Source organism: Solea senegalensis, linkage group LG7 (assembly GCF_019176455.1).
Source record: "Solea senegalensis isolate Sse05_10M linkage group LG7, IFAPA_SoseM_1, whole genome shotgun sequence".
Taxonomy (NCBI): Eukaryota; Metazoa; Chordata; class Actinopteri; order Pleuronectiformes; family Soleidae; genus Solea; species Solea senegalensis.
In genome coordinates, this window is record NC_058027.1 from 18,325,584 (window position 1) to 18,447,308 (window position 121,725).

The window sequence follows — 121,725 nt, forward strand, 5'->3', positions numbered from 1 at the left end:
AAAAGAAAAGTAAAAGAAACCACAAGTTAGTGAGCTGCTGCAGAATTTAAAACAGAGCAGATCTGAAATCCTCTCAAAACAAGATAGTTCTGCCATTGCTGCACCAGACACCATCAAGCAGTGTGTCACACAGTGACTGAGTGGATTATGCTTCACAGAAGCTAATTAGCTCCTGCACAGAGCTAGAAACCAGAACCACATCAAAACCAGGCACTTATTCCACATGGATCTCAACTGCTGCTGCTGCTGCTGCTCTGAAAACTGAAGCCTTAAGGTTGTTACATCAGTCAGTTAACAGCTAAATGATGCAACAACATGTCTGATTGTGATGACACTCAACGTGGGTCAGTCAGTCAGTCATCATCTAACCGCTTCATCCTCCACCAGAGGGTCGCGGGGGGTGCTGTGCCAATCTCAGCTACATCGGGCGATAGGCGGGGTACACCCTGGACAGTTCGCCAGTCCATCGCAGGGCCACACACAACTAGAGACACACAACCATTCACTCTCACACTCACTCCTATGGTCAATTTAGAGTGTCCAATTTACCTAATCCCCACATTGCATGTTTTTGGACTGTGGGAGGAAGCCGGAGAACCCGGAGAGAACCCACGCACACACGGGGAGAACATGCAAACTCCATGCAGAAAGGCCCTTGTTCCAACCGGGGCTCGAACCCGGGTCTTCTCGCTGCAAGGCGAGAGTGCTAACCACTACCACTCAACGTGGGTGTCAAATAAAATCGAACCTGCTCATGTCAAATATTTAACGTCCGTCTCACTGTCAGCTGTCACTGTTGTTTGGGTTCCAGGAGGTTATTAAGTGTTAAATGCATGATTTCTGCCAAACACAACAAAACAAAAACAAAATGTGTGGGGTTCACTGCTGGACACGCAGGGAACAGCAGTGAGTGGTCTTCATACGTTAATGATAAACACAGACAACAAAAACAAAAGACGACACACTGACTAACTAGTAATAGCGAATAAGAGAGGATGGTGTCATTAAAATGCAACCAAAGAGAAATGTTGTTGTTTATTTAATACTCCTACTGTATTTTATTGAGTTCAATGCTAACATTAACATACTAACATTTGCCACAAAGCAAAACTTGTGTCGTGTCGTGTACATATATGTGGATATAATGTTTATGCAATTATTTCTCTGATCCATTATTACACTGTTCCAAGCCGTTTTTAATTCTAACCAGTTTTAGGTCATGCAGAGTGAACCAGTTCAGCTGCTGCTGACTCTTCATTCCTCCCATGGTTCCCTCCTGCTCGCTGCTGCTGCCGCTGCTTCCGATGACAACGACAGTGATGAATGGCTGTGCTACTAACTCCTGCTACAGTCTCAGCCTCGCTCGCTCACGCGCTCTGTTTTATCGGTAAACTGGCAATGCCGTCTCTTACTTTAACGTGCATTATGTATAGTCCTTCATTACTGTTATTGTATGTGGCAGAGCGCCTGGTACCAAACACAAAACCTCATCAAATTCCATAACCGTGTTACATTTCAAAGCCGAGAGCAGCTCTGATATTAATTAAATGATCCAGATGTTTTTATATTATCTCTTGGCTTGTACGTTGGGTGATCTCCAGTTCAAATGGCGAGACCAGCTGAGAAAATCTCAGACGGGAAAGAGATGAGGGAGAAAAAAAATCCCCTTTCCTGAAAAGCCCCCAGCAAAGTCTAATGCAGGAACATTTTTCTTTTATGTGTAATTGCTCAGTTCAGACCCATTTATTGCAATCTGCAGTTTCCATGGTTTATATTTTTAATCAAACTATACCCACGTGAAGAGTAATAATGTTGAAAAAAAGAGAGATCAGAGTCTTTTCTCTCTTGATTAAATGGTAATGCCGCTGGATTACAGTGCATGGGAACTACAGCAGGATCAGCATCATCAACTGGAAAATGACATCACTCTACAACATGTTTGAAAGAATAGATCTCCAGCTTCCGCCCAAGAGGAGAGCGACAGCTTGCTGTTGACCTTCACTTCACTTCACTTCACTCCATTCCAGTCCTCCACATCGCACAGGAAGAGCTTAACCCTTGTGCTGTGCTGCCCTCTGCTGCTAAAAGCCATCACTACAAATTCCAGACTGAACACAGTTGTACAGCCTCCACGAAAGGTGTGAGGCCAACATTTAAAAAGCATTGAGAGAAAAAAAAAAAAAGACTTAGATGTGTAAATATGAAGCAAAACAACAAAACCCTCTCCTGGTGTGTTTTGGGAATAAAAAAAAAAAGAGAGGGGGGTCCTACCGTACACTTTCCTGCCACACACAAAGAGGTGTCATTCAGTCCACATGGCGTCCCATCAATCACTCTGTCCGACTGCCGCACGTAGAACCTGAACCCGATGGCCCTACAGTTGAGTTCACAGTGTTGATCCACAGGAACTGAAAGGAGATTCATGAGATGGTTCAGTGTATTCACTGATGCTGAGCTAAAACAAGGAGGGACAACAAAATTGCATACGCACGATAAAGATGAATCATCTCAGTTTCGTTTTCATACACACGTCTCAGTAGGGCACCTTCTCATATACATGTGTATATATATATATATATATATATATATATGTTTTATGAGTAAAAGATCTGAAAAAATTTAATAAATAATATCTAATCTGTAATAGAATGTGAATCCAACATAATTGTTTTAAGTTTACTGTTCATTTGACCAAGTGGAAAAAATGGGTGAAACAGCCCTTTAAATTGTAAACCACAGAGGAAGCACACACCTTTAAATGGTTAAATGTTGTAAATTACTGTGGTACTAATGCAATTAGTATGCAGGTCTGCTTGAGTCTCACCCTCAGGCTGTATTCTGTCTGATTCAAACTCAATTTTAGTCCAAAAAGTTAACATTTAATCTGACCTGATTAAAGGTCCACAAGTTTAAGGGAAACCTTAATATAATCTCATTACTGCCATAGCTTTAAAGGTTGGATGAAATCAGCAGTAAGATTTATCTAACATTACACTGAAACCAGCTCCGTGATTTTACAGTCAAACACAGTGGAAGTCCTGGCTGTTCTCTGCATTCTGTTCAGGTGCTTAATCAATCAGATTCGCCCGTGAGTTTGAAAGGTTCGATATATCTTAGAGGGACACACAAGAGCACGTTTAAACACTGTTCAAGATGGGGTGTCAAATGATCCGAAAGGATACCTGCGGTTACTTCATCCCTCCATCTGCGTTAGCCGTCGGCCAGTGCTGCAGCGCAAAGACAGGAGCTCACAACACACATCTGTTTGACAGGATATTCATTTGGAGGCTTTTATTTCCATTACTTTCCTCCGAGAAATGACATTTCAGGAAGTGTTTTGACGGTTGCCGGGATACGTCGAGTGAGCGAGATCAGAGTTTGCATGAATAAACATTTATCTGTGAGGACGCAGACAGATGACATAATGCAGGCCGTTACAATATAACACACCTCAAATCATTCATGTCAATGTCAGGGAGCTGAGAATAGCCTTAGCTGTGACACTATGGACAGTACTTTTTCGGCTGAATCCGTGTTCAGTAAATTCTTATTTATGATACTTAATTACACACAAATGTATAGTTTCTTATGTGTAGAATGCACGATACCTGGCTGTGAAGCCATCAAAGTATTAGGTTAGTTCATTCTCAGAACCTATATTTCTTTTTACTGGCGACGTTCATAGGGTAACGTAGCCTCTCTGACCATGGGTTTGGCCACAGCACTGCTTTTTTAGGTAGATAATAATTATCAGTGAAATGAGCACCACATATTCTGAGCGTCTTATCTTACTCAGCTTGGTATAAATATTTGAACCAACAGCAACAAGCCGGAGCTTTCTTGTTGCTGCAGCCACAAAAATCACTCACTCTCTCTCTCTCTTTCTAAAAGAGCTAAAACTGCGCGGCTTGTGACTTGACAGCGGTTTTATTGTTCTAGCGTGTTAACATAACATATGAATGCATGCTTGGGGTTTAAAACCTGTTAGTTCTGTGACCCCAGCTCTCGCTCCGGGACCGGGTGAATGATTTAACCACGTTGCATCCACTCTACTCCTGGTGTCTGTGTCATGCAACTTAATGTTCAAAAATCTGAACTATCCCTTTAAAAGTACATTTTTTGGACTGTTTTCAGAACTGTATTTTGACCGGTTTTTTTTTCTTGTTGTCATTTCTTTTTATATTAAAGCTTGCATTAGCTCCTTTTTCTTAGTCAGACAAAAATCGTGTTTAGTGCAAATGATCAGATTTCTCATGTTTAACTACGATAAATATTACCTGCTAATAAGCACATGGTCATACGACACTGTTATCCATGTCATTGCATGACTTTATTTTTATGTTTCAATGTCGCTGTACATATATATGTATATTAGGGCCACACGTTTTCTCCGGGTTCTCCCGAACATGTAGATTTGGGGATTAGGTAAATTGGACACACCATGAGTGTGAGAGTGAATGGTGGCCCTGTGATGGACAGGCGACCCTTTCACCCTATGTCAGTTGGGACTGGCCCCCCTGCAACGCTCATTTAGAAAATGAACAGATGGATATATACAGTACACAAATGAACCTACCTTCATTGAAAGGCTCCCACTTGTACATTCTGCCCATGAAAGGTCGGCTATTGTGAGAGAAGCACTGAGCAGCCCTGAAGTGTCTGCTGGATGAAGGACAGGCCTGTGGATGGAGCACGCACACACACACACACACACACACACACACATTCACACAGTCACATGACTGCTGATCGCACTTCCAACAGAAGCAGGTGTTGATGCACAAGCTTGCTCACACCTGCATTATTGCTGAGCTATGTATTCAAGGTACAGTGTGTCAAATTAAAGTTGCAGCTGAATGTCCCTCACCTCACCCTTCCATCCCATACGTGATGAAGAACTTAAAGGAACTTTGCAATTAAGAAAAAGCATTTATAAATTGACAGCCCCCCCATGTTAAAATGTGTCCAATACAATATGAAATCCTACTTTATTATTCACATTTGATGTATTTTAAGGTCAATTTTATCAGTGTAACTGACCCAAACGGTCTGGCAAGCTCCGGTCTAAGTGATGAATGTGATTGTGATCACGTTAAATTCATAAATGTACCTCTGGCCAAGACGTTGATGACGATAATAAAGTCTTACGTACGTTACTGTTGCAGATGCTGTAGTGAGAATGTTCGCCTGTACAGAAGGAAGTAGGTAAGGGGTTATATGGTCTCTGATGATGATGATGATGATGATGATGCTGCTGGGACCCAGAGGTCTGTCTGCCCGAGTGCAGCTCCTGCTCCTCAGTCTGCTTGGCTGAACCAGGCTGGTAGAGGGGGGCCCAGACCTGGTTATTTGTGGATTGCTGTGCCCTGGGACGCATGTAGGGTATGCTGTTGCGATGGAGGTGGTTTGCGGGGTCCAGGTTGTTTGACCTCTGGCCAGCATGACCTCTAGCAGTGGGGTGGTTTGCAGCAGCAGCAGCAGCAGCAGCAGAGCGTCTCTGTCTCTGTCGGCCTGTGTCCGTCTGCAGCGGAGCAACATAAGGTGCTCTCCCGTAGCCGTACCTCCCCGGGGTGATATGACTGAATCTCCTGAAGACAGAAGAGGAGGAGAATCAGTGACAGCACAGATCGACCGACATCAACACATGTCCCTACGTACTTCAACAACAACAACAAAAAAAATTGGATCAATTTCTTCTTTGTTTAGGGACATTTCAGTTAAACATCCTCTTTGCCTGAGAAAACTTCCAAGAAGCTTGAACCAAACTAAGACTTTTGAGAAGCGCAGGGACCCTGGTAGCAGAAATCAGGGAGCTTTTGTCTTTATTTGGCTCCTAGGTTCAATCTCAAACAACCCCCGTTACTCAGCTGTCAGTGCTATTTGTTTAAAGGCGAGCACAACAGGAGGAAGGTCAGAAAGTTTCAAAGCACAAGCTGAGCCTTTGACTCTCGCAATAAAAGACTGAAGGCCAGTGAGACGGGCCACAGTGACAAAGAGTCACTTTTAAATCAGACTGCTCAGCATGCAGCACAGGCCATTTAAGGACTTGCAGATCCAGACAGAGTGCTGCAGTACTGGAAAACACTAAATATTCTTCAATTAGCATCGCGACAGTACAATTAATGACTTCTTTCTCAGTATTTACACTTGACTTTATTTTTTGTGTGTGTTTAATGTCGCTTTGAGGTTAAAGAATGAGACATGTAATGATAATTATCGCCACAGAGGAGGTCATGGTTTTTGGTTTCCGAAGGAAGCGTATAATGATGATGTTTTCTGAGGATACACTTCATGGCCCCAGAAAGAAAGAGAGGGTAAACTATTGATTCTGTAGGAAATGGAGCTGGCATGGTGGAGGTTTGCTCTCCCTGAGTGCTTTCTCTGGTTACAAATGAGTTTATATTTGATTGCAGGTCATTTGTAGGAAGGTTCAGACAATCAGCTGCCACACCATCTTTGGCCAGGATCAAGCTAAATGTTTTTAAATCCAAGATGATGAACATTTTGGAGTAGTCATACGTCGTTGCTGTGACCTGGCCATGTGTTCACTGTAATGTCATGAACGTAATCATGGTTTTATTAACAAAGCTCTCAGTTGGTAGTAAGAGAATGAGAGTGGCATCAGAGCCACGGGTCTCTTCTTTTTCTTCACCATGGTTAGATCATCGTGGAATATAAGATGGCTGTAGTCAAACTGGGCAAAAAAATGACAGCCTTGCAAAGTGTGAGTGTAACTGAACGAAAAACCATCGCCATGAGTGATACCTTCGTCCGCCTGGTCGCGGCTCTCTCCTCGGCTCACCGCGACGGCTGCTGCTGTTGGAAGGTCTGCCCGTGTTGTGGTGCTGAGACACTGATGGCTTCATGGCTGAGATGACAAGACCCGGGTGCTGGGGATGACCTCCATGACTTCTTGAGGGATACTGGGATGGAGAGTAAACAGGCAGACACGGCCTGCTCTGCTCTTGTACGCCGCCTCCACAGGTGCGGGAGCAGGTTGACCATGAACCCCAGGTGCCCCAGGAGCCATGCACTTCTCCATGCTCAGCTCTGACCTCCTGTTGGGGCTCTGGCCTCTGATGAACCTGTATGATGACAAAAATAACTGCACTAAAAATGGGATATAAAATGAATCATAACTTTGACGCATAAGAGAAAAACGCATTTTTTAAAGCCTGAACAGGATGTCCATGCAAGGAGGTGTGTATTATTCCCACAGCAATTTACCATGTGTGCTTGGTAAATGCTTCTAACTTCCATAAACTTTAATTCAATTTTGTGTAGTGTTTGTTATTGGCTAAATGGCTATATTTTGTCGGGTAAAAAAAAAGAAAATTGGCCAAAGCAAATCAGCATCATGTGTCGGCTACACTGATTTCTAAAGATCAGCATCAGCAATAGGCTGACATTAGAATCACACATGCAAAGAAACAGGATTGCGCCACAAGACTTGGACTTGGATTGATGAAAAAGTTCCTGTTGAGAAGAACTGAATCTGCTAGAAGATACTGGCCCTGTGTAAAAGCTCAAGTCAGTGACCTCATCTGATTAACATGTCTATAATGCTCCTCTGCTTCCTACCAATGTTCATGAAAAAGACTCTCTGTTCATGGCGCTAAAGCCCTGATTTGGATATTAGTGTCCTATCCCCCATTGGCTACCTGCATTTTAACTGTTGACTCTATCCCTCTGTGCAGCTCTGTCAGGGATGTATTAGCAGTGATCACTGCACTCTCTGTTTGAGGAACCTGCCAACAGGAGTCCAGTGCCAAGCCGGCTTTGTCCATGGAGCTGTGTGGAAATCCTGCTCTTTAAGGAGCACTTTGTCTCCATTCAAAGAAACCTCTCTGGGCAAACACATGGCCGTAGTAAAAGTTCAGCTGTCTTTGACTTTTAGCAGATGGAAAGGGAATACAGAAGCAGTAGGGAGACTTGGCAGGAAGCTCTTTCCCTGTCAATCAGCCTGCGAAGCTATTCGAGGGACTTCAGACCTCCCTCCACCTCCTCTGCCCCGCTGCAGCCTTTGAAACTCAACGCCACTGTCGTGTCTCGGGTCAGCCACAGGTCACACAGCTGCATTCCCGATGGAGACACACGGAGCTGACTCAAACCAAACCACCGACACCCGTGTGGTTCCTGTGGCTCCGGAGGACAAGAGCGTGTCTGCTGATATTAGCCCTCACTGTCAGTTCAACAGAACATTTCACTGTCTGTCATTGCAGTGTCACAGCTTTGCACCCGGGTCAGGTGATATTCACACTAACGCCAGAAGTTGGTGTAACGTTGCACTAGTGAAGCGAGACAGGTTGGAGAATGACTGGAAACACAAACAAATTAAAATACACACTTGCTTGACAGAGCCCGTTTTCAGATAAAGTTTGCAGCAGCAATAAATAACGTGTGTAAAAGTGGAAAAGAAAATGAAAAACATTCTGTTTAAACACTCTTTTTGTGCCACACAACTTCTACTCACCTTCCTGTGATCGGCTGTGTGTTGGCAGTCCAGAGAGTCTGACCAAAGAAATAGCAGCAGCACACAAACTCTGCGGGCAAATAAGACGTTTTACTAAAACAGCGTTTTTGTTTCCTGTGCAGTGTTTGAACAAACATGGTGCAGTATGTATCATCAGAGAATGAGACAGTCACACAGCACTACCTGAGAATGCAGACGCGGGCTCCGTGCATGGCTCCTGGAGACTTAAGGATGGACACTTGACTGTAAAGACATACGTTTACACGTTAACCTGAGTGTTCCTGGCACTTTCAGCACAAATGCTGCCTTTTGAGGCCACGGTTTCGATCTCTGTGTCTGTGTCAGATCACTGTAGGCTCTGCTCAGCAGTTGAGTCTCTCTGTCAACAATAAAAATCACATTACTTGTGCCTACATGATTAAGACTGACAGACTCTCTCCACACACACACTGACTCAGTTTGTCTTCTGCCCACTTGACCATGTCAGTTGACCTCGTCACCTCAGGCTCCTAATGAGACCCCCCTGATGAAAGACTGTCTGCCCCTGTAACAGCAGGTCTGAGACCCAGTTAGGAAAGTGCTTTGACCCCCTAACCCCCAGACCATGTCTTGTCAAAATGACTGTCACTGAGGCAGACAGTGCTGCAGACTTTCTAGTGCTTGAACCAGGAGAGAAAACAATACTCACAGTAAAATGTTGTAGTAGCGTGACAATCCTTGACTTCATGTTTTTATTTCAGCGACGACATCGACCGATAACAGTCCAAACGCATACGTACCTGCCTGGTGAACGTGTGCGCCGCCTCACTGTCCCTTCTGACCCGTGCGTCCTACGCAGATCCACTACTTCCACGCCCAGGTATCCACATGGTGCAAAGGGGAATCCGAGTGGAAATGCAGCAGGGTTTCCCTCCACACACTCGCCGCTGAGCCATGTGAGGCAGGAAATCCCGATCGGCGATCAGAGTTTGAGACTTAACTCCAAGAGCAGGAGAAAGTCCGGGGGCTGATCATCACCGAGACTCCAGCGAATCTGCTTTGACGCACGAACACACAGCACAACCTCCCTCTGCTGCGCCCCCTGCCGCGCGCGCACGTGCGTGTGTGTGTGTGTGTGTGTGTACTCGCGTATTTTGTTACCTCTTGGGCACCTTTACTGTAGTCCTCATGGAGGCCAAGACTTGGTACACCTTTTCTGTAGTCCTCATGGAGACCAAGACTTGGTCCAAATGAGGCAGCACCTTATTTCTGAGGAATTGGTTAAGTTTAAGGCTAAGATTTGAACTGTGGTTAGGTTAAGATTAAGGGTAAGGCATTAACACTTCGACGAGGCTGTTTAAATGTATGGAATCCAATGCAGTTTACTAAAGAATAGCTGCACAAACCTGTGTGTGTGTGTGTGTGTGCGCGTGCACACACACTTGTTTCTGTTCTAAACACTGACCTTGTCAGGAGCAGTAGTCCTCATAGGGACCAAAACCTGGTCCTCATGAGGCTGACTCTAATTTCTGACGCTCATGTCAAGGTCAGGATTAAGATGTCAACTGCGGTTAGGTTAAGGTAAGGGTTAAGCCTTAACGGGTTATGGTTAAGGTTAGGTAAACATCAAATTGGAAACCAGGTGAACTCCATTCCCTGCATTATTTAGGAGACAGTATAAGTAGAATAAATCTATTGTGCTGTAAATTCACTCATCCCTTTTCTACAATCACAGCGTGGAGAACAGTGAAAGGCTGTGCAAACAAAATGAATCGACACAAAGCAATGTGGGTTATTTTTAATCAAAACTAGCTATAGCTTTTTCATGGCAAACATTTTTACCGTTCAGTTACGTGTCAAAGTGTAGAAAGCAAAGCAAAATCAACAGAAGACCATCATTTAGACCTTCAACTAATCAAGTACCCTTGAGCAAGGAGTTGATCGCCAGTGGACAGAACCGTGTGTGTGTGTGTGTACACATGTGTGTTACTCCTCCAGATCAGTGCTGTGTTCTGCCTGATTAAACAAAGGCCTCAGACATTGTTCGTGGGCTGGTCTGAGTGAAGGGAGCAGGAACAGGTGGTAAAGAACAGGTCCAGCCTTCAGGGACATTCCAGTCCAAGTTCACAACACTCAGAGGATCCTTCATTAGGTTCTGGACCTTTCATACACACCGCCTCAGCCTCATGTTAGACCAGCGGCACTGAAGTGTGATAATGCTGTCCTTCAAAACGCCTGAAAAAAGAACCAGAGCATGAAGAATATAAGATGTTATAGATGTGGACTCATGCTGGAGGAACAAGAGGCCCGGGTTTGTTGCCTGGTTTCCAGGGAGAGACAAAACAGTCACACAAACCCTGTAAATAATCTGAGTTATTACAGAATCTTTTAATTCCACTTATATGACATACAATCAGCTGTAAAGAAAGAGGAATCCTTGTCCTTTGTTTGTACCCTTCTTTTGACGTCAGACAGGAGCCACTTTCCCCCTCCAGCTGCATGTTAGGTGACCTTTCCTCACTCACAATCCCCAAACCTTCACCTTAACAGCATTAAAAAAAACATCATTTTACCTAAGTGTAAAGACAAGAACAAAGGTATCTTTCACACTTAGTGTTATTACAGAATCTTTTAATTCTGAGTACAATACAGAAAATCAGTGGAAAACAAAGGAAAGTCCTTGTCTTTGTGCCCTTCTTTTTTTTTTTTTTTTACAGCAGGCAGGAGAAAGTGAGTGGTCTATGCATGATAATAGATTTAAGACAGAAAGAAATTAATTCTATAGTCTCGAGAAAAGAGACACCAGTCATATTTTTAGTTGATGAAGGTGATGGTGAAGAGGGGCCATTCAGAAAGACTTTAAAGTGCAGACGACGCTCTGTAAGGACCACAACTCACAGTGAGTCCTTTTTAACTTTCAAGTATGTTACAGACCAGACTGTGTTTTCAGTGAAAACCTACATTCAAATCAGGACAACTTCTCTAGACACATTTAAAACACTTATCATCCAAAGATGGAAGATTTTAACAATCGATAAAGTCACTAAGTGATGACGTGTTACATTGGTGGCGTGTTAGTCTGAGCGTGGGTGGTCCTCGGTAGAACTACGTCCACGTGTTTTGGTCCTCATCACTTGGTCTCAGAGAACTTTGCAAGGCTGGCTTGGCAAAAGGCTGCTCGATCCCTCATCTCCAACACACAGTCTCTCACCATCTCCGCAAACATGGAGGGCCAGAGCTTGTGAAGAGCCTCGCCCTTGAGATTTGTGTCTGACGCCCGTTGAACCAACTCTTGGAGGAACTGCTCCACCATGGCGGCACGTTCTGACGACTCCACTGTGTTTTCCTGTGAGGAAAAGAAAAGAATCCCTTGTGATTAGAGCAGTGATAGGAAAAACCATAGAATAAACTCACAAAAATATCTTCAAACAGTATGGATACAGATCATTTCATCGGATTTGACGTAGTGGGAAATTTGTCAAATATGCACTCATTGCACGTACTTTGAATGTAGCCATCGCAGGGAATTAAATGTGGTAAAAATAAACTTTTTTACATTTGTCATTTATGCACATGTGCACAAAAGTCTCTTGGAAAACACACAGCCTCCAAATGTTTGTACATCAGAGAGAAGTTGGTACAGAGGTTGGAAAAACTGCGACTACTTTAGTGATTAAGGCTGCTAATATCTTTCCATCTGAAAAAAGTAGCAAAAATGCTACGGTTGTTTTTTTTTTGTTCAGTAAATTTAAAACTCTCAGATGCCACGTTGGCAATTACGCCAAAATCTCTTGATGTTCGTCAAGAGCTTTGACTAAATCTCTTGACTTAGGTTCAAATCTCTTGGGACTAAGTGTAAGAGGGAGTGTGGGTAATATCAGTTCTTCTCAGTGGTTTCAGAAGATCCCAGAAATCACTCTCTGATTGTTATGTGGCGGCTTGCATGTTACGCATTAGCTGCATCTTCTGAAAATATTCAGTGTCTGGTTTCCATTTGTGAGCAAACATCTAGTGACAGCATTGGAATCTTGCTTTTCAGTAAACTCACTGGCTTGATGAGAAATCTGTCACTTCATTTTTACAGAGAATAAAGTCGTTTTTGTGTCTTTGATCGGTCCAAACGATGCCAGTAACAAGTCTTTGCTCAATAGGTAAAGTTGTACTGAAAGTGAAATCATACATTTACAGTGCACACTACAAATAAAAACATGTACACCTGTGTAAAATTCATGTAATCAATCAGCCAAACATGCTGCATCAGGTCCGTATTTACACCTTCGAGCAGCTCTCTCTTTCTAATCAGAATAGTGCAAAGAATGAAATAACATTCCACTGTTTTGCAGATGGAAAAAAACCTTGTTGATTTGCAAGATCAAAGGAAAGAGCTGATATAAAGGCTCCAGTTAAGTCTCCATCTTCAACTGTGCTGAGCCGAAAAGCATCAGCAGATGGTCTACAGCAGCAGAAGACCACATTCCTGTCAGCCAAGAACAGCTCCACAAAACTGAACAGTTGAAAACTGGCACACTGTAGCCTGGTCTGATGAGTCTGGATTTCAGCAGATGGCGTCATTAGAATTTTTGGCATGTGTCATGAGTCCAAGAGTGATGGTCTATTGTTCTGGAACATGTTCATCCCATCCAATGGCTACGTCCAGCATGATAATGCTCCATGTCACAAGTAAAAGTTGCCTGTGACTAGTCTCATGTTGGTGTCAGTAAGTTCAGTCAAGTGCAGTGAACTTCAGTGAGTCTCTCCAGTCACCAAATGTGAATCCAGTGGAGGATTTGTGATGAGGAAGAAAAGGAGACTGCACAATGCAACCTAGTCCCATTGACATGAAGCAGAAGCTCCAAAGAACACTTTCCAACATATTATTGAATGGCTACATTAAGGCAAACAGAGGTCTTACCTGGTGATAGCACAAGTATATGTGACGTAGACGAGTCCTGTTAAAGCCAAGCACCACTGGTGTTTTGTGTGTTATGTACTGCCAAATATTAAAGACCGAGTCCAGAATCTCTTCTGAAGCTGAATGAGTCCAAAACAGAGATTGATGTAATAACTCCCTAGGCCCCAGTGCTAGCTGAGTTGACAATCTTTCCTCTGGTCTGTCATCCAACAACATCCTCAGCAGATCTTCAAAAAGGTCGATCCATGCTTTTATTTCATCCTGACTTGATGACTGCAACACATTTTGTCACGGAATCATCAGACGTAACTGAACTCATAGACTGAAGCTTATGCAGCCAGGCTTCTCACATACATATGAGGAAAGAACCACATCAGATAAACCCTTTCTTCCCCTCACTGGTTAACCTATGAGTTAAGAGAGAGTAGAAATATTTTACTGCTTGGTTTTTAAAGGGTTAGGGTTACTAGTACTGATGGTTCCAAACAGGACCAGGCCTTTGTTGTTTGATGCCCTCAGCCCAGAAATCTCATCGCTTTTTAAAACTCACTTTTATTGCATGGGCTTTCTAATTCTTTTATTTAGTTTTATTGTGTATTGCTAAGAATAGCACAGTCTTAAGTGTTGTGTTGCCACAGTCCCTTATGGCCAGTGGATAAAGGACGACTGACCTCAGGACTCTCTGCACTGCAGTCCCTGCTGGGGTAGTTGAACAGTGCTCTGCTCAGACCTTCTCCCAGGAGCTTCCCATTGTCACGCAGCTCCTCCGGACTCAGTCCTGGCCGCCGGCCTCGCCCCTCCAACAGGAACTGCAACTGACGCTTCCTTCGAGAAGAAGAGCAGCCAGACACAAGAGTGAGTCACAGACACACAGTGGGGCAGCAAAATGAGTAACAGCAACATAATAAAGGTGTGTGCTTGTGTCAATCCACACTCTCCACATAACACAATGAAAATGTGTTTGCCGTGTTCTCTGACGGACACCGAAACTCATGTGGCAACAGTGACCAAACTGCATGAATGAATAAAATATTAATCATTTTTGTATTTGAATCCATTTCAATGCGAGTACTTTAATTGCATTCTTGTCACTCAGCAGCAGGATGTGTGCACTTATAAACGCAGGAGAGGACTTAAGTGATGTAAACTACATCTGTCAGTGTGAAATCTTTTGTGATACAATATTGCACCAACATGTTCCACAGGCCACTGCCAGGATGCTGAGGAGGCTGCAGGCAAACAACATTCCATATAGGATAAGTCTGTGTGTACTTGTATTTGTGGAGCTCATAACACTGACCTTGTCAGGACCAGCAGTCCTTCATAGAGACCAAAACCTGGTCCTAATGAGGCAGAATTTCATTTCTGAGTAACTGTTTAAGATCTGTATTGTGGTTAGGTTAAGGTTAGGCTTTAAGTGGTTATGACAAGGTTAGAGGGAACCTACAAATCTTGGTTAGGTTAGGGTAAGGTATCCAATCCACCTTGATATGTAAAGCACTTTAAAACAACAGTGAACCAAAGAGCTGAACTAGACGACTAAAATGAATCAAAAGACATAAAAAAGTGGGAAAAAAACACAATAAACACAAGCCGTTTTAACTATTAATATTTAATAGGTACTAACTATTAATGGTAAAGTTTAGGGTCATGGCTTTGGTTGGGCTGTCCACATGAATGAAAGCCAGAATAGCTGTGCAATGTGTGTGTGTGTGTGCGTTAATAAAAAAAAATATACATATATATATATATATATATATGTATTTTTAAAAGAAGAGACAAAAAACTTAATAGCAATTCTATTAAATACAGTACATGCCCTTTATATACTATATACTGTATGTCTAAAAATATAAATGTATTATTTTTATTATCATGTAATAATTCCAAAACAAATGGCTAAAGTTTCCACATTTCCATAAGCGAACTGTTAATACACTGCAACATCCAAAGGGGATCAGTGGTAATAAATCCTCAAATCCTGGGATTGTTGGGGCGTTCCACTACACACTGACGTTTCCATACAGTGAAATGAAAGTGTGCAAATTAACTGAGACCATAAAACACACGACACAGAACAGATAAAAGAGTCCACAGCAAGAAGGTTTGAAGAAACAAGATGTAAAAAAAACAAAAACTAACAGGATAGTGTAACAAATAAACTGACCTTCAGGGTCGTCAGTCTGCGTGCACATAACTCTGATTCCAACGCTAATAATGACATTTATCTTTGGCCTGTTAATCAGAGCGAGATGCAGCCATGAGCCCGTTTTGTCTTTCAGAAAAATCATAAATCACAAATCTCATCTCTAGACTCGGAGTCTATAGTGATTTTCAGCAGCAAGCGATGACAGTGTTCCATCAACTTTGTTTATGTTCCACGAAATTTCATGCACTTTCCCCCACACGACTGAGATCCACACGTACACCTGCACATTATTGTCATCGTGTCAGTCACAAGTAAAAAAAACATTATGAGACCTGCACCTGATACAGCTCACTCAACCTCAACTGGAGTGGTGAAAAAAAAGTCAAATCACAGTTTTGCCTTTTCATCTTTGCCCGACAAATGTTTTTTGTGCGTGACAAGCTCAGCGGTTTGTTTTTTTTCATTGACCGACAGTGACAGAACTCAAAAGCTTTTTGGCTGAGGCGAGAGAGGAATGTTTGGAAGGAAGTGCCAAATACCCACCCTTACCCTGAGACACATAGTGCTGTTCTCCTGGCTCCTTGATGCCAGGCTCCGTCTCACTATCTCGCATATACACACACACACACACACAAACGAATACACTATGCACAGGCATGCACACGCATGAACCGTAGCATATACACACAGGCAAGCTGCAGCTCACACCTAAGCAGATTTAAGAATCCCTGCGTTCTTGACATATTTAAAGCAAATGCACATTATCCAGGACACAGCGCACGCACACACACCAGCTGATTAATTATGAGGTTATGATTCAGTGTCTCACCTGGACTCCTCCAGCAGCAGCAGGAGTCGGCAGCGAGGAGTTTCAGTAGCTGCGATGTGACCCAGTGTTCCAAACATGCGCTCGGCAGCGATCACATCATTCATTGTCACCTGGTTGGACACATGAACCTCAGTGAGTAGGTTCCTAATTTAAGGCTTTTAACAGTGAGAAGAGTCTTTGACATCTTAATAAAATACAACCCAATAAAATACGCAATTTACTTTTTGATTAGATTGGACGTTTAATTAGAGGGCGATTCAGCAAACTAGATCTATATAATTATATAATGTACGTCCTTATTTTTGGAGAGACCTGTTTGTTTTTCACAGTAGATCGATATTATATTTATGCACTCTGAAACACAACTCACAATTGCTATTAAGTGTTTTTTCCTGTCAGACTGACACATTATAATTAAGAGTCAAATTTGTTATTGTTTCTTACAACAGCCATATAAAAAGGACATGTAAAGCATGACCTGGTCTCACCTCCTGGCCATTAATCCTCTGCAGGTTGAAGTGATGGAGGCGGTAGATGACGAAGGAGCGCCACAGAGTCAGACTGACCACTGGGTTTCCCTCCGGGTCAATAGTCAGCTGATCCAGACGCCTCACCTGTGCCAGAGCCGCCAGCTGCGGCAGCCGGCTGATGTTGGTTTCCAGGAAGATCAGGTGCTGAAAAGACAAGTAACCGGTCATTTGCTTTGGATAAAGAAATCACCTTATGCTACACATTTATTCTCTCACAAACACAAAAGGAGATTCATTATTTATTAAATTGCCTCACACACATACATACATCCTGACCAGTAAAACGTTTACTGTACAAAACTGAACACATTAGCCTCTAATTTCTTTTTTTTCTCTCTGCAGAAGTAACAAGAAAAATACGTCTTTCCTGATTAGATCTGCCTCCATAATGGCATGTCATGCCCAGGAGCAACGACACCTGTGGAGTGGAGTGAGGTAGAAGCTCGTAAAATACTGAACAGTATCAGATTTTGTAATCTATACTCTGCAAAACTGTTGCATTTGAGCAGGAGGTTCTAAACCAAGACCCTATGCACACCAGATACTGTTAACACCAGCGTCGGAATTTCGGAAAGTCAAATTTTTCACCTGCAACTGGTGACCATCTAACCAATCAGAATGTGTATTGTATTTACAAACAAACGTGACAACCTTAAGTCTGTCCTGAACAGGCAAAGTTTACCTTTAATTGTCTGTTGAGGTCAGATGATGTTAGGTTAGCTTGGGGACAATGTCAGCTGAGTTAATATGGTGCTCTGGGTCTACAAAATCTATTGCTTAATAATAAACAATGGGTCATTAAATCAAGGTATAATTTGAGTATTTTTGCCGTGAGAGGGCAGGATGAGTGTGCCGCCTCCAACATCATTATTCTCTGTGTAATGAGGTAGCACTTTGGTGTTAATGATGGTGAAAAATGGACTTTTAACAGCCCAAATACAATCATCTCAGCTTTCCCTGTAAAAGGCCTCTGTGGCAAAAAGCGCATTAAGCATGGCTCAATTGTTAAACTAACTGATATTATACTGAATGCGTTTTAAAAAAGAATTCCCCTCTTGATTGAAAAGCAGCAGAAGGACACCTTTCTTCACCTTTTCACACCAACACTCCAGGTAGCTGAAGCTTTAGTGTAAGTTCAGTCAGGAAGACGATTCTTTCGCATGATGCTTCCCTCAAATTTTCTTTCACATTATCATCTCCTCTCATGCATGCACGCTGTCATGCTGTCATCAACAGTTCATGACCTTAGTTCTCTCACTTCTCTCACTCATGCACACCCTCTGCCCCCTTCAATCACCACCATATCTTGACAGTCTCATCTGATCCTTCATCCTTCATCAGCCTCACAACCACCAGCAGCGTCTGGGCGTCTGGGGTTTTTCTAGTCTCTGTTCAGACGTAGACAGATATCGCCCCCTTGTGTCCAAGAGCCAAAAAAAACCTTCTAAACCTTCAATAATGTATTTGGTTCAATCAGAACATGATTTTCTTCCGTGTGTAATAAATTCATTTTCATTCACTTTTGTTCTTGTAGAGTCAACATCATCAGGACAATGCCCTCACCGACAGATTGGGGAACTTGACCCTTATTCGCGGCAGTGTCGGTACAATGGCGTCAAAGTTGATGTAGCGGAAGGCTATGACAGTGACAGCGCCAGCAGTCTGAACTCCCCAACCTCTCTCCAGAGCCTCCAGGGCTCCGAGTCCAAATAAACGCAGCGTGTCTCCATCCAGCTCTGCCAGGTGACTGTCAGACAGGGACAAGCTCTGAACACTGCTGCTCCCTGCGTCCACAAGCCTGTGAAACACAAAGACAGACACATACACAAACAGTTATGAGGTGTGTCAGGTTGGGTCAGCACAGCGCTTGATTGGATGGGAATCAATGTCTTGATGACCACTCTAAGCTGCTTTACACCACAGTTTTGCCATTCACCCATTCACTCACACATTCCTATGGTGCATCCATATGTAGCGCATTTTTCTACCACACATCTTTCATACCCATTCCCACGCTGCCGACACAGCCGTCAGGAGCAACTTGGGGTCTCGCCCAAGGACATACTAGCATGTAGACTAGCGGAGCCGGTAATCAAACCCACAACCTTCCAGTTGAAAGATGACTCACTCTACCACTGAGCAACCGTCGCCTAGTACTCCCTTGAGTAGAAGATGAGTCATCGTCATCATACATAAAGATGTGGAAGCTACTAGTGCTCGCAGAGCCATGTCACGGGGTGTTTAAAAAAGAATATATTTGATCCAAAGGTGTTTTGGTCATATTTGTCTGGCGTCAAGAAGAAAAGAGAAAAGAAAAAACTAAATAACTACAGTGGTCTTTGTAGTATTTGTGCTGTTTAACAGCACGGAAGTGTCATTCCATGCTGAGCGAGGCGCAAGAGTTGGTAAACAAGGCGATTCTCAGCGAGATATAATCTCCCCGGTCAAGCCCCCTGTACTTAGTCTACTGTGTCTGCTGACACTTGGGAGACTGTTCAGCATGGCAGAGCATCAGATGACTACTGGCAACACACTTCTCGACACTGATCACTTTGGGTTCAGGCTGCCAACCAGCTAATCACCCCTATTTATATTCACACCCATGCAGTCTCGCTGCAACAGAAAGCCACAGTGATTAGAAGGCTAATCCTTTGATTGCAGAACTCCAATCCAAGATTCTTGTTGGGAACAACTTTTATCCAGTACGTGTAGAGTGGCAGAGTCAGAAAGTGAAAAACAAGTATACGCAGAATGCACCGTACATACGATACCATACAACATCATTATCACTTTTCACTCATATTCAGTTTGCAGTTCATAGGACGCTCTGTTACAAAATAAAACACAAAACAAATGTTTTACATGTTAGACATAAAGTACACGCACACACACACACACACACACAAACAAGAGTCAGGACAGACATACCGTGCATAATAATGGTCTGTAGGCTTGATGTTATATAACAGGTCACTGATTCTGGTTCAGCAGCAGGATAGATTGGTGGCTGAATGAATTTTTCAGTGTATTGTGTTTAAATATGTGGATTCTGAATCTGTCTGAGGGGAGAAGTTGGTATGCACTGTTAGATAAAAAGAGCTGGGACGTAACCGGTGCTTCTTTCAAAATGCCACCTTTGTTGCAGGAGCAGTGAGACTCATTCTCGGGTGCACAGAGTAAAGAATGTGCCACAGGAATTCCACTAACATAATTAACTAACCATGGTCACAGTCATTATTACTGTAGCTCAAATTATTACACAACAGAAACATTCATGCATGTAGGTACGATGAGAAGACACTGAGAAAATAAAGACGAGTATAAGGGAACAGTATATGTATAAGAAAAAGGAAAGAGCAAACTTTCTCTACTTGGAAGTAAAGTGTCAGTCTTAAAAATGAAACACATGAAAGACTGATATATGATTAAGCTGAAATCATAATCCAATATTCCACCAGTGACCTTCATGAACCTCAGATTCTCAGTGGGTGACAAACTCGCCTCCAGTCACATAAAGTTATTCATTCTTGTGTTTAAGGCAAGTGGCTGGTCAGGAGCCACAGGAGACGACAAGAAAGTGCAGGCCTGTGTGTGTGTGTGTGTGTGTGTGTGTGTGTGTGTGTGTGTGTGTGTGTGTGCATGTGCGCGCATGTGTGTGCATGCGAGAGCTGGAGTAGGTGAAAGTCAGTGTCTTCTCTGCACTCGTGTGTCTAACCTTCGGGGAAACAACAGCTCAACAATCCAAGCCACAAATTACACTTGTCAGTAGACACAACAACAAGAATTATCATGAATTATAGCCTGAATCTCTGTAAATGAACAGGCAACTGACAGAATGTTACACTTAGTCAATGATAATCATATCCAGACGTATTGTCCAAACATGTTTCCTAAGATGATGCACCATGTATTAATGTATTATTCAAATGTAAACGTCTGGACACAGCAGACTGTCTGGGATCTCGTGGATCAATAAAAATCCCCTCAACCTATGGTCAACCTCTGAAATATGAACAATCCCTAAAGTAAATATTAGACTATGACGAACAATGAGTCTGTCAAACTGTACACAGGTCTCTTTGAATAACACACTAGTACAGTTATTTACATCTAAAACTGACGCAAGCGCTGAAAGATATCACTCAATGTTCAGTCAACAGCTGCAGTCACTACAGTAGATGTAATTAAATGAATGGTACATAACAATGGTAGAGCCAGCCTATGCACCCTTTAACTTTGTTTTTGAGCGTGTGTTTTGGCCTGCAGCACTTCAAAACCTGGATTGCCAGAAGAGTTAGTCAAACAAAGCAAGCTGCAGCAATGGGTTGGAAACTTTACCGTACCGTCGGGGTCTTGCCAACCATCTCAAACACATCTCAACAAGAGAAGCAAAATGAATGTCTGTGTTGGGGATTTGTAAAAAAAAAACAAAAAAAAAAAACGCTGAAAGCAGAGAGTAATTAGAAGTGAATGTGAATATTTGATGTACAGGATATAACGTTTTTTAGAGGCTGTTATTACCACCTTGTTGCTTATCCTTTTTTTCTTTTTTAATCTTGTGATAATTCTCTGCTGCTGCTCGGAGCAGACACACTTTTATTTTCAATCTCCATCTGTTGCTGCATTTTTATGTTTATAAAAAGAAAATTGTACGTATGTATACTCACCTTTTTTGTTTCGGGACCAAAAAACTTCCTACTCATTTAACATATAGCCGCTTTAAACGTGCAATCAAATGGAAAACTGCATTGCCTAAGAAAGGTTCATACTTTAAGTATTAAATTTAACCTGGTAGTTAAGAACGTTAAGTCCTTTTTGAAGCACACATGGACAAAAACATGGTCGGTCCTCCCCTGCCAGACACCGAGCGGCAATTAAAGCGTCAGCATACGTCATGCCTCTGAGGTGAAGGATTGCCAAGGCAGTAAATCAGAAAGTGTGAGGATCGGTGGAGAAGATAGAGAGGAACACAAAGAGAAGTCACACGAAGAATGGGAGTGACTCCTGTTCACCTGGAAGTGTGCCATCAACACACTCTGCACTGTGTCACATATTGCTGCCCCCTTAATCACGTGGCCTTCAATCGCCTTCAGACATGTACCCGGTAACAAATGTTAAGTGAAGACAGGGACCCGGCAGGGCAGAGAGAGAGAGAGAGAGAGAGAGCAAGGAATCTGTCACAATTACATGGATCCTGCTGTGGCCGTTTGGTGTCAGAATCTAAGGCCATTTCACTTAATCCTGCAGCGGTTTTTAAAAGGATATCTGTCATCTCTCGACAATTTATTCCCCTAAAAGACAGGGCTGGTAGAATACACATGTCTCTAATTGCCCAAATATTGTGTGACGGGAGATGTGTATGAAATATTACTCTGTGAGCATTCCATATTTGACTTGGAAAGCAAAAAAATAAATAAAAATGGTGCAGTGCAGATGTTGATCTACAACAGTAGAAGTAGTAATCTATTGCATCACTTTCATCAATGTAGAGTTAAACTTCTCTTTGAGATCATGATCGTTAGGGGCACGACAGATGTTCTAGACTGGAGCAACGTCTACGACGTGTTCCCTCTTCCACCACAACCTGTTCTGTCCCTGTCAGCTCTGCAACGTGAAATAATAGTCCTTGACACGACCCCCACTTTGCATCCCAGACGTCCCCCCGTCATCAGACCAGTTTCTCCATGCGCTCACATTAGACTCAGCACAGATGGTTGATTTAGAGCAATGTCAACATCAATTCAGACAGCTGCACCTTTTCCCCCGCATTTTCAAAGAGCTAAGTAACGGCCAAGACCCGACACTTGCAGAGTAAATAAAGGGAATATTGAGAATATTTTATATATGGGTTTGATACACCAGCTGCTGCTGCTGCTGCTGCTACATATGGGCTCATCCCTCTGTAGCTCAAAACAGTGTGTAGGCCACTCATGACAAATAAAAAGAAAATGGTAACGCAGCTACTAGAAACACTGAAAGACAAGAAAATAAGAAACATGATACTTCTCTCTCTAATATGAAAAACACATTTTTTTCTACCCTAGGCAGGAGGTTGTCATTTATTTCATTACTAAACAATTACATATCCATTCATTACAACACAAGAATTGTTGTTGTTTTTGTTCTTGGTGTTTTCGTGCAGTTGGCAGCTGTAATTTTGAATTACGGCCGCCTTATGGATTTAATCATCCATTACTTCATCGGTACTTTACAGTGACGTGAATGGGTTCTTTGTGAATGCCTAGTCTTGACTTGTGTATGTATCAAGTCCACCTAGAGTGAATGAGTGAGTAAATCAGCATGCAAGTGTTTTAATTGAACCAGCAGAAGTGTCTGAGAGGTGGCGTAACACGTTCAGGACGCGTGAAAATGAGTCTCCCAACATTTGAATTGTATAAACTAGTGCAGCACGCAATCAATATTTGAATGTTTCAACGTTTGAAGCCTGTCAAGAAATTTGGCAAACAGGCGTTCCTTGCATTTATAGATAGATGAGACACAGAACCTCTGTCAAACAGCCAAGAATTACACTTGTCACAGATGACGAGCTCAGAAAGAATGAAGTCTGAAAAAATGTTAACTGTCAGAGAAACTGATTAATCGAGGCGAATAAGATTGAGAAAGGAATCCGCTCGCTACAGAAACAGTCAGCTGACTAATGGTCTAATGGCTTCCACCTGAACACAGAACATTTAATAAGTAAAAAAAATCTTTTTAAACAATCTATTGTTATTCATTTATTTAATTATTTGTTATTGTTATTTATTTCTTTATTTTACTTCCCATCTCACCCCGAAGGTCAGCACAGCAGCTGGGCTGTTTATGGAATGAAAATAGTCAACAACACTTAAAGGACACTGGTAAACATAGCAACAGTCAGCGTGGGCCTCTGTTCTACACATGTGAAAATGAGAAGCTCTAATCGAACGACCAGATATGGATGACTTTTGCCAAGATGAAGGAGAGACTACAGAAGGCAGTTCAACTGAACTCAATGCTTTGTTAAGAACAGAGGCAGTGTCGATGACAGAATCCTAGCACTGTCCATTTCTGCATAATTTAGCATTATAGGTGATGAGCAGTCAGAACAACTCAGCGACATTCTCCAATAACAAACAAACAAAACTTCATTCTACTGAAAAAAAAACATACACACAGACACACACAAACTTTCTGTCTTACTTGGGATCTCGTGGACTGTTTGGACGGCTGTTGATGCGGAGTCTGGTCTCCGTTCCTCCTGATGGTCGCTCTGGTCCTGAGCCTGGACTCACCCGTCTGTTAGAACGACATAAACCAAACATAAACAAAAACACACACACAAACTACCGATTTTTAGAATCAGAATCCCATTGCTATTGTACAAATAATAATCAGTGCCCCCTGACCAAGGCAACATTCAAGAGGAGTTTTAGCAGCTCATCTGTGGTTTCTATCTGTCTTTCAGCACTTCTCATGTAAGACATGTCAGATATCACCTGTCCCTGGTCAGTAGCCTGACGTGCAATGTCAGGGGTGTTGCCGAACTCACTGAAAGCCCGGATTTGTGCCGTAATAAAATATTTAAACTCACTATTCCACAGCAAGTGAGAACGGAACCTCCATAACGCAGATGGGATTGTATGACGAGGGAAACCAAAGGTCAGCTGACGCAGGCGTGTGGTCAGAAATAGTAATCAGGTGATAGTCACATGCATTCACACAGGGTAAGTTATTATTATCAACTCAGAAGAAATAGAGTCGTGGAAATGTGTGGTGTACGTGTGAAAACAAAATGAGAAACCTCGACCATGGGGAGTTTCAAAATCTCAAGGGATCAGAGATTCCTAATTGCGTGGGGCATTTTGCTGCCACATGGTGGTTATTCGCATTTGGAAGACTGGCAAAGAGCCTCGCAAAAAAAACAAAAACTGGACATCATCCCAGGTGGGTGCACAGTCTAAAACAACTTTCTGTAACATCCCCAAAACTATAACAAAACAGCCATACCATTTGTTAGTTCAAACAGGATCCTTTTATGAATGACGACAGCCGCATCGCTCTCGTTCTGCCAGAACCTTTTGAGTGAAAAAAGTGTCTTTTTTTGCAGCTCAATGTCACACATACGACAAATGTATAAGACCAGGAAAATGAGTTCACACGTGCAACTCTGGTGTCACACCAGCCAGTGACACCTTTAGATCAAGGACGGTTACTTTAGTGACTTATGTCTCTGCAAATGCGCTTTGTACCTGGGCTCGTCTGGAGAAGTCTCCTGTGTGAGACCGTTGGTCTGGGCGGGGCTGTGGCCAGGACTGTTCTCTGGACTGACTTCTTCTTTTGCATCATTTGGTGGTGGTGGTGGTGGTGGTGGTGGTGGTGGATCAAGGCAGGCCCTGACGCCCTCCCACTGCTGCGCTGCATTACGGATCGCCAGACGCCGCTTCTCCTTGATGAGGACAACACACACACACACACACACACACACACAGAGAGTGAAATTGATTCACGTGTCAACAGTCCTGAGCAGAACACAGAGGAGACAATATGCTAAAGGAATGGAAACTGTCTCATTTGATTTGGTCACAATATCACACCTAACTGAGCAGATGTGTTTTAGTGGGGCTTAAATGTATTCGCCAGTGCTAACTCAGCATTTTAATCTTTAAGTTGCTCTTACGATTAAACCCGGCCTTTTCAAAAGGCAGAGGATTTCTCTTCCTCTGCTGTCGTTCAATTGTTTCATAATCCTCGGGTATGGAATGCACCACTCCCCGTTGCAGGGGTGAGTCAGTACCAATTCTCCGTGAATCCTTTGCCCTCATGAAGCTCTGCCTGCAGTTTTCCATATAACATTTTGTGTCAACACCAAGGATTAGCGAGAACTAAGTTACAGAGAAACAGTGCAATGTGCAGAGACCATCCCTTAGCAGAAGACACTACTGCAGTGCAGACACTACGGGAGCAGCGCATCAATATTGAGTTAGTTAAAAATAACTAAGATTATAGATTAAGGAGATCAATTTACAGACACCACTGTACACATTAGCAATGTTGGATGCATTTAGAACATTTAAAGTTCATGTTAGCATCTGAAATGTGTATTTCAGGTCTGTTAAAACAACCTAAAATAACATCAATTCACATAAAGAGTGAAAAGGGTGAAGAAAAATATACATACAGATTTAAAAATGTTTCTTTCTGAGGCCATTGAGATGAATTACTGTCCAAAAAGAAAGAGACAATGATCCCATATCGGATCTTATCAAGAGTTGTACCTTATGAATGGTCTGCTTGTGACTCTCCCTCTTCTTCTCCTCCTCTTTCCGAGCTTGTACACCAGCCATGCGCCGATCCTCGTCCTGAGAAAGATAGCCGGTGCAATCAGAGTGGTGCTCCATTCATGACTGGGAACCACAAAAGACACAGTCAAAGAGACTGTTCTCTACACCCCAATTGGACCGCTGCGAAGGCTGGGACAAAGTCTCACACACCAGCTGCATCACAGGATTATCTTTCTGACTTTCAATCTCAGATCAACCAGCTGTTGGGCAGAGCCAAAATCCCCAGAATGCAATTCAGGGAACACAATGAGTGAGCCAGCTGAGTGCATGTATTGAATATTAAGTAAATACCATTTAAAGTCGTTTTTATTAACTATTCGTCTGTTCAGGTTTCAGTCACCTATTTATATGTTTTAGTTAAATAATGTTTGACATATTTATTTTATTGAATGTAATATTCATACATAGAGTTTTTGATTTTTTTTAATGTATTGGGAATATTGGTGTTGTTTTTATTATAGTCCATAAAATGTAATGGCTGTAACGCTTACTATTTATAAAAAGAGACAGCTTAGTTTTAGTGTACGCATGTTGGTTTAAATTAATCTGCTTATTTTTGAAGTAACACCTACACATACACATACAATCTATCATCACAGGAGAGAAAAATATGAACAGCTTTAATTATTTACCCCAAAGCAACCGTATCACTATGTCTCCTAATATGCAGAACTAAGTTCATTTTCAATTTCATTCAGAAATACTCTGTAATCTTCCAGCACAAAGGCATAGATCTTATCTCATGTAATCAGATCTTACAACTACTGACTAGTGTTGGGGGTCCTCCACTTCCTACTGTGAAGTTTACCCCCATAGTAGTATCATGACACAAATTACATTTCTGTATTCAAATCAAAAATATGCAGCTCCCAAAAGTTTAGAATTCAGTCATGTTCTCAGGCTTAGTAGTAGTAGTATCTAACCCTAACCCTTGGGGGGGTTAATGAACCACTGGGTCTTAAAACTTTACTGAATCTTGAAATTCAAGTAAAAACATGAAAACTGTTGAAATTGGAGTTATGATTCTTTTTTTTATGACCATATCAGCATTATGTGCTGAGGGCAAGGTGTGTGGTGTGTTCAGATTCCATTACGTACAAGCTCAGACCTGGGTCCTACCTGCTTGACAGCCACTGAAAGCATGCCGATACTTCACCGTAGCACTCAGTTGGCACGGCGTATAAATAGAATGACTTCATGTGTATGCTTGATAGGTTGGACATGCATTACGTGTGTTGTAAATGCTTAGTTAGTCACAGTCAACGTTTTACTATTACTGCATCTTTAGGGGAAGAAAATACATACATTGCCAAGAGTTTGCATGTTCTCCCTGTGTGCACATTGCTTCTCTCTCCAGCTTCCCTCCACAGTCCAAAAACATGCAGATTAAGTTAACTGAACACTCTAAATTGACCATAGGAGTGAGTGTGAGAGTGAATGGTTGTTTGTCTCTATCTGTGTGTGGCCCTGCGATGGACTGGCGAACTGTCCAGGGTGTAGAAAATAAATGAATTAATATAAATTGCCAATAAATATCCTGATGTGTTTTAAAATGTCCTTGGATTCTTTGCTTCCATTAATATTTCTGGAACTGTTATATCATATTATCATATTATATATTATAGAATCCCATTGTAGCAGTATAATTAACTTAAAAGCAAAAATACATTGTCTAAAATGCACCTTTTTTTAACGTTGCTTTCTGCGTCATTTCCTCATGAATCTATATCTAATCTATAATTTGCAACTTTTAAATATAGACAAAAGTCTGTTCCATCCATTGTCATATGAGTTCACACAATGCTCATCAGCTCCGTTCAACTATCTCTGTGATTTTCTCTGTGAGAGAGCGCCACATCTGATGTCACCACTGAGCACGCGAGGCAAAAGCGCACAGCGCGAGTAAAGTGAGTGCCTGAACACTAGAGAACCTGCAAAATGAAAGGCTTCAGACATGGTTTCAACTGCGGAAAATGAACCTGGACATTCACGATCGTGTCTCTTTCCCAGTCATGATTTTAGTCTCTCACAAACGTGGTAAACCATTATGCTCCCTGAACAGCTGACTGAATGTGCGAACAGGCAATATGCCATTTTGCCTGTGTCTGCACATGGATAGAGTCAGGACAAGTAAGGATACAGTAAAAGAGAGATAAACAACACATAACTCACCTCAGTACTGTATAAGTTTCTGTCACTCTGTATGTGTGTGTGTATGTGTGACTGGGGAGGGGTGGTGGAGAGAAACTAGGTCAAACGAGTACCAGTGGTGTTATGCTAAATATTTAGGGGTCTACAGGGTGTGAACTTCCTTCTTCTTTCTTCGCTTGCAGAGTAAATTTAATAACGCATGCTCTGGCTGGTCTGCCCCGTGTAGACCCATGGTGGCTCCAGACATTGGCCTCCATAAAGCAACCAAACTATATTCATTTTAAACACATTTTGCACTTAAATAAACATGCTAAAATAGTATATTATGCAAATAACCAGTTTTCCTCTTATGAACACACAAAGACATAATGAATGTGTGCAGTCTTACTGTGATGCGCTTCATGTCCAGCTGTCTCAGATGAAGCACACAGCGCAGGACGGCCTGCTTGTACCATGTCTCCAGGGCTACGGGATTCCCATCCAGGGTGAGCTCAGAAAGGGAGCGTGACTCTCCAAGGCAGGCTACCTGATCAAGACTAGAGACAGCGAAAGAACAATGTGAGTGAGAGGTTTTCTTTGTTGCAGTCGGAAGACGCTTTGCGGTGATACACAGACACAATGACCTAGATAAGAACCGGGAAACTTGAGTCATCCACTGGTTCAAGTCAAAGCAGCTTCCTGCATTTATCCTCAAATAATCCAGGCTCATAAATGATAGAACTGAGCAAAGCCAAAACAAGTAGTAGTAGTAATTCTGAAAGCACACTGGCAGCCTGACATTACTCAGGAGAAAAGATCTGCTTCACTGTTGATATCACCCTCTGGCCAAAGAAGGCTCGGAAATGCACAGTCACGCTTTGTCAGCCAGTGGCGATATTCTTATTGCTAATTTGTGATAATAACCTTGATTAATTATTTGTTTGGAACGACTTATCAACCCACTCCACTGCACAGGGGCTGTTTCTAGCCAGAGGTTTTTTTAGACGCACAAGTGGTCCAGTTATTAACCTTTGATGAACTGTGAAAACAAGTAGAGCCACCAGAAAAGACTATTAAAGCTCTAGCAGATAATAACTGGACAGGGAATGTCACAAATAAGGCAATTATGATCACTGACATCTGTTTTTCAGAGTGACAGATTCACATTGTGATGAACCACATCCTGTATGTTTTGCATATTTTTTTCAAAGGTTGGTGCAAATGCCCCCTTACTATTAAGTCCCACAATGGAAAAGTCACAATGCGCCTGTGCCTGGAAGTCAGAAGGATAAATTACTTTTTTGTGTGCAGAGTGGGGTGTGGTTGAAACCTGTGTTACTTCCAACTTCTATCTATAGTACCTACAATTCTGGCACTGTTCGTACTGTTCCAGTTCTGCTGCATTAATTTGAGTCAAAAACACAACATTATGTTAAATTAAATAATATTTTTTGCCTCTAACATGCTCTTCTACCCTCACAGATTGCTCAAAATCAATGAGTGTTGGCTGTCCGTCCACCTAGCAACCGAGCACAACTGTTCTCCGATCAGCAACGATCAGTTTCAAATAGGTGCATGCAGATACTAGAAGATACTACACTCAAAAGTGTAAATTACTTTAACTTTAAGTAGATATAAAAAAAGTCGGATTATTGTATGCAGTATTTATGTGTCCAACGCGGACTGCAACAATATGGTTGTCATGAAATCCTCAGGACGGATTTATCACAGCACAAAGTCACTGTAAATAAGGAGGCTAATGATGAACATGTTCATACCCTGGACCTTCCTTCATACAGGCCCCTCCCACTAGCATGCAAAAAAGCAGCTGTTTTATTCTATGCTGCATTGACAAGTCAACTCTATGACATACACTGTGAGAATAACTACAGCTTTTGGAAAACTGAGTAAAAGAGAGACAATGTTTGTGCTAAGAAACAGACCAAGGCCTATACCGAGGCCACTCCCTCCTCGATATGTCAATCACTTCCTCTCAGCCTTCCTCTTCCTCTCTGTTGTCTGCATCTCCTAGGTTACAGAAACTGTCCACTACAGCAACCCCGTGTGTGGCCCTGCATGTTTGTGCGCGTTCTGCCTGCGGCTTGGTGGCCAGGGGAGGGGACGTGGTACTGTGACCAGCCACCATCTCTGTCCCTGCATTGTGGGCAGGATGGAGTTAAGCGCTGCAAGCTCTTACCTGGTGATGTTGTTGCAGCTGAGAAAGAGGCGCTGCAAGCACGGCAGGCGGTCCACCTCAGTCTAGAAAGAGAAGGAGAAAGAGGAAGTGGGAAGAGGAAAGAATGGAGGGATGTGAAGAGGAGAAAGTGGTTGGGAAGAGGGCACTGCATCGTCACTGTCGTCAGAGCTCTGGATCCTTCTCCATTTCCTCAGTCACCTTGCAGCTCTCAGCTCCAGCATACAGCATCCCCTTCCACCCTGCGCATGCACACACACACACACACACACACACACACACAGCATCCCTTGTCTGCACACGGAGAGGAGGGGCAGGAGAGAGTTTGTGCGAGAGAGAGAGAGAAAGGGAAGGGGAGGGAGGGAGGGAGACTGTGTGGTGCACTAATGCAGAGATCTGCTGGTGCAGGAGGCTGACTCGAGATGCTCACTTGAACACATACACATCTAGACGTACACATACTGAGCAGCTAGCAGCTAGCAGCTAGCTCTTTGTCAGGCACAGCATCGGAATCAATGCAGAATCCAGTGAGGTGTTGGGGGGAGTGTGTGCAGCAGCTGAGCAGCTGGCAAGCCAAAGAGCAAATGCATGGATTTTTGAATCCTGATGACTTCATATAATAATAACAATAAATGTTTCAAAGTCTGTGCTGCCTGTGTGTCTATGTGAATGGCCAGTGTTGCACATGATGGAAGAAAGGAGGACACGCCCAGCAGCAGTCTGAGGGAGCTGCGTCAACGTCCGCCCATATTGCAGCCACCGCCTCACAGCCTCAACACAGCACTGTTGCCAGTATCCATTCAAATTAGATACGAGCCTAGTGTTCAAGGAAGAAAACATTTAATTACACTGCAGGACAGTCATGTTATTTTCTCTTCCTTGGAACCAAGATGAAGACTATAGTGCAGTATGTGGCATCAGGAGTGATGATGACGATGAAGAAGAGAGCAATTGTCTGTTTGTGCGGATGTCTCTTGTTCCAATGTTGAATGTTATTTGTGCTTTTGTTTCAGAGCAGCTGTAAAAAATCTGGGCGGGATTTTTTGACAGCAGCCTTAAACTTGATAAACAGATTGACTCTGTTGTTAAAACACGCTTTTTTTTAGCTTTGCCTTTTAGCCAAAAAAAGAAGAAAAAAGATTTGGAAATCGCAACTGTCTACTGTAACGCACTTTACGTTGGTCTTTGCCAGTCTTCCCTTTCATGCCTCCAGCTGCAGCTGCTCACACTTTAACAAACATCCCAAGGCACAAACACGTCACCCCTGTTTTACATCAACTCCATTGGCTGCCGGTTCATTTTAGAATTGATTTTAAGGTTTTACTTTTTGCTTTTCAAGCCATTAATGGCTTTGCTCCACTGTATTTAGCATAGATTTTAAGAAATCACGTGATAATGGCAGGGTTTTATGCTCATCAGGTCAACGGCTACTGGCTGAAGGGTTTTAAAAGTAAACTCAAAACTGAAAATGGCTTTTAAAAAATTCAGTAGCACAGTGACACTTTCCCTCTGTTCTTAATTGTACATTTTCTAATTTTATTGATTCTTATTTCATTGGTTTTCCTTAACTGGTTCATTGTGTCTTTTATTCCTGCTAATTTATTGAGAGATGTTGATGTAAGTTTATGTGTAGCACTTTGAGTACCTTGCAGATGCTGTAAAATGCTATATAAATAAACATTGACTGGTTGATCGTTTATTTAATATAAATGATTTCTAAACTTTTTTTTTTTCATTACCTAATCGTGAGATTTTGATTACGAGACATTTAAGACATTTTCTGGTTTTTAAATTGGCAACATCTTTTGTGAGAAATCCAGTACTTCAATTAAAAAGTAAATAATGGTTTAACTGAATGTTACTTTACAGTGATCTAGTTTTAAGTCTTTAACAAGACTGGTATTTGACATGTTTACATGTTAAACACAGAGAATAAGAACGTCTGGCCACCAAAGACATTCATCCTTAACACCTGTAATACTACCAACATTATACTGACTATGTTGACACAGACAGATGCAGTATATAAAAAGCAATACAGGGCTGTGATATATCTTTAAAAAAACAAAAAACTGCAAGTCATGCGATCCACAGCTGGCTGATGGAGAATGGAGAAGGGTCAGTCCCTTCACCGCAGCTTCTGTCTCGGGCAGTTTCTGTGTGGATGCTGGTGAAAGAGCAGCCTCTACACGCTGCCTGTGACTAAATATAGAAGCTGTCCCAGACAGAATGATGTCATCAATGAGCTGATGTGCTCCATAACAATCATCAACCAATGTGGTGTCCTTTTAAAAAAAACAAAACAAACTGATTGATCAGAACCAATCAGCAAACAGACTCTGATGTCAGACAGCTCGGATGCTGCACGTGTGCACGCAAACGCGCACGCGCCTGTTCGCCTGCAGGGATGTTTTTATGTGTCTGTGTGCCCGAGCCTTCACCTCTTTCCCTCCGCCCCCCTCCACCCTCCACCCTCCTCTCACTGACAGCTTGCGTGTCTTTGTTTTTCACACTCATAGTGAGCTCTAGCTGAGGCATTACTCCACAGAAACAGGACTACCTGTCATCGCCGTTGTCTCCTTTGCATGCAACAACACACACAACAAGAGGGCACACGGGAGCAGCTCAAATAAACACACGGGTACACTGTGGGGGCTGAGGGATTTTTCAGTAATTGTATGTTGATGCTTTCATGGCTGTTCTTTGAATAGCTGAGATTTGAGATTTGAGCTTGTCAGCCTCACTAAGCCATATACATGAAACAGATTGTGCCTTCAGTCATTGAAGAGTGAGTGTTTTTTCTTGCTTTTTCATGTTCTGTCATTAACCCTCTGAAGTCCAAAGCTATTTGTATTTTATTTGATATTACTTTAATGTTTTCTAGACCAAACTTTCTTTCACTGTTAATGCATAGTGACACACATCTTTAAATTGATTATTTTCAAAGAGAACTTTGTTTATCTGCAACGATCTTCGCACACACAAATTGTGGCAGCATAAGACATAAACACACACACACACACTTTCTTGTATGACACTCAGACAATGCATTCCCTATCCCCTTACCCAGACCATCACAACTAACCCTCAAAAAGCTCTTTAAAGATGTGAAGGCCAAGTAAAATGTCCTCTCAAAGATTTGAAGGTTTGAAACAAGATTTGTCCTCAAAACCTACTACAGACATGTACTCACACACACACACACACACATAGAGACACAGAATTAAGAATCTGTTTTATCTCATATTTATAAATTACTGCTCCTGCTGCCAAAAATGTAAAACGCATCACTTAGCGCTTGCCACAGGATTTCTTTCAAGTGAGGACCCACCCAAAAGAGCAAGTGTAAACAGCAAATGTTTAAAAGTGAGAAACATTACTGTGTTGTCAGCTATAGTAAACCTAATTGTTATGAAAATGCAATGGAGATATGATTATATACAGTGGATTGCACCTTTTGGTGTACATGCAAACAGCAAGTATTTAGTGACTAACTTCCCTTTAATTAAAGGGAAAAGGGTGGACACTTGGAGCATGGTTATTTACTTTATGCTTTAACAAATAACAGAGAGTGAATCTGCTGAGGGGTAGAATCTTTTTTTTTTTTTTGCCCATGTATCACATCAAACATTACATCCGATAATTAGGACTGGAGGTAGTTCTTGATCAGAACTTGGATGCAACGGACAGGATGAGTGATGGGAAGAGGTTTCATACAACACAGCGTTGGACTCAGTTTGTCTTTTCTACTCCAAAAAGCAGAAAAGAGCTTAGGGGATTTGCATACAGATGAAGGGGCCAGTTCTGGCATGCACTGTTCTGTTTATCAGATTAAAACTATAGAAACCAATGGAGTGAATTTTGGTGTTTAAAATATCCCGTTTCTCTTTATCAGCGCCACAAAGTCGGCGGGAGGTTGTGGATAATGAGCTACGTCTCCCTAGGTAACGTCAAAGAGACACATGCAGATGCGCCACAGACTTCCTAACAAAGGTGCTATTGACGGCATCTCTGTGTTTGTTATTTTGTGACAGTGAAAACTGTTAAATGTGATTCCATAACAGAGGAAACAGTAATCTGGTCCAAAGGAATGACATAAAGATGAGAGATGGAGAACGCTACCAGCACCTTCATCCTGCGAGGAACGCTTTTTTTCTAACAAATAGTTGTCAGGGAGTGAGGGCAATGACTGAGTTTATTTTGTTCATCAAATGCAAAACACGAAACGTATCACTGCCATTTGTAGGAACTATATATATATATATATAGTTCCTACAAATATATATACATATATATATATATATATATATATATGTATATATATATGTGAAGTGAAGACCAGGAATTAGGATGGAAGTAGCAGTTGGTTACAAAAAGAACTCAAACTCAGTTCAAATGTACATTTCCCTTTCTCTATGACATCAGTAAACCTTCTCCTGAGGAGTTAATGGACTCAATCACTAGTTCCATGTCTTCAACAGGACATGATGTCAACTTTGTAAATGATGTAGCCATTTAGAGGGCAATTAAAGTTAAAGCATGGGACACGAGTGGACAACAGTGTGACTGAGGCTGGTATTGTGTCATACACAGTACGGCTGCCCTCATGCACTTCATCACATCAAACTTGTTCAAAAAAACACTAGTGAAATCTGTGACAGCAGCCCCCCCCAAAACAAACAAGTCATACTGTGTCCTGAAAATACTTACCGTTAAACCGTTAAGATTGTGTACTGAACAGTTGCCATTTTCTATTGTATGACTGTGTAGTAAACTAAACAGGAAGTGAACGAAATGCTCGAATCTGTCAGCGGTAATTGGGAAGGAAGCCACTCACCACATAGGAGACGCAGTTGTGCCTCAGGTTGAGATCAGTCAAACAGTCCAGGCTTTGTAGATTTTCCACTCTGGAGATGCTGTTTCCTGCCAGGTTCAACACTCGCAGCTCGCTCAGGTGAGACACGTTTTCTATCCTGCAGATCTGTGCGAAAACATCGACCGGTCACTCCAGACAAAGATCTGGACATTCACATTCTACATACAGTAAATGTAAAAAGTGACCAGCTGAACATTACATTATTAAATCTATGCAGAATTTCTCAGCCTACACGGGAGTCAATGTAAGAAAAAAAAGCAGGATTTTTTTGCAATGCACAAGACTATGTGCATATTAACTAATAAGACTAATGCTGAGTTACTTAAAACCCTGACTGTTTGACTTCTGGAATATCAGAGTGGTATAAGTGGTTTCTTCCACATTGTTTGATCTGATTTGTCATCGTTAACTAAGACAGATGCTATCCATAGCTCATAAAGCCAGAGTGTCTCTCGCTCTACTAAATTTGTGAGTTGTATGTTGCATGACATTTATTGCTGGTTTGATCCCATGCATCCATCCACAGACAACAATTAAAAAAAAAAAAACATTCAACAGCTTGACAGTAATCGCGCTGTGGTATCACAGGAGGGAGAGAAAACACTCAATGGATAAACAACCGTGACACACGAAGGGAAACATGGCATTTCAAAAGGAAGAGATACAGACTTAAAGCTGCAAGAGCCCAAGCTGAGTATAACACACAAATAAACACTATCTCAGGCACAGACTTCTGCATACCTAACCTTCACATTACAGGTGTCAGTGTATCAAATGTACTGTAAACACAACACACGGATCTCTACAAAAGCTGAGGTAGATTTTGGATCTTGTCTTACGTATGAAGAAGTCCAGTACTGTAGGACAGTGGATTTCATTTTAATATACCATAACTTAAAATAATGTAAGGTAATGATTTATCAGAGGGTTTCTCATGATCTTTGTAAAACAGTAAATTTAGAAATGACTTTCTGAGTGTGAGCTGGATGCTCAGTCCCAAAGGGAATATCTCCTTTACAACAGCCTTTGCAAGCTGGAAATCAAACACCGACACCAGGAATGAATGAGTGATGTGTCCAGATTGTGGGGGGAAAAATAGTCATGAAAGATGCAAGTATTAGAGAATGAAAGCATGACAGTGATGTACTACCTGTGGTGAAAGCACAAAAAAACAGGAGAACGAGCAGCTGCTGCAGAGGCCGATAGAGACTCAACTACGACCTGAGTGGGCAGATCAGTCATAACCATGACTTCAACCTTATTTTAAATCATTCCCCATTATTTTCCATCACTGAATGCGCTCACCTCGTTATTTTGTTAGATCACTGTGAAGCTTTTCACATTACACTTGTGTGGTCAGGTCTCTGGTGAGTTTAGTGAACACTGAATAAAAGGTGACTGAACTCTTACTCAAGTGCAATAAAAAAAACCCAGAACAATAGCTTTATCATCTGCACTCATTGAGCACCTGCCAACAGAAGGCCAGAAGCAGGCGCTGGATGAAAACTTAACCCTAAAATCAGCTGCTTCATTAACACGTTATCAGACATTTAATAAGAAGGAGGCAAAACCGATGGACAGAGCCTGGGGCAACAATTTGTCCTCTCTCAGGGAAAATAAATAAAAAGCAGTCAACATTAGAGAGGTGGAGATTTCTGCAGTAGTTCTCTGGAGGGGGTGGAGGCAGAACACTAAACTGACCAAAGGAGGTTTTCATATTTAAGTTTTCTTTTCCATGATCTGCAAAAATCCTCATCTAACGTCAGTGTTGCATTATTTAAATGCCCAGTGAGCAAGGCTCTGCTGCGGAGGCTGAGCAAACAGCCCCAAATAAAATATTAAATCTCATACTAATTGCAGAACAGTTTAATCTGCAGCAGCTCCAACCCGCTGCCAGTGCTGTAAATTTTAATTTGGCGACATTTTATGAACAGCTGCTATAGCCTAATCTAATGCCGTCTGCAGCAATGCAGATGAATCTTATCCTTTTGTGGGTAAGAAGTTTGAATTTTTATAGAAGATGTGGCTGTTGATCGTTCACACAAATAAATGTTTCTGTCACTTATGGACAAACGAACAAAAACAACCGACCATATCACACGATATCATTTAACAGCACCACAACATGGAGCCTCTTTAAATTACCTTGACAGTGAATCACCATCAAAAAAAAAACCCACAACACTCAAAAGATCATTATAACTCTCACAAAAGACAGCAGATTGGAGGCTGTTGGATAAATTATAGTGGGGTCTCTGAGAAAATGGATGTGGGAGTAGACAAAAGGATTGTGGCTCCTGGTGGTTTGCAGTCATTTTTTTTCCCCCTAACAGTGCTGTGAACTAAATCAGATGCTGAAGATCAGAAGTCACAGAAAAGTCAAAAATACCCATCAGCATAACACATCAAAAAGAAAACAGGTACCTAATTTATCCCAGTAGTGCAATCTACAATAACACCAGTTTAAATTATTATTTGACAATAACAACTAGACAGTTTGGATCTCATGAATGTCTTGAGACAACCTCCATATATGGCTCAGTGAACTAAAGATAAAGTGTAGGCTACGTAAATTGCCGCTGTCAAGTCTCTGTGTGACTCTTGAATGCAGCAGGACTGCATCTTACATCGCAAACCACTACTTACCAGAGTCGGTGGAAGAGACAACCCACTTCACAGCTGAATGCCCTGAACTCTACTTACAGAATGGCTGACTAACACACACACACACACACACACACACACACACACACACACACACACACACACGGTGTAGGTGGGAGTGTGGTAAAGGAGCAGTACCTGATTGTCGTGCAAATCCAGGATATTCAGTTTAGACAGGCTTCCCAGGCTGCATATCTTCTGGATTCTGAGAAGTGTATAGGGAGATGTGTCATAAAGTGGAAAGATATTCTACAAAATCTACATAAAATGTTATTTATCACACATTTTGTTGACTGTAACTTGTCACTTCCAATAATTTCAAAAAAACTCTTGACTTCAAAAAATGACTGCATTTATTTTATACTTTTTACACAAAATTTACCAAACTGTCTTCATAATGAAATTAACGGAGCTACCGGGCAAGAGGTGTAACAGAAGAGGACACAAGGGTTAAGGCAAGACGGAGGCAGATGATCCACTGTGGTGACCTCTAAAGGGAGAAGCTTAAAGACAAAGTCTGTAGCGGGTGAAGCCACCTGGCAGGGTGAGGGGTGGGGTGTCAAAAGGATACATTCCCAGAGGAAACTGAAAATAGTGTAGAGTGACTTATTGTTCAGGGCTGTACGCATGGATTTAGATCACGTTACACCTCTGTGGTCTCTTAAAAATGCCAATGGAATACGAAGAAGATGTTTTACAGAAGAAGAATAGGCATTTAATGATTAAATATAAGATGCATTTGCTTCCTTTGTACATTTTCAATGTTAATTAAAAGTAACAATTTTCCTATATGCTGAATAACGATCATCTCTGAGGCCGTTATGCAGCAGCAGATAGTTGAGTTTGTGTAGGATATATTAAAATAACCTACATGCACCGTTACACTATGATGTAGCTGATGCCACATTTTATGTTAAACTGCAGTTTAGTTGTGGTTCATTGATTTAAAGAACAATAAAATACTGTATTTAAGCAGCGAAATAACAACAGCAACGTTCCTTTAAATAAACAAAACATTAATATGTTCGACAGAAAAGGGAGTAGCATTGAAAAAGGATCTTCTGTGGTCCTCCTACCCCACTTCTTTCTGTCTTTCTTGTGAAACTAAGTCAAATCAAAGCATCAGAAAGACGTTCAAAACAACAAAATAAAAGAAAAGAGAGACAAAATGAGCAAAAATGACAAAATGAAAATTTTTAAATTGCAAGTTAAAATGATTTACTGTATAATATCATTTGTTCCACGTCAGTTGCTCTTACTGGGGGCGGTTTGAACAATTCAATTTCCCCTTAGATTGTGTTTTCCCTTCCTAAACCTCAGATCTCCTTTACAGTGGACTAAAGAACAATAAAGACAGGGTATCTCATCCCATTTTCTTGCCACAAACAAAACTGCTCATTTTGAAGCATTTCAGACAAATCTGACATGTTCGTGTGTACGTGACCCCCTGTGATGACCCCTGACCTGTTCTTCCCGAGCATTAGGATCTTCAGAGAGCTCAGCGCTTCAATGCCGGTCATTTCAGAGATGTGATTGTCGTACAAGTTCAGGAAGATGAGCTGTTGCAGATGTGACACATGTTGGATTCTTGTGATTAGATTGTGCTGCAGGTTGAGAAGCTGCAGTTTGTCCATCATGCCCAGCTGGGGGCATTCCTTCAGACGGTGTCTATAAGAGGACACAAAGTACATTATAGGCTGAACAGAGATGACTGTAAATGTGTATTGACGTGTGGTACTCGTGTTGTGTTTATTTGTTATTTCTGAGACATGGGTGGGTATTCAATGAGACTTTGCTGCTCCCTGGTGGCATTCTGAAGAACCTGCCAGTTTACCGTTTAATTGTGTGGTTTCTAAACACTGTCTGGTTTTCGGTCACTGTGTAAATAATGACTACAGCTGGGCCGAGTTTCTAAAACAGGAAATAGTTAAGACTGAAAGATAACTGCCAATAAAGACAGAACTGCCATGACACTTGGTAGTTTCTTGTATGCCCTTTATAGCAATGACCAATAGAAAATAAATAGGAAAATAATTAAGATAGAGGCACCTGTCCAAGTCAATTCTTTGAAAACTGGATGCAAAACTGTCACAAGGCAACTGAGTGAAGGGAACATCAGCAGCACTGTTGTAATATCCTCCAGCAGCACCTGACACAGACATTACAGACAACATTCACAGAACCCAAGTGTATTAAATAACAATCCTTGCACTATATGAGACGGGTACAAAGTATTTATATTTTAAAATCAATACTAAATCCCACTCTCTACTATATTTGCTTGTGTTATATTTGTTACCTGCTGGCTTGGAACGGTTTAACATGTGACGGCAGAAAGCGGTCCGAGCGCTGCGGTGAGATTTTTCACTCGCTTCTTGTCCTGCATGTGAAACTGCAGCGAATCCACTCTGAGCGCCACTCGCATGAGGTACATGACTGTATACAGTATGTGTAGTGTGAACAGAAAATGATGGCAAAGATCTTCTCTGGCTGAAACCACGCAACATGTTTCCTACAGAGACAAGAAAAATAGAGTAAAACTGGAGAAAGCACTCGGAGAACACAAACCTCTGCCAAGGCTGCTCAGTTCCCTACATTGTCAATACACTCCATTATCTCGCCTGGTTAACATGTGTTTTGTTTGCTATTCTGCATCACAACCAAAATCAAATGATTTCTTTCTTGTGTCATGACCTACATCCCCTGAAACCTTTATCTAATCTTTTACCGTCCCTTTACTTTTTCATTGATTCTGCTCACAGACAGACAAACGGGGCCCTGAACACAACACAGGAAACTGTAATGTCATGTTGTAACAGTGTTATCTAATCATGAATAGATGGACGGGGTTAACCTTACCTGGGTCAAAAAGAGTCATTGTTTGGATGGAATTCACGTTTGTGTCCTTTGCAGAATCTTGAGAGTCAAGCTGTGAAAAGTTAAAAATGATTAACAGTGCAGTGATGAGTAGCTGATGAGTGGTGTTTCCACAATCCACCTTTCAAGGGCATATATTTTCTTCTTCCCAGTCAAGTTCACACATTGATTACTTCATCTATCTATCTTCTACCACTTTATCCTCCACATGAGAGCCGTTGGTGCAAATCCCAGCTGACATAGCGTACACCCTGGACAGGTTGCCAGTACATACATCATAAGGCCACATAGAGACAAACAACAATTCACTCTCACACTTATGGTCAAATTTAAAGTGTATTATCTACCGAATCCCAAAATCTGCATGTTTTTGGACTGTGGGAAAACACACACACACACACACACACACTTTAATCTGTTACTGTCACTTTAAAACCTGAAACATGCCACTTTAAATCTGTGTTCACTTTATGTACAGTTCTTAACACTTATTTTATGCATATACTCTTTGTAGTGGCTGGTGTTTTTGAGTGGACAGCAAAGTAAGAATTTCCAGGGTCTGTGCATATGACAATAAACACTTTGAATCTTGAACACACACACACACACACACACACGGAGAGCATGCAAACTTTTGAGTGGGTCGTGAATCCAGGTCTTCTTACTGCAAAGGCAAGAGCGCTAACCACTCCATTGATTACTTCGTCCTCAACCAAAAATGTTTTAAATGTTCTAGTAGAATGTTACTACAAAGCCATAGTAACTTCAGATCATTAAGTATGGACATTCTCATTCCTGTTACACAGCCCATATATCGCCCATGGAGTTTTGTAAGTTTTATATCACATGAAATTAAATTCTATCTTGGGATTAATCAAACTCCAGGAATGTCATTACTTTACTTAAAGGTTTAGTTATTAAAGGTGTACCTAAGCGGTCAGATTTTCTCATATTGTGCCCAGCAGTACATGATGAGCAGGGTATAAAACACCATGATCACAAAGAAATACATTCCTGCTTTACTAAGTTATATCAGTTATTGTACGCCTCCCAACTCACCCACTGATCCATCCCAAATTGAAGCTTTCTTTTAAGGCTCTGAATATATAAATATATAAATATGTAAATTCTGATTTAGTTATTGAATTGGAGAGGGATCTTTCAGTCATGGAGATAATCTCGGCGATTCAAGACAAACGACTGATGAAAAGACTTGGAAAGTGTAAGCACTTAACCAAATGGTCTTTGTCATCAGTGTGCTCTGCTCTGTTATGACTCACCAGATTGCACTCTCTCTCCAGGGCTGGTGGTTTGACAGCTGTAAGGTGCAACTTGCAGCTGTTCACCTGCACAAATGTTTTACCGACAGATCATTTGTTTTGCTTTAAATGAGACACACAGAAACAAAACAAAAAATTGAAATCACAGTACTACCAATTGCAATATCCAAAACTAAATACAATATAAACGGGTTTTTTTGTTGACAGACTCAAAAAACGTAAATAATTCATGACTGTGTCATGGAAACTGTGTCATACAATCATGAATCCGTTTCAATATCTAAAAAAAATAATCTTAATACAATTTCTTCACCATGTCGTGTTGTGCAGCTCGAATGAACCAAAGTTTTCAATGACACGCCCACACCTGACCACATCACCACTGTAATGCAAATACCTGCACTACTTCCCCCAGCTCTATACCCCAGTACAAATCTAAAGACATGATATTTACCATGGGGGAGAGACGCGCCCATTTTCCACTGACACCGGAGTTCATCATTTTGTCCACACTCCGCTGCGGTTCCATTTCGCTAATGTGGTTGGAAAGTTCCCAGCGGAACTAACGAGGAAGAGTATTTCAGGGCCGGTTCGAAATTCATCCACACAAAGTTGTTCGCGTGTTGATGCTATTAAAGCCTGGCTTTGTTTCTCCAAACGACGCTAAACTTTACTTCAAGTTATTATGTCCAAAACATTGACAAACTTCCTGCTACCAGACGAGCACTGTTGCCGTGGTAACGCTCGCGTTGCTAGGTACCGCTGACTTCCCGTGTCACCAAAAGTACTCCGTGGCGAAACAAGCGCTTGAAATTCTTAATTTGATTTCCGTTTGGCTCATTCCTGTGGGCCACGTAAACAATCAACACTTATTATGATGATGATTATTAGTATTATTACCTGATATTGAAGCCTGTCTATTTTAGTTTACATTGTCTATGTGACTTTCCTTTTTTTAATTAATTATATTAGAAAATAAAATAGTTCATTATTTTTTTACACTTTAAAGCTTTCTTGTTATGGACATTTTGATACTTTAACTTGAACCCCTTTGCTATAATGGACTTTATGAAGTCTATTTAGCTTTAATAGTGCACTCAAATGTGTGACATGAGCCGACCATGTCTGTGAACTTCTTTTCATATTCAGTTTAATTTTCTGTCTTTTTACATCAGACAGCCCATGCACGGATTACACATAATGGCAGAGTATTGCTTTGATTCTTACCAACATCATTCTGAACATGATTGAGACAAACCCTTTTCAAAAAGCAAGTAATTGCTTGTTCTTTCCCCCTCTTTGAAACATTGTTCTCTCCTCCCTTTGTGTATTCCAGGTTAAACTGTTGTGACAATGAGGAAAGAGATTGCTATGATAATGACCACCACAAGACTGACAACAGAGCTTTCTCATCACCATTAAGGAACACGGCACAGGTTCACCGCATTACTGTCATCAAAGCTCCGGTTTAGGGGTGTGTGTCAATGAGACTTTTCAATGAGGACTTTAGTTTTGTCCTGATTCAGCCCTCTGTCATTATTCTCCACAAAATAAACTCTGACTGAGCTTCTAATTGCATTTTAATTAGATCTGCTGTTAGTCATGATAAGCTTGTTGTTATGGGACCATTTTGGACATAGTCTTCGTCCAAAGGTTTAGACCTTTGTAATTATAGTACACTTTAATCCATGTGACATTTAACATCAGCAACACTGACAGAACACCGAATACGATGAAATAGATTGGGAAGCATATTTTCAGCCTCTTTTTTTTACTCTGGCGGTAATAAGCAGTTTCTGGAGAAAACAAGTCCAGATTCATCAAAGGGACATCCCACACATTGCCTGTCACAGCCTATTCATGCAGCACCAGGCTGACATGTTTAATGGGAGGTAATCTGCAACAGTTCTGTGTGACAGGCCACATATCAAAAAGTACAATGTAAATGCCAGCTCCGTTCTGATCTATAGATGACATAGCTCGTCTCAGGGGCGTCCTAAAGGAAACAGAATTATTCCTCATTTGTTTTATCTTTATATGCCCAAGTCTGTGTGTTTTCCTCATTATTTCAGCCTGTGGTATTTTCATCCGTTCGGAAAACCATTTTTGTTTTGTTAAGTCATTATTGTAAATATATGTTTGCTGTACATGGCATTTGCCAGATTACAATGTAGAGTTACACCCATAGGAGCCATAGATACATGCAGGAGTGGAAATGGGATCAGTGCCATTTATTCTTTACGTAATTAATTAATAAATATAGTGAGAGTGAACGGTTGCTTGTCTCTATGTGGCCCTGTGATGGACTGATGACAAACAAAAAGTGAATAATTCTGTTAGTTATGATCACCACTACGGGAAAACCTGAGCGGAACATTAAAGCAAGAAAAGTCTCCTGCTTCCAAACTCCCAATAAACCATAATAACACTATTGCAATCAGGAGAGACAAGTGGGTAATTTCAAACTGAACAACATAATGGGCTAATTGAACAGAATAATTTGTTGAAAGTCTAAAACCCCCCCCTAAATGTCCAGACACTTGTCATGGCGGTGGTTGTTAACCTGATGAGGTTGTTGAAGAATGAAGAACGATGGGTCAGATGAGACACTGGGTGATGACCGGGAGGTGGAGGGTACACATGAGTACAGAGCCAGACATCTAAGGCAGAAAGAGACAGCATATTTTAAAAGGCAGGTGCATTGCAGTGGTTATTGGCTGATGAACAGTTGATTGAAGCACTGACACCCCATGAATTGAGTGCTGGGAAGTGATAACAAGTGTGTGTGAACAAGAACAGAGTGCAGCGGGTGCAATGTGAATGAGACTACGATCAAGGCATGCAACGGAGTAATCTTCCTGACGTCCTGTACGCGACAGCCTCAAACTAAAGTTCTATTAAAAACAATTAGATGGTTCAAGGAGAATCCACCTTTGATTTGATCCTGATCTGTTTCTCAATCAGCACATCAAGGAAACCAAGATCGCATTTTTCACCTTTGCAATATTTAAAAAAAAGTCACTCTTAACGAACTTAAACTTAACTTAACTTAAAACAAGCCTTCTGAACTTGCAGCTTCTTAAACCTGAATATTGTCTTGATTTTCTGCTCCATGCAACAAAAATCATTAAAATCCTTAAAATCAATGGGACATTCGAGAACATCATCATGTCCAGGTGTTTGGTAAACACTGATCATCATTTACTGCATTTTATGATATTTTACAGACCAACAAATTGAGAAAGTAATCACAGGTTAATCAATTGTGAAAAGAATCATTAGTTGCAGGCCTATTGCTAACTAGTAGCCGACCGTAAACTACCTGTGAATTTATCTGGTGACTGCTTTCTCTAACCCCTGCTGTCTGTGCCTTGTTTCCTAGCTGGGTCTCTAGGTCTCTCTCTCTCTTTCTCTTTCAGGTCATCAGGCAGAAAGGAGGGCATATACAGGTTCAGACGCCTCCAACTATTATAATTACTTAATACTCAATATGCAATCTTCTAAATTCTATTGGATTTGCCAGCCCATGTGACCAAAACCTGGCAACACCTGCATCATTGTTCTCCATTTCCCTTGGACAGACCTGTAACGGTTAACCACCCACAGCCTTGTGTTCAAACATCTTGATTAATACTAATATTGATATTTATATTAATACCTGTTGATGTTACGGTTATTGTTACCATCTGCCTGTTGTCCATTAGCTTCTGTTACAATATCAAATTGTGTTTGTGATGTTGGGCTATATAAATAAAATTGAATTGAATTGACCTAGCTGAAAGAATCGGGCTGGGACTTTTTTCCAGGACAAATTGGCTCCCACGAGCCACTTAAAAACTCACACACATCATAAAATCAACCATGCACACCTGCAGCCAATCATACACTCAGATACAAGTAGAGAGTCAGACAGGGAAAGTGCATCAGTGTTCACTTGTTGGCAGCAGCTACACTGTGACCTCTGCACAGACTGGGCATGCAAATAATGGGGAAATTATTTGTTAACATACTTCAACAACACATTGAACCTTTATGATTTCAAATTTCTTTGTTAAAAGTGCTGTATAGATTTCACACCATGGGGCCTCCTCCCAGGCTACAACCATTGTACTTATTATTGGACGACAATTACTTCATCTATGCGAGTGGTTCGGCAGGTTTTAACAAAGGAGCTCTTGACGTCAAAGAGCTGGATGTGCCGTTCGTCCAACCGAGCTCAGTGGCTGTGCTGAGCGGTGGCTGTATTACTATGATAACTATCTATTGCACTGAGGCGAAGCGAGGCTTTGAGTCAGACAGCAACACAGCGGTTTAAACACACTACCTCAGTGTCTGGAAAACACTTATAAGTACACGAGTCTCCATATCAAGAGATCAGCATAGCATGATTCAAACTCATTCTTAAAATGTTGACGCAGTCTCGCCGCAGAGCCTCTTTCCAATTCCATCCAAAAAACATGATAGCACCAGAGTAACCAAGTGTGAGGTGAATTGTAACTGAAAAATACCATATTTTAAGACTACATTTGGACAATCCGCATTCTCCATTAAGGAAGACATTGCCTACCAAAATCAAATTAATATCAGATATAAAACAGTTTACAACAAAGTCAAACTTGTCAAAGTGCTTGCTAAAAGAAAAACAGAGCTCTACCCATTAATTATTTTGGGTGTATTTGTTTGACTTGTAAGTTGCACTTTAGTGTACTATCAAGTGTAGTTTTAGCAAGTTTTATTGTATTTTATTGTACTGATTATTGTTATTGTGTGTTATGAAATTTTAGAATGCAGTTCCGTGTGTTAGTGTAGTTTTTAACATGTCTGATCATGTAAAATTGCAAACTAGCAATAGCTATAAACTCTATGTACAGCACATCCCTATTTAAATTCTATTGGTACATAAACTGTAGAACTTGCATGCTTCCATTTGTATATTTTAATTCAATGTGACTTTTATTCCTCTGCAAATAAGAGTTGATAAACATCGACTGCTGCACCACACATGTGAAGAAGGAAGACTGCCAGACTTCTTCCTGGTCAGAGTCAACTCAGTCTTGTGTAAAATTAAGTGAATGCCATGTGTCAATGTAATATAAAGGCCAGGTATGCAGTCCAAGCAGACTGGAGTGTTTCTTCATCTTAGGAGGAAAAAACAATGACCATTCAAATGACTGATAGTGCTGAAACAAGCGGGTGAAGGAAAATGCTAATTGATCAAACTGTGATATGGTTCAAATTAGCAGAAAATCCCCAGGAAACGTTTCCGAGCAGAGTTTACATGGACTTTTATATGTTCCCCAGTTCAACTTGATCCAGTTCCAAATAAAACAACCATGTGACACAATCTGTTTTCATGAGGCTCATCTCGTATACAAGACTGTGCCAGAGAGGAGAGCAATCAAACAAAAAAGGACTGATGGAGGCCATCTGTCAAACAAATTTTTGTTGTTTCAGACTGTTATGGAAATGGCGGTCAGAGTAATTAAAGGAGGTAAAAATAAAGCATGAGGCGTCACTGAATTGTATTTACACCAGAAACACTGGTAGCGATCCCTACAGTGTTGGTTACATATGCAGAGAGAAAAAGTCCCGAAATACCACCAGAATATTTCTTACAAATCTCTTCCATCTCTCCCCACCACAAGCCCCCATGTTGCATTGTACACAAACCAGCATGTGGTGAGGAGAATGAGTCAGACTGCCCACCAGCTGTGAGCCTGGCTTTCCAGTGGGGTGGATTAAAGATATTTCATGTAGGGCTGGCAGCGACCAACAACACCGGTGTGGGTGATTGCAAGGTTATTTGGACCAAGGCCAACAAAAAGCCACAGAAATGCTCTGGACTTGAGCTACAAGTTCATGAACACCTGTGCTCTTGTGCAACCAATCGCCTTCAATGAAATCAGGGATTCTGGAAACAAGCTCCTAACCCCAATATCTCAATTTTTAGGGGTATTTTTTTGTATATTTTTTTCAAGTAAATATTTTGGGGCTTATTTTGAACACAGCTGTGTTTTTGGCAACGTTTATGTAGACCAGTGGTTCTAAAATGGGGGTCTGGGCCAAAAGGCTTCAGCTTACAACAAATAGTAAATAAATGTTTTCTTTGTGTTTGTTCTTGGTGTTTTTATGCCATATGGAATTCGTAATATCACCGCCTTCTTCCCTTTCCTTTGCCAAGTATATATATACACATATATACATATATATATATATACACACACATATACATACTGTATATACCCATATATATGTATATATATATATATATATATGTATGTATATATATATATATATATACACAAATACACACACACACTCACAATTCACATTCACACCTATGGTGGGCACTCTAGGGTGTCCAATTAAACTGCATGTTTTTGGACAGTGGGAGGAATCCGGAGAACCTGGAGAACATGCAAACCAAACACAGTAAGGCTGCCAGTTGGAAGGCATCGCGAAACCAGACCTTCCTGCTGCGAGGCAACAGTGCTCGCCACTGTGGTGCCATGTGGCCCAACTGTGATCCAAAAAAATAATTACCAGATAAAATATTTCAAAATAGTTTGATTCTCACATCAAAATCCACCATATTACACAAACTTCCCTCCATTACATTCACTGCCAATTGATATGTCTCCTTGTTTCCTTCCTGCACCACTTCCGCTCCTGTCTACAACCAGGAGCTGAGCCAATTATCCAATTAGCGGCAACGCCCTTGGCACGGCAATTTCCCAATTAGACAAGAACACGTGACTGTGCTTCTCTACTTAGACACATGTAAACGGGTCACTCGTGTCCTTCTACAATAAAGACAACACCCTGTACGCGTGCGTGCGTGCGCGTGTGACAGAGAGAGAAAGAGAGAGAGAGAGAGAGAAAAGACAACAGAACCATGTACGCCTTAGTGAACGCCTTCATGCGCTGCCTCTCCTTCCTCCTGCCCCCCTCTCGGCTTTGTGTCAGCTTTTGCTTGTGGGTTGGGAATGAGTGCGAAGACACGCTGCTGCTGCGGCCGCGGCCCAATCCCAGAGCTCGTTTCAAAAGCAGAAAGCCTCTTACATATGAGGAAGTAGCAGCAGTAGCAGCAGAAGCAGTGGGGGAAGCACAAGGAGGCACCAACCCGTCGGTCTCACCAGCTCCAGGCTGCGTCTTGCCGGCTGCTACAAGCCCCGCTGCTCCTCAGGGCCCTGCACCGGGTCGGATCTGGATCGGGGGTCTCTGGCGAGCCGTGGAGCGTGTCCTCGGAGCCCCCTGGGTCCTCGTTCGCCATCGCTGGTGCCCGAAGCAGTGTCGAGCGGCTTTACGCGCCCCGTATCCCGCCTGCGCCTTCGAGGCGAGCGATATTAAAGGCTTTCAGGGAGGCGCTGCTACTGCTGCTGCTGCTGCTGATAGACCCGAGGAAGAGAGGGCAGCGGGTGGAAGCACCTTGACTTATCCGAAGACCATGAGTGGGTCTGTGGGCATCCCCAGTCCGAACCCAGCGGCGTGCGCCTCGGATGAGTCAGCGGAGCAGCTGGGCATGGATGAGGTAATCACCGTGGATCAGCACTCGCAGGAGCTGGGGACGGTGACGATAACAGTGGCCATTCAAGCCGCGGAGGACGAAGAACCCGAGGAAGTGTCGTCTAGCTTCATCGACTTCCTCGGAGGGAGCTGCAGCGAGGACGAAATCGGAAGATATGACAAATCAAGGTTGGAATAACTTGTTTCTTACAAGTTATCTGTCAATATTTTTGCCTGAACAGTGTGAGTAAACAATGAATTTGAATCAGTTCATACAAATTGTGGGTAAACAAAAGTCTTTTCCTTGGATAAAGGAATGAATTTTAGACATTTTCAGATTTAGTTTTAATTAAATTAACAATCATTTCCGTTTTGTCAGTTGAAAATAAGGCAGTAGGCATGATTGAATTACTCCGGAAACCCTTTTCTTTCATTTCCTCACAAAACCTCCAGACCATAAATTACATGTCAATACTTCTTGAAACACTTCCTGTGAGTGTGCTGGATTTTGACACCATCATAACTTCAGTTGGTGGTCTGGCGGCACACGATGATGAGCGTGTGTACAGTCGAATGCCAGTTGTTTACACAGACACTGTACAAATACGCTCCAGACAGGTGTATTCACAGTGATGACAAAAGACGGTGTGATCATCGTCATCGCAATGTGCATGGACGACAGATAGCCACAGCTGGGAGTGTACATGCACATGGCATAATCATGCTATTGGGGACATAATTATCACTTGGTTGGGACAGTGAGCAGGGAGGTGTGTAATCTCCTGCAGGCAGCAGCAGCCGCAGCATCAGCAGCATCAGGGCTGTAAATCCAGACACCTGAGACGGAGATAAACGATGGCACCTTCCCTTTTAATCTGATTCACCTACGTCATGGCCTGCTATTTTTATCCCATGGCCTACAAGTTCCCGACTTGTACTATGTGCACAAAGAGTGAGTCAGTGGTAGAGAGGCCAAAGGGGAAAAGAAATCACACCCTCCATACCAAGCATTTGTTTGCTTTGTAGGTCACACCTTCATGCTTCTCTCCATATAGAGAGCCTATGTTACACGTGTGAATTTTTTCTTCTGGGATGCTTTGTATTTTTTAAATTGCAGTTTTTCCGGTGCTGGTACATGAGGGATTGCACCTTACGTTCCTCCAGGAATCCTCCCGAGCAAGACGTGCTCAAAGTGAACTTAATCAATCTTGAACTTGCATGTTTACATTTTCTCGTGTCAATGCTTCTGGTTGTCTTTATCCCAAGTCTCGGGGAAGCTGGGGGCTCGTGCCAGCTGTGCAGTCCGCTCGCTGGAAAGCTGTTGACTGAAGGTGTGTGTGTGTGTGTGTGTGAGAGTGAGGGAGGAGGCTGGAGGAAGTGATGAGTCATTCACAAAATTGTATTCAGACCACTCACTCTAATCTGCAGGGCCTACCCGACTGCACCGTTTCATAGCTCCATTGCCAGAAGTCTGATCGACACCAAACTGTTACCTAAAAGCCTGCAGTTGCACGGTCCCAGTTTTAGTGCGATGGTGAGAGGTTGATATGATGATCCACCATATTCTGTGTGGGAGGTGGAGGCTGTGAGTGTGCACCCTTCAGATGGCGAGGTCTTGGGGAGTTTCAGGTTTGGGACACTGTGGGTCGAGGGTATGGCACTGAGGCATGGTGACGCTGCTGGAGACGCAGCTTGTCAAACTGCCGTCAGGAAAATCAAAAGGGAGGGAAGCAAACAAGTCAGTTTACTTTTCACTCGTGTTGCATGAGGGTTGACAGGATAAGTGTGCAGCTTCTGACAAAACCGGCTTATTGTAGTAATGCGAGTGAAATGTGTAACGGTTGTAATTTTGGCAGTTTTTAGGATATGAAGCATTCTGCTGCTTCAATGAGGCAGTAGACACGAGTCTGACCATGATGTATGCTGTCTTCCCACACACAGCGGGGCAGGGACCAGTGGAGGCGAGCTGGAGGAGGAGAGCTGGCAGCCTCCAGACCCAGAGCTCATCCAGAAGCTGGTCGCTCAGATCGAGTACTACCTATCTGATGAGAACCTGGAGCACGATGCCTTCCTGCTCAAACACGTCCGGCGTAACAAACTCGGGTTTGTTAGTGTCAAGTTGCTCACCTCGTTCAAAAAGGTAAAACACGACTGCAAAGAGTGGTTTTTTTGAAACACAACAGTGAGAAATTAGATTTCCATGTCTTAATACAGCTTAATGATGCATATGAAGCCTCTGAAGAGGGATTGTGGCCATGTTCAGGCGACCGAAAACAGGATATGAGTCACTTCAGCCTGGTTATCTGAACATGGCCTATGTTTGCATGGACAGGATTATTCTGCTTTAAACCAGATCAAGACAAAAGCCTGAATGAGACACTGAACAGCATTTTACGATTGCCTTAATCTAAATGAGGTCAATACTTAGTACAATGTAAACTGGAATATTCTATGAGCAACTGCTGTTAACACTGTGATTTGAGTGTAGCCTTCATTTAAATGTATATTTAAATGTATTCGTTGCAGGTGAAACACTTGACCCGTGACTGGAGAACGACCGCTTATGCTCTGAGACACTCCAAGAGCCTCGAGCTGAACGATGAAGGGCGCAAGGTGAGGCGGAAATCTGCAGTACCGGTCTTTGCCAGCGAGTCGTTGCCTAGTCGCATGCTGCTGCTGAGTGATTTGCAGAGGTGGCCAGAGCTGGCTGCTCTCACCAACGATAATGGAGAGAGCGAGGAAAGAGCAACTCAGCAGGAGCAGCTGATGAAGCTGTTGCTAAAAGCTTTTGGAACATACGGTACCATTGCCTCCGTCAGAGTCCTGAAGCCCGGGAAGGACCTGCCGGCCGATCTGAAGAGGCTGAGTGGTCGTTACTCTCAGCTTGGCACCGAGGAATGTGCCATTGTGGAGTTCGAGGAGGTGGAGGCTGCTGTTAAAGCCAATGAAGCTGTGGGCAGCGACGAATGTGGGGCCAGTTTGCGAGGGTTGAAAGTGGTCCTTATTGGCACCAAGCCGCCCAAGAAGAAGGTGCCCAAAGAGCGACCACGCGAGGAGGGAGGGATGCGCAAGAGTCGCTCGCTCAACAGCAGAATACGAGAGCTTCAGTACCACGGGGATGACTCTGCCTGCAGCTCTTCAGAGACTGAGAGCACCCCCACATCCCCGAGGCTGGCCAGAAAGTCCCAGTCCTGCAACAAGCTCAGCCCCACCACGGCTGGTGTCGGCTTCCAGAACAATCACCTCAGTCCTGGTATGTCCCCGCGCAACAGTCCGTGGTCGAGCCCCCGTGGCAGCCCCTGTCCTCAGCGCAAATCCCCTCATTCCCATAAGTCTCCCTTGGTCAGTGAGGGGAGACTGAGCCCTGAGCCTGGGCGTCGCTGGGCAGACTACTCCTCAGACAGTAGCCTCACCCCTTCAGGGAGCCCATGGGTGCAGCGGCGCAAGCAGGTGGCGTCTCAGGAGAGCAGTCCGGTCGGCAGCCCGATGCTGGGCAGAAAGATCCAGAATGCTGACGGCCTGCCACCAGGCGTTATGAGGCTGCCCCGGGGTCCTGACGGAACCCGTGGCTTTCACTGTGTCTCTGTTGCTGAGAGGGGAAAGACTGCAGCTACTCAGACTTGATAGTGGGGGGTGTCCTTTTGCATTCCTCACATTTTGAGTCTGTGTAGATATACTTTTGTTGAGTGCATCACTTTTGTTACACGTTTATACAAAAAATTTGAGTTACCATGGCAACATTGGCAATTTACGAAGGGAAATTTGAGTGAATGTAAATTGATATTGCTCTGAGAGAGAACTTTACATGAACCGTACTCCATTGCTGTCTGAACTTGACTAAACTATATGGGGTGGGTCGGAAGGATGTTTTTGTCGTGTTATTTTTTATTTTATTTTTATTTTAAGTGTGTCATGTGTAAAAGCTTGTCTGTAGATAATGTATTCATGTGTATGTGGTGTAAGTGACCGAGGTGCATGGACTGGATAGAGATATCACCATATGCCTTTTCTGTATTTGTCTACTGTGAGTTCCATTTTTACACGCTCTTTAAACTGAGACCATAACTGCTCCATCCCAGTTAAGGTGGAACAGTTAAACCGGGCTATGGTATTTCGTTAGTTTCAGTTTTTTATTTAGCCTTTTTTTTTTTTTTTAATTTACATATTTTCAGTACGCTTTGGCACTTGGTTGTAAATGGTCTCTTCCAGCGTTGGAAATGTTATTTTGTTGGGCAGGCAGCTCCTTTATTTATTTATTTTTTTAGCCTTTTTATTTTTCCCTGTGCATATTTGTTTCTGTCAGTCTAAGCTCACAATGAGGTTTAAGGGATGTTCAGGTCAGGCAGAATAGATGCTCTCATGTTCTTGCCTTTATGTCTGAGCTGGGATATTTGTACAGTGCACATTCCTATTGTACAAATAAATCACTAAAATTGCAATTGGCTTATGTTGTGTTTTTGTTTGTGGCTCATTGTGGAGATGGTCTAAGGAACTCTGATCCATCCTTTTTAATTCCCATATGTAAGCAGCATTATGTGTTGTCAAGTGTCTTCAGACTTAGAAAGCACATTGAGTTCTGAAATGGATTGCACAGATTGAGAGATAAGAGTCGGTGGATTATGAGGTATTTTAAATTACTATATGGGGAAAAAGTGACATGAGTGAAGGCAGTTTTTTCCACCCAACAGAAATAATCCAGAATAGAATGTTTTCACCTTTTATAGCTGAGAATCTGTTTTTAAATAAGTCTCTCAGGTGTGTGCCGGGGAACTCCTGTTATTATGCTGCACAGAGACTGTGACAAAGTGGCACTTTTCACTTTGCACTTCAGATTCATGGGTGGGCTCTGATGGGCAGTTTTCCTGCAGACTGCAGCAGGTTCTCCAATAAGATTGATCTATATTTTGCTTCACATTAATGGGATGGACAAAAGATTGAGTTAGTTTCAGCACAGGACAGTCTTCAGTGTCTCTTTCACAGATTGGTAACTATTCAGAAGCTGTGTGTTGCACAATCGCCTGGAATTGTCCATTCCTTTGGAACATACGACATTAAAATGACTGTCGGCAGTAAAACCCTGCTTCACTCCTCCTTTATCCACAGCTGAGCCCTCAAGTAATCATAGCATTAGACTAATCAAGATGTGTGCGCAATAGCAGATGGACTGAACACTCAACAATGTTATTTTAGTTTGATACTGATTTAGATTATATTGTAGAGCTCTGTTTCACTTGGTAATTACACTGTCCTCTTGTAGCTGGTGTTGAAACCACATACTGTGATTCTGTGTCACTAAGAAGGAAAACACCGAGGGTGGTGAACACTTTTCATACACACTGTAAATACTGCCATGTTCTCAGGTGCTGTCAAATACTCCTATAGTGACTGTCAAAATCGGAGAGAAGTTGAATGCTTACACTTGAGGGACTTCTGAATTTATGTGGTGGCAGTCAGTCTTCTGTTTCTCCGCTTTTTTTGTTCGAAACGCTTTCCACTGTAGGAGGGAACACAATGGGAGGGCACAAGCTGTGAGGCACGGTTACATGGAGAGAGGTCAGAACAGATGCTGTAAAATTCAGAGCGGCGATGGGACTAAGTGGGATTGCGTAAGAGAGGAGTGAATAAACTTTTGTTCTCCTCCTTTGTGCGACAAGCAATTTAAAACCAGGACTTCATAATACGGTGTGTGCTAGACGGACAATATTTTTCTCACTTGCCAACAGGGTACATGACTGGGATAATTAAAGACACAATTAAACTATTATTCTCATCAAGTGAAATTCTATGTAATTACCATTAGTCACAGCAATCGGGAATATTTCAGGGGTAATAGCATTATCAAATAACACCCAGGTCATTATTTGTAATTTGGCAGTATCCAATGATACATGAATAGAGAGAGCTTTTAGGGCAGTCATTTGCCTAATTATAATGATTAGTAGTCATACAATTAGTTTTTATTTAGAAACGGCTTTCAAGGACTCTCAACTTTACAGTTTCTCTCTTCATGCTTTACAAACAAAAAAGTGCAGCAAAAAGAGTGAGCAGTTTGTGTATTCTGTGCTCAGTATTGCAGAAGTTTTGTGGTGGTTGTAGTTTAGTGGGTAATCATCCAAAAATTAAAGGGCCAGGGATTCGATTCCCAGTGCCACCAGTCTTCATACTGATGTGTCCCTGGGCAAGACACTTAAAACCCATATTGCGGTTGGTAACAGACAGACAACAAAGGCTGGTTATGCATAATGTACTGTGGCAAACTGTAGAGTAACTACAGAAACTCTGTAGAAAACTGTAAACTACACTACAGCAACACATTCCTTTTATAAGTTAGAATCAACATTGTGTTCTATATTTTACCCATAGTAACTATATTTGCCATAAAAGATTTAATAATTTGCCTCAAGCAGGTTAATTGTAAAATATGTCCAGCACACTAACACACACATTCCATGTGACTCAAATCAATGGCACGCAGCCCAGATTCTAATGTGAGCGGCAGGATCACAATGTAAATAAATCTACTCATGCCTGCACATGACATCACCAGACAAAGGGAGCCATGTTGCTGATAGAGGATTACAAAGCCAGAAAGTTTTAGTTTCAATAGGGTAATTTGCACGTTGTGCGCTCAGACCTGAATTCAAATGAAAGAAAAAAAAATAAAACTTACAGTACTGTGCGCACCAGTCTCTCTTTGATCTTTCTAATCTATGATTATTGACATTTGGGTTGGAATGTGACCGACAGTTGGATCTCATATATAAACAAACTCTTAATTTATCTGAGTTTAACTCAAACAACATGTGTATGTAATGCTCAAGAATGTCTTGAATAAACATGGAGTCTTTTGACATGAAATAATCATACAGATTTTTACCAATAACATAGAGTTGCACTCCAGGTTTAAGAGAGCCGGAGTCATGCTATAGTAGATGTGCAAGGGTAGGTCACACTAAATACTTTGACAGTTTAACCTGTAGAAGCTGTTTATTCTCCTGATTTTCATTATTTTAATTCACAACTACACAGATGAGAACTGTATTTTGGGGATGTGTTCCAGTAAAGTGAATGAGAAATAATTATACCATATGATCATTGCTAAAAACAAATCTAATGGTGGCCTAAGACTTTTTTTTTGCACAGTATTGTATGTCTCCCTGTAGATGTAGTGTGTTTCAAGTCCACTCTCTCCTGTGTACACTCACTGAATGACCAACACTTGCATCAGTCTATGGGAGGGAGCTGCACTGACTGGTGTCAAATTTGAGGAACTGGAATTAGGGCGGAGCATCATCAGCAACAGGAAAACAGCCTATTGGAAACGTCGACACAAAATCTCAGACCTTACTAGAAAGAAACATGTTTTTTTTTCCCCCTCTCGTTATGCAACACGAGCAGAAATACTATTATAAAAACTGGGTATTTAGTGTACTGACTGTTAACTGTCTGACTAATACCTATGTTTAACTGCTGTCTTCTGTTTGATGCCTTGCTCGAAGGCACCAACAGTAATTTATGAAGGTAGTGTTCTTCAGCCTCTACCTTTACCTTCCTGACCTTCTCCTGCTGCCACATGCCTGAGGGTACCAGGGGATTCAAGTGTGTTTATTGCTAGAAAAAGCAGAGACATCTGTGAAAATGACCTCAGTTAATATCAGATTCCGATCAAAGACTGTAGGGAGAAACATGTTGAAACACAGCAGCAGTACTCCGGTTCACACTGAGATCATGCTGACCAACACATTTATTTGACATTTTTTGTTCAGGCTGTTGGAACTAAGGAATCAGCTTTCACAGCTTGCTCAGTCATTTGTATGCCTTCAAATTTCATTGGTCGAATTGTAAAAATCTGACCAGGTTATGCACATGAACAGTGACGCCATCATTACATTTCTGTTACATTTACCACTGGTTCTCACTGACGTAGGGACAACCTGTGCCAGGACAACTGATAAAAAAAAAAATAATACATACTCTAAACAAATGTTGTCACATAACTTGCCATTTATAGTTTTCCAACAAATTAAAATAACCTGAATACACTAAACATACATGAGGTGAGGTCGAATTGAATAGATCTTACAGTGTTAGTACACACTGGATATTTTTTTTTTTTAAGTGCTCATGAGCTTAGAAGAAAATACTGTATGAAAACAACAACAAAAAAATGCAGTTTGAGATAGTTATATGTGCGTTTCCAAAATATCAGACAACATGTTACAGCAGGTCTGGTACTGTCTTATCTTGGCCCTTGGGGGAAGGTCACTCATACAGCTGTGGCCTACACTGCTGGCACAGTGTTGGATCAACATTCTACATACAAAATAACCATCAAAATCATACAACTCTTCTCACTCATAAATATTACACCGTGATAATATCCTCTCCTGCATATTTATATATTAACCTTCAGCATGTCTTTTGTCTGGTGTCAACCATAAAAAGCTCAGTAGTCATGATTACCATGCCAACTATTGATGCTTTTACCTTCTAAAGAGGGAGGAGCGACCGAGGCGACGGGATGTCTATGAAAGCAGGGCTCCGTAGGAAACCAAACCTATACCAGCACGAATGAACCAAACCAACAGTTATGTCAAATCAACCAGAGAGACATAATCAGTGGCTCCCTATCCTCCTCCCTCCGTACAGGTCCATCTGCAGAATCTCACCAGGAGACTGACGCAGAATGATTGGGATTGATCTGATGGTTGTGTGGGTAGAGTCATCGTTGATGTGATGAGGAAAACACTTCCTGCCTGTTAGCAGATGGGATGAGAATGTGTTGCACAGCGAGCTCAGGCAGGCAAACGTGCTCAGAACACAGCATCTCAGATCTCCATTGTTCGAGAGTAAAGTGGAAGCAAGCACAAACCATCCCATCACATCTCTGAAACTCTGATTCAGATGTAGAGAGAACCGTCAGCAGGTCCCACGTAACCAACCCCAATCAGAAGAACATCAATCAAAGTCCAAATGCCCAGGCCCCCAAAGCTGAACAGTTTGCCCAGACCCTCTCTCCACTGGCCCAGATAAAACCGATCTGCCCCAAAACCACCAAGTGTGATGCTACAGGAAGATGAGAGAAAAAAATGATTACAATAAAGTCAGAACTGCAATTTTATTTTTTTTTAGAACATCACTATTATCTCTTTTCTAAAGGCGGTGGTTTTACCTGAGTGCTAATGCTGTTGACCATTTATATCCTCCAGTCCAATTACAAAATAAACGTTTCAGAAAACGTCTTTTACCTACAGAGAGAAGAAGACCTTTAGTGGCCATAATGAGACATTCTCGATTTCTGTGACATTTGCCAAAAGCAATGAGCAAAACAGAATCAAAAAACACAACCTCACACACTCTGAAGTATTATCTAGTATCTACCTTTTGCCATTCATTTATTGTTATTTTTAATGTTCCTGTATTAATATATATCTTTTGATACCCTGATGTCTGAGACTAAAATTTTTCATTTCTGTTCTTGTGTCTGGTAACTTTACAAAAATCAATCAAGTAATAAATTAATTAATTCATTCATTCATTAATAATTAAAAGGTGTGAGTGAAGTTGTAATATGTAAGACAAAAAGCAATTCATTTGGAGCAATTCATTCTAGCAAGTGTCACAGCAGATTTTCATCATACCTAAACAGTGCACGTGATCCAACACGTCACAGGTGGCGTTGTAGCGCTTGCGTGGGCAGGACACCGTCATACAGTTGGTGGAGTTTGAACAGCGATACTGAGACGGATCAAGCTGCCAGCAGAAGTGACAGGTGATGGACAGAGAAAAGTTGGTTTGCTGTTGTCCTGACTCTCCCTGTAAGTATAGTAAGTAAGACCACCAGGTAATCAATATAAAGCAATTCCCAAAATTAAGATAACTTCTGCACAATCACTTTGTCTATCACCACAGATTACAAATTCCCTTAGGGATTTAGGGTTAGGTCAGACATTTTTAAAGTTGGGTTCTATGGTCAGTGTTTTCCACATAGCCAACTGCTCTGCAAGACTCCCTGTACTGGGAAATAGCCATGTGTCAGGCGGATACCAGCTCAGCTAAAGCACTGAGACTAGAGACCAGCAACGCCTGTGTCTTGCAAGTTCAACTCTCCTGTGGACTCAGTTGTAGGAGAGAGAGTGGTTTTCCAACTCTGACAAACTTCACTTGTCAGAAAAGGCTGTCTGAGGGCAAGATAACAGTTAAGCTGATTTTATAGATTTTATTAGGCAAGTATTGTATGTCCAACCCCACCATGCCAGACAGTGTAAGTACCTCATAAAACCTCAAAAATCACACAACTATCAATTTAAATCAAGAAACATTCAAACAAAGCCCATTTTTAAAGATTAGACATATTCTTATGTGCGACATTTCCTTTGATTCAAAACAGCAGCATGATCAAAAACTCAAGTGCTACTTACTATGCAGTGAACACCTTTTTTGGGTCTACAAGTAAAGGAAGCTGACTTTCCATAGATGCAGTTATAATGGTAATTGCACTCAATGCAATCAGCAGGCAGGCGACTGCATGGACCCCCACTTGGACACTTGAAAGTGTAGTTCTCGTCATCCGCAGGAGACACTGCAAAACACCAATCAAAACGTTATGGGAACTTCCTGATTTCTTGTTAAAATAATCAACTGTGATAATACAAAGCTTTACACAAGATATTTTTTAGAGCTATAACTAACGATTATTTTCATAATCGATTACCCTGTCGATTATTTGCTCGATAAATTGTTTGGTACTGTTTTCATTGTTTGTGAGTTATTGATGTGAAATGTGGTCTTGAGGACATTTAGAGTAGGAGAAACTATAAAAAGGTCCTTTTGAGTACTTGACACATTTTACTTCAGTATGCATGGATGAAAAACAACGTCAAATTCAAGGTCTGGTCAGACCCATGAGAAAAGTAGTTACAACTGTCAAGTACGGGCATAAAAAATGCAGTGACGACTACTGAGCACTCATGTAATACAGTAATGTGTAATAATTATGTAATGGCTAAGTAATCATAGATCAGGTTTAGAGCTGAACAGTTTGAGTAAAATATGTAATTGCAGTTTTTCTTACATATATTGCAATTCCATTTGAGACCCATCGTTTTAAAGTCAAGCTTAAGATGATTAAGATAAGATTTTAAACATTACCACAATGAAACAATAAAAATAAAACAACGAAAATCCCTAATCAGGACAGGAAAAACAATATGCATGTGTCTGCTAAATGCTTAAATGTAAATGTGTGTGTGTCTAATTATGTATACCAGCAAGGACTGCCACCAAATTTAATTGTAACAACATAGGTCTGTTTATTTACATTGCTGCAGGAGTCATACTCCTGTATGTTTTATTCCAATCAAAAAAAGGTCCAAAAACTATTAACAACAAATATGTAAAAGGAAGACAGTAAAAACTGGTGGGGTCAGAGTTCAAGTACAGACAATTAAATTCAGTTTAACCACAGTAATGTTGATGAAAGATTTGTGTGTTCACCTGAGGATGCAGCAGGGACCACTGGGCTGGTGATGACAGGTCCATGCTGGGCATCTCTGGTGTAAGGAGGATCCTGGTCAACATGAGGAGAGCTCATGTACCCTGACAAGAAACAAGTCGGATGAATCAAAAATTATCTGAGTCTTCTGAGTCAGCTCACTCTATTTCATTTGTTTGTTGGTATGGGTCACAAAAGACTGTGCAGTAAAATAACAGGCACAGCACTGACTGACCTGTCAGAGCTCTACAAAGACCAGTCCACCTGCTTCAGTTCAGTTTACCGACATTCCACGTCATTTTATCATTATTTTGATTGTCCTTTTATCAAATTGGGCGTTACAATCGGGATAAAGGGTCCTTTAAGTGACTTTGAACATGGAATGTTCAGGGAAACGACTGCAACTTCCAAATCGCACAGGGCTGGCCAAATGAAGACAAATGAAGATTGTGAAAACCTTGCCTGGTCTGATAAGTCTCTTCATTTGGAAGGTAAGGTCAGAATTTGGCATAAAGTGTGGTGTTGAAATGGTGTGGGAGACATTTTCTTATCACTTTTGGGGTCCCTTTATACCGTCTGAGCATCTTTAGAACACCACAGCCACATCATTTTATAGCCGACCAATTAAAATGTGTAAATAGCTATGCTAGTTTTTTTTAAGATTACCTCCAAAATATTGAATGACTAGTTAGCCTGTACATACTGTAAAGGGGACTTTACACCGAAATTATGCTATGTTTGACAACCAGTTGTCAACACACACTATGCATCCCACATTTTTGTCGCAATTTAGAAATAAGCAGTTGCTGTTGCTAGCGTTAGCTCGCTGGCTAACCAGTTTATGCTAACTCCGGAGGCTAACGTTGTGGTACAACAACGGCAATATTGGCCTGACTACGATGTCACTGGGTGTAAATATACCACCGTCACCGTAAACTTACCGTTGACGCACGGCAACAGCAGGTCCATAAACAACAGCGTGATAATTCCGTAGGTTTTGGAGCACCGTCCTCGGTCTGGTCTCCATACTTGACAGACTGTGGCCATTGTTGCCCGAGAGCAGCCAGATGCTGCGTTCAGGCTACGTAGGGAAAAAAACCCAATTCACAACATTTATCTTATCCACTGTTTATCTGACATAAATAACCCAGAAATGTGCTTGGTAATGCTCAGCCTGTCATACACTCACGTAGGTCTGAGTCAAGCAGTCTTACATATATACAAGACCTGTGAAAACACTCTTTGGAAAGGTGTGCTTAATTTTGTGTCGTGTTTAAGGGATGTATTATTTGACTATTAAAAAAAGAACAATAGCAATGTAGGTGACAGAGTAAATTCTCTGTCACCTATATTTCTAGCCAAATTTATAGTTGTGCTTTCATGAGGTGCTGCATTTTAAAACTTAATTAACCCCCTGCAACAACAAAAAAGCCACTAAAACATTGACTATATGCTCTAATAAGGCTATGTGCTCCAATACACTTGGTTAATATTAAGTTATAGTTGGAGCCCCTAGCACTGTATGCACTATTTGTGTTCCTTCTTTCTTTTTGTTGATTTTATTTTTGCTGTTGTTGCCCCTGTTGTTCAATTTATACACATGTTCAAGTCATAAAAAATACTTTTAATATGTTTAAGCAATTACTTTATGGGGTGTCAGCCAAGCAACTTGTTTTAATCAATTTTTATTAGTTTCTTCTCATTTTCGGCCAAAATGTCACATTTAATTTGAAGTTTGTGAGTTTAGGAACTTGATGTGGAAACTTACACTACAGCAGTAATTACCAGAGACTGGATCTAGACCCATATTATAGGTTGCAGGATACAAAGTAAACATGTAACTTATGTGTACATTTTAAATAACTTGAATACTATTACCTATAATTTATGTGTATGTTTTAAATAACTTGAATATAATTATTTTAAAAAATCTCAAATATAAAACTGAATTACATAAATGGTCATTTATGAAACACAGAAACTATTCAAAGTGGTATTAGATGTTACAGAAATGGCAGAAAAGAAATAGTCAGATATGCAATCCTTTAGAAACAGGAACCATCAGATTTAAATTTCACTGCCTAATACCGTATCAAGTTCATTTAATTGCCTAATATTGAGGCCCTGTAGTGCTCAATAGGTAGACAATCATTGTTGAATGTCGAATTTCCATTGCTGCTCTATTTATATCCACCTCACTGACAGGAGGGATGAGGGATTCAGTACAATCTCCTGAAAGGCTGCATGTCTCCACACAATGTCCCTGCTGCTCTGGCAAAAACACACACACACACATTAAACTTGAAGAATGAACACCCACTTTCAGAAAATCTTTTATTTCTATGCTTCCCAATTGAGGCAGACCTATGTTCATGGCCATGTTCACATAACATTGTGTACCACACGCATTCTCAGGATCACCTTCATAACCTTCTGTACCACACTTTCTCAGGACCACCTTCTTTAGTACCATATTTCCTCTCTTTACTGCCTACGTAGCTGTTCACAGAGTGAGATCTAGCGTTTATATTTATTAAAACTCCTCCTCTGCGCTTCGACAGCGGGACTCTTTGAGCAGGGTCAGGCGAGCCAACACCTCAGCCACCGACAATTCACCATGGACCTTGTTGTCCCTCGTGCGAACGTTGACATTGTTAGTCATCTTCTCCTTCTCTCCGACCACTGCCAAGACACAAGAAGACATAACAGCTTGACATGGGCCAAGTCACACCACACAAACACAGTTAGCCTAACACATCTCCTGCTCTGTGCAACTGTGGATGGGATCCTGGAATAAAATGTATATTACATTTATTATGACTGACCAAGGATATTTAATAGTATGATTTACCAAGAACCTTACAATTAAAAAGGTCTGGGCCAGGCTTTCACCATTGGTTCCTATGCATTTTGGTGTCTTTTTTATGTCTTTGATATGTGTTTGCTGACAGTGCAGAGTGCCAGGAAATGTGGGAGGAAAATAAGGGAAAAAATAATGCAGCAAACGTAATGTAAAAAGGGACTTGGTAATGTGTTAACCATGTTTCACACCACAGTAAAAACCCTGAAAACACTTGGCATTAGTGACGATACATAATATTTAGACAAAAACGACAGGATAGTCTTTAAATAACAGCGAACTTCACTGATAATTGTTTCCCTACATTTGGGGGGGTTTGTATATTATGTTCCTTTATATTTATAGCCACTACAATTACTGTAGTATGATGTTTATCCGATGTCTGACAACCTGACAACTTGAAATAAACATTAAAAGTGATTGCAGGGGAAACCTGGAGCAGTAAAGAGGGTGGTGAAAATGCTCTCCGACCTACTGTATGTCCAATCAATGCATAGATAGGATAGTACACTTCCTCACCAAGAATGAAGTTGTATTGGGCCAACTGTGCATTTCGGATTTTCTTGTTCAGAAGACAGCTAGAATCCAGGTCAGCATCTGCCATGAAACCAGCTTCTGTAAACAGCTTACATACCTGACACACAGAAATTCAAGTCATTAGTCCAACCCCCCCGTAATTATACAGCTCAAAACATTGCAGATAATGTACTGCTTTAATTATATGATCACAACTGAATGAAACACAGAAGATGAAGACATACACTCTTGGCGTAATCCTCACAGGAAGGGTTGACAGGCACCAACATCACCTGACGTGGAGACAGCCATAGAGGCCTAGTGGAGGGACAGATGGGCGAGAATTAAATAATCATTATGCCTGTTTATATATTAAAAAATAAGCAGCTTTACTGAGTGTTTCAGATGGATCAAAAAGGCTGGCCACCGTCAACACCTTTTTCACCTAAGCACCAGATGATTGAGTAGACAGAAAACAGCCTCACCATTTTCCTGCGTAGTTCTCCGTTAGAATGGCAATCATCCTCTCCACTGAGCCCAAGATGGCACGATGGATGATGACTGGTCGCACTCGGTCATCCCCGTCCTTCCTGTAAGACATGGCATCAGAGAGCACATTAAGAATTGTTGTGAAATAAATAAGCAGCTTTGTAAAATATCATCATTATTGGCCATCATTGTGCAAATGTTTTGTCAAAATAAAGTCTATAGTTTTTTTTTTTACCACAATGCTGTACAGTTTTCTTTTCTAAATCAGGGTTTTCCAAAATCTTTGACCACAAGAACCGGACAACAAATTGTCATATTTCTGATGGACAGACGGGAGGTAATGGAAGCTATACAGCACATCATAATTAGAGGGACTGCTGCAATTCTATGGTAAGTACCCATTAACTAGTTCCACATACTTCAACATAGAAACCTCTCATTCAAATGAATTGGAACACATTCTGAACAGACTGCTTTTATACTACTTAATGGTTCCACATACTCAAATGTAAAAGCTTCATTCAAAGTGTTCACAAAAGGTGGGAATTTCATCCCTCAATTCAGCTCTTTCATCACATTTACATATTTGTCACAGGTACAGTTAAACATTCGTGCATTTTCAGTCTATTACAGAAGTTTATGGGAATTGGTGTGTATTGCATGGAAGGTTCGGTTCTAAAGTGGATGACATCACATGCTGGAGTGGAGAGAAACTTACTCTCCAGGTCACAAATTTCTGTCTCTATACATGATTTTCAACCAGTACATAGACATATTTGTCCAGTATCATACCATGTGACTACCAAAGCACAGTGACTTACAGAATTTGAACTGTGACTCTCTGAGTTTCTCCGCAGAGTGTCCCTAATTTTAAAATTTAAAAAGCCTTCCGACACTTATGATGAAGACATTTCAGCAAAACAAACTACAAACATCTCTTTACAATGGGTGGTTTGGAAGGTGCGCCAGTGGTGGTCAAGTGCCACACGGCTGATTCAGATCAGCAGATTAGACTGCACACAGGTAATTGCACAGAGCAAATATTCAGTAAAAAGAATAAGTCTGTTTAGTTGTTGTAGAGAACAGTAGTAGACAACGCAACGCCAGGTCACAGTGATACAATACATTGTTGCAGCACCTTAGCTCGTCATGCTCTGGTGCCACCAGTGCAAAGGACTAACAAATACATTTGCAGTATACAACACACCAACTCAGCAATGTGCTGAAGTTTTAATTAGGTGACTCACCCCACGAAGGTCAGGTTGAAGCGGATAGGCAGCTGGAAGTCAAGTTGAATGGTTGCACACTGGTGGTAACGTCCAATTGCATCTTTGATCTTAATGTCAATCTGCAACGGAACAGAAAGAATTACAGCCATTTCTAAGCCTCAGGAAATCACATTTACTGTGCATTCGGCCAAAAATATCAGAAATCTTCTAACCTTGGGGCCATAAAAAGCACCGTCTCCAGGGTTTAATTTCCACGGCTCCCCAAACTCATTCAGGCTGTTTTCCAGTTGCTGTCCAACATGATAAATAACAGGTCAAGATCCTCTGCCTTGTACACATTTTCAACATTTATTACGGTGAGCCCCTTAGCAACTGGACAAAATTCTCTTGACAACATATGACCTAGAGAGATTCAAAAAAAGTGACTCACCCAGAATTTATCCTTCCATACTTTAGAGAAAGTCTGATGAATGATTAAAAAAACAACAACCACAACAACACCTTCACCTACCTTCTCAGCCTGGTTCCAGACAGCAATATCACCCAGATACTTTTCTGGACGAGTGGAAAGGTGAAGCTGGAAGGAGAAGCCAAACACGTCGTAAACACAGCGGAGGAAGTCCAAACAGCCCTTCATCTCTGACTCGATCTGTGGCAAATCAAAGGTAAAAGGAAGAAAGAATTTAGGTTTTCATGCGTTTAAATACCTTAAACCTTAAACGTTACCGTCACTTTAAAACCTGGAACATGTCACTTTAAATCTGTTAAATTGCACAACCAGTGTTCACTTTATGTACAGTTCTTATGTCTTGTTTATATGCATATGTTTACACTTATTTTATGCATATATGTTATTTTAGTTTTTTGTAATATTCTTATTCCTTGTATATATGCATATGTTTACACTTATTTTATGCATATATGTTATTTTAGTTTCTTTGTAATATTTATATTTTTCTTAATGTATATTTATACTTTTTTTTTACAAAAGCATCTCTTTTCTTTTCTACTTCATGCTGGTGTTTTGAGTGGACAGCAAAGTAAGAATTTCATTGTACAGGGAAACGTGTTTCTTTACTGTGCATATGACAATAAACACTTTGAATCTTTGAATCTTGAATCTTAAAATTGTGGAAAAAAAGAAAAAAGAATGATCTTTTATTGTTCCATAATAATGTTAAAAACCCTGACGTGATCACCTGGTCCATCGTGCAGAAAATGTGAGCATCGTCCTGCTGGAAGCGCCTGACTCTGGTCAGCCCAGTCAGAGTTCCCGACAGCTCGTTTCTGTGGAGGACCCCAAAATCTGCGAGCCTCAGAGGCAGCTCCCTCCACGAGCGAGGCCTGTGGCTGAACATCAGGCTAAAAGGACACAGAGAAGGAATTCAGATAAATAAGACATTCATAAAATATTGCATATACTATGAAATGGACAGAATTTGAGGAAACACTAAACATATTTATCATTTATTTTAATTTACCAGTGCCCAGGGCAGTTCATTGGCTTGAGAGCAAAGACGTCGTCTTCCACGGGGAAGGAGAACATGTTCTCGCTGTAATGTTGCCAATGACCAGAAGTCTCCCACAGTTTACTGTTGTAGATGTTGGGGGAGGCTACTTCCTGAAAGCCTCTTCTCCAGTACTCGCCCTAGAAAAGCAGCAAAATTGCTCTGAACTGAGCACAATCACGACTTCCGACACAAAACCAGGAGAAACTGCGAAAAAAAGAAACAAAGAAGCAGCTTTGTCCATTTGATGTCTGCAAGCTAAATATTTAAGGTCCTGTTGAGCTGTGAGGCAATTAACTGTGAATATGAAGCAGGAAGGGACTGAAATATGGTTCAACAGAAGACAAAAAAGAGGAGATACGATCCCTGAACGCGATGTGCTTAGTTCCAATAACTGCCATTGTATTGTTGTCATTACACAAAATTATAAATGAGAGCACATTACACAGCACGTTCCCACTGTTCAATGTTTCAGTGATGGCAACATTGAAGGAAATGCACAGCATGCAGGTCTTTTTTTTTTTTTTTTAACACAGGAACTGAAGGGACGTGATAATTATCTTGCACCATATCTGTGCACTAGTTTTCTTGGCTTTGTCTGGTGTGTTGAAGTTGAGCTGTGAACGTCTTCAAGATGTCAAATGTTTGATGCAAATACATCACAGAGCCATATTCTGCACTGCTCGAGATTGTGATCTGATCATGAATGAGTTTCTCTCTCGCCTACATAGTCACATGTAATGATGTGATGTACTGAATTTGCACCTCAAATCCAATACCACCCAACAACTCTTAGTTACAGCAAAACTGTAGTAAGAAAAGAAAGAGGGTTTTGTTGTGATGAAGCATGTTCTACTGCCTTGTTTTGTAAATGTTGCACTAAAAAAAACTGCTCACACGTCACTTTTGTTTAATATTAAAAAATACATAGTGTTTAAATTCTATTTCTCATCTTATTTATCCAACATTCAGGTTTTAATGTATTCTTATTCCCATTTTCCATATGGGCGGTGCAATAAAAGTACATCTGAAGCTTAAACCGAATCCTCAAACCTCTACAAAATGATGTTTACAAAATACACAGAACACCTTTACTGTTAATAATGTAAGCTCTGATTTGCATTTGGTCACATGCCTACCCTGATGAATTCAGCGAGGGTGTTGTAAATATAGGCTCCTCGTGGCATGAAGAAGCAACTGCCTGGGCTGAGGTCATGGAAGAAGAACAGCTCCTGATCCTGCGAGTCAGACAGAGAAGACAATTCAATGAATTCACACCCTTTTCTCTCTGTGCAGGTAGAAGCAGAGGGGAAACATGTCCGTGCACAGCAGGGGGGTTATCTAATCATCACATAACAGTCCATCTGTCTGTGTCTGACCACTGAAGTGTGCGTGTGTTATTCACTATTCCCTTCAAAAAAAAGACAATGCGATATGATCATTTACAAGTTGTCTAGTCTACATAAACCCAAATCATCACCACCTAAATCAAAGCAAAAGCCCAAATGATTAAATATTATAATGACTAATGTTTTGTCGGGCGCATTTGAAAACTGAATTAATCCGTGTCATGGAGCCCTCTCAGAGCTAATGAGAGACGAGTCGAGAGACTTCATTAACATCAATCCATAACAAAGAAAATGAGCGTGGACCGACACAGAGATACAACGTGGACCAAAACATGTGCAGCGCATTATTTAATAGCAACCAAATGATAATATTACTATATAATATTTGAAGTATTTTCGCAACATTTCAGTACCTATTAACCATCACTTACTCGGCTTGGATAAATGATGCTGCAGCCACTTTTCAGTTTTACATGATATAGATAACTGTAAATGATCAAAAAGAGCTTTGAAGGAGGATCAGTGGAGAACCAGGATAATTCTACTGTAGAGGGACAGGGTTTAAAAGTCTGACTCATTTATACCTCAACCAGGATTATTTGAGCCTCAATTATTGTGATAAGCTGACGAAACATTGTTACATTTCCTCTTACTTGGCCTCTACAGCTATAACTTGACTCTTGCATTTAATATGGAGCCATGTTATAATCCGTGCTCACTGAGGTGCTGCTGTCTGCATCGCCCATGCTGTGGAACCAGCTGGGGCTCTCAGATGACTCACAGCCAAGTGTGAATACACGGACACATAGCGCCCTCAGCTGGCAAAAAGCAGCACCAGATGATTTACAGCATGACAACATGGCTTTCATCCAGATGAATTATCTTTAAAACCACAAACTTAGACTCTCATGAGGAAAGACGCCTGCAAAAACGAGACGTATCAGACTCACTTTGCCAATCTTGCGATGGTCTCGATTCTTGGCCTCCTCCTGAAAATGTTCCCACTCCTTCAGCATCTTTGAGTCCGGAAAAGAAATCCCATAGATCCTCTGTAGTGTTTCCATGTCGGAGCGACCCTCCCAGTAGGTGGACGAGTTCTAACGACAGAGGTAGAAAGGTGGTGCGTCTTTACTTTTCCAGAAATACACATATTATAAATAAATTAGTATTATAACTTGAACGTACCTTATAGATCCTCATGGCCTTGATCTTGCCTGTATGTCTGACGTGGGGACCTCTGCACAGGTCAATCAAGGGTCCACATCTAACCAGGAATATTAATATACACAGCGGTGAATATTTACAACATGCATGCATGTATGTATATATAAGAAAATGATAATAATAATAATAATGATAATAATAATAAAAACAAAAAACAACATCTGATAAACTAACCTGTAGACCGTAGTAGTGGGGGTGGTGACTTTCTCGTTTAGAATGCGGCACTTGAATTTGTTGTACTGAAAGATATCAAGGAAGTTAGAGGTAATTCTGGGCAGAGGGAATATTCAGCACACACACACACACACACACACACAATAATGTTTGTCTTGCTAAAAGATTTTAGGAGAGGTAATGGGACCAAGTCATTTTATACATACACTTGTCAGTTCATTGATTTTCATAAATGGACCACTGATATACACCAAAAGCTGTCTTTCTCACCTTAAACATTCTCAGAAGTGTCTCCTTGCTGATCTCTAGCCTCTCAAAGGGCTGTTTTTCCTTCATCACAGTCTTACACAAAGTCTCCAGGTCCCCAAACTCGGTGCTGGACACCCCTCTGGAAAACAGCAAATGTGTTATTAACACTTATTAACACCACTCAAGTCTCTCAAAAACCACTCAAGACAAGTATCATGATGTCTATGTCATTACAGAATCATGTTATGTTGTGCTCAACAAAGCTACAACAGAAAAACACTGAAATACATAATTAAGAGTAGAATACAGTATTCTCCTTTATATGTAATCCTGCACTTTAGATTTTTCACAGTTTAGTTTTCTTCAGTTAGACAGACATCATGACGTATCGCTATATGATTGTCTTGCAATACATCGATTTTCACAGAATCGTTAATTAATAATTGTAATTATTGGCATCGCGGATCGTATTGTGAGTCCCACATATAAAAGAAAATCCAACGAGAACAGTAAAAACACAGAGAGTGAAAACTTGCTCACTTTTCTCCATCGAGAAACATGTCATAGTAGAAGCCATTCTCTATAGGCGGTCCATAACATAAACAACCTCCAAAGAAACGCTCCATTGCTTCCCCCAGGATGTGAGCGCTGGAGTGCCAATAAACCTAGGACGCATGGAAAATGTAAAATTAAACCAAGCAAGTCACAAGTCACTCTATTTATGCCCATAGGTCAATTTTATTTTTCAGTTTTAAGACAGTGGCATCCATTGACAAACAGCTTACACACATATAACATAATAATACCTGAAATGAAAACATTATAAAACCAAGTAAAAAGATAAGTGTTCTAAGCTATAATGATAAAAAAAATATAACAGGACCACTGGACCAATACTATAATAAACACAAAAGTGTGGCAAGAATAAAAACTGTAAAAAAGAAATGATTAAATAAATAACTTTTCTATCACTTTGTTTTACATCTCGGGGCGGGGAGAAGATTCATTTCACTATCTGCCTTCTACTAATAGCAAAGAATTAATTAAAGATGTTCTTTATACTCACAGCCTGAGCATCCTCATCGTCAAAGCGCAAGATCTCAAGAGAGCAGTCCTGTTCGAGAGGTCTGTCCAGGTCCCAGAGCTCACCATTCACCCGAGAAATCACGGCATTGTCAGCCAGGCCCTGGCTAAAAGACCAGCGCAACATGGTTGTCTCAGTATGTGTGTCCAAATGTAACACATTGATTTTATATCACCACAATGAAATAGAAGACGGGAAACCACACAAAAACAGGGGAGGCCACGTCTGGAAAACGTGCTGAAAAGTATTCATTATATTGATCAGATTAGTCACCATTAGCTACTAATATAATTGCAGGGTGAACAGACTTTGTGAAATACTGTGGTGAAGTTCGTAGCCAAAGGTTCAACCGACCTGATATCACAAGCACATTGGTATGGTGTGGTGACCCAAGCCTTGCCCGCCACCTTTCTTCCGTCTGGCAGCTCCACGGTGATGGGCTTGCCGTTTGTAGCTTTCTTCGCCAGGAGGGCATCATTCTCCCTCTTCAGCTCCTCGTAGAGGCTGAGGCGATCTGATATGTATGTAGGCCAAGGTTTCAGCTACAGTGGGGAAAAAGAAATGACAAAAAAGGATAAAACAACCCTTCTGCACCTCCTACTGATATCGTGCAGATAATATTAAACATTTTTTTTACAGTGATCCAGCCCACTGCAGCTTTAAACTCAAGTCAATAATTCTGAAAGGCAGTGAATGCAAGAGAATAATTCATGTGAAGAAGTGAAATGAGACAACATTTCTCCCCATGTCATGTCTGAATAAGGGCAACTTCAGTTAAAAGAAAGGAAAAAAAAGGTAAAAATCACCTCTTTCACCCCAGAGTTTCCTTGAGCCTTATCTTGCTTCTTCTTCTCCTTGTTCTTCTCACCAGATTTCAGTTCTGGGGCTGCAGCCTGTGAACAAACAGGAGACTTTAACAGTGAATGCTTCCAAGATACGTTATGAGCCTGAACATAGAGAAACAGTGAACGTGGTCAGTACTCACACACACACACGCACGTTGAGACAGCTACAGTTATCTATTACTTTATAAAAGGTGCACATTTTCAACTGCTTACATGAATATCTAATCAGCCAGTCACATGGCAGCATCTCAGTACACGTCAGCATGTAGACATGGTCATGGTGACCTTCTGATGTTCAAACCAAACAACAGAACAAGGTTCTGGCACATAGTTGTTTGTGCCAGACGGGTTTGTCTGATTATTGTTTTCCTGGGATTTTCATGCACAGCCACCTGTTTGTGCTGGTTTTAGAGAGGATGGCACAAAATAGGAGAATATCTAGTGAGCTGCACTTCAATAGGAGAACATACCCTGTTCATAATGAAGGTCAGAGGAGAATGAAAAGACTGGTTTAAGAAGATATAAAAGTCAGGGTAACCTATGACACTGATTAGAATCAAAGCATCGAAGCACTTATTACAAACAAGGTATGCAGAAGACCATCTCCGAATGAGCAACTCTTTTATCCTTGAATAAGATGGGCTACAGCAGACCACACTGTGTCAGTCTTTATTTTTATTAGGTGTCCTGTGTACCTGACCACGTAGCTCTGAAGTGTATTCTTATTAGGACGCATTGATTTCCAGTTGTTTTCTTCTCATTATTCCACCCTCTATTTGGCCGTAAACTTTCAACATAACTTCAAAACATTAAGCTCAATTAGGACATCATTGCTTGAATTTTCCAAATTGGAATATTTCTTTGCACAATTTTCCTTTAAAAATTAACTGAAACCTTAAAAAAAAAGTCAACATGTTCAGCTCAATTAGGACATTGTTCAGTCCATTCAGAAGTTTGGTTTTAAAACAAAACAAATGAATTGAGACCCACCTCAAACAAACATTTTCAGCCTTGTATTAAGTACCTAAAAGGGATACTTGAATAGTATCTTACCAGAAAATGATTTTGTTGGAAGTTGAAGTCACTTTTTATAATATTACTTATATTTCCACTTAAGTAAAAGTCTTAAAGTATGTGAAATGTACTTGAGTTTTAGCAGTAAACATTAAAAAAGCAAGTTTATTTTAACTGGGGGGTTGTGGGTTCAATTCCTGGCTCTGCTAGTCTACGTGTCCTTGAGCAAGACACTTAACCCATTCAATCCCTCATTTTACTTCAGCTTCTTTCTAGATAGTCAGACATTCAATTGGAAAACTGAATTCATCAGTTCAACGCGTCATTCATTACCAATGCAATGCAGAATGCCAGATTGACTTCAGCAGTAAACCCACTAACCCAATTCTTTACGTTTTAAGAAATGGTCTTATGTAGTTTATAAAGCCTCACTTATAACCACTTTCCAAAACCTCACAAATGAGATTCTACTGAACTTACTGGTCATGCGTGGCAGCTATTTCTGGAAATGTGATGGTATAGTTTGTCATTTCAGGCCCGCTACTCACAATGGCGGCGCTGTTAATATTAAACTGGGTAACATACTGAGCGCCATGCTTTCTCTACCTTATCGTTACTGTCAGGCCGCTTGTTTGTCTGCTTCTCTTTGCTGTTGCAGTTTTTGCTGCTGCTGTTGGTGGTGGTTGTTGTTGTTGTTGTTTTCTGTGGAGCTTTGACACACTTGGCTCCTTGTTGCCTCGTTCCCTTCGCCTCCTCCAGCTCCAGTTCCGCCTGCAGACCGCGGCGGAGGTGCAGCAGCCGGTACCTGAGCTTCTCGTTCTCGGCCCGTAGGCTTTCCAGCACCGGGGAGGCCGCTGCATCACCGACAACGACCAGACCTCGGCTCAATCCTTCCCGGAGAGCGCAGATTTCCCCGGTGAGAAGCCGGATCTGCTCCTCCTGGGCGGTCAAGCGTGCTGCCAGGCACTCGGCCATCTTTAAGTGAATGGGGGGGTCACACACAGACATTGACGGCTTACTTCCGGTGAGGGTGTGCTGAAAATAAAAGCCTAGAATTTAAATGCCTTGCGTCGCCTCTCTATTGGCTCAGCTAACTTAAAAGCGACACTAACGGTTGCCATGACATCAGGCTGACAGACACACAAGACAGAGAGACGTAATAGAGATTTAAATTGTTGGGAATGTTGACTCAAAAATTTTTATTTATTGATTTGTTTATAATATTTATCATGGGTGTAATAAAAATTTATCCTATACTTTGCAGTAACCTCGTGGTGACGCCTGGAGGTAGTAACGTGTTTTCCTGACGACAGCGTGACTGATAGTTCCGCCTATGACCCCGCCCCTCAGCCCGGCCTGAGTCCATGTAAACAGCCGATCCTCATCCATGTGTTGTGGACTTGTCAGCCTGGAGGTAAGTGGCTTCGTAGTACCGTAGCGGACACGTCTGTCTACACAGGTTTCGTTTGTTTATGACTAACACTAACCCACACTTGACAAGTCACGCTGCATGAGGCGCATACATGTTAGCTAACAGCCCCCCATACACACATACATGTTAGTAGCTAGCTAGACGTAAAGCTAGTTATAGCTCACAAACCGATTACTAACAAAAATACTCGTTACTGTAAGGTTTAATACCCTTAAAAAGACTATTGCTGACCTGTATTCGGGATACACCAATTGATAGTAAACAACGAAATGATGAATTGAACTTTATAAACAAATCAGTCACAGTGAGGGCCAATTCACTTTCTCTTTTAGAGGCTGCACATTAAACTCTGTATTATTGATAATGTACATGTCATCGTTGCTGTTATAAGGCATGGAAACCTGGCTTAGTGTGTGTGTGTTTTGCTTTTAAAAAGTGCTTCCCTACGATAATGAGTACAGTACACCCCTGAAATGAATTGATACAGATTGACTTTGTCTTTAAAATGTAACCCTGTTATTAAGACAACGGTAATACTAACGTCACCACGTTGACCCTTGAAGGTTCGAGGTTCACAATGTGGCACTTTGTCTTTGGCTGTACATGAAAACAAGTCATAAATTACAAATACAAACAACATCAAAAAGAAAGACAGCAAAGAGCAAAGAGATCAGATCAGTCCATGCATGTGCTATCTAAAGCAATTTGATCTTTGCAGCACCGTATCTTCTTGGGAAATTTGATGTTGCTGTTGTCACCATGGCCTCAGCCTCAAGCTATGCTCCCCCAAAACTGGCAGACTTCATCCTCACAGAGCGGCTCGGCAGTGGTTCTTACGCGACAGTCTATAAAGCCTACAGAAAGGTAAGTGTGTAGAGTCTTGGGATACACCACAAACAGCAAACTCAAACAGAATCATTCATGTATCATGTTTAAGGTTTGTTTTCAGTGCACAACATTGAGGTTTCTTGTTCTTAACCAGTGTCATATTAACTGTTAATTATTAATAGTTTATTGTCAACGATTTGCCATTAACATCACCAATGGTATTTCAGTGTACTGTACATATATATATTAGTAAATCTGCTCTCTACAATCCTTCAAGCTATAATAGTCCACACTGTCTCTGCAGCCATTACCACTTGCAGGCACTATGTTAAGCCCAATTTAGTTTTGTGGATAAATGTGAAAGTTGAAAGTTGCCTAGAATTTCTGACGGTGCTACTGCAGGGGGACAGTCGTGAGGTGGTGGCAGTGAAGGTGGTTGAGAAGAAGACTCTAAACAAGACTTCTACAGAAAACTTACTCACTGAGATTGAAATCCTCAAGACTGTGCATCATCCTCATATAGTTCAACTCAAAGATTTTCAGGTGAGTTCATTGACACTTTTCTATTATTTTTTCTAACTAATGAAATAATATGAGCATAGGAATAGCTTTGTCAGTTTAAAACATCTGACGGGTTAGCAGTAGACAAGCTGTAAATCTTGATTCATTCATGGCCTAGACAGCGAAAACCTCACAACAAGCTGAGGTACTGTTAGATTACTTACATAAATGGACATCTCTTTCAATAGTGGGATGCTGAGAACATATATCTGATTTTGGAGTGGTGCTCGGGTGGAGATCTCTCCAGATTCATCCGCAGTCGCAGGATTTTATCTGAAAGTGTGGCTCGGCGCTTTCTGCAACAGATAGGTGAGAAATCTCCAGACCTGTTTGCAAAAAAAATGTTCACATTACATTTTCTGGTTGTCAAATATTAAGAAAGTGTAGCTTAGAACTTGTGTCCATTTTTTTTTTTAAAGAAATCTCTGTGTAAGCATGAAGTTAAACTGGCTATGCTACAACTTACATTAAAACTGTTTGTATTGCATACTTCTCTTCTGTGTTTACAGAATTATAAAACATATTTGGCTGTTCTCACATGTGAATTATTTGGAAAACTTGTCAGGGTTAATGCACACACAAGATATGATGATGACTTTTTATAATTTGTCACATGAGATACTGTATTTGCACAGGAAAGTTATAAGAGTTCTCTGGTGCAGATAGAATTTAGTAATGCTATTACTCTCATTATATCTGTGTAAACAGCCTGTGCCCTCCAGTTTCTCCATGAACGAAATATCTCACACCTGGACTTGAAACCTCAGAATATTCTTCTCAGTGGCTCTGCTCTCAAACTAGCAGGTGATCTCATGTGTCATGCTATTTGTGTTGTTATATTTACAGCGAGAGTTTTTTGTTGTTGTTGTATAAACTACATTTGTGTACATTGCATTGTAAACATAACGTATATAAATGTTGAGCTTTACAGGAGTGTTAGAGGAGTTGTATTCCCTGGGACCACTCACAGTAAACATGTTGTTTATAATCTCAGATTTTGGTTTTGCTCAGTACATGTCACCATGGGATGAGCAGAGTGCACTGAGAGGTTCTCCTCTTTACATGGCTCCTGAGATGGTGTGTCGACGTCAGTACGACTCCAGGGTGGATCTCTGGTCAGTTGGAGTTATTTTCTATGGTGAGTTTCATCGATGCAGTTAATACCCTTAGCAAGTACACAAGAAGAGCGTTGCAAATGACAGTTTTTGCTTTCTTGTTGTAGTTGTTTTGTCCTTGTGTTACACAGTAGGATATATATCAAAGCCTTTCAACAATAAAATACTAATCCGTTCATTTGTATAGCAGAGCTCACTGCATGCAATTAAATCATACAGCCCACTACAGTAAAGAAAACTCCTTGTTAGTAGACATCTATGTAGAAACTGAACTTGAGAAAGGCTGTTTGATTAAAAGAAAACGTAACGGTGTAAATGTAGTAGTCGCCAATGCCAGATCTCTTTGTAAAGAGAATAATGTAAATCATGCATATCCTATATTCAACACTTTTTCTAGCAGCACACACATTTTTAATCATGAATACATTGTGATTACTGCCTATGTCTCCACTTGTTTTTATTTAAATGTAGAGGCTCTTTTTGGGCGCGCGCCATTCGCATCAAAGTCTTACGCTGAATTGGAGGAGAAGATTCGGAGTAACCAACCTATTGAGGTAAGTTTTAAAAGATTCTTCCTGTGATGAAGCGCTGCATAAAGAAAATTATAAAAAAAAAAAACTGGAGAAGTCATGGATATGGCCTAAAATATATGATTTTGGATGGAAATGTGGCAAATGACAAATATGACTAGCAGTAGTTTAAACATCCTAAAGACCATAACTGTTTATATGATACTGGGAAAATAAATAGACATGATGATGCAACTCCAACTAAAGTGTTTCATGATTTTACATCGATATAGTCCCTCTTTGCGTTCACCATTATCCGCTCACTTGTACTCAATATACATCTAAATGTATGCATAAAAACAGTAAAACAGTGAATTTCTACATGTACTGTTGCCTCATGTATTGCATAAATGCATTTTTATACATCTTTTAAAAAGAGAAATTGTGTAAAGTTTACATAGGCATAGCCATCCAAAAATATAATCAAAACATTTCCTCAGACTATTTGTTTTCACCGTAAAACCACTAGATGTCATGCTTTCACGCTATACTTGCCGTTCACTTAAGAAGCGGTGGCATTGGAGACACTTGGCTTCATGCTTCTTTCTTGTACCGTATCCATGCTTATCCATCATATCAAAGACTATTTCTGAATACAAATAAAAATGTCTTAGTATATTTGCAAACACAGGTGTAGAACAGATATTTGTGACACTCTAAAATACATAAAAAAATTTGTGAAACACAAAATGCCAAAGTTTGATCTACAAATAAATACAAATACAACTTCAATTACTAAGTTTGTTATTTAACAATCTCTGTTGGAATGACAATGTTTGGTATGTCTTAACTCTTGATATTAGGAATGTTAATGCTTAGTTTAACTGCACACTGGTAATTAAAAGTTGTTGCTGTTTTCAGATTTGCTTGCTACATATGCAAACCACAGTTGGTTCACCACAATAAAACCGATAACTGTGCTCTTGATGACAAAGGGTTTGCAAAACACTTGAGTTCTTGTGCTAAGCATTAGGCTCAGACTTTGGATTGCATTAGCATATGGTCCATTACCCAGGGATTCACACAGAGGGGTTTAAGGTCATCTTTTGACAGAAGCCAGTGATGTGAGACTAGAAGGTCTCCGGCAAAAAAAAAAAAAGTGCTGTCCTTTTCCTTTGGACTGCCCTGTGGATTGAGTGTAACTAAATAAGGTTGTGTTTTGTGCATGAGCTCCCTCCTGGGGCCAGGGTATCCAAGGACTGCAGGGACCTTCTGCTGCGCCTGCTGGAGAGAAATCCAGATGTCCGGATCACCTTTGCGGAATTCTTCACCCACCCTTTTGTGGATTTAGAGCACATGCCAAGTGCAGAGAGCCTTGTGAAAGCGGTAAGAGAATACGAAGAACGAGGAGTATGTGTTGGCATGTGGTTTGGGTTCATACCTACCCGATGTGCCTCCACACATGACTCTGAATGCATATATGAATTGTGTGTATTCAGTGATGCCAGTTCCTCTTTTCTCTTTCAGAAAGAGCTGGTCACACAGGCTGTGCAGAAGGACCAGGAGGGGGAGAGGCCTGCTGCTCTCTCTATGTACTGTGCTGCCCTAGAGCACTTTGTCCCCGCTATTCACTGTAAGAGCAACAGCCACTCTCATATCCTGTTTATAGAGCAAGGATTCAACAATGTACTGCTTTTTTTTAACCATAATAAACTTGCAAAGTAAATTCACTAAATTAAACACCTTTCCTCTCTGTCTTCTCCAGACGAGGTAGATCGACAACGGAAAGATGCCATCAGGCAGAAGGTACGCCTGAAAACAGTCCTCCATTCACATTTGGATAACTTTCTGTTTTCAGTTGTTGTTGTTTTTTAACGCTCCAGTTGCTTTCACTTGGAATTAAATCTGCTCTATGAATACCATATGGTGTAGATGGAGAGCATATGGCGTGGTTGATGTGATTAAGTCAATGTAAGAGGACTTTCCGCAGGTCAGGCAGTATGTGTCCAGAGCCGAGGAGCTGAAAGCCCTGGTGGCCTCAGACAACAGACTGAGCTTTGAGGAGGCCAGAACCTCCAGGGATGTCCTAAGAGGTAACGCACATACACACACAGCTCAGTGCAGAGGCAGAACCACAACATTCAGGCATCCACGTCACAAATTAAATCTAGGTTTTCATCAGATGAAATGAGGAAATCAAAAAAATCAAATAAAGTAAAATAAACTCACATGGCGGAGTAGTGGCTAGCACTGTCGCCCAGGGACATTGCATGTTCTCTCTGGGCACTCCGTTTTCCTCCCACAGTTTAAAAACAAGCAGAAGTTAAGTGGACACTCTAAATTGACCATAGGTGTGAATGTGAGAGTGAATGGTTGTTCGGCCCTGTGTTGGCCCTGTAATGGGCTGGCAATCTGTCCAGGGGGCACCGTGCCTTTTGCCCTGTAGCAGCTCCATGACCCTCATCTGGAGTATAAAGTGCTAGACAATGATTGAAAGCACAAAGCTTTTAAAAAATATGGTGTTATAATGCTGCAAAGCCCCTTTAAGTGGTTGTTCACCACTAAAGAAAGCAAAAATGTCGGACCCACAAATGACTCATGTAAAAATAAGTCATTTTTTTATTCTCCTGCTACAGAGAACTGTGTCAGCTGCAGACTGGCTGCCTTTTCCTCTCTTGGGGATTTTAAGATTTTCTCAAGCACACTTGTGCCTAATTACCCTGTTCCTCTAAAATAAATATTGGTAAATCTTTAAGAATCAATGCGTGTTAAGTCCACAATACTGGAGTCTTTAGATACTACAATAGATGATGATATAAAGTCTTACACATGAGGACTTTTTTTCTGTTTTTCTATTGTTTCAGAAATGTCTCGAGACCAGCCACGACTGCTGGCTGCTTTGGAGATGGCCTCTACTGCCATTTCTAAGGTTAGAAGGGATCCGAGCACGATGATAACTCTTTCCCTCTTTCACTCACTGCCTTCCAAACCACATCTTTTAAGAGAAATGGTTGAATCATACACAACTCATGGTGTGTTATTTCTGTGACTAATTACAGACTGTTTAGGAGTGAAACAGTATTAATAATAACATTTTTGCAGTGGTAACTCGCCGGCAGTATCCGCACTGAGTTTGTTGAATTATTGAAGTACTATAATGGCTCAGCAGGAATCTCTGAGGTCTCATTTGTTAAACTCCAGTGTGGTACCTTTAAAAATAAACAACTGTCTGACTGAAAAGGTTTAGAAGTTAATTCACTGCTCAAAAAATAAAAGCTTCTTGACAGAACCTGTTTTCAGATAAAAGATGCAGCATACAAATAATTTGCAAAAACCAGACAGAATAATGACAACAACCACAAAAAAAAGTTATTCGCTGCAGCTTTCAAAGCATTCTGTTGACTAATTGTTATTCCCTGATAGGAAGAGGGTGGAGCGGATGAGCATGAGACCTTGGACATGTACCAGCAGTGTTTAGGGGAACTACTCTTGGTGCTAGCAGGTAGATAAACTCTCCTTTCAATACACAACAGCTTCATGAAATGATTCTGTCCTTTTCTGCTGTTGGTCTTTTTCATTTTTACCAAGATTTGAGTGCTTAATGTCAAGAACCCCTCAGTAGTATTTGAGCAAGAAATTGAAACCATAATGTTGTTGCATCCTACCTGTGCACATTGGTGATTAAGGAAAACTGATAGAGGAACCTGAATAGATAAAGTTGGAGAGGGTTAGGAAGAGATGACACAATAAGCAGACGAGGTTAGACATTCTTATAGAGCTTAGGGTACAGCGAGAATCGGAGACGGGTTAAGAAATGGCGGCACAAATAAAATTATGCTGACCTAAAAGGCTGGAAAGGAGAGACAAAATGACTTGGATAGACAAGAGAGAAACTTAAGTGGAGACAGAAAGAGGAAAACAGACAGACGTTGAACCAGACAGAGAGACATTTCGGGAGATGCATATAAAAAGACTCTGTCTCGGGGAGAAGGAAAATAACCTGGTGAAAGTAATTTAAGTGGATGAAAGACAAACTGACAGAGCAAGTAAGGTGAAGCAGCTTGGAGAGAGACAAAGACACTTACTTAATAAGGCAGACAAACACACAGGGAAACTACAGAAGAGACTCCAGTGACTCTGTGGCCTGGCGTTCATTAGCTCTGGCTCATGAGCTCATCTGGAAGATCGGCTTAATGGAAGAGGTGGGATAGAGTGATCCACATGTGGCTTTGAGCCGGAATGAGAGCTGGTGCCAGCGCCCTGTGTGTGGTATGCAAGTCCTGCCATCTGCTTCCTATTCAGGCAGCACACTTCATTTCTTTGTGTTATTGCACACTGGAAACAAATAAAACTATTATCTTACTAATGGATGAGAGCTTGAATCATTCAGCTCAGGCCAGTTCCCGCCGAATTTCACCCACTTAGTGCTGGTACTCTATTATGATACTATTTCAGTGTTATTTAATGCCAGAATTTTATTATCACGACAAAAAAATGACAGGTGCTCAGTATATTTGTTCCTTATAATTTTTATTTATCTTTGTTAAATGTAAAAAAACAAGTTTATGTAGGTTTGTAGCAGTAAATACATAGACTGCTGTGCTTGTACTGGTCATAGGTAAAATATGAATCCATTTGCTGCACTGAGAGGTTTGGCAAGTTACAGAGGGAATAATAATGAGTACCCAGAATTTGTATTTTGGGATGGACTGACATAATCAGGATTATATCTGGGTACATATCTGTGTGTGCTTACTATATGCGAGTGTAGCCCCCAAAAATTGTTTAAGATAATGTTCGTGTTCTTCTCCATGGCTCAGTAATCTGTGATGTAATATAATCTCATGCCATCTCAACCAGCGGCGCTTAAGCAGCACATCAGAGAACCACCAGGAGGATTGTGGGAAGAAAACATTGGTTCTTTGTTTGGCGAGGAGCTCTTTTGTTGTGCAGCTTTCCAACATGCCTTTGCCAACAGAATCCCCTTCTCCTGCTCCCCTCTCCTCTACCCCTCTGTCACTCTCCCCTCCAGGAGAACCGACTGTGAAAACTTTGCCCTACTTTAGAATCATTTTCACCCTTAAGCTCCCAGTCTGTATGCTAGAAAAATCCAATCAGGTAGTAGTTGACCCCTTCTTGAACAAACAAGGTGATTAGGTAGTGAACTGATTCTGTCCTGCCTTCATCTCCTCATTATTAATGTCTAATGTTTTTTTCTTCTGTTTCTTGGTGAGGCAGCTGAGCCCCAGGGCCGCAGGAGAGAGCTGCTCCACAGTGAGGTGAGTGAGCCGGGAATGGCTTCTGGTTGAGTGCTCATGGTACGAAGACCTTGTTCTTTTTTACCCGCCAATGAGCCCTCAGCTGATTATCTAGGTCTCACAACACACTAGTTGCTCCATCACATGACCAATGAAGCTCCTTCTTTAGGTCGTATGCGCTTGTTACTTGGCTTGTTCAGCCAAATAACACTATTTGTCATCTATAGTACTGCATCATACACATCCATCATTGTCCACTTCATAATTGTAGGATACACTACCGTGTGGATAGAGTTACATGCGTGTAGTGGAGGAATATAAACCAACTCTTGGTCCCTTCAGCTGCATGAAGCTTTACAAACTATTTAGGTTGTTTTTTTTCCCCCCAGAAACTGGGTCAGGAACCCACACATTGGTTCATGGGAGATTTTTTTAGGTCACCAGATAAAATTGCTAATGTCTTTACCTACTTAAGATTTATTCATGTGTACAATTAAGTTTTTAATCATTTCTTTCAAATATGCGTCTCTTTGAAAGATACCCATTCAAAGTAATATAACAGAAATGTCAGTTAAAAAAATATTCATAAATGTCATAGGATATACATATTTGCTCTTCTAATGTTTTATATTGTGAATGCAATAGTTTAAAAAGTAGGTTTCCAATCTAAAATCTCATAAAACACTGATCTAAGTCATTAATGTTATGGAGCTTTTAGCTTCTACGGAGACTCTTGGGAGGTTGTGGAAAAAATAACTAAAAAGACAGGAAGTGTTGGACATAGTAATGTTTCTCCACAACTGCTGAATGTGTAAATAAGGACTAAATGTCAGGTTGTGTATCTAATGATTATACTGCACTGCATGCGATGTGATAAAAGGTTGTTATTGCAAATCCATCATTACGGTTTTAAACTCCCATTAATTAATTACTGGAGACTAAGCACAGTCTTTGTGCTGACTGAGAACCTTCTTTGTTAAGTTTATGCTGATACACGGCATAATATAGTGTATATATAATATGTTAAAATTAATGAATAATCAGTTTGATATTCAACAGCATAGTAATTCCTTTAACCGCCTGTTTTGTTTTTCCAATTATAACTTTCCTGGTTGCCAACACAAACATATGGTCCAGTAAATTTGCTGCCTGCATGTTTCAGAAATAAGGACTATTAGCACTGATAATGTAAATATTAGCGTTGATATTATGAACTCTAGCGTTGACGTAATCCTACTACCAACATTTTTGACCGACTCATGTAAAACACATGTGTATGGCTGCTGTCAGTGTTTGTGCATTGTTTAGCTTGCAACTAAGTCTCGAACAGACAACATTATTTTACCAACAAACCCCACAAGGGGCACGGAGGCTCGAGTGGGCCTCATAGACCTCCCTATTTGAAGTTTTATGGTTGCTCGTCTTAAGTAAATTCAGATGCGGCTGTAATAATCTAACACAGCATTAAGGAGACGGGGGCGGGGGATTAGATGGAAAGCATGTGTGTATGTGAGAACCCAAAAGAGCCAACACATGCCGCACATGACTGGTCTCCATGTGCGTTCACATCTACTGTAGAGCTCACTTTAGACTTTCAAAGCTGTAATTCAGTATCCTGGCTTGCCATGTGTGGGCCACAGCTTTGATCTAACCAGCCTGTGTTAATGTAGTGCCATTATAGTTGAACATACATGAGGACCTGTTGTCCTGTGTTTCAGTAGCTGTACAGTGAAGTATAAAAGTCTGAGAACGCCGAACTGTTGAGTGGTGACGACTTTTTTGAGCCCGATGCACTATGTTGCGCAGTAAGTTTGTCCCTTGCTCACCCCTGTAGATTTCTGCCACATTTACTGTAGGTGGTGATTAAAGGAATTATGATTAAAGTGCTGTGGCTACATAAGTTTACGGTCAGGGCTGGATACTAAAAAATCTGTGGCCAGACTGATTATTTACCGCAGAAGATTGGTGTTTTAAAGGGACATCATGGAAGCCATCAGTTAAGGTCTCCAGTCATTATAACCTCAGAGGTAGCTGCAGTGAAGCCCGAGGGCACTCGCCTCACCCTGTGACATTGTGGTGATACAACTAGGTATGAAGTTCAGCCAAGAACTTTCATCATCACCAGAGCACTGATTAAAGTAAAGAGCAGCCTCCAGCAGATGATGACAGCGCTTACTACTTGCACATTTGTACCATATGGGAAAAAAAAAGGAATCAGATCAGCAGAGCAGATCACTTTAATCTGATTTGGACACGGAGTTTATGTCTACACACATCTTTAAGTTATTACGCCTCCCGCTCCAGTAAACAAGCGCAGCTCAGAACATACATCTGGTGGTTTAAACTATTTTAAAAAGGGGGAGAGATATGGAAAGAATCATCGTCTACACCAGAGGGAATGAAGCTTATTAACATAACATAATGTACACAAATGGTAATGTGCAAAAGCTGTAAATACTTCAAGTATTAATTCAAGATGTGTATTTTTTGACGCTTTTCATTTGACTTCATTCAGTATTTGGTTGTGACTCTTTTGGCCAAAACTTTAGACCATGCCTTCAAGAAGCATCTGATTGGTCACAAATCTATTCTGCAGCATGAAAACCACTGTAAGCTTACAATAAAAAGAACAAGTCAGTTAATTGCTATTCGGCTTTAGAGGCACCAATGATGACAGACAGGATTCATTGTCAAGTACTTTCAAATGTCTGCGTCTGTGTCGTGGCAGTAAATCCAGAAGTTAAGATATTCCTGGAAAGAGTTGGACAGTTAGACCAGTCAACCAACACTTCCATCCTGAGAGATAAAAGAAAAAAAAACAAAACACTGATATAAATCAAAGGAGGCAAGAACAGCCTGCGCAAACATTTGCAGTAAAATGTCAGTCATCATCTAACCGCTTTATCCTCCACCAGAGGGTCGCGGGGGGTGCTGTGCCAATCTCAGCTACATCGGGCGATAGGCGGGGTACACCCTGGACAGTTCGCCAGTCCATCGCAGGGCCACACACAACTAGAGACAAACAACCATTCACTCTCACACTCACTCCTACGGTCAATTTAGAGTGTCCAATTTACCTAATCCCCACACTGCATGTTTTTGGACTGTGGGAGGAAGCCGGAGAACCCGGAGAGAACCCACGCACACACGGGGAGAACATGCAAACTCCATGCAGAAAGGCCCTTGTTCCAACCGGGGCTCAAACCCGGGTCTTCTCGCTGCAAGGCGAGAGTGCTAACCACTACCCCACCGTGTGGCCCGCAGTAAAATGTAAAAAGTGGAATTAAATGTGTTTTTTTTTTTTTTTCTGTCTCACCAGATTAAAAGCCTCATGACCAGAGCTGAATACCTCAAAAAGGACATCAAGGTAAGAAATGTCCCCGTCCAGAATTGAAGATGTGCATCTTCGGACTGCATGAAGAAATCTAAAAACACAGAACATATCGTTGAAAACGAGACTATTAGCAAAACAGTGCTCATCAAACCAAATAAAAAACATGTTATTGATAGTGTAGGAAGGGAACTTAGCTTATGACCGGAGGGTTGTTGATTCAAATCCTGACAGGTCAAGGGCTGTGGTATCTCTAAATAAGGTGTCAATGCTCGTTGCTCTCCATGGATTAGGTGGACACTCAGCCAAAGAGATCCCACTGTTACTCCTAGTGCTGGTCCTAAACCAGATAAATGGGAAGGGCTGCATCAGGAAGGGCATCCATATGTGGACAACTGAAAAAGCAGGTGATCTGCTGTGGCGACCCCTAGAGAGAGAGAGAGAGAATTATTAGATGTACAGGATTGTAAAACCATCATGTCCTTGTCTGCTTGTTAGTTGTAGGTGATTATTTGCATGTGTTTATTCTTCAGATGCAGGAGACTCAGCGAGACGTGTCCCTGGATCGAGAGCCTCTTGCAGACTCCGTCAGAAGCTGTGAGTTCCCTCTGTGTGTGTTTTTTTTAAGAACATTGCCGACATATTATACTGTATCTCTGTAGAGATCTGGTGTGGCTAGTGAGGAATGGTCTTCTTCTCGGTGTAATGAGATGTCATTTCAGCGAACATTTTTTCCACAAATAAAATATGAGCCATTCTCTTTCATTCCATGCCGGCCTCCCTGCAGGACTGGCTGGATCTTTCATTTCATTGCAGCCCCTGGCTGCTCTGTCCTCTGCCCTCTTGTTAAACCCAGTGAAAGTGAGACCTGGTGCAAGCAGAAAGTGACCCAACACCCAAACAGCAGACACACACCCTTGATTCCTTAGTATTACATAGTATCCACATTACTTACACTTTAGGAGTCAGAGTGCTCAGAACATAACATTTTTTTAGATTTTATCAACTTGAATGTCTTTGTTCTTAGACTATAAACAAACTACTACACTATATTAAAAACAATATGTTATTATTCATGTAATTTCCATTCTAATATACTTGAATTTCCCCAGCTATAGCCTTCATGTACATAACCATTTTTTGCCAGTATTTTCTGGGTCTCAGCTTGGGATACCTAAAGCCCAGACAATATCCTGTCCTTAGCAAGAAATTCCTGGGGAAATGTGAAAAGTGGGGCTGGGGGAAGGGCACCAGTGATTCTAGAGGCTGCTCAAGTTTCACCAAGAACGTGGGTTCTTACTCTGCTGCTGGTGTTATTTTAATAAAACCATGGCAGAGTCAGCACTGTGAGCTGGCACCGACCCAACAGCAGCGAGACTGGAAAGGGTCACAGCAACACCCATGTCTGTCTGTCTGGTGAACTTGGACTACACCAATACGTGACACCGGAATATTCACATGTTTACATTTCACGTGTCCAAGTCCACTTAACATGTCCCAGAAAACCCTCCCTGAGTCTCTGCAGTGGTATTTCTATGGTGCGATGCTTACACGGAACATAACACGAAGCTTGATGACATTTGTTGGATGTGCATTTTCACTTCTCTGATCAGTTTATGGGTATTCTTAGGGGCTGGTTTTATCCTGCCATATACAGCATTGTGTTATTCACAATAAATAATAATAAAATGTATTTATTCACTCCTTTCAAAACATTTTTCCTTTGCTATTCAGGATGATTAATATGTTGTATATCTTGAAAAAGTGAAACCTAACACACGCCACTCTACTGTGTGTCCTCAGCCTGCTGTTTGCAGTAACTGTGACGTTGACCACGACAACCAACAGGGAACCGGAGGATCCGGCCGGCAGTGGTCAACCGACCAGGGCCAAATCCAACCTGCATCACACCCAAATTATATTTAATCCTCTCAGTCTGTCTGGAGTGTTTCAGTAAGCCCTTACAGTAAAATATGGTAATTTTATGGTATTAATGTACACGGATGTAATATTATGGTAATAGCAATACCAGTAAATGTGTGTGAGGATGAATTTCAACTTTATAATATGGCATTTATCAATTTTGAACACCAAGCAGGTTCATCGGCTGGATATTACTGTGAAAATAACATTTATTGTAATATTATAAACCTATTACCACACCTTTGTTAAACAAGCTGGGATTTTAATTAGAAATAAGATCATATCGCCATAATATCACCTCCGTGTTACAAATGATTACCATGCTGCACTCTCATGTCAAGTGTCACCAGTATTTCTACTGGGTGATTTGTTTGGTGAAAACTCGTTTTGTGTTTAGAAGTTAAAAAAACAAAGTTTGGCTGGTAAAATAGCTGTTGAATTCTGGGTCTGCACACTGGTGAATGTGAAAGTTCCCCCGCACTTTACACTGCGTCGGTGCAACTGCGTAGCCTCAAATCCACACCATTGATATGTAAATGTTGGAGCGCTTGTATGACAATACCACACTGTCATGGTAAAGTAGTTAGACTGAGACAGTGCTGTCTCGTTATGGGCCAGTGGGAAGTGTTAGCAGTGTGTGCAAAAAGAATGCAAAAAAAAATAATAATAAAACGTCAGCTGTGACGTGAAGTATCACAACAGTTTTAACTGAAGTCGTAAGTACTTTATATTGAGGTCCTGCCAAACTTGCACATACTCCCTCTCCCCCCTTACCCCCTCCCACCACCATCCTCTTCCCCACTGCCTTTACTGTGGGTCAACCACAGGCTCACCATGCCCTCTCCACTGATGGAGCCCTCTCCACCACGATGAGGGGAAAACTGGAGAGGTGCGGCCTCTGCCTTATTTACACTAGTCCTGCATTTTCTTAGGTTTGGCAACGGACGGGGATTTGAGGCTTACAGTGTGCTGTGGCACTCAAGGAAAAATGTGTAGCTGGGCCTCCGTGAAACGGTCACAAGCTTCTGAAACAGTTGTAGCAGACTTAATATCACGCGCTGTTGTCGGTCTTCATGGACCGGTCTATACGTTTCTTTACCTGCACCGGAGAGCTTTACTCTGTGAATATTACGTTCAAAGTGAAACTGAAGTCAAATGAGGGGAAAAAATATAAATACTGTAATTTGCCTGGCCAAGGTGTCCACACTGCTGTGTTATTTTATTTTTTTATTTGAATGTTTATACAGCTGTGATTTTATAATAATAAGGATAAGGTATTTATTAATTGAGAAACACTGTGGAAAATAAAAAATTAAAAGTGCCTGAAGCCTCTTGTAGTTTGTCAACAGCAGACGTAAACTGCCGTGTCTCTCTGAACCTATGGAAAGATTAGTGTGCTGTCGTGGGAGAAGCGCTGCTCTTCCCTCGCCGTCGTCGTCATCTGGAAGGCTACTCTGCAGAAACAGCTGGCTCTGCTCCACCAGGGGAGGAGAGAGGAAAGCAGCCAGGGGGAAAGTAAGGACATTTTATAATTATATGATTTGTTTGGACGCTTGAAAAACTATGGAACCTTAATTTGAAAAATCTCAAAAGGTACATGAAATGCAAGAGAAGAATTCTACAAAACTCTTTGTTTTTCTTAACCAATTAACACGTAAGCCCCAAAATGTCCATCTATAAATCTTTTTTTCTTTTTTAACCATGAAAGGGACAGAAAAAGTGCTTTTTCCCATTTTTTTTTCCAGAATAACTTTTTAATATCTGGCAGTTATTTACAATTTATTCATGTTAAAATGAAGAAAAAACACCGCAGTTGTACATGAATACCAAATTTTGAAATTTGAGCACAGTTAAGTTGCGTTTCCACTAGCATAGTACCTGGTACCAGGTACCTATTTTAGTACCTGCTCTGGCGAGGTTCCACGCACGCTGAGTGGTTGCTATGCCTGACGTCGCCAGCCTGCCGGTCACTGATTGGTCAGAGTGCCGTCAGCTGAATAGTGCCGAACCGTAGATCAGTTAAAACTACTCAACAATCCTAAAACTGTGGATTAATCTCCAACAATTCACAGAGAAATGTCTAAAACCTCAGTATTTAACAGAAGAGTCTGGTTAGATCAGCACTGCTGATCACGACCGGTGAGCGGCATCACAAACACTGCCGCTGTATTTCAGTCTGTGCTGAACACACACTTTCAAATAACTGATTCTAATGATTCAGTTACACTGAAAACAACTGCTTTAAGTCACGAGTCACTCGTTTGTGTGTCGCGTGTAAAACAAAGTCACGGCAGTTTCATGCAGCCGTGCAGTGGTGACTCCACCCATGTTGAGTAGGTACTGTTTTTTGTAGTGGAAAGCCAACCTAAACCGTGCTGTGCCGGGACCATAGTGGAAAAGAGCCACTAGTCTCAATGTCCAACAGCCGTTTTTCCAACTCTCTCCTCTCCGGTGACGTTGATTCGGCGGCTTCCTGCAACAGTGAGAGTGAAATGACCGTAATAACCACATGTTGGCTATGCAACTTCTCAGCTTTCAGAAACCGTTGGAATGTTTTCATTCAAAATGTTGTAATTATGCAAAATGCGCTTGCGCAAACATGTCACCTGCGACATGCTCGGTGTTAAAGGGTTAATTTTTTACAGTGAGTTGCACTTTTTCGGCTGATTGCATATTCATTCTTTGTTTAATTAATTTATTAACCATTACTGCTATATGTGTGCTTTCTGATAGTTTTTTAACTATTCAAAGTGCTTGTACATGAAAACCTCAGTCATGTTACTAAAGACATTGTGATGTGACTGGGAGGAGTTCATGATATATTCAGTGATTCAAAACTGTTGGAATCAGAACCAGCAAGTTACAGAGTGATGCTGGAACTGAAACGAGTTAAAGACATAAAAGTCATCAAACATCTGCTTCCATCGCAGAATGTCACATGTTGTGCTTGAACGTGCGCTCGGAACAGTCTGTGTTCAGCTGTGGGGTTCTTCTGCGGCACTTGAGAAAATAACCGTGATGATGTCATCAGAATTATGGGCTTGGAGACTATAAATTTGTCACAAAGCCTGTGTTACAATGACATGCTGCACCAAAGTGGCTCGAAATGAAACACCCAGTTATTTTATGGCACTTGTCAGAACTGGACTTTGACGTTCGTGAACACCAAAGATATACGTCTGCCTTTCTTCCTCACTTGTATGTGGACACTTTAAAATAACCGATTCACAAGAAAAAAGCAGTGAAACAATGTTTTTAATCTTATCAATAATGTTTGTTTGCTGCCCTTCTATCTGGCTAATGACAATCACCTAGGTTGCCAGGTTGTTAATCGCTCCCAGACTTCAGGTTAGCGCAGAGAACAACGTGGCCTCGAGTCCTGGAACAACAGGATGGAGAACCAGTGGGTGCTTTGTTTGCGGCTGCGATGTCGAGGGAGCTCTAATTGGTTAACATACCCATGGTGTTGGGCATGTTGCTGCCAGGAAAACCTTGGATAGTGATTTTGACCCTTATGCCTGTTTTGTTGCTCGATTCTGGGAGCGGTGCCAGTTTTTATTGCAAACCCAAGAGTGCACTGAATATCATTACAGTAATGCAACACAGGCAGGGGGAGATTCAGAGATGGAAAAGTTAACCCTCCTCCTTCAAACCACAACCTACAGCATTGTGGATTTAATCAGCCTCCATTTTGCTGCACATCCAACAACACTTTGAGCCTCCCCACCTCCAGGCTCTCTCTCTCTCTCTCTGTGTTGATGCTGTCAATGCGACAGGGATCCAGTCAAATTGGCATAAGCACCCCCCCATAAAGGGGGTCTCTGTGCTCCAGACCTGAGGGAGCTGTGTGCCCTCGACTCCAGCAACCCCTGCCCTGAAACCAGAGAGCGGGTCAGCCATTTACCGTGGCTCGATGGCTCTAATGAATGGAACATTGTACCTACGAGAGACAAGAGTCTCCTAAATCCTCGGGTTACTCCCACTTTGGAGAGGAGAAGATAGAGAGGGGGGTTTGGAGGGAGTTGTTTTAGAGAAATGTTGAATAAAGATAATTTAGAAAATGGGCTGCAGCACAGTGCTGCCTCTGTATCCCCCCCCTGTTCCCTCCACACACTCAACTCCCCGAGGCTGCTCTGCTCAGGCTTGTTTTGATTTTGCTCCCAGAATCTGAATGAGGAGCTGGTGGAGAGGGAGGGATGGAGAGAGGGAGGGAGGGGGTGGGGAGCAGGTTGGAGAGGTTTTAAGGTGTATGGCAGTGGTTAATTCAGCCAGAACCAAAGAAACTGTAACTAAAGTCTTTCTGTGCCTGCAGGCCTCTTTGTTTTGATTTAATGATTAAAAAAAAAAGGTGGATTGTTGGTCGTGCTTGAAGCGTCCTGGTATTCGATGAAAAATCAGACGTGGTGCACAAGTTGCCACCTGTTCTCAGAATTGTGTTTTTTGCCCTAAAGCACAGCTAGTCTTTTTGGGGTCCACTGTGCAGGGTCTCAATCATCCAGGTCATAGTTCTCCAAAAGTTATTAAAACTTTTAATAACCTAAAACAGGTGTGCATCTCTTTTACAGTTGTGCATACAGAGTTTGTGAATACCAATTTGAGTCCACTGTTCACACCAGTACGTCCGATACCGACTCAGTTTCCACGTCTAACTTTCTCCTCGCGCCTAAAATCCTCATCAGGGTTCAGTTCCATCAACTTAATCTACTATATTAGTAGATTAACATACCCAGTGACTATAACACTGCTTCCAGAAAGCCAGGAAATAAAGAAAACCTAACTTTATTTGCGCAAAGGGGCCACAACCATACGCAAAACAAATATTGTTGAATAAATCACATTTATTACTGTCATGGTGTCTCTGTGCTGGTGTCACAAACATTTTCACAACTTAATAAACATTATTTTATTATAAAACTCACCCTCACACATGAAAGGCACTGCTCTGAGATGGTTATTGCAACAAAAAACACCTGAAAAGCTACTGTGAATCATGTATCATGAAATCTGAGCTATGTTTCATTCATTTTTGTGTTTACCGTTTTATTTTACTACATACAACTTGTAAAATATGTACACATTCTTCATATTCTGGCTTCATAATTTAAGATTTATCATCACATGTTCAAGACTTCATTCTAAAACGAGAATATTCATTCTGACAACATTTCAATTGGGTAGTTTTGTTTTGTTGACGTTCCCTTTTTTGCGGAACAGTTTAACGTAATGTAAGTGAAGGAGACAGGAGAGTGAAAAGCTGCTGGTTTGAATCCCTGGACTACTGTCGCGGACCTTTTACACAGACAACATTAAACCTGTTCACACACATTAACGTGAGCATTTCCTCACGATAATGTTTTTGACAAATAAAAGAAAAAAAAATATCACACAATAAAAGTCTTCAGTTAAATCACATTTCATTTATCCTGCACCTTCGTCTGTATTAGTGCAACTTATTTTTAAAAGCACTTAGTGACACTGACTGCATGTAAACAGAGCTCAGCTCCATACACTGGCTCCCACACCTGGTTTTCACTGCATCCTTCTTTCCTCAAATCAGGGGTGTCAAAATACGGCACATGGCCCAGAACCAGCCCACCAGAGGTCCCAATCCGGCCCTAATCATAATGTGAAATACTATATTTTTCAGTTTCAGGTACCTGTGGCTAAATGTCGTGTGCCTTTGTACATGTATTACATGTAAAACAAAGGGAACACGTTTTGGAGTCCTTGTTGTTGTTAGGTTACTGGGAACGAAAGTGAGTTTGACACCCTTGCCTTAAACGTTCCTCTTCTTTTTGGTTCTTAAAAAGGTTTTCAGTGAACATAACATTGTTTCAAGACATGTCTTCATACACACAAAGCCTCACCCCCCAAAAGACAACTCTGAACGCTGTAGTATACATGCCATGGCTGTATGTGGCACTCTAACACTGCCATAGACATGTACCAAAAACAAGAAGACAACAATGACACACAAAGTTACGTCAGGAGCACCCCATTCCTTGACCAGTCGCCAGATTTGAACCAGCGACCCTCCCGTTACAAGCCCAATTCCTTTCCTCTTGGCCATTAGCTGCCGTTGTTCTCGAGTTCACCGGCCTTTAAGCTCTATGAACTCTCTCTCACGATGTGAAACAGCAACGTTCACTGATTATCGTGCAGTAAGGACGACGTCACGTGTGAACAAACCTCAGGTGTGATGTGTTGACCTGTTCACAGCAGCAGCGACAGGAACAGCCGAGGTTTCCCCTCTGTTGTCGCTTCAGTGTTATTAGAGGAGCAGTAAAGATGGTGATCTTTAAAGGCATGAGGGGGGGTGGCGGGCAGGCAGTAGACAGAATAGAGACGGGGGGAGGTCTCAGGAAAAGTTCAATAAAACAATCTCAAACAGGGGAGGAACCCAGACACGGAGTGCTACACAGCCAGCCGCTGCTTTAAGTTCATTTAAGAACTTGATCCCACACCATTGCCTGTCCTCTCTCAGTATTTCCCACAAATATTTGAAGTGTGCTTAGCTGCAACAATGAGGTGGCCCCTGAAATGAGAGCAGAGCAAACAGAGACTGTAAAGGGTCCAATGTTTGTCTAAGGTCTTAATAAGGCCACACTCCAAGTGTCATTGAAAGCAAACCAAACAAACCAGAGCTATTTAAAGGCACAACAAAACAGCAACAGTCTGGGTTTGGTTCATTTCCTCTAATTATCACCTACAAGTATTTACTTTTGTTTTTGACAATGGGCGCCTTTTTTTTGCCACTTGGGTTCAAGGACATTTACATTACAGTTTTCTCTGCCTACACACAACACTATACTGTGCTCTCTGTGTCCATGCATGCAGCCCTGTGGGTGAAAGTCTCCTTATCCAGGAGATCTGGACTCAACCTCTGGGTCTGTTTAACACTAAATCCTTCAGAGCAATCCAGGAGTACACAAGTGTTTCAAGTACCCATCACCATCGTCTAATCAGTAAATAATCCGTGCCAGAGGAAGAAGCAGGAGAGTGATCCAGCTGGATGTTCTCTGCGCAGAGGAATGGTCTGTCTGTGCCTCCTCTCGGTCGCTCTTAGTGTCATAATCCTCATCCTCGTACATGTCGTCCACGTCGGGCTGGTCTGAAATAACATTGTGGTCTCCTATGGAGCAGAGTTTGCTCATGTTCTCCTTGACCACTTCACAGAAAGGCCTCTCGACCCCGTCGCAGACGCAGCGGTTCAGCAGCACGCCATTCGGGATGTAGAGCATCTGCTGGATGGTGGCTTTACACTTGGAGGAGCACTTTCTGCCGTTGAACAGCTGCCCGCAGTATGACAAGTAGGCTGTGAGGGAGGTGTGGCAGCTGCTGTCCTCCTCGCACCGCTGCCGGGCCTCCATGCAGCCTATGCCGCCGGCGTCACTCGGGTATCTGCGTGGGAGACACGGCTCTATGGATCGCTTGGCGCCGAGGCACTCCAGGTCCTGGGCGCAGTCGCAGGTCTCCAGTTCTGGCCCGCTGCGCGTGTGGTTGAGTCTGATGAGTGCGTTGATGCAGTGGCTCGGACACTGTCTCCGGGTTCCTCGGATGTTGCCCTCGCAAGCCGCCAAGTACTGACTGTACGCGAGATCACACTCGGGCTCGTCGTGGCAGCGCAGGAGCGCCTGCCAGCAGATGAGCTGGGCATCTATGGCCACCAGCACCCACGGGAGAAGCGCCAGGGCGCTGCACCAACATTTCATGCTTGGATGGAGTTGTAGTTCGGCGACGTGCACTTTCTCCGCCACCACATTGGGGATGAGGACAATTCACGCACCCGATCTCACGCGCCGTGGGGTTCACATAAGTCACCGCACGAGGAATGTGCAACCAGATCCGTGAAGGGAAAGCACTCTCAAAACAATCCACGAACTCAACACAAGTGGGGCTGAGTTTGCAGGGAAATCACCACGCGTGACTGCAAAGGCAAGAAAACAGCACAGCAACAGTCCGTTTAAAAGTGGCTGGTGTTCCTGCGAACCGCAGCCTGATTCTGCTCCATGGCACCGGCGCGCACAGGAGGAGCGAGGACGACACCGCGATGACGACGCGAGCCTAACGCGCTGTCGTTGTCCACAACTCACTGTGTAGACTTGAACTCCTCTTCTTTGCCATTGTTAGTGTCGACTCTTCTTCCCAGCTCTTCGGCTCTTCCACGCGCAACATCCATCCCCGCGTTCCGACGCGTTTTTCCTCCTCACTTTTTTTTTTTTTTCTTAAAGAGGTTTCTCTCAGTCGCATTTAGTCCCGCTACGTGCGTCTTTGTGCCCCTTCTCGCTGTTATCCTTCACGGTTCGCCGAGCATTTCCCCACAACACCCCTCCCTCTGTCCGAAAAAAAGAAAGAAAACTTTTCCTTCCCCCCTCTCTTCCCTCATTTACAATCCTGGCCACCGATTGGTCGTCATTGAAGAGTCAGTCGTGGGACCCAGCGGCTGCTGCCCCTCCACACACACACACACACACACACACAGTAAATGAGAGATGGGACACATTTTGATTTAGATGGGCCGCAGGAAAATGTTTATAATTTTCCGTGCACGACACCCGGACTCTGTGTGGTCCCCAAAACACAAGTGAAAGGAGGGGGGAGGTGGTGGAGAGGAGAGGAAGGAAGGAGGGTGTGTGTGTGTGTGTGTGGGGGCAAACGCATTCAGCAAGAAGCTCACATCTGCAACTTCACTGCTCCAATTTTCAGGCGCGCAAAACAAATCTGTTTCTTTTAGCCATAAAGTGAGCGCGGGGAAACCTCTATGACAACCGCCCCATCGCGGAGGGTTTTCTGAAAGGTCCTCGCTAATTGTCACTCTGTGTGTGTGTGTGTGTGTGTGTGTCTGCACTATCTCAAGCTGCCACTGGCAGAGGAGAAAAGGAGAGAATGGTATTTTCTGGCCCGTTTCACCCCAATTGTGTCAGATTGTCCATGCAGCGGCCCAGTGTCTCTCACCAGGCTGAAGATTGTTCACGCACTGCAGCCTATGAATGGAGAGGGGTTTCAGCATCAATATATTTTACAGCTATGCCCTTTCACACCACACTTGAAAACTACCAAAAGCTCAGGCTTCCTTGCCATTGAAATGGTAACTAACTTGATTTTCTTTTTCCAAAGTTCCCCAGCGCCTACAGATTGTGCCAGTTTTGCACCACAAAGCCGGATGTATACATATATATATATATATATATATATATATATATATATATATATGTCCAGCATGAAAATCAAGACTACAATATGTAAGACAAGTGCTCTGAAATGGACACTGTGGATTGTGTTGTTGGATTTCTTACTGTTGATTTGAACCATCTCATATCAACGGGGTAATACAATTTTATAGGTCTTGTGTCATGGTTCTCAATGTGTGGTACATTACAACCACCAGTGGAACACAATATGATGCTTTTCAACTACATAGTTCCGGCATGGCTCGACTTGGCAGGTGTTTTTTTTTGCGTTTCTATTAGCGATAGTACCTACTACTTTTCCTAGTACCTGCTCTGGTGAGGTTCCAGGTGAGCTGAGCCAATACTATGTGTGACGTCCACTGATTGGTCAGAGTGTCGTCACTGGAAGAGTCATGAGCGCGACGTCCGACACAGGAATCAGACCGAACAATGCCAAACTGTAGATCAGTTAGAAAGACTTGAAAATCCTGAAGACATGCGTTAATCTCCAACATTAGCGATTAAGCGAGGGCACTGCTGAACCGTATTTCAGATCAGTGACTGTGTCAGACCGAGTCTAATGATTCCGTTACACCAAAAACAACTGGTCTACAAGTCACTAGTCTGTGTGTGTCGCGTATAAAACAAAGTCACGGCAGTGTCATGCAGCCGTGCTACGTTGAGGAGGTGCTATAGTGATGGAAAACCGTAACAAACCGTGTCGAATCGAGCCGTGCCGTGCCGAGCCCAGGTGAGCCATGCTGGAACTGTATGGTGGAAACTATTCCACTGTTTACACCAGAGTATGTGATCGGAGTGTGTAGAAAATGAAACAATAATAACAAAATAATAATAATAATGATCGCTGTATCTCTCGCTGCATCTTAATCTAATTTCACAATACCGGTGTGTGAAGTATATGTGAGGAAGAGGAGGATGATGAGAGAGAATCTTACTGGGAATAAGTCTGCCTCCTGTGAAAAGTCCTTAGGTGACTTTGTTCGACCTCGGTATTTCAACGTTGGCAATAATGGTGTTACCTCGAGAGCTCAATATTTTCCCATGTGGTTCTTGGTATGAAAAGTTTAGTGTGTAAGAATTAGTGAAATCTAAAGGGGAAACTGTAGAGTGTAACAATCACTATTGCGAAGCGTGTCAGGGAAACACAGAGAACGTCACATGCCAAAAGGAAATGCAATGAAACGCCGGCTGCTGTGGAAACACGGAGACCCCTGTAAAGCCACGCCCCTTCCTACTGCACTTATTAAAAACTATATGGAAACAAACTCCACACCTTAACAAACTGACTTATGGCTGATATGTTCAGTTTATGCCAACAGACCCTCCTAAATGTCACAAACTGGACAAAACAAATATAATATAACCATTATACAAAAATACACCCATAAATATTGCACATTCATAACGATAACAGTATATACATATGGTAATTAGTTATAATGGACACATTATCAATATTGAGTGATGTCATAGTGGACATGTATAGAGAGACATTCTTTAATATGTGGAAATATTATTATTATTATTATTATTGATTAGATATGTGAAGGTAGATGATTACAATTGGATGGACCTTTAAAAAGTCCCTATTTTTTCAAAGACAACAGGAACAGTACAACAAAGAAGTTGAGTAGAGAGCCTTATTTGGCAAGAATAAATAAAAATGTGAGATGGAGCCAATACTGCTGTGTTCTTTGCTGTGTATAGGCCTTTGTTAAAATAAAAAAACCCACATAGTATTACCGTGTTATTACATTTAAGTATACAGACTTATTGTGTTTACACAGTTCACCCAGAATAATAAACAGGTTTTACCTCGTGTGAAAAATCCTATGCTGCACGTCGAGTATTGATAAATACTGACATGAGCCAGTATCCAGTCTCTGAGCTGCCAATCATTATCAGTCAGCCTCTGCGTCCTCTGCTTCCCTCTGAGATTATTCTGTCGTCCCAGTCCTGAGTGTATTTTGTCTCCATCTAGTGTTCAAGAGGCTGCAGATTAAAGAATACTGATAAATGACCAAGTACAGTCTGAGGCAGGGAGAATAAGGTACATTATCATAAAAATCAGTTTATTGCAGTTAAAACAGAGATATTGTGACACAAAGAACGAGAAGGAACTGCGTGTCACGGCAGAAAATTGCACTAGACGGCTGCACAACATTACATTTGTACATTACTATCGTACGTTATGTTGTTATTAGAGTTCTTTAATGACTAGTTCACTCTAGTATATATATATATATATATAGTAAACACACACAAATCATCATTTTATGGCTTCTGCTCCACCCATTGATATTGACGTCATCATCAAAAATGAGTTCAGATGAGTTTGTTTAAAAAAAAAACTTATTGCAACTTTTCCCTCTGCTTCATTTTTTTCTGTTATTTTTTTTTTTAATATTTTGATGAATAAACGGTTCATCTATCACACGACAACAACAACCACTGTAATGAAAATACCAACATGTTCATTCAGCAGCAGAGTGGCACCGACAGTAAGGAAATTACCACCAGGTCTCGAGAAAACAGGCAAAACGGATTCAAAAAATAACAATTACATTTGTGAATAATTACTGTCAAAATGGGGACAGACATGGGATAAAAGCTGACGTCACCCTCCACACCACTGTCACGTAAAATCCAACACAAATGCACGCGAACGCGACACGACATCTAGGATTTCTACCAGCGTTAGTCGCCTTTTATTATTCAGCGAGGAAGCGGCAGGAGAAAGATGGCAATAAAAGGCCCAGAGTGACTGCAGGCAGCCCTCTCAGTCAACTGCACCCCTTATGTGTTTGTTTGTTTGTTTGTTTGTTGCAAAGACAACACATGACACAATCACATCATCTAAACAAACACGAAAACCCACCAGCACAAAACTGCACGACGGAGACGCAGGGACCGCGGTCAGGGAGATGGAGGATGAAGGATGAAGGATGGAGGATGGAGGATGAAGGATGAAGGATGGAGGATGGAGGATGGGGATCAAAGGACACAACAACACTGTTTTGATGACGTCATGAGGGGGATGACCTGCTCTTGACACACCAGGGGAACAGGAGATACATTTACATTTACACAACATAAATGTCTGTGGATTTATAGACACACACACACACACACACACACACACCTTTCACTTACACAATTTGACATAATCTATGCCATTTCCTTTGGCACAGGACCTCCAAAGCATTTACACCTGTCTCGTCCGAGCAGAATTTATTTCTCTTATTGTTATGGAACAGATTTTTTCCTTCTCGTGTAGCTGACACTGAGTTTCAATTTCAGGTTATTTTTACTGTATTTACTCACAGCTTGTAAAATGCAGCAAAACCGTAAGACATCAAACATACTTGTCTACAAGCTGTTGTTTGTTGCCTCTGTCAGCTTAAAAACAAACAAACAAAAAAAACGGTTATATCCCAGAGGAGCAAACAAGAAGGCTTGTTATTGTACAGAGTAGCTCACACATCGTGAAGCTATAAAGAAGACAACCTTGCACGGACGTCCGAGGCACACTGAAGAACGGGGGGAGACAAGGAACGCCAGGATAATGACAGGATACGTTTGGTAAAAGATTATAGCTAAGATTAATGCCTTCGTCTTAAATTAGTAACTTGCATCCAACAAACATTAGCCTCATGTGTTGCTCTGAATACGTATTGCCCAGTTCAGGATTTTGTGCATTTAATGTATATGTTAAATGTAAACAACCCCACAAATATATTATAGTGTACATTTACTCACCAGGTTCCTACATCCAACATAACGTCCTGATTGTGAGCCACAGCTTTTTAACTCCAGCCAGGCAACTGATTTCAGTGACGTGCCCACAATGCATCAGTGAAATAAGCTGCCTGAGACCTCTGCTGCAGGACAGTACTGTGTTATCACTGGTCACATGAGGCTCGGACAACAATTTCAAACACCGGACAACGTTTTGATATTCAGAAGAGGAGTTGTTCTGGATGCAGAAATAATCTCATTTTGAGTCAAGGTGAGGAGCCACACAAGCACAGTCTCCCAGATTACACGATAAAATGGTTATGGTTAAGATCTCCTTTCTTTTATTAGTATTAGTCCCAGATTTTGTAATGTCAGTCTTTACCTGTCCACAGGGAGTGTGTCCATCTTTGCACAAATAGGACAAGTGTGATTATGTGGCTCTGCCAATTGACATCCCATTGAAGCAACAAGACTATTTCTAACTCCAGAGCAGCTCTGCCTCTGAAAAAAAATACTTGCACAAAGTAAAACTCAAATCGTCTGGGACCGAGAGGTTACATGAGACTGCAGTTTTCCGTCTGCTTCTTCAGGTCTTCCAGCGTGGCCTGGGCTTTGTCCTTCAGCTGGTCGATGTCCACGTTCTGGATGTTGGACAGCTGTCCCAGCACCGACTGCTTGTGTGCCTCCTCCTGGTTGTCTTCAGCGATCATCTTGGCCAGCTCTGTGGGCAGCTCGACGTCGTCGCCCGCCTGCTGGATCTGGGTCTCGTCCAGCTCGTTCTGAAGACGGACACACGGCAGACAATGTGTATACATGCAGTGACACGGCCAACAGGCCACAGAGAAAGAAGGACAGTGTTGAAATGGTGGGACAGTGCAGGCCAGTTAGCCACAGTGAAGTTTGGAACAGTGCACCTTTATGAGTTGTGGCTAAACTGTAGCTGTGTCGCCGACGGAGATATTCAGTGTGATGTCATACCAGCAGGACACACATTCAAAAAAGAGCAACAGTGAGGAATGTAACTGTCTAAAGCAGGGGTGTCAAACTCAAATGACCTGGGGGCCAATGAGCATCTAGTCTGGTCAAGAGGGGGCCGGTCCAGAGAAAAAAAGTGGAAAATAACAACTATTTAGTAATGGGTGGGAAATATATAAGATTCACTATAATATTAGATAGAATTGCAAAGTAAAAGTGCTTGTTTTGTTATAAAATGATGTATACTTCACAATAAAAACACATTTATGATGCACAAAAACGGAGAAATAAATAGAAAAACTAAATTAAACTATAATTAAAACAGCTTAAATATGTGTAATTTAATTTAATTTAATTTAATTTAATTTAATTTAATTAAGCAATGATTACAACCAAATGTCTTATTACTATTATAATACGCTACACAACACTGTGATAGTTAACCCAATGGACGGATCGATTATCTTGGCACCCTTCTCAACGTTTCACAATGGAAACACAAACAGTCGCTCGCCGTGCCAAGCTATACCACCGGGCGGAAACAATATGTGAGTTCTTTACCTTTGGTAATCTGTACTTTTCCCGGAAGTGAGTTCTCACTGTTGCTCTCTCAGCTTTCTTCTGGGCAAAATTTGCTTCTCGTTCTTGTCTGTAAGAGAAAAAAACAACAATAATAATATCGGCCCAAGATCATCTCACCTTCAAGGTTCTAAGTGCACGATCTATCACCTATATTCCACCTGCGGTAACACTGCCAACTCTGAGCATGATGAAAATCAGTTTTCCCTCAGAGTCGCGTGTGCATTTGCATCACTGCTTTGAGAGCATAAGGCTCTTACAGGATTAAGAGCCCTGGAGGCCTTGAGACCGAGTGTCACCATGGGTTCTCCTCCAAGTACTGGGGGTCGAACTGGCAGTAGGTGGAGCAGCAGCGACGATGTCATTGGACAGAGGGCAGAATGAGATGCAGCACTGTGGTAGTCCACATCCCAAAAGGTTTGAAATCCCTCCGAGGAGCGCTGGGTTGACAGAGGTGACAAACTCACTGCAGACTCTTCAAGGCTAATATTCATCTTTTCAGCATGGAAACCCTGAAGTACTTGGATATTTTTTAGAGTGTTGAGTGTTGTCCCTTCTGACTGTATCTACAGTGATGTGATGCCTCCAGCAGAGGGCAGAGATTTGGCTGCTGGCAGTGCTCGATTTATAGTTCTTATAGTTGTCACTCATAGGTTTTTATGCAAAATTTTGCTCAAATGCCTCCGTAGGATTGTGAGTCAACGACATGATGACTCAATGCTGAACTTAACAGACTGCATTGGCCCCCGAGGCCACACACACACACACACACAGTGTGATTACACTGACAGAAGAGCACGTTTTTGATGTTTTCCACCGCAGAGCGTCGAAAACCAGCAGCATAATCTAAAGGTTGTGCCCAGCGTGTCGGGACAAGTCAGTGTAGCCAACGGGCCAAACACTTGAGACTAAAGATACTGAAAATGACAGCTTTCATAGATTACAACACACATTATGTACAAAAGATTAAAAAATGGCCACCATGTATCCACAGAAAACAAAGATATGAACAAATGTTAAATATCACTTTCAGACACACTGTGGAATACGTGTTCTGAAAATGTTGAAACACACTGAACAGGCTTAAAAATGTATGTTCGGCTGATGAAAATGAACAGAACTAAACAAAGATAATCTCATCCCCCGAAGCATAAGTGGGCTGGACATCTTATATCACATTATCTTTTTTTAGCCAATGAGCAGAGTGCTCCTCTCTCAAGGGCGTTAGATGACCAGGGGTTGTCACTGTTGCTCATGAAGTGCTGAGGGTGATAAAAATGTGACATGCCCTCTTCACCCCTCCTACAACCTTATTCTGCTCTAATCTGAGCCGTATGGGGGCTTTGCCGTGATCTATGCTCGCGTTTAGCTCCTCTGACAAATAACTCACTTCCACTGAAGGTCACGCCGCGACAGCAGAGCGTCAAGCATCTCACCACAGGCCTCCTGTGGAGCTCAGTGGGCTGATCTTCGTGTTAATACTGCCAGAGTTATGGGACTTCACTTCCCACTCCTTAAAATATCTGCACATGCCACCATGAGACACACTCTATAATCCCTAAAGTCTGTGTAAAAAAAGAAAAAAGAAAAGCAGAAAAAAGTGAACAGTGAAGGTCTAATATGGGATGTGGGCCCCTGCTTTAAGGGAGGCATCACACTAATCAATAGTGAGTCATTGTCTGCTGGGTGAACTGTTGGCCAAATGACCTTGTTGTTGTTCTCAGATTGTCTTTCAACAGAGCCAGGAGATACATATCCAAACAAATGTGTCAAGAACATCTAGATATTTCAGGTTTTATGTGACAGACACACGAGAAAAGAGAGTTGAATAACAGACGAGATATATATATATATATATATATATATATATATATATATATATATATATATATATATGAATATATACATATATACATATATATATATATATATATATATATATATATATGTATATATACATACATATATATACATATATACATACATAAATATAGATGAGTAGAGAGATGTATCTGGTTTCATCCACCTCTTGTGCCACAATGTTATTATATAAAATTTGCCTTAAATTCACCCAATATGAATTCATATTAGTACATTATTGGCTGTTTTCCCCTCAGACTCTATCCAAATACCACAGATTCATTCATTCTTACCCCTTACGCACAGTATGGGCACGTTTTTGGGTTTTTGGTCGCACGAATCCTTGCAAACATCACTATGTGGAAGACTGACTCCAGGTATTCTGGCATAAAAACGACTCTTTTTTTTAATATAAATTGCTCTATTTGCTCAGAGAGTGGGAGCTCCCTGGGCGAGAGGAGCAGCTGCGTGCGGAGCGCTCGTGTTAATGCGAGCATGAATGCGTAAAAAGTGCGCGGCGCACTGGGAGCGCTCAGCTATTTACACACGAAAGCACACACATACACGCACGCACGCAGTCTAAATGTGCCACACTTCCACAGTTCCCCCCTACACACACACACACACACACACTGAAACACAACTTCACAATCACAAGCCTCAGCCACGTTCCTTACTTTTCCTCCTCTAACTGTTGCTGATATTGTTCAAATTCCTCTTCAGTCATTCCCTTCGCGGCGGCATCTGACTTCTCCGCCTCGGGTTTCTCCTCCGTCAGTCCGCCGGTCAGGTTCTTCAGCTGTCCTCCCACCACGTGTTTCACCATGAAAGCCATGGCTGCGCCTCGGAGACTCCTCTGTGTGAACGGAGTTAAGTTGAAAGTCTTGGTGCGCGCTCTTGGATGCGAGCGGCGGCGGCGGCGGACGAAAACGCGTAAAACGATACTTCGGGGTGGGGTGGGGGTGGGGGAGTGTCGCACGAGCGCAGGCAACTTTGAGAAGCTCGGGTGGGAGCGAGGAAACCGAATGGAGATGCGATGGTTCCAGCGGGAGTGGTCTGGGAGGCGGGAGTTTCAGCACCACTGACCGTGGACAGCGCAGCGCCGTGGTGGAGGACGGATAGATGGATGGATGGAGACGCGCTGCTCCGTTATGAGTCAACAAGTTTGGCGGTGAACTCTACCAATCCTGAGACTGCGTCCACAGACACTGTCACTCCCCCCACCCAATCCCACGAAGCACCGTCGGACCGGGCTGTACACATACACGAGATCCCGTGATTCACCGTGTGATTATATACCTCGGGATGGAGACAGACAGACAGACAGACAGGACTCCGCGGGGACACACAACACGTGACGAGGCTCGGTGTCCGCTGGCTGTTTTGGTGCCTCTGTGGTTTATTTCTGTGCGCACTGAGAGCCTAATAGTCGTGTGTCAACACTCAAAGAGCTTCCTAATTGCAAATTAGTCAAATGGCTGTCAATTCAGTGGGGCGTGAGAACATTTACTGGTCTAATCGCTTAGAAATTATGAGTCTTCTTCTCCACAAGAGATTGTTTCAGCTCCAAGATACTAGTGTGACATGATGGAGACACGTTTGACATCCGTTCACATTCAGTGTCCTTGTAAATGTCCCTTAACATGCTGCTGGAGTAAAGGTCGACCCCCTCCATTTTCATAATTTACAGCAATTCAGTGCACAATGTACAAGGTGTTGGTTTTTTTGGCACATCCATCGTTCCTAAGCAACCAAAACCTGTGAGCTGCTGAGATGAAGTTGCTGCAGCCCCTGTGGTTGAATTAATATATTAAACTAAGTGGAAACAACGTAATAATAATAATAATAATAATAATAATAAAGAAAAGTGTATCACCAGCTCTGCTTTTCTCTCACCCTAGTTTTGCTGATTGATGGGTGTGGAGCATAAAAAAAAAAGAGGACAAATGTGCATGTGAACGACATTTACACTTCAGCTCCATCTGGCTCTCTGAAGACAGAAGCGGCAGCGTCAATATTGTGCTACTAAAGCCAGACAAACAAACAGAATTCTACTGCTACAAAAACCCAAGTGGTTAAATGCTACTCGCCTCCAAACACTGCGACACTCAGGTCTGATAGTGTTGCCTAGATTATCCGATAATGATGTTACCTTGTTTCTGTTTACGACGAATAAAGAGAAGCAGCATAACGACACCAAACACTGGCAGCATTTATCAAGTTTCTGATTATTCTGACAGTAAAAATAACTCGGCATATTATCCCCACAGTCACTCATGTGAGTGAGGTGTGTGTGTGTGTGTGTGCGTGTGATTTCAGGTCCTTATATGCTTGTTAGGCTGTTTATAAGGTGTTTCTGTGACACACGGTGACATGTTGTGAGGCAGCGTTCAGCTGAAAAGCCTCTCTACTCAAAATATGACCAGTGTGTGTGTGTGTTTTAAATCTCTGTCTCACTCTCTCTCAGTCAGATTCTTGACATCTAAAGTGTGAAAAAGAACTTTGATCACAAGTCAACAACAATTTCAGCGTCCTGATCTTCGCAGCAGTCTGACACCGCGCCTGGCCTACTTTCCCCAGTCCCTGTGGATCAGCACAGACAGAGAGCGCGTCTGTGTCTTCTTCTTCTTCTTGTTGTTGTTGTAGACTCATAGTGAGGCCATGTTAGTCTCTACCCCCTGAGTAAGTGCCCTCTTATTCACAGTGAATGAAATCAGAGCTGTAACCCTCTCGGACATTGACTAACGAGGCAGAATTAACTTCAACATCAGTTTCTGTCCCTTTGTTTTGATTTTCACACCCACGAGATTATTTCTCAGTTTCGGTCTCACTCACTTTTTAATGAGTCGTCACAGAGACCTGACTACAGGTGGCGCACAACAGGAGGTTTCAGACCAAGATGGCGCACACACACGTCTCACACACACAAATGACAAGTCTTTAATAACTTAATATGATAAGAACTGTTGAAAATGAGCTGGTGATGTGGACACGATTCACCACTCGAGTGTCTTTACACTTAAGGAAACTGAGTCCTGTCTATCAGTGGGAGGAAACATGGAGCAAGGATGAGAGTTAAAGATATACCTTTTCTCCGTATTGAAAGAGACGTTCAAGGACATGATTTATCTTTGTAAAATAAATAAATAGATAAAATGAGACTAGAGGAGTTGATGAGTATCTGCCACATGGGACAAAAGAAGTGCTTAAAGCTGCTGTAAGCAATGTCATCTTCTGGTTAACCTTTTGCCCTTTGTTGCCGTTAGTATTCTTGAATATGAACATGTCTGTTGAGGGGAGTCATGTTTTCATTGACAAGCGTCCTCACCTCATGTCCACCTCCTTGCTTTGTTCTGGCTCCTGATTGGATTAAAAACGGTTGTGGGTCACTTGAGATGTTTCCGTCCTCAGAGATGAGATTACATGCAGACAGAAGTACAGGAGCACTTCTCCGCTGCATCACAGTCCAAGTTTCCTTCCCTTCGTGACAAGTGCCCAGAAGTTAAGTCGCTGACTTTTGACATTTTAGCCTAAGTGACGCTGGCACATGTGAGGCTGATTGGAGTCATCGCCGATATTTCCACCAGGTGGGGTCACGGCAGAACGGCACCATATGGTGGCAAGAGTCTCACAGCAGCAGAGGTGGTTTGATGCCCCGCAGGGTGTCCGGGAGGTGTTAAACCACACTGTGCGCCAGAAAGGGAAGTGTCCACACAGCTAACATCAACCAACTCCACATGACCTGAATATTATGTCCACGGTACGGGAGAGCCCTTAGACAGGACATGGATAATTTTTGGACACATTTGAGTGTCTTTTGACTGAGTTGTGTGCCGTGCTGAAGTCAGCTCCCATAGAGTGAACAAAGCGGCAGTGATGGACAAAAATAGTTTGACTGAATTTCACTTTACACTGGGAACGAGCTACAAAGATATTCTCAAAGGTCTGGCATGGCAAGGAGTCATCATTACCGAGAGGCTTCTGAGCAGAATACTGCGAGCCAGCAAGCTTTACAGCAGCAGACGTATACGACTTGGATGCCAGGACACAGGCTCTTGAAAGGGACCATAGTTACAGGGAGATGTACACAAAACGTAAACAAGGTTTTCGTATCACAGGATCCTCTTCTCTCTCTCAGAAGGAAGCCACAACTCAATGTTTTTCATTCCTACACATTATACATATTTCATAGCCTCTGTCTTTTAAATGTCATGTAGAGAATGACCTTTCCAAGAGCCCAGATTTTCCTTAGTTAAAATGAATACTTGTGCTAATGCGCCATTAAAAAAACAATCAGACCCCCTTCTTTTCTGCTCATCATTAGTGTGATGTGTGAGAGTTTTGTTTTTTCTTATTTCTAACAGATTGTCAAGCTGTGCCTGTGGGAAACTGACAAGAGTGTAAATTGCGTCCTATCATCAATCACAGTGGGTTAATATGTGGTTAATAAAGACCTAAAATGATGCGTTTGGTTTTGTGGATGTGAATCAATCTCAACCCCACAGGCAGAGCTGTTTCTAGGTTCTCTGGGGGCTCCCACTGTAACACTTGTCTGTCCGTTGGGGCCGTTGCAACAGCTCTGCACACAAGGTTTGACCTGAAGATGTATTTTGAATCCAGAACACAACAGCATGTTATTTCAGGAGAAGTATTTATGGAATTATTTATGTGTAACGTGTACAGTTTCACCGAGTGGCCGCGTCCTCGGAATTCATCTTTCGGCTCAGAATAAAAAATCAATTTACTGGAAGTAGCGATGAAAACAGGGACACGGACTTGGACTCCGATTACACACTTAGCATGGTTTACAGTGTGGGGGGGGGGGAGCTGTGGAGACACGGTCGGCGACAGAATTCACATGTGAAAAATGTGCAGCTCAAGAGCGAGAAAGATGAAACCGAAATGTTTGGCAGAAACGGCCCAGTTTGTCTCCGAGATTGCGGCCAAATCAGTGTGATTCTGGAAGAGGGAAGACAAATCATCCCCGAAATAAATGGGGTGTATGAAGTGAACTGACTGCGCACAGTGTGTTCCCTCTGCACAGCCACAGAAAACACACGTGTTACGGAATAATCATCTTTCCATAATAAACAATATCAGCCTGACAGCCAACACCTGTCTTGTGTTAGTCTGCGTTCATGACTTGTCTCATGACTCACGCCTCACTGTTTGCAGCCTGGAGGCCGGATGTTCCCTAAATCTGCCATAAATGCTTTATTTCAGCAACCCTAATATACACGTTCAGCCTTTTAATGAGAGACATCTTTAACTGCTTGTTAAGGCAATCACACGTACAGTCATGCAGATAAAGGTCAAGATGAGCCACTGGTTTGATTATCCCACAAACTGCTGATCCACTGGGATTTTCTAGGGTTTACAGAGAAAGTTCTGAAAAAGAGAAAATATCCAGTGAGTATCAGGGCCAAGCATGAAGAAATAAACATTTGTTTTGCCATGACGAGATGCATCTCTAAACTTGAATATTCGAAAAACCTGAAACTGGGAGCTCACATGGGTGGCGTCACAACCACCTGCCACTTCCTATAACGTCGTATTTTGCTTCTTCCTCTATCTTTGACTCACTAATGTTTGTTTTACCCTGCCTTTTCCTCTTCTACCCCTTCCTTCCTTGCTTCCACAGCCTCTACTCTCCCCTCCCCTCCATCCTTCAAATCCCTACCATCCTCCCTCTTTCCTTCCCTCCCTCCCTCCCTCCCTCCATCTTCCCTGCCTGATTTAGACCTCTTGCCTGAGAGGAACATCAGAGCACAATGGCTTAGTGCTGGTTGAGCTTAAATGGGATGAGAAAACCGGAAAATTTCTCTTTCATGAATAGATGCAAACAATTGGCAGTGAGCGGAGGAGAGGAGGGTGGGATATAGATGACTGGGACAAAATAAAAAAAGGGACTAAGACGAGGAGGAGAGAGGAAAAATGGCTGCTGGGAGTGTTGGAGATGAGGTGAAGGTCAGGGGGGGGAGGGGAGGGGAGGGGAGGGGCAGCGAAGGGTGAGAGAGAGAATGATGAAGGTTTTTTAATTCCCAGAGCCATTTAAACAACAAATTGTTTTTTTGTCACCATTTGTAGCCTGACAATATACTTTATAACCCCATGAATATGTATTTAGAGGTTTTAAAAGCAGGATCCTCAGTTTCTTAATTCCTTCAATAATATATCATGATAAGCTTAAAGGGATTTTTATTATATATGTATATATATATACACATACATATATATACAGTATGTGGCCATTTTTCTTTGTTATTTAATAAATCTATACTCTGCAGTCTGTGCAACTCTCATGAAAACTCATTAAAAGGTTAACACGGCATACCTCACATTTCCCATGATGATGTAGCATGCCATCTTGTTGTGACTGCGAGGTCTGCCTCGAGCTGCACACTCCATCTGTTTCCTGTGTATTACGGAGTTGCAGCTTCATTTTGTGTCTCTTTTGATGTTCACACAAACACACACACACACAAGTCTCACAAACATCTTCTGGCAACTATAGCTACAGCCGATATGATGAGGAACGTCAGTGTTTAGAGGATGCTCATGTTTTCATCTGCTGCTATAGCACGCACACACGCACACACATCATCAACAACAGTGAGGACACACATAGACATAATACATTCCCTAGCCCCTTACCCTAAACCTAACCATCTTAACTAAATGCCTAACCCCAACTTGGTGTCTTAACACCTTCAAAAAGCTTTTTCAAGAAGTGACAGAATACAAGGACCAGCCAAAATGTCTTCACTTTCCCAAAATGTCCTCACTCCCTATGGTTCATACATGTTTTTGACCTCACCCACACAAGAACACACACAGGTCTTCACAGGTATTCTTTGTGTAGACACTCATAATGACATAATTCATTCCATAGCCCCTTACTCTACAACTAAACCTAACCCTTACCCTAAAACCAGGTCTTAACCCTCAAAAAGCCTGTAAAAGTTGTGTGGACCAGCCCAAAATGTCCTCACAAGGATAGACTAAAGACACACACACACACACACACACACACACACACACTGTGGTAAGTAGAAGGGTGAGTCACAGCAGAGCTCTGCTGGACTCTCACATTTAAATAAACAACGTCTCGGTGTGTTTACAGCAGAAGAAAGCAACTCCCACAGTCTGACCTGCACTCTGACCCTTCTTTGCCTCGGCCTGCTCCCCCGACCCGGGCGAACGGCGGGATTCAAAGGGAGAAAAGAGGCCAGAAAAGAGAGCGCGCCTGCCTCTGGATTTGTTTTTAAATCATTACGACCGAGGATGTGCCTCCCGCCTACAGCGTCGCTGTCTGCCACACATGGCCACAGCATCTCCACTGAATGTGTTTGTTTTGCATTTGCGTGCAGCCTCTCTGCCTGTCTGTCTGCCTGTCTGTCTGTCTGTCTGTCTGTCTGTCCAGTCACTGCAGGCCTGTGAGCACTGATGTTTACAGTCGTCCCAGTGGATACGACTAATCTGAGAACAGCTGAACTGCAGCAAACATGAGGCCTTGTGGAGTCGGGACACATCGGGACGGGGGTGGATGAGTCCTGCATGTGCTGACGCGCGTGTGTTCTCACACACACACACACACAACCAGATCCGCGTCAGTGCTCTCTTATGTGCACTTGTGAGCTATAAATAGTCGTTCAACATTTGTTGGTTCCATTCATGCAAATGACGTTGTGTGTTAACAGCAGCCTGTAAAATTATGATTTAACACCATTATGTTCTTTTACATTCTTTCAATTAAAAGCACGTTCACGGTGAGCAGAGAAGGATTATCTCCGGCTCATCTCCAGATGATTCCTGCTTTTGATTAAAAAAAAGCAAACAAAAAAAACGCTCTTTTCTTGCTTTTGTTACATGATAAATCTTCTGTGAGCAGACACTGAAATACCCAATTCCCGCCCTGTTGCTGCACCTCTCAGCTCACCGCTGCTGATGACCTCATCTGATCTCAGCCCCTCACACATCACCGCCTCTGAATCCCTGTTATCCTTAGACTCATATCTGTAAACAGGCTGCATGTGAGGAGTATGAGTCAGTGTGTGTCCGTGTGTGCATGTGCGGTGGGAGGAGGTGGAGCTAAAAGTCCTCATCCTGTCACTTCCTCTCTCCTCTGCTCAGGTTCTGGCACGACGGTTTAGATAAACAACAGATGACGGACGCAGACGAATCTATCAGCTGTTCCACAAAGTCTTTTTTTCTTCTTTTTTTCTCCCAAAACTGAATTAGTTAGACCCGTCAAACACATTACAAGCTACAGAGCCTAATAGAGCAGACCTCAGGTGTCTGAAAACACTGTGTTTTTGTGGTAATCGACAGTGACCCTCTGACCTTTGAGCCCGGTTTCTCCACAGCCACTGACCCTGTGCAGCACAAGCAGCGGTTACATAAGGCGCAGTTGCTAAATGTCTCTATCCAACCTCCAATGCCCTCTACCCTTCCCAACCGCGACAACATAAGGCCAACTCTGACAAAATCCACTGATAACTGCTCATATGCTCTACTGAATCAAGGCCTCGCCCCCAAAGGCAAATTCATCATCTTCACCCCTGCTGGAGCAGCTAATATTGCTCCCTCTCCTTCCCCTATACTCTCAGACCTTTGTTCACCAAATTCAATTAACTCCGGCTCAATCAGAGCGTCACCGCTGCACGCATTAGGGCCGAAGGTGAAGGTAAAGTAGGCCGTTGACGTCTGGAGAAGTCAGGGCCGAGCGGTGGAGTCATCAAACTTGCAGAGGCCGGACAGGATCTGGGATTTATGTGACAAGCTGCCCAACGACATTAGCGTCGCTGCAGGGTCGTGGGCCACGCGGAGGAGATGGCCCCGTTTTCCTCGTGACACAGGCGGCTGCATACTGATGCAGCGGAAAGGTGTCCATCGCGGTCCGTTATTTAGCAGATATTTAGCTTGTGAGCGTGTGTGTCTCCTAATTCTGCTTTTAATGTTGTGGATCAAACGGAACTATACACTAAACACTTTTTTGTCACAATATCAACATGAAGAACATTTCCTCTTTTCCTATGCTTGTTACGCACTGGACCTGGAAATGAGAAATGACATTTTTAAACACTACAAGGAACCTTTCCACTAAGTTTTCAAGAAGAATGATTCAGTAATGATGCTAAAAATCACACAAACTAACAACCATATCCTATTTTCTTTATCATGTACATTGTGTTTTCTCGTGACTAACATCAGCACTTCCACGGCGTCTCTTGAACACGTCTTTTTCTCTCACCGTTCTTGAGGTGTATCCAGCTGACCCACCTCCCTCTGTTCTGTTCTTTTCACGATACAAACTGTTCTGTCAAAACAGTTTGACTATAATCTGCAGCATGCTCACCCCAATAAACAGGTGATTAATGTACTGATGCAATGTGACAGTGATGTAAGCTGTTGTCGGGGAACTAAAGCTTTTACCTTCATGGCAAACGTCCTGTGGGACACCGAGGACAACGTGATGTGTTTGAAGGGAATTCTTCTCAAATAGAAGTGACTCTTCTATTTCAGAAGAAAACTGAATTCAAATATGCTTCAAAACTTACAAAGTGGGCCACACTGTGGAGCAGTGGCTAGCACGGTTGCCTTAGCACAAAAAGACCTGGGTTCACGAACTGGCCTGATCCTCATGTGGAGAATAAAGTGGTAAAACATGAATTAATTCATGAACTTTCAGGTCTCGGAACCTTTCAGACAACTCATGGCTAATTTAAACATGGAAATCAATGTTGAAAATCTCCTTAAGTACCTTTTTACTTTATTATCTGTCAAATGTACAGAGGATCAGGAGGTCTCAAACTGGCGGCCCAGGGGCCACATGCGGCCCGCCAGTCGATGTCCTGCAGCCCTACACTTATTTTGAAATGATTCAATTCAACATAGTGTTTTAATTCCAATTGTCTACATGTATATGTTGATTTAATGTTCTAATGATTTAATTCTGTTAAATGTTATTTAAAGATTCATTCAGTAAAACGCTTTTACTTTGAAATGGTGTGCGTTGTCATGAGGAATATTTGTAATTGCAACACCATGATGGATTATCAAGATATCATTTTAATTTCTAATCACTAAATCGCATTTTTCACTTGACCTGCCCCCTCCTGACAAGACGTACCAGGATCGAGACCATTACTGACTAAATGATGCAGCATATACCGTGCATCATCTTTTGTGAGTCCCAGACATCACTCATAAGTTTTCACCTTGGCCACAATGTTCGTTTTAATCTCTCGCAGCCAGTGAAGATGATCGTTCATTAGAGGCGTGTGAGTCATGCATCCACGACGATGCCGCTGCCCACGTCTGCGAGAGTGGGACTGATGAGTAATCCACCTTGGACCGAGGCAGGAGTCGAGCCCTTAAAGCCGAGTCTCGGCGGAGTGTTGGAACACTTAAACACACGGCTAATACAAGCACCAGAGAAAAGCACAGGCAAGTGAGTCAGAATTCATCCTTCATCGTCTCAATACTACTACTACTATGAATAACACTAATAATAAATGGCTTAGTAATGTGATAATGCTTCGTCCAGCTGAGCAGGAATTAACTCTTGACTCACGTGAACCAAAATGTCTTTGTCGTGGCAGCAGTGATGTCAAACTATGACATGGAGACTCTGTGAACAACAGAGATTTCACTGAATGCCCACATGAATGCAATCAGGCGAGCCAGGAGTCAGAGCTCAGCGGGAGCAGAAACCAATCACGACGTCACACAAAGACAAACATCTGATGCTCCACAGGACGAAGTCTGAACTTATCACAGTTTTTTTTTATAACAGCTCTGTAAAACACAGCGGAGCTGAAAGGATGCTCGACGACAGTCGAAGAGCGGAAGCTGCGTGTGTAACAGAAATAGTACAACGTGATTTGTTTGCCGTGTCCTTCCGCTGAAAACTGTCAAGCAACACTACCAGACCTGACTGACGGAGCATCTTTTAGCAGCAGAGCAAAAAAAAAACAAAATGCAGATTTTCTCTATGGATGCGCGAGCATCTTCCAATCTTGAGGTTGGAAAAGGTTGTCTCATGGTGAAGACATGTAAGGGACACATTCTTAAGATATTGTAGACTAAAGAAGGTGTAGATTTAAAGGGCCCTTTGTTAAGTGGTAAAAATCTATTTTAGAGTCCGACTAAAAGGGGAGACACACGTGCAGCAGCATGTTTGGTGAAGTCAGCACTGATCGTGACAATATCTGATACAAGCACACCGTATTATCCCTTTTATAATCTTCACATTCACTGGCTGTATTCCAAATTTCATAAGATAATCAAATCTGCAGTTGATAATAGAAATACATCATTATATTTCTCAAACTAACAAAGACAACCATGTCATCATGCAACATTTACCACACAAAACACCCTCTCCTTCTCTCTCTCTCTCTCTCACGCACTCGTCCTCATTTTAAAAAAAGCTGCTTTTAATCACATTATCACAGTTCTCCATCCTCTGATAACGCAGCAGAGACGTGCACAACATCAGCATCACTACGCCGAGAGCACGACAGGACACAGTGAACGTGGTCGAGCAGCGAGTCGAGTGTAGTTCAACACGAGAGGAGAGCAGGACATTGTTCCTCGACAAACAGGCTGCTCTGTTTTAACACTCGCAGTGAATGTGTGTGTGTGTGTGTGTGTGTCGTACAGCCTGCTCTGCTGTGGCTATGTGATTATACATGTCTGTTCACATGCAAGTTGCCACAATGCATCAACTTAATTAATGTGAGCGTGCTCGGAGCAGCCCGGGGTCATTCCTGCCCACGGTAAAGAGGCTGTTACATCACTCACACACAGAGCAGGAAACACAGGAGCACGCACCGAGTCATTTGGAGATGTTTGTCCTGCTTTTATAGCCGCTATAATGTTCTCTCTTTTTGTGGTTGTCGAGTCACTCCTGCCCCTTTTTTTTTTTATTTTTCCTTCCTTCACAGTGAGGTGGTCTGAGTCGTGGAGCTGCTGCAGCTACTGAACCACACACACACTCACGTCTGGCTGCGTGTGTTCCTGTGAGCGCCTGGATCACACAGACTGAGCTCAGGCTTGGTCCTCTCTCCGCCCTAAGTGTGAGACATCCACCTCCATCATGAGTGCACATGGGTTTGCACAGCTCTGTTTCCTGTAAGACAAAGAGAAATCAATTTCTCTTTAGGTAAGAAAACTAACACTCCTTACCCCAAAAAAAGGAACAAAAAAAATAAGAAAATCTATTTGCAATGTTACATAATATACAGTAACGTAGCACCATTGTGACACGGAGTCTCCAAGGCATTTCATGAACCTCAACATTACTCATGGTTGGCTGCATTTCCTCACGTGTCAACGGTTTAGAGTCTGTCCTCAGCGGACACCGACTGAGTGTCTGAAACAAAGCTGGGGCACAACATTCACTTTTGTTCACCGCTTCAATTCAGGAACAGGAAATTCTTCTTCTCAAAACCCACTTCCACATGGAAATGCTGAGAAACCCACATGTAAAGCACAGTTTCTCGACGGTCCCGCGTGTCCTGATCAGGCTCTCAATCCACGTTGAGGTTGAAGTGTAAAGTAAGTTTCGGCATTGAAAGACGCCATCCACTCACGCATCGCTCCTACTGCTAAATGACAGCACTTATGACAAGTCTTCAGTGTCTCGACTGTCATTGTTACTCATACAATGACGGATTCATCAAACCACACATCATGTGTCAGCTGTCAGCAGAGAAGATTCTTTGACAAACACCCAAAGGTGTGGACCTTTAGCTGCTATGGTCAATTTAGAGTGTCCAATTTTGCCTAATCCCCCAAATATGCATGTTTTTGTCACAGCTGAGAGATCATTCTTAGTGGATTTGCCATTTTTAGCAACACCTACCTCATTAAAATAATGCATTTTGTTAATAATACAACATTATTCATTCTAGCAGCTGTAAAATGTACAGTCTCCCTTGTTTTTTGCCACTGTCTGCGTTTTCCCACACAGTGAAGAGGATAATGTAAGCAGGAACGTTACGACAAGTAAGGCAGTGGTATCATAACGGTGGCTCCCAGGGGCCGCAGGGGCCTTCACTATCTCCTTATTGGAATGTATGTTGGCACAGTCCGTCGTCCCCCCCCCCCCGCTGGCAACCAGCAGGCTGGAGCCCAAAGCAGGAGGTGGGGGGGAGGTGAAATATCAAGAGCGAAATGCAAATTCATGCTGACAAGCGGCGCAGAAAACATGTTCTGTGCAACTCGGGGAACCTTGATATTTCACAAAGTCAAGTGAACATGTCAGCCAACGCCGCCGGGCAACTTTTGGGTTATTTAAAGACGGGGTTCAGAAGACAAACAGGCTGGTGTTACGTCAGCCTGTTTACGTGCAGCTCGGCGGACAAAGGCTCACCTTTGTTGTGCTTGTCGTTATCCTCCATCTGCAGGCTTCCTCCGCCTGTGAGCCACCACCGACACTCGGAGTGAGACACAGTAAATAAGGGTGAGCCGGTGGATGAGACGCATAGTTACACAGTGATTAGTTTTCTGGACACAGCCTGTGTGCTACTGTATCTGTCTCCAGCTGTCTCTCCAGCAGCGGTTCTCAACAACCAGACTCAACCCCTCAAACAATCCAACTCTAAAAATGATATACTGTTAAAATAGAGGTGTAAGAGTTAGTGTTTTTATGTACACGTACACTCATACAAACCTAATAAAGTAGCTGGTGTGTGGTCTCCTGTTTTAGTAGCTTATCTGCTTGGTTCTAATGTATATCTTGGTAAAAACATGTGGTTATTTTGGATTTTCAGCCTTTTAGTTTGTTCTGAACTTCTCAGATCATACAAACATACTCCCTGACCATGTGTTTACGTACGTCATAAAATGGCTGGTGAGCGCACGCAATACCAACCTGGAACTGATATCCCGACGATGCTTCGTGATGTCAGAGGTCGTGCTGCTGCCGTCTTCAAGCCCGCTCCTCCGCTGCAGTCTGACATACACAAAAACACACTGGTGCGTCTGAGTCATGCACAGTTTCATTGCAGCACTTAATGTTTAAAGGAATACTTCGCCGAGCTTTGTATCACTAGAATAGAGGTAGTATTTTTGAAAAGTTGTGCTTCCCAACTTCAGTTTCCCCTGAGCTCCTTTGCTAACAGTTATGCTAACAGGACCAAGTGTCACTGGTGAGCACGTAACAAAGAAAAGAATGAAGATTTTTGTCAACTCTGGGGAAAACTGAGGTTGGGAAGCACAATTTTTCAAAAACACTACCTTATTCTAGTAATACAAAGCTAAATGTAAGTCAGTGAAGTGTTCCTTTAAGAGGAGAAAGTGAAAGAACAAAGCAGGACTTCCATATGTCGGTATGAAATAAAGTCCATATGCTACATGTGGTCAATGGGGGATTGATTCACCAAGACCACTTGACTACAAGCGTCTGAACACGAGGACAAAAAAAGAATGGCTCTGAAGTGTGGCAGGCTAAGAGGGATGTTATCCTGTGGAGAGGCTAGGTTGATTACTTCCCTAAATAGAAGCTAATTGCAAGAGGAAACAGCATATATGTAGGCTGCCTAGGGACGAGTGTCGAGTGTCGCGTTTATCAAGGAGCGGGCGTGTGAGGCACCCACGTGACGCGTCCGTCACTGGCGACGTGCAGGCCGGACATGGCCGCGCATCCACATGTTGGCCTAATAATGTCAACACTGTTTTCCTTCATCTCATGTTTGCACCACGTCTGCTTCCCGTCTCTGTAAATGGGCTGAAAATGGAGAACACCCACACTCAGTCAGCGACAGAGCCGGGGCTGTACAAACAAACCTCTTTGTGTGTCAGTAATTCAGGGGTGTCAAGAGTTTCCCCGCCGCAGTCTGCTGCCTTACTTGGTGGCTTTCCATCGGCGTGTGTTAGTGCACATTTTCAGTGTTGAAGTGTAGGTAAAACCTGAATGGAAACACAGGGTTGGGTGGGTGTATCCGTAAAAGGTAAACGGGATTAAGTGTCATGGAAACAGATTCAGCAGGCCGCACATTTAGAAAAAAAAAAATATCACACAACAGCCTCCGCATGTCACTGCACTGGCAGAAAATGCTGGCTGGAGGAGGTTTGTGTGGACCGACAAGGAAACCACTGCATCCCTCAACAATACAATGACTTCACTTATTATGTACTGAGGTGCTTAACGCAGAGTGCAGCTGCAAAAAAGCTGTGATCCTTGAACAAAAAGACCCCGATCCTGACGGGCCATCAATGTTACCCAGCAACAGCACCTGAAGCCAGGGCAAAGAAATAAAAACATCAAAAACAAAAGAAAAAAAACATGATGGCGTAAAAACTCAGGGGCTAATTAGTTGCTGTCAAATTGATCCATAACTCATCGAAAGCCGATTAACACGTCAATCCTCCACGTGTCTGCTAAGACTGTTGAGCTGTACGGTTGTCAGGATTACTTTAGTGTGAACAGAAGAGCGAGCCGAGTGCCTTAACGGACGTCTGTCACCGCATGAGCCTCCGTCATTATGTTCTCAAACGTCTCCCACTTATTTTTCACCAAGAAGAGCCGCACAGTGGAGCACGTGGCTCTCACTGTTGCCTCACAGCAATTGGTTGCTGGTTCGTGTCCCGGTCTGGGCCTTTCTGTGTGGATGTTTGCATGTTCTCCTCTTGTGTGCGTGGGTTCTCTTCTGGTTTCCGACCAAAACCTGTCCCAAAAAAAAACATGCAGAGGTTAATTAAACACTCTAAATTGCTGTGACCTGTGAGTGAATGATTGCTTGTCTTTATACGTCGATGGACTGACGACTTGTCCAGGGTTTACTCCGCCTTTCGAGATTGGCGCCAGCAGCCTCCGCGACCCTCATGTGGAGGATGAAGTGGTAGACGACGATTGAATTTCACAAAAATCCAGTGACCTACTGCGCTGTAACAATGAGAGAAAGGGATATAATGAGGATGTGGAGGCGGGGAGACAAGAAACTGACGTGTTCACCTTTGACCCCTGCTTTGTGACTAGACTATGTCCAAAATGTTTGATATCTTGAACTCAGACTGAGCATTGACATCCTTGTCTCTTCCCACCAACACTAAATGAGCTGTTCTTTTTGCCAGCGAGCCAGAGACACACACACACACACACACTCTGTGTGTGTGTATGAGAGAGGAGGGGTGGGGGTTCTGCATCAGGCTGGTCTCGTGCAGCCTTAGCGGGATGGCAAACTGGAGATAGCGTGATAGGTCCTGACAGCAGCGCAGTCTTAGCCATGAGCACAAACTGCCTCGATTATGCAACCGAGCCCATTGCTACTCCATCACTGCCATTACAATTCACGGAGAACCTCATGAAATGATGCCCCAAACAACTGTCTGCTGCAGAGGCGGAGGACAGAGAGAGGACGCAGGTTTGGTGGAAGTCGAAAGGATGCGAGTCGAATGAGTTAAAGAGGAACCAGGTAAATAAAAGCACATCCCTGTCTGTAAAGCGAGTCGCTGCACTAAAGGGCAAGTCGTGGGGAAAAAGAACCGAGATGGCACAACAAAAACCCTGCTCCAAACTTCCCGGAATGACAGCCCAGCGTCAGCACTTCACACCTACAAGGCTCCGCTGACACTCCGCCATCTGTTCATGGCACCTCTGCTCTGGGAAGATGATCACAGCAGGGTTATTTATAGTCTCCGAGAGGAGATCAGGCTGCG

The 121,725-nt window shown here is 42.1% G+C and overlaps 8 protein-coding genes across 10 annotated transcripts; 2 read left to right on the forward strand and 6 right to left on the reverse strand.

Annotated features, from left to right (window-relative positions):
• Positions 1 to 879: 879 nt before the first annotated feature.
• Positions 880 to 9,495, reverse strand: LOC122772631 (thrombospondin type-1 domain-containing protein 4-like). The gene is made up of 8 exons (XM_044030819.1): positions 9,253 to 9,495; positions 8,657 to 8,716; positions 8,474 to 8,543; positions 6,766 to 7,085; positions 5,153 to 5,588; positions 4,577 to 4,679; positions 2,272 to 2,408; positions 880 to 885 (listed from the first exon to the last, which is right to left on the reverse strand). The coding sequence occupies exons 2-8, from the start codon at positions 8,683 to 8,685 to the stop codon at positions 880 to 882; spliced, it is 1,101 nt and encodes a 366-aa protein (XP_043886754.1). The 5' UTR covers positions 8,686 to 8,716; positions 9,253 to 9,495.
• A 1,571-nt stretch (positions 9,496 to 11,066) lies between these two features.
• Positions 11,067 to 42,973, reverse strand: LOC122772308 (leucine-rich repeat-containing protein 49-like). The gene is made up of 18 exons (XM_044030244.1): positions 42,671 to 42,973; positions 42,217 to 42,282; positions 40,919 to 40,988; positions 40,359 to 40,571; positions 40,109 to 40,208; positions 39,524 to 39,727; positions 38,198 to 38,264; positions 35,357 to 35,500; positions 30,523 to 30,584; positions 28,735 to 28,882; positions 26,130 to 26,213; positions 25,104 to 25,300; positions 24,055 to 24,150; positions 18,436 to 18,670; positions 16,831 to 17,016; positions 16,343 to 16,452; positions 14,036 to 14,189; positions 11,067 to 11,798 (listed from the first exon to the last, which is right to left on the reverse strand). The coding sequence occupies exons 1-18, from the start codon at positions 42,743 to 42,745 to the stop codon at positions 11,583 to 11,585; spliced, it is 2,427 nt and encodes an 808-aa protein (XP_043886179.1). The 5' UTR covers positions 42,746 to 42,973; the 3' UTR covers positions 11,067 to 11,582.
• Positions 42,974 to 49,108: 6,135 nt separating this feature from the next.
• larp6a (La ribonucleoprotein 6, translational regulator a) lies at positions 49,109 to 53,371 on the forward strand. The gene is made up of 3 exons (XM_044031127.1): positions 49,109 to 49,911; positions 51,664 to 51,862; positions 52,249 to 53,371. The coding sequence occupies exons 1-3, from the start codon at positions 49,112 to 49,114 to the stop codon at positions 53,344 to 53,346; spliced, it is 2,097 nt and encodes a 698-aa protein (XP_043887062.1). The 5' UTR covers positions 49,109 to 49,111; the 3' UTR covers positions 53,347 to 53,371.
• Positions 53,372 to 57,436: 4,065 nt separating this feature from the next.
• Positions 57,437 to 62,302, reverse strand: tm2d3 (TM2 domain containing 3). The gene is made up of 6 exons (XM_044030374.1): positions 62,158 to 62,302; positions 61,219 to 61,320; positions 60,144 to 60,304; positions 59,364 to 59,538; positions 58,895 to 58,970; positions 57,437 to 58,788 (listed from the first exon to the last, which is right to left on the reverse strand). Exons 1-6 carry the CDS (start codon positions 62,261 to 62,263, stop codon positions 58,623 to 58,625), a joined length of 786 nt encoding a protein of 261 aa, XP_043886309.1. The 5' UTR covers positions 62,264 to 62,302; the 3' UTR covers positions 57,437 to 58,622.
• A 1,234-nt stretch (positions 62,303 to 63,536) lies between these two features.
• On the reverse strand, positions 63,537 to 74,769 carry tars3 (threonyl-tRNA synthetase 3). The gene is made up of 19 exons (XM_044030370.1): positions 74,364 to 74,769; positions 72,705 to 72,791; positions 72,253 to 72,440; positions 71,881 to 72,004; positions 71,355 to 71,479; positions 70,836 to 70,953; positions 70,566 to 70,630; positions 70,353 to 70,431; positions 70,118 to 70,264; positions 68,958 to 69,056; positions 67,792 to 67,958; positions 67,510 to 67,672; positions 66,822 to 66,959; positions 66,523 to 66,600; positions 66,329 to 66,429; positions 65,078 to 65,182; positions 64,838 to 64,910; positions 64,596 to 64,710; positions 63,537 to 63,898 (listed from the first exon to the last, which is right to left on the reverse strand). The coding sequence occupies exons 1-19, from the start codon at positions 74,763 to 74,765 to the stop codon at positions 63,750 to 63,752; spliced, it is 2,523 nt and encodes an 840-aa protein (XP_043886305.1). The 5' UTR covers positions 74,766 to 74,769; the 3' UTR covers positions 63,537 to 63,749.
• Positions 74,770 to 75,014: 245 nt separating this feature from the next.
• Positions 75,015 to 90,035, forward strand: ulk3 (unc-51 like kinase 3). Of its 3 annotated transcripts, none has more exons than XM_044030371.1 (17): positions 75,016 to 75,171; positions 75,908 to 76,053; positions 76,420 to 76,560; positions 76,767 to 76,887; positions 77,287 to 77,382; positions 77,573 to 77,716; positions 78,165 to 78,247; positions 79,433 to 79,588; positions 79,730 to 79,835; positions 79,968 to 80,008; positions 80,193 to 80,295; positions 81,067 to 81,131; positions 81,626 to 81,704; positions 83,432 to 83,481; positions 86,780 to 86,827; positions 87,325 to 87,388; positions 88,595 to 90,035. In XM_044030371.1, exons 2-17 carry the CDS (start codon positions 75,949 to 75,951, stop codon positions 88,609 to 88,611), a joined length of 1,419 nt encoding a protein of 472 aa, XP_043886306.1. In that variant the 5' UTR covers positions 75,016 to 75,171; positions 75,908 to 75,948; the 3' UTR covers positions 88,612 to 90,035. The 3 variants fall into 3 exon arrangements, with proteins under 3 accessions (XP_043886308.1, XP_043886306.1, XP_043886307.1); XM_044030372.1 differs by having other exon boundaries at positions 83,441 to 83,481; XM_044030373.1 differs by lacking the exons at positions 87,325 to 87,388; positions 88,595 to 90,035 and having other exon boundaries at positions 75,015 to 75,171; positions 83,437 to 83,481; positions 86,780 to 86,799.
• Positions 90,036 to 93,532: 3,497 nt separating this feature from the next.
• Positions 93,533 to 97,161, reverse strand: si:ch1073-459b3.2 (growth arrest-specific protein 1). The gene has a single exon (XM_044030375.1). It carries the CDS (start codon positions 96,424 to 96,426, stop codon positions 95,677 to 95,679), a length of 750 nt encoding a protein of 249 aa, XP_043886310.1. The 5' UTR covers positions 96,427 to 97,161; the 3' UTR covers positions 93,533 to 95,676.
• A 2,790-nt stretch (positions 97,162 to 99,951) lies between these two features.
• On the reverse strand, positions 99,952 to 106,326 carry cplx3b (complexin 3b). The gene is made up of 3 exons (XM_044030376.1): positions 105,735 to 106,326; positions 103,180 to 103,267; positions 99,952 to 102,422 (listed from the first exon to the last, which is right to left on the reverse strand). The coding sequence occupies exons 1-3, from the start codon at positions 105,890 to 105,892 to the stop codon at positions 102,198 to 102,200; spliced, it is 471 nt and encodes a 156-aa protein (XP_043886311.1). The 5' UTR covers positions 105,893 to 106,326; the 3' UTR covers positions 99,952 to 102,197.
• Positions 106,327 to 121,725: the final 15,399 nt, after the last annotated feature.

Coding starts and splice junctions, on each gene's coding strand:
- LOC122772631 (XM_044030819.1), bottom strand. CDS start 8,685: ATGCACGGAGCCCGCGTCTGCATTCTCAG. Junction 7,086..8,473: donor ACACAGCCGATCACAGGAAG/GTGAGTAGAAGT, acceptor GTCATCATACAG/GTTCATCAGAGGCCAGAGCC. Junction 2,409..4,576: donor GTGGGAGCCTTTCAATGAAG/GTAGGTTCATTT, acceptor ATCTCCTTTCAG/TTCCTGTGGATCAACACTGT.
- tm2d3 (XM_044030374.1), bottom strand. CDS start 62,263: ATGGCCACAGTCTGTCAAGTATGGAGACCAGACCGAGGACGGTGCTCC. Junction 60,305..61,218: donor GGTCCCTGCTGCATCCTCAG/GTGAACACACAA, acceptor GGTGTTTTGCAG/TGTCTCCTGCGGATGACGAG. Junction 58,789..58,894: donor TCAACAGCATTAGCACTCAG/GTAAAACCACCG, acceptor ATCTTCCTGTAG/CATCACACTTGGTGGTTTTG.
- larp6a (XM_044031127.1), top strand. CDS start 49,112: ATGTACGCCTTAGTGAACGCCTTCATGCGCTGCCTCTCCTTCCTCCTG. Junction 49,912..51,663: donor GGAAGATATGACAAATCAAG/GTTGGAATAACT, acceptor TCCCACACACAG/CGGGGCAGGGACCAGTGGAG. Junction 51,863..52,248: donor TGCTCACCTCGTTCAAAAAG/GTAAAACACGAC, acceptor TATTCGTTGCAG/GTGAAACACTTGACCCGTGA.
- cplx3b (XM_044030376.1), bottom strand. CDS start 105,892: ATGGCTTTCATGGTGAAACACGTGGTGGGAGGACAGCTGAAGAACCTG. Junction 103,268..105,734: donor CAACAGTTAGAGGAGGAAAA/GTAAGGAACGTG, acceptor TTTCTCTTACAG/ACAAGAACGAGAAGCAAATT. Junction 102,423..103,179: donor AAAAGTACAGATTACCAAAG/GTAAAGAACTCA, acceptor GTCCGTCTTCAG/AACGAGCTGGACGAGACCCA.
- si:ch1073-459b3.2 (XM_044030375.1), bottom strand. CDS start 96,426: ATGAAATGTTGGTGCAGCGCCCTGGCGCTTCTCCCGTGGGTGCTGGTG.
- ulk3 (XM_044030371.1), top strand. CDS start 75,949: ATGGCCTCAGCCTCAAGCTATGCTCCCCCAAAACTGGCAGACTTCATC. Junction 79,836..79,967: donor CTTTGTCCCCGCTATTCACT/GTAAGAGCAACA, acceptor TGTCTTCTCCAG/ACGAGGTAGATCGACAACGG. Junction 80,296..81,066: donor CTCCAGGGATGTCCTAAGAG/GTAACGCACATA, acceptor CTATTGTTTCAG/AAATGTCTCGAGACCAGCCA.
- tars3 (XM_044030370.1), bottom strand. CDS start 74,765: ATGTCTGTGTGTGACCCCCCCATTCACTTAAAGATGGCCGAGTGCCTG. Junction 70,954..71,354: donor ATGTTTCTCGATGGAGAAAA/GTGAGCAAGTTT, acceptor GCTGTTTTCCAG/AGGGGTGTCCAGCACCGAGT. Junction 64,911..65,077: donor GAGAACTACGCAGGAAAATG/GTGAGGCTGTTT, acceptor TCCCTCCACTAG/GCCTCTATGGCTGTCTCCAC.
- LOC122772308 (XM_044030244.1), bottom strand. CDS start 42,745: ATGGAACCGCAGCGGAGTGTGGACAAAATGATGAACTCCGGTGTCAGT. Junction 40,989..42,216: donor TGGAGAGAGAGTGCAATCTG/GTGAGTCATAAC, acceptor AACTTTTCACAG/CTTGACTCTCAAGATTCTGC. Junction 30,585..35,356: donor ACAACTGCGTCTCCTATGTG/GTGAGTGGCTTC, acceptor TTCTCTTTCTAG/ACTGAGGTGGACCGCCTGCC.